The sequence below is a fragment of the Lathamus discolor genome, chromosome 7, assembly GCF_037157495.1.
Source record: "Lathamus discolor isolate bLatDis1 chromosome 7, bLatDis1.hap1, whole genome shotgun sequence".
In the NCBI taxonomy this organism is placed as follows: domain Eukaryota; kingdom Metazoa; phylum Chordata; class Aves; order Psittaciformes; family Psittacidae; genus Lathamus; species Lathamus discolor.
Window position 1 is genome coordinate 15,623,446 of NC_088890.1, and position 123,375 is coordinate 15,746,820.

At 44.2% G+C, this 123,375-nt stretch overlaps 2 protein-coding genes across 13 annotated transcripts; both read right to left on the minus strand.

Moving 5' to 3' along the window:
• Positions 1–20,642: 20,642 nt before the first annotated feature.
• On the minus strand, positions 20,643–61,037 carry LOC136018242 (monocarboxylate transporter 2-like). 11 transcript variants are annotated; one of them, XM_065687304.1, is made up of 9 exons: positions 60,945–61,021; positions 57,941–57,998; positions 57,246–57,396; positions 56,783–57,040; positions 47,602–47,715; positions 30,850–30,993; positions 25,193–26,068; positions 24,548–24,649; positions 20,643–22,290 (listed from the first exon to the last, which is right to left on the minus strand). In XM_065687304.1, exons 4-9 carry the CDS (start codon positions 56,997–56,999, stop codon positions 21,998–22,000), a joined length of 1,746 nt encoding a protein of 581 aa, XP_065543376.1. In that variant the 5' UTR covers positions 57,000–57,040; positions 57,246–57,396; positions 57,941–57,998; positions 60,945–61,021; the 3' UTR covers positions 20,643–21,997. The 11 variants fall into 11 exon arrangements, with proteins under 11 accessions (XP_065543376.1, XP_065543380.1, XP_065543384.1 ...); XM_065687308.1 differs by lacking the exons at positions 47,602–47,715; positions 57,941–57,998 and having other exon boundaries at positions 60,945–61,037; XM_065687312.1 differs by lacking the exons at positions 47,602–47,715; positions 56,783–57,040; positions 57,246–57,396; positions 57,941–57,998; positions 60,945–61,021 and adding exons at positions 42,619–42,772; positions 44,005–44,081; positions 46,446–46,531.
• A 5,863-nt stretch (positions 61,038–66,900) lies between these two features.
• KBTBD8 (kelch repeat and BTB domain containing 8) lies at positions 66,901–77,627 on the minus strand. 2 transcript variants are annotated; one of them, XM_065687445.1, is made up of 4 exons: positions 77,502–77,627; positions 75,091–75,301; positions 73,326–74,440; positions 66,901–70,607 (listed from the first exon to the last, which is right to left on the minus strand). In XM_065687445.1, exons 1-4 carry the CDS (start codon positions 77,515–77,517, stop codon positions 70,144–70,146), a joined length of 1,806 nt encoding a protein of 601 aa, XP_065543517.1. In that variant the 5' UTR covers positions 77,518–77,627; the 3' UTR covers positions 66,901–70,143. The 2 variants fall into 2 exon arrangements, with proteins under 2 accessions (XP_065543517.1, XP_065543518.1); XM_065687446.1 differs by lacking the exon at positions 77,502–77,627 and adding an exon at positions 76,490–77,095.
• Between the last annotated feature and the right edge of the window lie 45,748 nt (positions 77,628–123,375).

The window sequence follows — 123,375 nt, forward strand, 5'->3', positions numbered from 1 at the left end:
GCAGTCATTTTTATTCCTTCTTAGCAGCTGGTGCAGTGCTGTGGTTTTGACTTTTGACCTGGGAACAGCGCTGATAACACCGAAGTTTGTAGTTGCTGCTCAGTAATGTTTACTCTGACCAAGGACTTTGTGAGTCTCATGCTCTGCCAGAGAGGCAGCAGCTGTGATTTGTGTTATACCTTAGTTACTGGACTGTTCTTATCTCAATCTGTGCAAGTTACATTCTTTCGATTCTCCTCTCCATCCCTCCGGGAGTGGGGGGAGTGAGTGAGCAACTGCATGGTTCTGGGTTGCCAGCTGGGCTTAAACCATGACAGTTCGTTGTGGGGCACAAAGGGTTGAGATGGCAGATCTGACTGGAGTGTGTCTGATCGTATTTGTGATAAGCATTCATTGTTTCAGATTAATAGTCACTTGTCACAATGCTGATTTATTGGCTCTCAAAGTTGTTGCTCTTGATCTCACAGTTACAGCATGTTGTACCTTACTTACAGCCTGTATTTGCTGTTTTAGTGTTTATCGGCTGGGGGCCTTGGTCTTAGGTTCTTGTTTCTCTGTGCTTTATGGTAATGGCTTGTAATACAATAGACTTATCGGTCATGAAACTGATCTGGCTTGCTTCCCAGTCTTCCCAGTGTGGTCATCACCTTTGTACTTTGGGAAGTATATGATGGAAGTGTTTAGCAACTACACATCTTTGTTTCCTCCTCAGGTGGTCATTCCCTTACGTTCCCAGCCCTCCCACCATACTATTTACAGCATCATTTGAGAGTTCTGAAGGTTTTGAATGGCCTTTGGATACCCTCAAGACCTTCCTGTGGCGGGGATCACCATGCTGGCACACATACAGAGTGTGTTTTACCCACAATCATTTTGTCCGATCTCGAGGTTTAAGCAGAGTCGGGTTTGGACCTTGTCTAGGGTTCGACAACAATATAGGAAGAACCAATATATTTTCCCTGAGGCTGGACAGTCATGAATGGCAGGGAGTATGGGATAGTATGGGCAAGTATCTAGGCCAGTGGGCCCCTCCAGTGCTTTGGAACTTCATCACTGAACAAGTGCAAAATCCAGAAAAACTAGTAAAACACTTAGATGAGGTGTGTTGTCATCCTGTCATACCAGAGATGGACACGTCATGGCAACGTGCTGGGGCTTGGCCTATGCTTACAGAGCCCTGTTCAGCACTATCCAGCACCTTCAAAGGGAAAAAAAGGTCTCAGGATCTGATGGCAAAGCAACAGACAATGCAGCTACTCCAACTCCAAATACAGCTTCTGCCCTAACCCCAGTGACAAGTACAGCAGCTACTCAAGCTCTGACTACAGCAGATAACAGATATATCATGGGTATAATGAGGTTTAAATTTTTCTAGTGATCTTAATCAGTATTTGATGTAGTAATTTATCCCCCCTCACCCCCTTCGTATTTCCTTAAGTCTCTCTTTAAAGGTGAAAAAGAAAATGAAACCTTCTCGGCAGTGAGTGGTTGTGCTGGGCTGACCCTGTCTGTACACCAGGTGCCCACCAAAGTCTGTCCATCACTTCCCTCCTCAAATGGACAGGAGAGAGGAAATACAATGAAAGACTCGTGGGTCAACATAAGACAGTTGCTCTTGCTCAGTAACATTTTCCCCCCTTCTTAAATGTGTTATCCCAAAAGCCTGGCATTAGCTCTGTCGGTAGCAGAGGAAACTTAGCAGCTTCTTTCAGAAGCCACCTCTACACCATCCCCATTACCAAAACTTTGCCATACTAACTCAATACAGTAGGTCTTTTCTCTAATTTATTAGTGTGATGGTTTTGAGGTGCTGCAGAGGACAGTTATACTTGAAAGACAAGGGAGAGGTTGATTCTCATTCCACAACCTAGCATGCCTCATCTTTCCCTCCCTTTCTGTGGTATTTGATAAGGCTGTTTAACAAAGCAGTTTTGTAGTGCCTACAGGAGCTGTGTAACCTGACAGGGCACAGGGGAATATTGTGAATTTCTTTCTGATGGATGCTTGGAAGCACTTCCTGGATATAACTGCAAGACAGCAGAAACAACTGCCTGGTGGGTTAATGAGGGTGCTGCATTCAAGTGGAGGAGTTTTGACATAGTACAGGGGGATGTTGTTTTCTGATGGAGTGGAGTGTAATTCTTATTTGGAGAGATGTAGGTTGGAGAGGAGCTGAAGTGAGAAAGAGTGCTTCATTTCCTGGGTTGATCACAATCCATGATGTATTCTTTGCCTTGTGTGACTATTTGTGTGCAAACCTGCCCACTTACTTCCACTTTAATGCGGCAGGTACGACCTCAAGCCTGCAGCAGTGGTGGTATAGAAAAGCAAAGGAGGTAGGAAGTGTGCCACACCTGGAGGGTGAAAGCAGGGACAAAAGGAGCCATGGTACATACAGGATGTCTTCCTCCTTTTCCAGCTGTGGCACGATGTAAAGGAAACATAGAGGATGGTTGGATGAATAATTTAGGGGGAAACAAGGGGTATAAAATTGGTGAGCTGTGAATACGCAGCCAATACAACGACCTGAAGCTGTGTCTGTGCCTCATTGTCAAGGCAGTATTGGATTTTAAACCCTTATCTCCAGATGTTAATCCTAAATGGGAGCAAAGCTGGAGCTTGGCTTCCACAACTCAATTTGTAAAACAGCGGCCACATGTTTCTTTCATTCCCCCATTGTTTTTATCACATAAAATGCAAACCTGCAGTTCCCCTGCTCAATTTTTCTTCCATACAGTCTTCCCATTTAAGAGAATTATTATCCAAAATCCCATTCAGCAATGGGTTTGTCTCATAATATGGAGTACACAGTTTGACTGCAAAGGTTTACGGTCTTCAGAGAGTTGACTTATCTTCTGACTCTGTGCCAATTCACTATGAGCCCAAATTACTGATCCACTTTGACTTCCAGAGGCCAGATCCTTACCTGGTAGGGATCAGTCCAACTCATTAGTAGACACTGAGACTGTCATGATTTACATCTGCCATCCGTACATTCTGCCCTGCTGTTGTGGGCAGCAGAAGATAACAGTCCTACTTGTAGCCATTACAACTGATTTTGCGTATAGTCAGCTGCACAAAGTGAAAAATCCCTTTTCATTTCCATGCTCCCATTTTTAAGCAAGGATTTCCAAGTTTCAATTAGTCTGTGCAATGAGATGAGCACTGATAAATATACAGGTGCCTGGTTTAGTCCTACAAGGAGTAATACCTAAAGCTCAGCCCCTTGTTCATTTGTGTGTACCTGGGAGAAAATTGCTTCTCTGTCACAGGGGCAGCTGCTGAACCGGGGGGAAAGAAGATTAAGAACTCATAGGCAAGAAATTTGGAGGGGATGGACAAAGCCATGCAGCATTCAAGGGGAAATTATTCTGAATCGATCCACAAGGCCTCAAGCTTTGGGGCTGCAGGGAAAAGCAGTTGGAAGAAGCCAGTAAATAGTTAATGCATTTCCCCTCTGAGGGGCTGACAATATCAGAGACAGGATAACAGGAGCGTGATGGGAGCTTTGCCGTACCTGAGTGCGGTGGCTCCTCACAGCGCGGCGCGCTGCTCACCATGTGCCAGACCGGACATCTGCTCTGGTTGGAGGGGAGGCAGAAAGCTTTTGCTCCTGCCCTTTGGGCTTGGGTTTCCTTTAGCTAAGATCTGCTTTCCCGCCCCAGTTCCTCCAGGGCCTGAGGAAATGACAGGGAAAACAGAGAGAGGCACATCTGGAGCGATGCAGCAGCTGGGAAATGCCTAATGCTGCAGGGGATGGTGTTATCATGTGGATGGCTGTGACCTTTTCAGTATTCCAGATTTTGATTGATTGGCCCTTTCCCCTCTTTCCCAGGCTGTAAACAGGGGAGCAGTAAAATAAGTGGCCAAAATAAACATGAAGTTATGTAGGCTAAGGCAAATTCCTATTGAATTTAGGAGAGAGAAAATTTTGCTCCCTAATTCCACACCCGTAAAAAGTATAAAGAGAAAAGAAAGTGACATAAAATCAATCCATTTCCATGACAAAGCTCATTAAGAGAAGAGAAAATGTAGTCCTGTATTAACTTGTTCTCATTACTGTTAAAAGATTTATCATGTCAGATGCAATGTGCAAGGGAGGAAAGGAAAACCTTCTGTGCCCTTACCTTCAGAAAAATTCAGACAAAATAAGCCAAATTATCTCATCATGTTCAGTGAGTGTGTGTTTTATCAAGCCTCATGAGGGGCATGATTAACTCGACAGGTATGACTCTGAGCCCTTCCAGGCTAGATGATCTGAAGCAGGGAAGCCTTGCCCTGGCTGTTGCAACCAAACCAGCTCTTCCATCAGTGAAAACTGGCATGCTGGAAGATGCTTCTTGAGGGTTTGTCAAGGGGGGGGAACCCACTTTGAATCTATAGCACTATACCTCTTATAAAGAGTAGCGGGAAGTGTCACAGCTATTAAAATTCATCAAGTGTTTTAATACTTGCGAACAAGTAACATTAAAGCCAGGTTGGATGGGGCTTTGAGCAATCCGGTCTAGCGCAAGGTGTCCCTGCCCATGGCAGGGGGTTGGAAGTGAATGGTCTTCAAGGTGCCTTCCAGCCCAAACCATTCTATGATCCTATGAAAGCAGATAATATGTTTCCTTTTCTGTGCTACTGCATTTATTTGGTTTTCTAGCAATTTGCTGTAAATGTAGAAGTTGGGAATCTGTAGAAGGCCATGGAGATCTCAAGGGTGCTAATTATTTGGCTTGCAAATATACTAGAAAAAATTTAATTGGAGGACCTGCTTGGCAAAGCACAGAGCTCCAGCTATAACAGAATCACAGAATCACAGAACCCTGGCCATGCTGCCACTGATGTAGTCATAGTCAGGTCAGATCTTGATTGAAACAACCACAAAACCATGTGTAAACAAGCTTCTTCACACTGCAAAAACCATCCCAAACTCACACACATGGGTAGCAGAGTAGCCCAAGTGTCCCTTCCACCAGCTAGCTGCAGATACACCACGCACCAAGGTCATCTGTATTGCTTAGCAGGGGTGAATGAGTTAAGACTGGTCTTCACAATGTGTTTCCAGTAGCCTGCTAGGAAACATCATCTCCTTTCTGGAGGAGCAGGACTGTGGGGATGAGCAGCCGAACTGGAAAGGCTGATGCACCGTGTCTCTGAACTTAACTCCCACTGCTGTGACATGAGGCACCGCTGCAATAGGTTGGAAAGCTTGGGTCGATAAGTCTCCTTTGTCCCAAAAGCCCAGCAAAGAAGTCGTCTGCACAGAGCAAGGAGTTGCTGTGGCTGTAATGTGGAATGTTGGAGAGCAGGACTTGGAGTAGGAAATAGGTGATGGAAAAATAAGAGCAGACCTGAGCTGCTCAGAGCCAGGAAAGGGAATTGCCATGCTCAGGCCAGCCCCAAGGCTGTATTTTACTTGCATTTCTCATTCTCTGCTCAGCTTAAGAAGAGCAACAAGTCCTAGGAGAGAAGGCCAAACCTTTCTTTGCAGATGGACTCATTGCATTTGCAATGCAAGACCACAGCCCTGGCTCTGAGGGGCCATTCAAGAGTCTGGTCTCATCCTTGCATGCATTGCTCCTGTGTACAGCTGAACAGATGCAGTTCATTTTGGAGCTGACATCTGGTGCTGTCAGAGAACATAACTGGTGCTGATTTGCAATGCAAGCTGAGTACTCTGACCTTTTTAGTGCATTCACAAGAGATGATAGTCTGTATGCGCTATATAGATAAACTAGTCAGTGTGTGGTATGTGCATTTGTCTGCAAGGATGACAGGGAAAAAGTAAATACACAAAATGAAGCCTGCCAAATCTGGTCAACGTAAAACCTTACTGGTCAGCTGAAGAAGGGGAGAGATGACAGATAAATGAAGGGTATAATGCCCTGATAAACACAGGCATTTCCTCAGATCAGGATTACAAATGCTGCTCTTTGATTCAATCAGCTTCCTCCTTACCCATGCAAATAATGTTCCCAGCACTCTCCCCGACCTGCAGAGAATAGAACAGAAGTACTGTGATGCTTTAATAGGATGGTTGGCTTCATCCTTCCGAAATCTGGGAGGGCAATGTGAGATATCACTGAGGTTGGGACAAAGAGAACTATGTTAGTGATATCTGTACTTCGCTGCATAAAACTACTGAGGGAATGAATAGTTCCCTCAGTAGTGGGATGACCAAAAGCTGGTTTCTTAGTTTTGTACTCTTTAGTTTGATTTTCTGGTAGCCAGGAAGGGGCAGACTCCACTGAACATCTTCCTGGGTTTAGGATGCTGATAACATCTTTCCCCATGTGGACTCTTCCATGGCTGAGGGAGGATGAGCAGATGAGGATGGTTGCAGCCTTTCCATCAGTGGGGATAGCAATGCCTGCTTTCACGACAGCCAGAGGATCTCACTTGCCTTTGAAACTACTTTTCCCTTTCAAATGTGGTGCAGACAGCCCCATGGATTCAAGAATTACTGGGGGAGAACACAGACACACAGAGAATCATAGAATCATAGAATAGTTAGGGTTGGAAAGGACCTCAAGATCATCTAGTTCCAACCCCCCTGCCATGGGCAGGGACACCTCACACTAAACCATCCCACACAAGGCTTCATCCAACCTGGCCTTGAACACCGCCAGGGATGGAGCACTCACAACCTCCCTGGGCAACCCATTCCAGTGCCTCACCACCCTCACAGGAAAGAACTTCCTCCTTATATCCAATCTAAACTTCCCCTGTTTAAGTTTGAACCCGTTACCCCTTGTCCTGTCACTACAGTCCCTAATGAAGAGTCCCTCCCCAGCATCCCTATAGGCCCCCTTCAGACACTGGAAGGCTGCTCTGAGGTCTCCATGCAGCCTTCTCTTCTCCAGGCTGAACAGCCCCAACTTCCTCAGCCTGTCTTCATATGGGAGGTGCTCCAGTCCCCTGATCATAATCGTGGCCTCCTCTGGACTTGTTCCAGCAGTTCCATGTTCTTTTTATGTTGAGGACACCAGAACTGCACACAATACTCCAGGTGAGGTCTCAGCAGAGCAGAGTAGAGGGGCAGGATCACCTCCTTCGACCTGCTGGTCACGCTCCTTTTGATGCAGCCCAGGATACGGTTGGCTTTCTGGGCTGCGAGCGCACACTGAAGCCGGCTCATATTCATTTTCTCATTGACCAGCACCCCCAAGTCCTTCACTGCAGGGCTGCTCTGAATCTCTTCTTTGCCCAGTCTGTAGCTGTGCCTGGGATTGCTCCAACCCAGGTGTAGGACCTTGCACTTGGCATGGTTGAACTTCATAAGGTTGGCACCAGCCCACCTCACAAGCGTGTCAAGGTCCCTCTGGATGGCATCCCTTCCCTCCAGCATGTCACAGAGTATGACTGTGTGAGCCTCACTTGCCTGGGAAAATAAGCTAAACCACGATAAAAGGCAGAAGCCTTGTTATTATCACAGCTGAACAGTCCTTTCTGACATATTCTATTAAGTCGCCTCTGTTTCACTTGGGTTTTGCATTACTGGCTGTCCTCTCCACGAATGACCTTTTCCGTGCCAGGCTTTGTAAAACTATTGCCATTCTTCATTTAGAAATTTGCTAAAGTATGTTTGCAGAAACCATACTTTTCTTCTGATGAATCATCGCTTTTTGGGGAAAGGAACAAAGAATTATGCTGCTGACCTTTCCTTATGCTTAACAGGATCTCTTCGCAAGTTGAAAATCATACCATTGTCTCTAAGTAGGAACAGTTCTTCCTATTCTTCATCAGTGTGTTTATTCAACCATTTCTTAAGTATCTATGTAATGGTATTTATAGCACAACATGTTTTGTGAGGAAACCTCAGTTTCTCATTCCATGTAAAATGTAATTGAGAGACTGAAAGAATATTATTAAAACATTTAAGGAGACAGGGTAGGATAATAGACTTAAGAACCTGGTGTCCTTTTTTGATGAGAGAGAACAAAATGTACCGTTTATGCAGCCATATTCCAGTTGTTTTGCAGCTTTTGGGATGTATTCAGGCTTTCTATCCTCACAGAGCAGGGTTCCGATGGCCAGCAGAGATAAATTAATAGAACATCTTGCTGCTGTAGTGCATTGCACCCTGAGGGGTGCCCACACCAGCATGGCCCTATGAAAGAATAGGAGGGAAATAAGATTTGGCTTGATCTCCCCAGTTGTGTTAAAGGTTAGTTCAATGGCTGCATGTACACAAAATACTTGTTCTGTGCAGTCTTATTGCCTGCTCCAGTCGTGTTACTTATTACCTAGGTTATGAGGTCTTTGTTAGTGTAGGATTCAATTTGCTGCATTAAAAAGCTGCGTAATATTCACCTTTACCACTAAACTAGTTATTCCAGCCACTCTCTCACTTATCTGAGGCATGTTACCCTTACAATGTACTACCTGAGCCTTGGTAATATATAATCACCTGGTGCACCGAGCAACGATGCTCATTAGCAATTTCTGGTCCCATGGTATCTGCTAAAGGTAGACGAATGAAATCATGCAACTTCAAAGAGCTAATCCAGTGGCTCCTGCTCAACACAAGCACATTCCTTTTGTGTACCTATCAAGGATCAAGACAGCAAAGCGATGACTGGTGACTTTGGTCTTTCTGAGATGTTATGTTATAGATCTAGCAAGGATCTACTCATGTACAATTGCAGTGTGCTTCCTTCTTTAAAACCTGGCTCCTGGAAGTCTCTGCAGTTAAATCTTGTGCTGTGATCATGCCAGGCATCTCAGGGATTCACTGCTCCTTATAGCTGTGAGTGGGGTTTGGAAAGATCGCTGCCTGTCCTCGTAAATCACTGGTTTCCATTCTCTCTGGCTATATCTGTAATGGGTTTTCATTCTTTCAGCATCTGGCTTACGTCTCACTACACTGAGCAGACATCTGAGCCAGAGGACCGTGAGGCATCTGGTCCAGCTATTCAACCTAATATTCTGCTGTTAAATATATTTAGGAGAGGAATACCTTGAGCTGCAGCCCTTTCCCACCAATTGCCAGGGCTGACTTGCAAACTGCCACTGTTGGTGCTACAGTTACCTGAGGACTCCTTCTCAGCCAAGGAGCCAGAGAAGCAGCATGAAAAGTCCCGTTAACTGCAGCAGCACATAGGTGCGCAGAAGGACCGGCTCAGCCTGGGCTGCCAAGCCTCCCAGCTGATCTGAAACAAACCTCTTTTGTTCTCCCTCTTTGTTCCAGGCAGTAAATAAAAATGAATCCCCCCAGGACCAGAGCATTTAGGCTTAGCGCATTCTTGTTTGTTCAGAGCCTATCAGTCTGTTGTTCTTCCTGCCTAATCAGATAGAGCGGAAGCTAAAACAATCTCAATTTGTTGTTCCATTTTATTCTATACATAATCACTGCTTCTCGTTTCCTTCTAAATAGTTGCATAAATACACATTAAATGCAGTGACATCTCTTTTGGGACGCACTCCAGTGTTTTCTGGTTATTTTCTCTCTTTGAGAGAGATTAGGTTCTCAGATATTGCCATGTTTGTTGTAAAATCCTCTGTACCGTGCACTTGCAGGAATAGATATTATAACGTCAGGCCCATTCTTGTCCGCTGCAGTCATAAAGGGCTTGGTGGCACTAAATGAATGCATAAGAATAACAAGTGCCCACATAGCATGTGTGAGAGCAGAAAAAAGCACTCTGGGCATCCGTGAAGGTTATTTTGGACTAACACTTCTTGTACTCTTCCCTCCTCTCAGCTCTCCTCCCACTCTGTCTCTGACTCTCAAGCTCCTGTCCCAGTTTGCAGTGATCCCTTCGGGTTAGTGCCTCCTGCAGAACGGCTGGCTCTTCTTTTCATCTGGCTTCCATCACCCTGCAGACATGTGCTGTCACTTCTGGCTTTTCAAAGAGCCTGCTCATCACAAGCCTAAGCTGTGGGTATCAACATGTTAAGCTTTCAAGACTGAGGTAGATACAGGTGTCAGAATCTTGGGCCATCTTCCTGTGCCTTCTGAATTTGTTTCCCTGAGATGAGCAGGAGGAGGAAAGTTCCCAGCACCTGAATAGAGTGGCTTTCAAATCCACCGTTCAGGTAGCTGCACAGCATGGCTTCCAGAGCAGCAGTGACCTCAGGTGGGCACATTCTTGGAGGCTGCCACCTCTGGCTACCTTAGAGCAGAAGGCTAAGCCCATGTCTGTCCTCAGTGTACCACACAGTCACATTGGCCATGTTAGCTTTCATGTTCAGTTTGTAGCTGGAGAGTAAGGGGAGTAGACGCACCAGCTTAAGCCAGCCCACGGGTAGGGTTTTGCAGTAAGGCATAATGAGAACTGCCGCACATTTTTGCTGAAGAAACTGTAGTTAACTAAAGACATTTATTCCAGATTAACTATTTCTAATAGCGAGACATGCATCCAAAACATATGCATGCCATGAGAAATGAACATAAATACATGCAGACACAGACATGTACATTAACTCTTGTGCTCTTCATTTAGGAAGACAGTCCCAGCACTGGTAAAGCACTGGGACAAACCTGAGGGTGAACACAGTTCTGTCTGAGCCAAAATGATAACTGAGGTCCTACAACATCAATGAAGTTGAAGCTCAGTTCCTGACATTTTGCATCCCTTTGTATTCCGCATGCTTCCCACATCTACGCCACAATTTGTCACGGCTGGTTAGGTCAGCACATCATACTCAATATATTTCTGAGGTGCAAAATGAGAGTTGATCAGAGAAGTGCTGAAATACCTGAAACAGGGAAACTACGAGCTTAATTGGAGTATTAAGCTTGAGTAGGAGCTTCTAAGCAGGAGGTAGAAGAATTCAGCTCCAGAGGAAGCTTTGCACACCGCTTTGCCAGTGCGATATCACTGCCCCCAGTATCCTGAGTGTGTAAGTGAAGTGGTGTGAGCACAGGGTGGGATAGAGGACAGATGCCCATCAGCCCTGCTCGGACCACACAGGGTTGTGTTGGCTTTGTCACTGCCCACTGCCTCCGATTTCAGAGCAGACAGCAGGTTGGGATGGGAGTACTCTTGTAGAAGAGCAAAATATCCTCTTCCTTTGTTTGCTATCCCTGGCCTCAGGTATGCATGTATGGAGGAAAGGAAAATGTCAGGCGTAGCACTAACACAGTCATCTGGCAGCAGACAGGAGCTGGGAGGGTGGGAAATCCCAAAATGCTTTAAGAGTGTACATTATATAAAAAACAGCTAAAACAAAGCAAACAGCCTGGGGAAAGAGAGGGAGCTCTGCACTTCTGCTGCGGAGAAACGCACAGAATTCCCCTGCAGTTAATGACACCCAAGTGCAAAGAGATGGGGAAAAAGAGCAGGGGACTGAAAATGCACTGCAAAGAGCATGAACATTCAGGAGCGAAGAAGTCGGATGTGAAAAGCCGGGGGACCGAGGCAGCCGGAGGGGTTTTGTGCAGCGCCAAGAGCAGGGCAAGGCTGATCTCTAGCGGCTGCGGGAAGCTGCTGCTTGCGAGCTTCCATCCTCGGCGGCTCCAAAGCGAGGGCTGTCTTTGCGATGTCACTGCCAGCACCCATCTTCTGGGTGGAAACTGGCCCAGATGCGTATGTTTTCACCTCTAAGAACAGAGCAGAATGTGTTTTCTCTCGCTAAAAAGCTGTTTTGGCAGCAGCACTACCATGCGTCTCCTGCAGCAGAGCTCTGTCTGCAGTACTGTGCTTCTTAACACTGTTCGGGTAGAAAAGGAAAACATTGATCTTGGATCTTTCTGGTTTTTATATTCTGGTTCATAGCAATTATTTCTTTTTTATTCTCTGTTGAATACCTGATTTCTTTTTACTTCCTCTGTTCCGTTCCTCCTATGACTGATGGACGGGTGGGAAAAGGAGATGTAAAAGCCAAACATGAAGTATTTTTCATTTGTTTGAAATAGTTTTCTTCCTAGTTATAACAAAAAGAAGACAAAGGGATGGCCTTTCATGCACAATATTCACAGTGCTATTGAAGAAGAAGAAAAGAGACAGTTTCTTTGAGAGAAAAAGGGTGGTTCCTCTCCATTTCCAATAGGAAAATGCGGCTCCTCACTAACTCATGCCATCAGCCAGGCAGCGAAGCAGGTTGTGCAAAGCATTAGTGCCTGGTTCACGCCTTCTGGTTTCTCAGTCAGTCTCTGAAAGGGGAATTGGGAAAATCAGATGCTGTTTAGGCACCACTCCTAGGAACCAGGAGGAAAGGAGGAATCCAAAACACATTTCAAAGTAGGCAGAATTGATGAGCACTATGTGGTTTGATGGGGTATATAGAATTGGATTTGTCAGGCAAGTCGCGTCCCTCAGGGTTGTGCTGTACTACTTAAACCCACTAACTTGTTATCAAGCTGCAAGACAAATGGTGATGACACTATTGCTTTTTCAGTCACTGTATGTATTTGTGTTGCAAATAATGCTGACAAGTTACTGAAACAGAAACCACACATTCAGAGCGTCACTTATGTCATTATATATGCTCACACTTCCCTAATCTGAGGGTTTTCTTTTATTAGCTGATGAAACACATAGCACTGCTGTATATTTCTGTCTGTTCCATTAGCAATTGTTGCTTAATAACGATTGCTGATGAGAATTGCTTAAGTCTAGAGAGAAAAACCTACAAACTTTATTTCATCCATTGCTGTGCTTTGAAGCAGGCCGGTTTTTTTTCTAGATAAAGTATTAACTTTCTTTAATTGAAGAAGTTATGACTAAGAACACTTCAAACTGATCTAGCATAGCTCATTTAAGGGTGCTTTTCCTGTCACATCCTTTTCCTCCCAAGCAGGTTTCATTCTGCCCATACAGCAGCTAACGCGCCATGATCTATTCCCTAGCTGGGTGTCTCACAACAACAGCTAGTAATGTTATCACCAAACCCACAGCCACTTCAGGGAAAGACAGAAATGCCTCCTCATCACAGAACTGTAATGTCGGGGGAAGGAGCCAACCTGAAAGGTATGGGAATTTATAGGAAGGGTGGGTTTGGTTTTGTCTTTAAGTGTCCAACACTGGTCTAATTCTCTTCCCACCACCTGCACCACCAAGATCCCCTTTCTTAGGCAAATACAATCCTTCTGATATTCCTCACATTTGCAAATCTCAGTAATTAACATGTCATAGGGCATCTCTCGCTTGGTAGTGGAGCTATTGGCCAGGGATAACGGTTTGCCCTGTGCCCCTCACTGACCTCTGTGTTGCCATAGTCAGTGTCCATATTTTGGCTGGAGATAGAGCTATGTGACTCAGATTGTGCCTTCAGTCCAGGGAATCTTGTTTTTCCTGCCTCTTGCTGGAAACTTTCCTTTTTGGCAAAAGCTGGGCTGTTCCCTGCAGTTGTCTCACTAGTGACAAGCGCTTATGAGAAGAGCTCTTGCTCCTCAAGAGAAGGGTGGCAGGTCCCATCCATCCCTGACCCTTTCCATCGGATGCCTGTGTCCTGAAATTTCCTTCATGTCTATAATGAGCGGGTTTACTACAAGGCTTTTTTTGGTTCTGGTATCACTTTAGTGTTGCAAGGGGAAGGTCTTGCACAATGTAGTAGTTCATACTATGAGCTGGTTAGGACTAGGTTGGACAAGGGCTTCTGGAGGCTCTTCCAGGAGGGCACAGAGAGTAATCATGCTCATGCCAGCGTAAACTGGGAACACAAACCCATGCAGAGGAAGCTCCCCAATTTTGGCCGCCTTTCCTATAGCTGTTTGGTCAGCAGGTAGGGTTCTGGTGGGGCAGACACTTTCCCAGGCTCCTGCCATGGGGACACTGAAAAGCAGGTATTCGGGGCTCATGTCCCAGCATTTCAAAGCATCCCTGAATACTTTCTGCTGGCTTCAGAGCTGTTTTATACAGTTTGCTGCTGGCCGTCCCTCTCGTGGCTCCAGCAGTCAGCACTGACGGTGTTTGATGCCCTGTGAGGAGGAGCTGCGTGACAACCAACAGGCAGTAAAAGTCCTGCAGCAACCTGCTGCTGTCTGTATGCATCCTTAGGGTGATTCATGCTTCTGTCTCTGGCAGCACAGGCCTGACACATCCTGCTCTTTCTGGCGTTAAGTAGAAGCCAGTCAACAGCTCTGCACTAAGGAAGAAGCCTGTAGAAAATGCCTCTTGCTGAGCCTTCCTGAGGAATTAGCCATGCTTGCAACAAGCAGCCCCAACTACAGAGGTCAAGTGTCCATTCAGTGGGCTCTCCTGCATGGGCAGGCATAGGGAAATGAAAGAACTACTTCCATGTTTAGGGCTTTTCCATAGCAGGAATGATGTTTCATGTGCATGGTTTCCTTCCTCCCTTGCAGTGCAGTCAGGACAGGCTGTGTTCCACCTCGAAAGGGCACCAACAGGAATGGTGGCTCTTCCTTCTCTGAACCCCGTCCATGTAATGCTACTCTACTCCCTCATTTGGAGGTCACAGTGATGGAAGATACACTTAAAAGCCTTTATTTATTTATATACATATTTATATAGCTGCTACAAGGGCATTGAAGTGTTCTTTTTTATGTGCTTCTGCTTTTCTAGGTTTTCCAGCCTGTACTAAAGTCATAAAGTTAATGATCTTCATTTTAAAGTAGATTCTCTGGGAAGTTGTAGACATGATCGGAGATAAGTGTATGAGTTCCTACCAGCCTGATGGTCCCAAGCCCAGCTCTGCAGCTCTAGGAGCATAGAGACACTGGGAGGGTAGGAGCCACCAGCTCAGCTGAGTGTGTGGCTCATGGACGAGCAGCCACAGCCGGTGAAATGGTAATAGCAAATAGACAAGGAACCAGGGATACCTGAGCAATCCAAGGATGCTTTTAAGGCACTAGGAAGTCCTAGAAACAGACTGAACATAGGTCTCTCTGTCACACATGTCTGTAGTGTGTGTGTAGATGAGTGTGTATGTGGTGCATGGAGTGCCCAGACACATCTGCACATCTGGATGTTTGGCACATCAGACAGATTCATCCTTCTGAATGGATGCTGGGGATGTGGGTTCATGGCTTAAAGTGCCACTGGAGTAACAGCCATGAGCTGGTGCAGTTCGTGTCCCTGGCGCTACCTCTGGCTCTCCAGCAGCTTTGTCCTCTTTGCAAAGGCTCTTTGAACCTACACTCAGGTTTCTGTTTGCATTATGCAAAATAAGAGCACCTCCAGGAGCAAAGGCCTGCTGCTCTCATCAGTGCTCACAAACTGTGTGTGTCGAGGGGAAAGCCCTGCTCAGCTTGTGTGTTTACCATCATTTCTCACAGGTAAAGGCTCCTGCTTAAATCAGCCCCAAAACATTTCTCCAAACAGTGCTTAACTGCTTACATGCTTAGAAGTAAACCACATCGAGCTGCCTTGAACGCTTTTCCATCTCTATTTTTATGCATTAAGATCAATTTCATGAACTTTCCTGAGTAAGATGATTGCCACTGGCAGGAGGAATGTAGTAAATTAATTATAGATGTATGTTAAATTACTTTCATTACCACCCTCGGTTCTGGGAGGCAGTTGTGTGAGCAGGATGACTGATGGAACGGTGTTTTTATATATTCCCCTGGTAATGGATATTTTTACCCGGCTGCCAGTGTTGTTTCTCAGCTCAGAGAAGCTGCAAATACACATCTCAGAAAATGGAGGTTCGGTCTAAAATTAACCTCCACACGCTGCCATGCGGCTGTGGCTAAGCCAGACTTACTGGAATACAAGCTGTTTATTCAGGGTCTTCTACTGGCAGCCCTCAGTGGTGTACAGAGGTGAACTTAGGGAGGATTCATCCTCTTAACATTCAGCACATCCAAATACAAGTGAGAAAGAGGCACTTGCTTTTGGGGTATTCTTTCTATACACCATCAAAGATATAACAGCCAGGACAAAAGTCAACATGAGTGGAAGGTTATTTTCCGTATTCACCTTATAGCAACCTTGGTGCAGGGTATTTTCAAGGGATTAATGACCAGGCCAGTTTAATAGCTCTCTGCTGAACTTCAGGCTATCAACTTTTCACTGCCTATCATTAATCCCTAGAAAATATCTAGGCTCATGATAGATATGAGTGAAAAATAATACAGAGTGTGAAGGTAAGTATATTGGTATATATATTGGTGAAGGTGTTTCGTCCTGTAACGGACCTTATTGCTAACTTCAGTGCACTTCAGACTACAAGTAAATTAGCTACAACTTAGGCTACAGTGTAATCACAAAGCTGCTTCACTGCACTCCTGTTTATGTAGTGCATAATTGCTATCTTCTCTGGCTGAAAGCTGAAATCATATTGCTGTCCCTCATGTTTCATACCGGGATGTACTACACAATACTGTGTTTTGAAGGATATCCGTAAGAGGTAGGAGAGAGGGCAAACACCTAGCGGGTAAAAGTCCAAAGAAATAAGAAATATGAACCATCAAACATCAGGTCCCAGGGCATGGACTGTGAACAAGCCGTTATGTGGGTTGTCCTGCCTGGAAGGATGAAAAGGAGAGCCCAGACACTGAGAGCAAGTTGTGCTTCCTCCTCAGTCCTAGCTGTGGTATGGGTTTGGGAGTCAGCACTGAAAAGAGCTCCCTTCTCGCTTCACATTGTGACTGGCACACGGCTAGGACCCATCAGGCATCATCAAAGGTGGTTTGAGGCTCCCTCTTGCCACCAGACTTGAATGACTTGTGCTTTTAACACATCAGTCCTGACAGCACCAGGGAATGCAGCCCCTGTGGGCAAGGCTTTAGCTTGCGGATTTTCCCTCTATCTGATGTAGCGAGGCTGGGACATGGGTGAATGCATGTGCACACTAGGTAGGGACTATCTCAGAAGCACATCAGAGATTTCCTTCCTGATGCTGCCTCTGCAGGAGCAGGGCTGCTGTGGTTTCCATTAGACTTCAAGAAGTGCCAGAGAAACCCTACAGTCTGCTGGGAGAATGAATTAGACTTGGCAAGTTTGCTAAACAAGTGCGTATTATACATAGTATTTATGGGTGATAGGTGGCATCTCTTGTTTATCACTTAGCAATACATGGATCCTCCTAGATTTTTTAAGGATCTCTCCCTGGATTTGTGTTCTGTGATCAGGTGGCATAACTAATGGCCAGGGATGATTACATACTGATTAAAAGCTACTTAAGAATCTCATCTGTCTAGGAAGGAAACACTAAGTCCTTCAATATGAGGGAAGTACTTGACCCTATTTCATTTCAGTTGTACCAGTGCATCTGCATTGGCTGGGAAACACTAATTCACCTAAATAAAAGCTTCTGGTGTGATTTTAATAAGCCTTTGCAGAGAAGCACTTTCTGCAGTGCCGGACATGTGGTCTCTGAAGAGAAGGTCCATTGTAGTTATAAAAGATAGCTGACTGGGGCATCCTTGGTGAATTCAGAGAGATCAAGATGTAAATGTCTGTCTTGAACACTGCGAGGGACAAAACTCTATGTCTATGCTATAGACTCTCCATGAATTACCTAGTCCGTGCTGAAAGAGGAATGGTGTGGTTTCACTGAAACTTTCCCTGTCTGGCTTATGCTGTAACAGGTTTCTTAGGCTGTGCAGCAGAATTGTCTTGAGTATCTGACTAAAATATGATCTACAACTCTTAAATAACTTCGTACTACTTCAGGAGTGTTGGAATAGGGGAAAATTTGCTTTTAAAAAGTATAGAAACAGCATGCTCTGATAGCCAAGTTCAGTACCATGTTAATGTGTCTGAGTAAGGTAGTTTAAAAGGAGAAGAGAAAGTGAAGTCATTAGAGGAAGCATTTTCAGTCCAAATTCATCAGTAATGCCAAAGTTGAAGAGATGCAGAGTTTGTTTCAGAAAGTAGTAACATAGAAACAAACATAAATGCTAAAAAAAAAAAAAAAAAAAGGAAAAATAAGTTTAAAATATTGCCCAAATTTGTGCCTTTTTGGAGGTCTTTTCCTTTGCATAAATATCCCGTTTGATTGATGAGCTAAGGGTTTGCGTATCTCAAGCTGTGTCAGACTGTGTTTGTTTAAGCCTCTAGACTCCTGTACTGTTTTACTTGTTGGAGGCTCAACCTCTTCAGGTTGAGTTGCAGGACAGACACCATAGCAGGGTCACTCCTTGGCAAGTGCTTGGCTCTGCAGGATGATGGGCTGTATGTTCTTTAAGGGGAATTATCACCTGTGCCAGAAGGGACTTGACTGTGATGACACAGGAGATCCCATTTACCTGTGTATGTGAATTTCTTGGTGTCAGAATGTACCTGAACCTCTCTCCAAACAGAAACAGCAGCAGCAATACTTCAGTGAGTGTCAAAGCAGACAGCAAATCAAGTCTTTGTTCCTGAGCTGCACAGCCATTATGGGAAGCTTTGCTGACAGTTATGAATATCACTCATCACAATACCCTTGCGGGGTTCTGATAAGTCTAAATAGCACTGGTTTATAGTCAATGTCACTGTCTCCACAGAGGGTACGAAGTCTTTTAAATTCATTCCTCGGTGTAATCTAAATGCACCTGTATTGTCTACTAGGCATTTTCTGAACACATCAAAATAAATGTGGCGTCAGCTGCAACTGGAACTGTCCTTCTGAGTACTCGCTTGTGCTGTCTAGAATGATTGCACATTTCAAACATTGAGATTGGTACCTCAGTTTTTGGTTTCTTTGCTTGTTTTGCTTGGTTTTAATACGGTTACTACCAAGTTACCTCTGTTCACTCATGGTTCCAGACTTCTCTGGCATCCTCTTGTCTATCACCTGACTGAAGGTTTTAATTGGCTGTAAAAAATAAGAAACACTGAAGCTGTTTGAGATGAGCTCAAATCTACAACTCATCACAGCTGTGTATTTGTGTTCATCACACAGATTGTGGATTTGAGACCCAGCACTGCTGTGTCTCCCAGCCTTGCTCACCAGCCCTGCTCTCAAGCAGCCTGTGTTGCTCCTTTCCCAGGCCAAGACAATGCCATGTGTGACAAAGCAACATCTTGCACAATGGGTGATGGTAGAAAATGTCCCAGCAGCATGACGCTCCACTATGTGGACTGGTCACTGCTTCATCATTCTGTTAAAAAGGGAGGTAGGAAGATGTACAAGTTTTGCCACTTGAATACTTTGAAATAGTTGAAATCCTCCTCCATGCCTTTAAATTTAGGAAGCTAAATATATAAGGAGGGGAAAAAGCGAGGGAAACTATTAATAAGAAATGAGCATGTGGGACAAATCTAAATCTAATCCATGGTGCTTGTCACATCTTCCCAAACACTGCTCGTGGCTCACTGGCACACGGCTGTGGGGGGTGCTGTGTTGCTGGCTGGTCTATTGACTTCTTTTGTGGCTAGTAATGATGGTTCAGCATTACAATCAGGCTCCTGTAGAAGCGCAAGCAACCCTGGAAAAAATGGGTAATATCTTCTAATAAGGTCACAAGCTAATGAAATATAAAAGACATCCAGTAATTGCACTCCAATGGAAGTGTTAGCCATCATCCTTTCATGTCTGATATCCCAAATATGTCCCACGTGCATAGTACATAGGCTTATGGTACAAAACTCACACCTCTCGACTTTCCTACATAGGTGCTTTCCAGACTTAAGCATGCATATAAATATGAATATCATGTTCCATTTGCCACACAAATCACAAAATTAGATGCACAGGCAGCTTCTATTCCTTCACAAGAGCTTCTTCTAATGGGTATTTTATATTGCAGCAGTCTTTTGAAGTTTGAGGGTTTCCCAAGTCTGGATTACAGCTTGAGCCTGCAAAGTGTAGAATTCATGGGATTTGACTCAACAAAGCATTTCAAAGGCTACTCACATGCCTAAAACTGCAGAATTATCTGGCATTGCTTTGCTGCATTGATTAGTGAGATGTGATCAGAGATGTGAACCTATGGTAGGGCAGGAGGCAGGCCAGCTACCACTGATAGCCAGTCATAATCATCACAATCTTATTAAAACAGTCTGGATTCCTATGTGATAGAAATAGTGTCAATCTTAAAGATGGTATATGGTTCTGTGACAGGAGGTTGAGTAGGTTAAATGAAGTCACTGCTTAATGTTAGAAGACTCCTGAATCTGTAAAGAACCACTTATCCAATGTAGCATGTGTTGCCACTGGGGACAGGTTAACAAAGGTGTCTCTTTGCCAGAGGATTTTTTATAAATAGCTGGAAAAAAAAAGCCTTTTTATTGAAAATAGTATCTGCATTAACAAAGTTTTATGATCTAAACAGCTTGTTTTGGGTTTCTGTTAGACGAAGAGCCCTACATCAGCACTCACAGTAAGGGCAGCTGGGGATCTGGGTCATTGTTCCTAGAATTAACTGATACAATTTGGTGGGAAGGTATGAAAATAATCTTGTCAAATCATTGCCACATCATTCTCAGCTGCTTTGAGACTCATGGGCCCATACAATTGGAGGTGTGAGTCAGGCTGGCCCAGACCATTGAGGATGGCAAAGAAACTGTGTGGCACAGAGCTACTGGTGATTGGCCTGGAATAAAAGGCTAAGCCCATGAGTTGTATTACCATGTGCATGGAGCCAGGACTAGAAACCATATGAGGATAAATTCCTTACTGAATAGAAAGGCAGCATTACCCTACACATCCCAATGGGAAAATGTAAACTCATTTCATTTTTTACAAATATTTTTAAGAGGAAAGCTCACAAAAGGCAGAGTGGAAAATGCTCAAGACCTTCTATCCTTTCTGTTACTGCAATACCATAGATATACTTGACAGAAAGCAAAAGTATTGAAAACACAGCAACAAAAGCCTAAGTATATTGTTCATATTTTGTTTTTCAGAGAAAATACAAGGTAAGGATAAAATTTAAGTTCTCCTGAATTCAGCAGCCACAGACCATTATTCTTCAGTGAACAAAAGATTTCACAGAAAAGATTTTGTACACAAAGATACAAGTGATCAAATTTTAAGAGTACAGTGTATTTATGAAAGTATTTTTACAATCCATTCTTTGCATACAGTGGCATGATAAAATACTATCTGATCACATAGTACTGTTGCAGCAGAGAAAAATCAGATTTGGGTGATCTGCCTGAAGAGTTCTTCTTTTTATCCAGTCACTTGAAGCTAAATCCACAAAACACTGAGGATTCAGGTACGTGATGCCATGCTCAGCATCCATGGCTCTTGGGCAACAGCTACTTATTGTAAAATACATCACTGCTTGCTGCCAGAGTCCAGATCTTCCCAGTGCAATGATGCCCATAGCTCCTCTGTGCTTCAGTTCTCCATTGTATGATTAATTAATTGTAATAACACTTACTGCCTCACCAGGGTGTTGTAAAGAAAAAGCATGCTAAAAACAGTAAGGCACTCAGATACATAATAAGGACTTTGGAATCCCCTAAGGAAAACATTAAAGAACTGATCAAATATAGTTCAAAGTTTAAGCCCTCTAAGACTGAATTTCTGTCATAGATAATTTCAGTCCTGGAAGATGGACTCCTGCAGCATGTTGGCCTTGTTATGCTGGCATCTACATAACATCACCTTTATCAAGTCATTTTGCTAATGCAGAGGTCCCTGAGAAAGTCCCTGGTCAAGCCATGATGAGCCATGTTAGCTCCTTCCTAACATGCTCTGGCCACAGGAACAGGCTGCCTTGCTGCCACCTAATGCACAGATATGTACTGCCCTTGTTCCGCTCACGCAGCTCTCTCATGTTGTATTTAAGATGAGTGTAAAGTCTATTTTACATTTCCATGAGCCAGAGGTGCAAGTCACAGCGCAGCTGCCAGTGGAAGGCAGCAACAAATCCCTGGGATGATTCCAACACTGCAGTCAAAGAGAATCAAAGAGTTTTGACTGCACGGTGGGAAGATCCAGTCACCACAGTACTCAATGCAAAGCCTGTTAGGCTGCTGGAAGAGCTCTGCATTGATTTTGATGGCCATTGTCCTTTCACTATGTAGAGGTGTAGTACCCATGCTGCACTGTGTCCTAGCACTTTACAATAAGCCAAATTTGTTTCTCTTCTAGTCTTCTACAACAAAGAAGAGGAAGCACATGGCAGAACATAGAGGAAAATTTAAAAAACTAGTGTGATTTCACAGCTGGCATCCACTTAGCCCAGAAATAATATCCCATTCAGCCCATGAAAACAGGTTTAAACCTCAATTAAGCCATTCACTTCCTTCTTTGGTCCTTCTTGTTCCTCTCTCAAAGGTTCCAGCTCAGGCCCATCCTGTGTGGTTTCTTTGATCCAGTTACTTCTGCCTTCATTTTCTTTCTTTACAGTTTTAGGATCCTCTTCTTTCGCCTTTCTCTCCTTTTCCTCCTTGGCAAGCATGCGATAATTATAATAATTCATGATGAACAGGAAGGTTCCTGCCAGGACCATCACAACTCCACATTTAATGAACATGTATTTATAGTCCCCAAAGGTATCGATAAGCGTTCCTGTAAAAGATACATATATAAAAAAAGGAGCTCAGAGATGAAGGTAAGAATATTGTGTTTTCAGATCCTAAAGGACACCCTTGTGGCTTTAGGATAAAATAAGACATTCTCCAGACTTCTGATCTCTTCCATAAATACTCTGATCCTTCAAATACTTCACGTGTTCCACTATACATCCTTTGGGCAGTCAACACTGAGATAGGTAATACTACCAATAATTTGTGCAGTTAAGTAGAAGGTGACAGGAAACCTACATTGCAAAGTCTGGACTTTTCAGCACATCTATTTTTCCCATGCAGAAACTAATCCTCTCATCACAGAGACAGTCTTTCCATTGACTCAGGTTATCACCTACAAGGATGCTGATTTGCCTTGATAGCCATCAGGCTGACAGCAAAAGCATCAGCTTTTGGGAAGAACTTCCTGAGATAGCACTTGGCCACTCAGTCTCATTTCACACTCCTGAAAAAGACCCTCCAATTTATTCCACCACTGCTCATTCACCAGCATTAGAGGGGACTCAGCTTTTGGTCACAGCTACACCATGAGTATAAATGCAGCAAGGGCAAAGATGAAAGGGCACTGCGTGGAACTGGAAAACATTAGTTCCAGGGAATGCAAAGATGATGCTGTCAATGTCAGATAATTTCAATGCCAAGGCAAATGTGACAGGTTCTTCTCAAAGGTTAATGCCTCTGCCATGGAGTTATAGAGTAATTGAAGGGAGACGGCTTAATTGAAATGTCACTGTTCTCCATTATGTCAAAATGTAATGAAAACCTTACTGGGATTATGATCCTGAGCATTAATTCCATTTACTGGTGCAACATCGACCATTCTTAACATCCCAAATCCTAATTAAGGCAAGACCCACTCCTAACCTGGCCTTCACAGTACAGATAGCCCTCCTTCAAACTGGCCCATCATCCATTAGCTCCCAGACTTCTTGGAATATGTTCTCCTCCTTAAAAAGAGGGACCTTTAATTACTTCCTGACTGAACCCTAATGTTGAAAAGCTGATGATTAATTATCCCACTGCATTACACTAACAAAGGATTTTATGGCCACCAAATAGGTTTCTTGATCACAAACATAATCATTTTTAACTGGTTTTGGCCATGATTCTTCCTGAATCATTCCTAGATATCTTGGAACACCATTGTCAATGCACTGTTTTTCATGTGGTTTTCATGTTACTGGTGAAACATCAACCAAATGCTAATTACAACAATCTTCCCTTTTCTGCTAATCAGGATGACCTAGAGGTCTCCTAAATGAGTTTCAATGAGAGTTTTAATGAGCAGAGTATTGGAAAATTCAACAGTAGGATCGTCTTGCCTCTTTTCCTTTGAGAATAAGATAAAGTCATAAAACACACTGGGAACAATTTACTTAGTTCATTAAAGCGGAACCCTGCAGTAGGTTATTAAAATGCCAAAGAGCCAATAAATTTGCTGCTTATTAAAATGGTGGGGAAAAACCTACAAAACTAATATTCCTGATTATGGTATAGAACAGTTTTAGCCTCATTAACAGTCTCTGGTCATTAACCTAATCTTCCACACAGAAAAATGTATCATTCAGAAAGCAGTCATTTTGAAATTGTATTTTCTTTTGTTTGTCATTAATTAAATGAATCAGTAAGATAGCAAGAGGATACAGCTGCTTCTGTCACACTGGATGAGCTACATGGCAATATGAAGAATTAATGGCTCTGCAAAATGTGTCATACAGAGTATCAGCCACGTCTCAGTTTTGAATCTAGGAAATAGATTTAAAGTGACTTCTTTCTGTTCATTCTTTACCTATATTATGATACTGTCATATCAAAAGAATTAGCAGAGTTTAACTTTCAGACATCCGAATACAGAGAGCATACATGAGCTAATTCAATTTTTTTGCATGCTTAAAGGTGACCAGTTTCCAAACTAGTTATTCAAACTTTCATAGAGGTGAAATGCAGATTGCAGGACAGAGCACCCTGTACACTGTACAGAGCGCAGTGGACAGGAGCAGGACAGAGCACAGTATCTGTACACTGAGATGATGTCACCTGTAACATCATTTATTTCATAGCCAACTCAGATCTGATAAGGACTTTACTTAGGCCAAATGCCAGATTCAAGTATCATTCAAATTCAAAACCCATATCTTCCAGACAAGGCATGTTCCTTGTAGAAAAATAAGTGAGCGCATGCTGTAGAGGGGAAGAAGCGGAGGCTGTTAAAATGACAGAAGATCACTGTTCCCACTTACCTTCAGATGGCTGTAAGCCCTCCTGGAGGTTCAATATTGTCAGCACGGACCTTTGAGGGTCTCTGCCTGTTGATATTTTAAACCATTCCATCCAAAGGAAGCCTTTATTATTATTATTATTATTATTATTATTATTATTATTATTATTATTATTATTATTTTTGGAACAGCCTTATCAATCTGATAGATGTAAGGCTGTGATATGACTAAAATGTGATTATATGATAACTAAATTCCATAAAAGGAAGTACTCAAAGCCTTACAGACAAATAGCAAGGCTTAAGTTTGATTCAACAAGAGGGTCTGTTAGAACTGTTATGTTTCACTGTGCTTAAATGTGGAATTTTTGCAACAGGAGAAGTCTCCAGGAGGAGTCATCTGGTGTTGCAGGAAGTCCCAGTCCGCAAGTTCAGTCCAAGTGGTTCAAGGGATCAGGAACGAAAAGATCACTTCCAAACTGTTGACTTCAACTGGAGGGCTACAAAGGAAGGAGATACCCAAGACCTGCCATCCCTGTTCAATTACTAGTGGGAAAATGTGGGTGGGAAGCAGAGAAAACACATCTAGAATCACTTCTTACAAACTGCGCTTGCAAGAGTCTAAATGTGACAACCCAGTGGGAACAGAGGAAGAAAATGCACTCACCTCCAATAGGTGGCCCCAGCAGTATTGTACAGCACTCTGCAATGGTGACCAGGCCAACAGCGCTTGTGAACCGGACAGCTCCCACGAGGTCCATGAGAGTTTCAAAGAGCATGGCACAAACCATGCCAAAAGCCAAGCCAAAAAAGACAGAATAGATGACGAGTCCTGTGTAGCTGGAAGCCAGTGGGCACAGAAGGTGGCATGTACCATTGAAAGCGATGGAGAAGCTGAAAAAGTATTGAATTCGTGGCCTCACCCACTTGCTGTTAGCAATGATGCCAGTGGTAGGGCGGGCAACTATATCCACGATAGCAAGGATTGAAAGGAGGAAAGCAGCTGAATATTCATCAATGCCCATGTGCTTTGCATAGGGTGCCAGAAAAATAATGGGGGCAAAAAACCCCAGGAACATGAGCACATTTCCAATCAAGTAAATCAAAAACCCTCTGTGCTTAAAGAGGGAAAAATCAAGGTACTGATTGATTTTTTCACAACAGTCCCTGTCTCCTTCCTCTTCTGTTTTGTTCTTCATGGGCAGGTTTGTGGGACTACTAATTTCCATGGCATCTTCAGTGACTTCTTGTTTCAGAGCACCCCTTCCTTCCTTGGTCACCGGAGTTTTGACTGATGCTGTGCCTGGCCCAATGGGTCTGAAGAGAGCTCCTGCCACACAGCAGTTCAGTAAAATTGCCCCAAGGATTAAAAAGCTGCCTCTCCAGCCAAAACTGTCAAAAAGGAACTGGTTGAGAGGAGCCAGGGTGCAAAGCATCACAGGGCTCCCTGCCATAGCAAGGCCATTCGCAATGGGTCTTCTCTTCAGAAAGTATTTCCCTATCATTATCACTGATGGCTGGAGGTTGAGAGCAAGGCCCAGTCCTGGAACAGAGAAAAACAGTTGAGACACAAAGAAAGATACGAGACCCATTTATCCTCAGCTCATTGTTTAAGGCAAACTCATGAGCAATTATTCCACTGGTGGCTCTTGAACATGATAGTCTGGATACAAACTCTGCTCAAGATACCCCTAAGCTAGCATGTGGGTAACCAGATCCCAGGAAGACACTTGCAGTCAGAGAACACTTTCCTCTTGCACAGCAAATCTCTGGGGTAGCAAACTGCTCACAAAGAGTTTGCTTCAGAATACATTGAAACCATAACTCTCAGTGAGTTGGTTTTGTCCAAAAACCAGCAGCATTGCTGCAGGAGAGGATGGATCTATTAAAAAACAAATGGCAGCTCCCAGTTTGAGGAAGGTTATTGTGGCTTGGACAGTGCTAACCACCAAACCACAGCCTTCTCAGGTACATCTTGAGCTAGCACCCCCTTCCATAGGTGGTGAGCACCCAACTCTGCTGCTGGGCACAGAAAATAACATCACCCTTCTCAGCCGCTACTAATGTGGTGGCATGAGCAGTTCAGGTCTGATGCAAAAGATGAAGAGGTCTGCAAATGCGCAGCAGAACAGCTACTGAGAATGCCAATTAAACAAGGCCCTAGAGTGTTTCTTTTAATTAGAATTTATTTTTATTGCACTTAGAGATCTAAATGGCATTGCAAATTTGCATTGCTAATTCAGTTAGCCAGCTTCCCTTGCACAGGTGAAACCTGAAGGCAAATGCTATCATGGTTTCAACTTTTTGTGGTTCTGTTTGAGAGGACTTGCCTATAACAATCTCTTCAAACATCGCTACAATGTGCAGTATTTCCTTCAAAAGTTAAATTTTCAGAACTCCATCAAAATTACATTTAAAAATCATATCACATATTTTCCACCTTATCATCCAGGAAAGAACGAGCCCCATTAGAAGAAAGCAGAAATGTAATCCTTGAAGCGATTACATCAGATACATCAGTGATTGTAACATGAATCCTGAAAATAGGGTCATGCAGATTTTTCTTGTTCATTAGTCTATATAATTAGTTTGTTTAACTGTGCAGTACATAATTAGGCATATTGCTTTACAGGAGAGAATTTAGAAAGGTCAAGGTCCTCAAAATTAATTAAGGAACACTATCATTAGTCGCTGATAGAGCACAATCCAACTGATGCAGCAGAATTCAGCTGATGTTGGACGGCTTTGGTTTGAATGGTTTTACAACATGATGATTTTTGCCAAGTCTAAGATTCTTTAAAAATAAATACTTGGAGGTTTGCAGCATTAAAGTAAATTGAAACGGCAACAGATTAAAATTAACCTTGATATGAAACATATTCTCAGCAGGAACTTTTCTAGATAGTTCATGTATTTGGTGGGGCATATCTTTGGGAAGTTGAGGCTGCTCATAATGCATAAGGGGGCAAATTCATCCTCATGAAAGGGCTGACCTGAGAACTACAGAGACAAAACACAGTCTTGGTTAGAGAAAACACTTGATGGTACTCAGATACAGGAATGCAGCTATTTTCACCTGAGAAGATGCAGCACAGTGAATTAAGAGTTTGTTTTATCTCCCTATTTCCCATGCTGGTAGATAAGGGCAGAAATTGAACCATCATTTCCACAGAATCATTTTTGGTAGGGACTTAGCACATGTCATGCAGAGAAGGAAAAATCAGATGCCAGCTACTTGCTTAAACAACAATCTACTCCATTTTTTTATTATATGAACATTAATTTGCCAGTCAGACAAATCTAATTTAATATTACCTCATGCTCTTCCCATTAATTAAATTTGGAGAGTTTCAAACTGACTGACTGGAATTTCAATTTGCTTTAAGCTTTTGGCTGACTTTAGTTGGAAATATTTATATCCATTTTATTCCAGTTTTCAGAACTACAGCAGCTTTTCCATAGCTGAAATCGTTACTCAAATAACCACATTTTCTCCCTAGGGATATGACAGAAAAGCCTACTGGTGGTGTTGCATGAACAGAAGCAAGCCCGTGCCAGAAGGAGCATCCTTCCCTAGATTAAATACATCTCCCTCATATTAGAAAGATGTAAGTGGTGCTATAGGAGTAAGCTGTGTATCTATTGATCTTGTTCTTAACTTATTAGCAAGCAAAGATTCTACAGGTATTTCAATGCTCAACACTTACGGCTAAGGCAGAACCTCTACTCTCATTAGTCAACATGCCTCACCCTAGATTCTGTTTCATTTTATAGCGGTCTAATTGGTACAGATGGAACTCAACTCTGACCAGTTGTTATTGCCTTGTATTTAGCTTTGAAATTTGCTGCTTCTACCTCAGACTTGAAGAAGGGGTTGCATGCCTAAACACCTATTTAATGCACCCAGGCTGGCATCTATCCAGGTCGACAGCTTGCAAACCCCATTTCTTTTTCTAAGCACTATAGGGAAACATGTGAGGAAGAGAACATGGGTTTTACAGCGTATGCAAAGTGCCTCGTGCAGCCCACAGCTCGGTGCCATCAAGGACAGAGCTGCTTCAGAGCAGCAAAGCCTTGTCCCTGCTCTGCATGCAAATGGAAAAAGACAATCAAGAAAGCAACTGAGACTTCTGTGTCAAATCCCTCCACTGTAAACAGATACTTCCTGCTCCGCCCCTCTGAAGAGATTGCTATTAATATGCCAAAAGCATAGGGCTGTGGCAAAGACCTCCTAGTACCAGCTATCTTGCTTTTATCTCCATCCCTGTGAATTACACAAACAGGGTCTTTCACATCAGCCTGTTTCCTTTTCAGGCTGGTAGGAAGGAGGCTATAAAGAATGTGATGTTTACAGGTTGCTTTCCAGTCATTGCAAATCATCTGTACAGAAGTCTCTCTCCATTGATACTGTCTCAGCTGCGTGACGAGCAGGCAGCTTCATAATTGCCCTTGAATGCTTCCATGTTAGGCCTGACCAGCAAAAGCACTTCAAGTGCAATTAGAGGCATCAAGCATGTTAGCAGGATTACAAGCATCTTCCCTTCTCTGTCGAATTAATATTCCTTCCCCAGCACACACACCGTGCCTGGAAATGATGGGTTATTAGCTAAGACCTCATCCATACAGCTGCCCCCATTCAGCAAGCAGGAGGAAAAGATATACACAACAAAATATGTGCTTTGCTCTGAGGAAATATCAGAGCATTAAAGACAAGGAGATATTGGGGCTGTTTGCCCTGTATCCTTTTGCTGGCACAAGGGTTACACGTGTGCATCAAGCACAGCTCATACTATCAGCTCTCTGGGGTGAGCAATGGACCAGATTTGTAAAGATATTAGGGAGCAAAACAGAGCAGGGTCTTCATAAATCCTAGGCCCATTGGAATTAGGCACAGAATTCCCTCCTGGCATGTTTTTAGATAAGTATCTCTGAACACAGGAGTTAGTGCTTTCCTACAGCACTGTTCCTTGCCTGAGCCCTTCTGCTTACCAAAATGCATATATTTTTAGTAAAGGATTTATGGTTTCCATGTGCTAATCCAGCACTAGTCAACTTGCTTGAGGACATTTGTTTAGTACAGAATGATGCAAGCTCATGCATCAATAGCTATTGAATTTATTCATGGAAGACATTGGTTATTTTTATTTCTCATTGCTTTGTTTACGGAATCTCTTTCAAGGAATCTGCGAGATTTAGTCACTCAGTAATAACACAGTTTCATCTTACTGCAGTGACTCTCCTTGGAAAGATTAAGGTTTAGGAGAGGGAATCCTACATAGGGATTTATTCTCTAATGTATGGATTTAATAAGGCAATATTGGTGTAGGAGAACAGGGTGACAAACTTTCTGTCCCAATTTACTTTGTTAGTGGCTGGTTTTATTGATTTTAAATGTTGAGCTCAGGCTTTTCATGATCAGAAAGCAGCAGCACTTAATACAGTTGCAGAGAGATAGGGAACCCTCATTTAAACATATGCCTTCCAACCTCAAAAGCCAATTTTGAACTCATTGTGTCATGTTTTTAGGCAGGTGTTTTCAATGCAGTTGAAGGAACAGTGGCTGTACCTTAGCCAAAATAATCAAACAAAAATGCTTACAATTAAGAATCTATAACTCAGGTTGGGAACTCCAATCCATCTACCTTTAAAAGCAATAACCCAGCACCTGCAGGCTTTCAAGATGCTGGACTGAGCCTATGCCTTCTCCTGTTTAAGTTTCCAATATGGAAATTCATATTTCAGTACAGACAATTCAAATTGTAACTTCAATAAGGAAATACAGTCTTATTTTTCCTTAATAGGGAGAATATTGCATCTTTTCAATCAACTCCAGTAGTTATTATTTTCAGATAACCTCACAAGTACGCAAAGCACAAACAAACACCTGAACTCTCATTTCCTGTATCTCATGGAGGGAAGACAGAACACAGTAATATAGGAACACAGGTGCTTTCTTCACAGTCACACTTCTATCTCCAAGGGCTCACCATGCCCAGGGCAGAGCGCAGTCAACCTGCATTCACTTCAGCAGCAGCTGAGGGCACTGACGGCCATCCTCACCATTGCCTCCAGCCAAGAGCACCCATCTGCAAAGAACAGATCCACTGCTATGATCCCGCACGCGATGTTCAGGAACACAGCACTTAGCAGGGGATGTGCTCTTTGCTAAAGCTCATCTGGAGCACTTAGTAAGAGAGGGCCCTTGTCCCACCAGCTTTTTATCTCACTTCCCATTGTGTTCGGCTGCAGTGCCCAAGTGTGAACACTCCAAGCTACCAGATGTGAACCTCAAGTGCACTTGGAAAGGAGATGCTTTGTTCTTACCTGTAATGAAGCCCACACAGATGTAGAGCTGCATGATACTGGTGCAGAAGGCACCTGAGACCATCCCAATGCCACACAGCAGGCCTCCAAACATAACCACGGGTCGGCTGCCATAGCGGTTTACTAGAATACTGCTAATGGGACCTGGGGAAAGAGCACAGAATGGTCCTTGAGGTAGGTATCTTCTGACAGAAGGGCATGTTTTACACAAAGGACGCGAAAATCCGCAATATCAGTGCCCTGAGGTGCTGCTGACAGCTTCTAACGTGACTTCAGGATGAAAATGGAAAAGGAGAGAAAGATGATCCACACTGTGTGGAGAAGGCAGCATGCCCCGTGCCACACTGTGCAACTGTTGGTGACAGTTCCTGCCCCCAGTACTTTCAAGTGTCATCAGAGAAGGCAAACAGCAATACCAAATCAGGTGAACACATGATCCCAAGATAGGACCTCCTTGATTTATTACAATGCTAAACCATACACACAAAGCAGGGGTTCATATTACTAGGCTGATATCATGAGTACTGTTGCATTTTTAATGCCTCTATTTAATGCAATTCCAATAGTGCTGATCAGAACTGAAGCTTCAGCAGAACAGTTGTTAATTAAATCTTAATAGCAGTCTATGTAGGTAGGAATGGTTTGAGATGATGGATTACCTGGATCTCAAAGGAATCAGTTTGGTCTTGCATTTATGTAAAGAGGTGGTGCAGGACAGTGCAAAATTAAGGAGATAAATGGCTTAAAGACTGCACACAAGGAAAGGAAGCACTGAAATCTGAGGAAGTGAAACACGCCAGCAGCTTTGAGTGGTGGAGGAAAGAAGGGAGGTTTTGTGTATAGTAGTCCCAACTAGCTGAAGGACCAGTAAGAATCAGAACCAGAGAATAATCTGTGTTGGAGGGACAATGAATGGTCTCAGGACTGACCTCTTGCTCAAATCAAAGCCAATTCTGAAGGTCGATGAGGCTGAGATGTCAGAACTAGGGAATGCAAACAGAGCAGGAAAGCGTGGTCCAGAGATCAAGCTATGAGATGTAAGGAAAAGATTCTGTATTCCTCAAAAACCCTGAGGCAAAATGCTGCAAAAAAAAAAAAATGCTGAAAATGAGGCAGGGGGATACAGGCAGCATTTACTATCTTATCTTGCCCGACTAGTTCTGGTGCTACTCAGCAATGGTGTTTCAGAGCCCAGGGTGCCTGCTTGCCTTCATTCCTGCCCTTAGGAACAGCCCACGCTCTCCACATATGGATTACTGGAAACAGGTATTTTAAGCTTACAGGCATCTCTGAAGAGTCTGGCTATGGGACCTACCTCACTGCAGAGCCAGTTAGTGGGATATTTACTTTTACTTAAATAATCTTAGCCAGAAATAGTGCCAGAACTTTTTCCAGACCTTGCAAACCATGGCACACAGGAACCAGACCCAAAACCCCCAATATTCCCCTAGCATGGCTGAGAGCATCTGAACAAGTTCTCAGCTGTTACAATGTACAAGAATAAAAACTGGTAGAGGTGACTGGTTTAATACAGAAAATGGACATATAAAATACTTCCCACTAAATGTCTAAGGTCAAATCAGTCCTAAATGAAATACATACAAACACAGTCTTAACAGCATCCCTATATCTGCATGATCTGAGCTGGTCCCACTGAATACACCATTCAATTAACATTTATGTGAGTGTATAATTCCACAGAGAGCTTTTTGTCCTAAACGAGTGACTGGATTCACATCATGCATCCTTTTGCTGCACAGAGCACTGCAGAACTCAGTTAAGTTCTGGGGAAAGAGACACATGCATCTGATCAGCACAGCAGGAAAGGGACCCCTTTTCTCACTGAGGTTTCCCTGGTCAGAGCTTGGACTTGCATCATGCTTGAGCCAGTATCAGCGTGCCCTTTAATTAAATAGATCAAGCCAGTGTTCCTCGGAAAGGCACCAACACATTCATCTGCAGCCTAAGGGCACACAACTCTTCCATTTTTCATTTTTCCACATGTCCATATTTCTCCAGAATCAATCCAATTACTCAGCTAAGAAAATGTGGTTTCAATTACCTTTTTCCACTGGAAGAGGGCTTTCACATTAGCCCTAAAAATACAGGATGTCCCACCACAGAGCAGAGCATTTAAAGCCCCTAAGGCCCCTCTCCTACTCTGACACAGGACAGATCCCAGGGAGAGAAGCCCCTGCTATGAGAAGTCAAGCAAAATGTTCACATATGTTTTACTCTTGCAGCATCCACCTTGGGAGAAGGGAAATACAGATCCACAGTGCTCTCACTCAAGTCCACAAGCTCTTGTATTGGTTTCACCCATCAGTTAGGATGGGTTTGGACCATGACAGCAGATGATGAACTGGAAGGGGATGAGGGTGGGATACATTCTGCTCTGCTTCCCGGCTATTGGGACAACCTGGGATAGAGGCTGGAGTAGATGAAAGCAAAAATTTGTATCCATCCCAGCCACCGGCTTTACAAATGGGGGTGTCACTGCGGCACCCTCCACAGACATCAGTGTCCTCAAATACATCCCAAGATGTATTTGATCCAAGAGACTACAATTGGCCCCTTTTCTTGTATTGTGTGATCTCTTGGCAATGTGTTTCATCAGTGACCTTCATCAAAGAGCCTTCATCTCCTGTAATGAGCATTGTCAGTTTTACAGGGGGATAATCAATCCCACTTGTTTGCCAGTCTGGGTGGGAGAGCTGTGGTCACAAAGGCGTTACCTGCCTGGGCTGGGCTGAGCTCACAGGGATGTGATGAACTTCAGAAGCAACATCAGCCTTTCTCCTTCACAGCCTGAAACCTTACATCCAGACCCCGTGGGCCTGCTTTGCTAAAGACACAAAGTATACAGGATCACAGCACACTCTTGTGAGTGACAGCATTTGATCTTCCTGACCACATAGGACTGAGGGTTGGAGACCTCCAAGATACTAAGTGCAGCCAGTTAGAGGAGCAAACAGTAGCAGAGCACTGGGAATAAACCTTTCTAGCCATCAGAGAATCCACAGCAAAGGCCATGACAACCACTCATCCTGCAAGGAAAGCACCATCTAGACCATCCCATGCTTTAAAAGACACCAGAGAATCCAACCCAAGGACTCAAACAGTTGGGAAACCAAACTTCCCTGAGCTGCTGCTCACAGGCCAAAGGTTTTGTAACAGTCCTGAGCAGACCTGTCAAATGCACTGAAGCAAATGCAAAATCACATCCCCAAAATTACTTCCACTCAAGTCATTTGGTCCTACAGAAAACCATAGGCTTTAATGGAGCAGCCTTTCAAAAGCTGTCCCATCTCTCAACAGATACCGAGCGTGTGCAGTATGTCACATAGCTGCTGTGCACACTTCAGCACGCAAACCCTGCCAGTTTGGGCAGGCACATGAAGCACAGACACGTGCACCTTCACCCTGCCCAGATGTCTTCACTGATCAGCATCACACCCAACAGATCTAAATGCACCTCTCCTGCCCTGCTCTGCCACATGCCACCTGCAGCGTATCTCTGGCAGGGGGCTTATTAGCCATCAGACATTAGATAATTTCAACAGCAGCATTGTGGGGAGCTCTGGAAAACATCAAATAGCTCAAGTCAGGGCAGAGGAATTAAGAAGAGGGAACAACAAAGCCCACACCTTTGGGAAGTTGTGGGAAATGGGAAACACGATTACTGCTTTGCTTGCAGCTATTGCACAAATTAAAAGTGTGACAGCCTCTGGAAACACGGTGGAATTGAAAAGCAGGACCTGTCATTTACCAGTTATTTAGCCAGCATGAAACGAATAAAGATGCTGTGTATTACCACATAGAAACCATTTATAGTAATAACGCGTGCAGCTTAGATCTCAAGGCACCTTTACTTGCTAATATCTGCCTGGTCAAATGTGCATAAACCACAGGCTCCCTTGTCCTGGCACCCAAACTAAATCATTCTTCCTTCCTGTGAGCCAGGAGAAGCCATCAGGAGTTGGGGTGACTTTTACCTCTTAATTTACAGAGACAGGTGAGGACAGCGCAAGCTCTCAGAAAGCCGCTATTTACCTGGCTTCACCTTGCAGAACCAGCCACATGAATGCTGCCTGACTCCCTGAAAAGTCATAGCAAGGAGCAAAAGCTTTCTCATCCCCAGAGCACAGCTTCTCTGGGACCAGGACTAGTGTCACCCAGGCAGCGCCGTTCCCACGACCCCACCACCATGGCAGCACTGCAACATCTAATGAGGAAATTGGAAGTAAAATTTAATCACTCCTTTGTAACCCAATAGATTTCAAGGACAAGGTGCTTCACTGCAGGAAGACATGGCACTTCCACCCACCCAGCCTTGGGAAACAAGGCAGCCCCTTCCACAAACCAGCAAGTGGCTTCCTCCCTCCTGACCAATTTCCAGCCTCATCCTGCTGCTGGCTTCGTTGAGAGCTGTGCCCATGGCTACCACCATCCCCACCAGCAAGGAAGTAGCAAGGAAAGCCCTCTCAAGCACTTCGCTTTACACCCCAATCCCTTGCAGAGCAGGGTGCACACAAGAAGTTTACTGCAGTAAAACTCTGCAGTCAGGAGAGCAACAGCTTACAGCAAATATCCCCAAAAGATGCAGCCGGGATCATGGCATTCCTGGAAGACTGATGCAATGTAAAGCGCTATCCTCAGCCCGTATAAATCATGCTGGTTTAGTGCCTGTCCTGTATAAAGCCTCTTTTCTCATACTTGTGGCAGATTTCCATTCGTTGTTAGCTGGTACATGAAAGGCCATGTCAAAGAAGCTGATCTTGGTGGCAAGCAAAACACAGCAGCTCGCCGGTGGGAAACACAGCAAGCCCTGTCTCATTTATTAGCTTGTCCAATTACTTCTCACCTTGAGTTTTGTGTTTGTAGAAGTGAAAAGGACCCCGAAGAAGAGTTTGCAAAACCATAAAGAAAATGCAGAATCCTCTGGCCTCCACAAAGCCAGGCCCATTTGTTATTTATTCTTTCTGAGCTGCTGAACTACGATCCAACGAGGATCATAATGCAGAGTTGGCATTTAACAAGAAATATCAATCCAGACTGGCTTAAACTCTTGCAAGTACAACAGTGCTCAAAAAATAGACACCTGAATTGCCTTTCTGTTTTCCTCAATGAGCCTTATGAATCTTTTATGAGCTGCAAAACTTCCAGTGGTGGTGCAAAACACAATATACTTTTCACAAGGACTAAAGCATTCTTCTCTCCTGTATCTCTGACTATATATATGTATCTATATATCCTTTATTTATAAGGTTTGGTAGTTTGGTTTGTCTTTTTGGTTTTTTTTTAGCTTAACCTAATTCTAACAGAATTTTCCCTCTTTTTGGTGGAACTTGGATGAATTTCTGCTGAAATATCTCTGTGCGTGGCCTTCAGAGCAGCAGCCAAGAGCTGAGACTGAAAGACTCATCCTGTAACCCAGGGGCCTCCATGCAATGTGGGGGTCTTCCCAGCTTTCTCAAGACTGTCCTTCTGCCAGTGTAAAGTGGCACAGAGCCATTGCAAACATTATACGCCTGATGGTAAGACCATTTGATGGCCATGCAGATGACAGAAGAGCAACCCTGCATGGACCCCAGTGTTGGCAGATTTGGGATGTCACCCCCATTGCTGGGGCTGCAACACACAGCTCAGCTTTTCCCACTTTTCCACAGTGACAAGTGGCTCTGAAGAGCTGTTCCTGCAAAGGGACAGTGGTCAACAGCAAAAGAACTGCCCAGATAGTTGATGTTTTTCAACTGCTGTTGGTATACTAAGGAATAGCATGATATACTAAGGAATGCAACACAACTTGACTAGCATTGACTATATGGAGTCACTGGGGACGTAACAAGAAGCACAGTGTACTCAGGTTGGGGGGGGGGGATCATTTATACTGATAAAGCAAAGTCTATTACTATACTAGTAGTAAAACAACAGGAGCAGGCCTGCAATTTCCTTAGTAATAATCTCATTCCCTCGGTGGAATAACAACACTGCCTTTGGCCTCGTAATTTATCCGCTAGGGTACCAGCCCATTGTAACAAAGCAACCTCCTCATTACCCCACAAACGAAAGCAAGTGCCTCTATGCTATTAACACACTGCCAGAATCCACCAAGCTCCTGAGGCAGAGGGGATCAGCATCAGCAACCACCACTGGTAATGGCACACAGCCCCAGAAGACAGTTCTAAAGGCAGGGGGAAGGGATGAGAGGGTTAAAAACTGCAGCTTTTCACTCTTCTTCCTTGCTAGAAGACCAAGGGTCCAGGACCTGGATGGTCATGCACTTAAGTGTCACCAGGGACTGGAGAATGGCTGCTCACTGTAGTCCCACAGTAACTGAGCTTACTGCATGTGCCAGTTCCAGATAACTATAGAAGAGCTGGCGGTACCTAGTAATAACAGCATATTATTAGCCCCAGATGCTTGGTGCAGATGGTTTGCTTTGCACCTGCAATGGCTGATGAGCCCACACACAACAGGCACTTCCTCAGGCAGGGCTGATGGAAGCAGGATGGCTGCACAAGCTGAAGAACAAGCAGCAGCAGCAGCAGCAGCAGCAAACACCCCAGGAGACTACCATGGTATCCAGTACCCCTCTGCCAGACCCCAAAGGGCAGCTTCCAAAGATCTGTTCACCCCCAAACCTCCCTGATGCTTTCTGTTAGTATTACTTTGCACAGCAAACAATCATTTTTAAATAAGGAGGCTGAAGTCCAACATACGCAACAGCAGCTCCACCAGCTAACCACCATGCCTCCTTCTTCCTTGCAGGTGAGGTGTACACCAAAGGTGTTGGGTCTCAGTACCGTATCCAGCTCAGAAGGCAGTGGGTGTAATGATCTGCTGCAGAAACCAGCCTGCATCCTCCAAGAAAGGACCCTGATCTCCCATTAGAAATATGCATTTGCCACAGCAGCATCCTCATGTTAAAAAAGAAAAAGGCAGATGAGACCCAAGCTTCAGAAAGACGAAGTGTTCTCTCCATGATCCAGCAATCCCACCTGATCAGTGCCTCGGCATTTCAATTTCCACATCACACAGCTGACTTGCGCTGCTCCTGCGGCACACAGAGGAGCCACAGGCCAACAGCTCCAAACCTGGGGCTGAAGCCAAAGTCCTTTGTGTCACTTCATATTTAGTCAATTAAATAACGGCTCCTGTAAGAGGATGGCATTGCAGGTGCCTGTGCTCAGTGGTTTCCCTGGGCTGCTGGTCTGGATCTCCCCACACAGCAGATCACAGCTGCTGATGTGCAGAAGGTCATGGCTTCATGGGTTTTGAATTGCTTTCCTATGGTTTCTTTAGCTAACCTCTTGCTTCGGCAGGACCGCAGGCTTCTATCCCTGCCGGCATTTGAAGCGTGGCTGCAGAACGTGAGTTTCCTTCATGGCTGAAACATCTATACCTCAAGATCAGCAGCTCTTTGTTACCAGTCTTAACACAATTGCTCTATTGGCAAATTAGCCGCTACCTCGTTGTGCATTCCAAAGGGCTTTGTCTACCTCCAGGAGGCTCTACATATTTGACCAAGAGACCAGTTATGCTGGAGAGTCATCCAAGGGCAGAAAAGCTGCAATCAGAATGGTTTGGGTTGGAAAAGACCTAAGATCATCCAGTTCCAACCCCTTGCCATGGGCAGGGACACCTCACACCAGACAATGTTGTCCAAGTCTCTGTCCGACCTGGCCTTGAACACTACCAGGGATGGGGCATTCACCACTTCTTTGGGCAACTGTTCCAGTGCCTCACCACCCTCACAGTAAAGAACTTCTTCCTTATATCTAACCTGAACTTCCACTCTGTAAGTTTAAACTCATCACCCCTTCTCCTGTCACTACAGTCCCTGAAGAAAATTCCGTTGCCAGGGGAGTGGATTATAACTTACTCCTGGGCTTAACACCCACCTGTGAAGTGTTAGCACCACCCCAACCAAAACTCTGAGCATTCTTCTTCCTAGTTCTTATTAATCTTGGGGTTTATTAAGTCTCCCACATCCCTATTACTGCTGCCTGGTGACCTTGCTGGCTCCAGTGAAGGGCGAAATGATAAAGCTTTGTGACCAAGTCTGCGAACACAGAAATATTTCACCTGAAGCTATAGTGCTATTAGAGCTCTTAAGTAGAGCAGGGCTATTTAAAAAAATAAAAAATATAAGCACATATGTGATGACCTTGCAGGGCTTGAGTGCTCTCTGAGAGTCAGGAAAAGTATATGAATTTGCAGCATCATCCATTACAGAAATCAAATCGTTCCTCATCCAGCTTTCTTAACAAAATCCATGGCTGTAATGGTGCTGCTACTCTGGGGATTGCCCCAGTGTGGAAAGATGCCTTGTTTCGAAAACACAGGGAGGCTGATTGACTCTTGATGGAACTCCAAGAGGTGGTAATGATAAGTAAAAGGATGTAGTCCTGCACAGGGCAGCTGAGCAGCGGGTACACAGGGGGCACCTTACCGAGCTTGGGCCACAATGGCAGGATGCTGGATATCCACCCTGCATAAACAGAGATATTCCTTTTGTTTCAGCCCACACATAATATCCGTGTGGAAAAGCACATGCCTAGGCAAATACTGAAGAAAGCCCGGCTTGAGAATTGTTGTTGAACCAATGCTGCAAGCACGTAGCTAGAGTGAGCGCACACAAGGTACATCACCGCAAATACCACCTGTCCTCCCCTTCTTTCTCCTCTCTCATACCCCTCACTCAGCACTAAGGGCTCATGCCACTTCGGACACCCTCAGTAACTAAGGCATCCCACAGGATGGTCAGAGACAACACAGGAACTGGATTTCCTGAAAACATCAGTGAGCAGCTGGATGCACACCAAAGATCCAGGCTGCACATGTATCAACTGAGCATCTCCAAATGCAAACTGAGCCAACACTTTCATTTCTCTGCTGAGTCCATGCTACAGAAAGTGATGGGAAGCCCATAGTGCAACAACTTCCCAAATCCTTGTGCACCCCCAGCCTCCTCTCTGATAGTGTGAGGAGCAGAAAAGGCCTTGACTCTCTGTAAGCCCTACTCAGCAATCACAAACACCTGAATTATCAAGGCTGTTTTCAGCCCAAATCCAAAACATCACCCCAAGCTAGATACAATGAAGAAAAGTAACTCTACCCCAGCCAAAACCAGTTCAGTATATGCAAACTTCTGCCTTGCAGAGACTATTTCTTAAACCAGACAACGGCCCCATAGGCTGTTCCACACAGACAACGTATTTCTCACACCAGCAGCTCTCTTCTCCATAGCGATGGGGATACACACTTGTTTGGAACACCACACAGAAAAGCCACTGCAGAATGCTGGGCAATGCACAATACATGATTTTGCCCTAACCTATCACCAAGCTTCTAGCAGGTAAAGCTTCTACCTACCAGGGCACATCCTGCCCTGTTCCTTGCTGCCCATCAGCAATGTCTGAGCCAAAAGTGGCTCAGAGCTCACACTTCTTAAAGCCTAGGATGGACTCTGCTACCCACATATTGCTTGCTCTTTAAATGACCCCACACCTCCCTTCCCCTGCCTCAGTGTCCCTTTTAGCACTGATACTTCACAACCATTTGCAGGCATCCGGGATGGGTGCGAGCCCTGGGTGAGGTCTTCTGGAGGCAGAGAAGGTTTTGATGGAGCCCAGACCATGCCAGAAGAAGACATTGGCAGTTTTGATTAAGTGAAAAACTGCAGAATCAAACTCATTATTAATACAGCTTTACGCTGCTGTATGTTGTAAGGTGCTTTCTAAACCTGTCACTGCAATTTATCATGCAGCAGTGTAATAAAACACAGCTATAAAATTTTGGATTAAATGCTCAAGGTCAATGGTCGACTTTCAAGTTCCCAGTCTCTTCCTTGCTGCTTTAGCAGGTGCCCTATTAAGCAGTTACAAGCTCTGGGAGTAGGTTTGGAGAAAAGATGCTCTGTTGTGGAGCATCTCCAGAATTAAATCTTCAGCCATTTCATCTAATTACAAACCAATAAATAACAAATAACAGGAGTAATAAACACTGACTGGCTTCAGGATAAGGCTTTTGCTTCAGAAACACTCATTTTCCCTTATGCTTGCAAAATGTAGTTCTCTGCTCCTGTCTGAAAAATAGACAGAAGGTGATTGCCCAGTTTTAATATACAGTTGGATGGGTAAAACCAGCTCCTTGGAGATTTTAGGGTGAGTATTACAACAGCGTAGAGCGAGACTGAGACAAGGACTCCACTGCACTACGTTTTGAATGAAAACAGTGTATGGTCCTGATGAAACTTAGCTTTATACGGAAAAGGGCAACAGAAGCAGCTTGTATTTACGTCTAAAGTGTACACAAGCATGCACAAGGCTCAGCTGCACAGCAGCTGCAAAAGAAAGAGTGAGATTCCTCAAAATAAGGGGGAAAATAAGATCAGATGTCCCCTGCTCCAGCCCCAGCTATTCACACTCAGCAGCTGAAATGATTGTCAGAAGCTAATCTATGTGTTTCACTCAGGTGACTCCTGTTGTTTCATTACAGTGATGACAGGAGCATCCTCACCACACACTCACTATTAAAACCCCCTGAAAATGAAGATATTGTCCTAGATATTGTTTTCTCTATTCTGGCACATGTGCCAGAAAGCTTACTGCTCAAGCTCTAAGTTGGCCATAATAAAAGACATTACTTCTTCCTGTGATCCTTACCTCTCTCAAAGCCTTAGAAGAGACCATAACAGCTATGAGAACATTGCTGCTATTAAATTAGTGGCATCAGTATTCCTTATTTTTAGAAGGTTTGGCTGCTTCCCCTGATGCTGAATAGGGCAACTGAATTACCAGCAAATTAATATTGTTTATCCTTTCTTTTCTGGGAGCTTAACAGCCTCCTGCTTTCCCCAGGTAATGACTGTCTCCAGGAACTCATCTGTGGCCTAGCTCCAAATGCGTCACCCTAGAAAATGGGAGAAGGGCAGCTCAGTTTGGTATTGTGAGTGCAACACATGGCCCAAGTCAGGAGGTGTGAAGGCCAAAGGCTTTTGATTTGCAATTATATGAGTTGAGGTTGTCTTCCTCAACAAAACTCATCCCTATACATGAAACAAGACCTTGGGAACCTTGGTGGTGGCATAGCAAAGTCCAAGGAGGCAGTTAGTGAAAGGAAATCCTGCCAAAGGCATGCAGCAGCATGATGGGCGCCCTGTGATGCTCACGTTGGTGTGTCTTTGTCACCTCTAGAGCCTGATACCTTGTTATGGTTTCAGCTCAGTCGTAAATAAGCCACCCAGTCCTCACTCACTCCCCACCCCCCCTTTCCTTCCCCCAGTCCCAGAGGCATGGGGAGGAGAATCGAAAGAATAACTCCCACGGGTTGAGATAAGAACAGCCCAGTAACTAAGGTATAACACAAATCACTACTGCTACACCAATAATAATAATGATAAGGGAAATAACAACAGAAGAGAATACAACCGCTCACCACCCACCGACTGATACCCGGCCCGACCGAGCACTGATCTAACCCTTCCTGGGTAACTCTCAGTTTACATCCTGGGCATGACGTGCTGTGGTATGGAATACCTCTTTGGCTAGTTTGGGTCAGGTGTCCTGTCTCTGCTTCCTCCCAGCTTCCCCTCCTCCCTGGCAGAGCATGAGGCTCAGAAAGTCGTTGGTCAGAGTAAACATTACTGAGCAGCAACTGAAACCATCAGCGTTATCAGTGCTGCTCCCAGGCTGAAAGTCAAAACCACAGCACTGCACCATCTACTAAGAAAAAATGAGTGCTACTGCTGAACCCAGGACATACCTGGAAGCTGAGATGCAGCTGAAAGCACCTTTAGGGAAAGATGATGCAATCTTCCTTCCTTTTCTTTCCATCCATTTAAGACTCTGCTCTGTAATACTTTTCTCATTTGGGATAAGGAATGAGCTCTTAGCTCACACCAGAAAAAGTATAAATCCTGGAAAACAAAAACTCTTCTTTATCAGATTCATAGGTTTCACCCTGCAGGATTTGGTCAGGGAAAAGCAATGTTCCCTTGTGCTCCTCTCACACACCTCCCAGCCTGCCCTCTGCTATGTGAAGCAGGGAATTGCTGGACGTGAATGCTGGCGAGAACTACAAGCACCCCGATCATAAAGTCCAAGCTATCCACTTTACTGCACACTAATCTGTTTTACTACTTGTATTATAGTGACAGAATTGTTTTCTGCAGCCTAGTTCAGATTAAGAAACTGGGGGATAAGACACATTAAAACTTCTGCAATATATATTGCCAGAGCCTCAGCTGTTATAAAACAGCTTCCTGGGGGAATTCAGCAAAAAGTGAAGGGCAGAAACAGTCTCAGCTGCTGGTTTTCAGTTTGAGTCTGAAAAACTGGAGCTGCTCTGGTGCTACAAACTAAAGCCTGAGGTGGTCACTGTAAATCTGCATCCATGCTGTCAAAGTAAAAAGAGCTGCTCCAGTGGAGACTTGGGATGGTTCACCCGAGTGTTTTCAGAACACAGGCATTTGCATTACTTATGAAACACAAACATAAGCTTTGTTACACAGCAGCAAAGCCTAACAGCAAGTCCCCACACAAGGAGCATGCCAAGGAAAAGAGGGACTAGCATCTAAGGGTGTTTCCAAACAAAAGCAGTTGTCACTGAAAGCATCAGACCCTGCATACCCTGCAGGCACGGCTGCCCAGAGCTCTTAGGGATAGAGGGGACTGTCTGGCTGGGTCAGTCCTCATAGGGCACATCATGTGCTCGGATGTGCCTCCCTATCCTGAGTCCTGGCTCGGAAAGCCACAGCACAGCACAGGGACACGGCTGAATGCCAGCAAGAGGACAGGAACACTACAGCCTTTCCCTGAAGCAAAGTGAGCAAACAGCAGAGCCTGTGCAGGCTTCAGGAAATCTTTTGATCCACATGATTCAGGAATGCTTTTTTATCCAAATCACTGCCGTTCACTGCTGATGGAGGTGAAGCAAGGTTGGGGCTTTCCTCTCATGGCTGTGATGCCAGCAAATGCACCATTCATCCCCTCCAGCCCTCAGGCCTTATGATTCAAATAGGAGATAGTTGACACCCCAACACGGCTCCTACATGGCTGTAGACTGCACCCCCCTGCACCTCCCACACAGTGACAGTTCTGCCTCACTGCTGATATGGGAAAGGAAAGGGCAAGCTATGGCAATAATTACCTGGTTTAATAACTCCACTAGTTACACGGGACTATGTTGAATGCTTCCTTTGGCATTTTTGAAACTTCTTTTCTTTCCTGGAGAGATCAGCAAAAATCCAGTGTTAAACCATTCTCTAGTTTTGCAGCGAAGTAAACCAAGCTTTGCATGGGCATCTGAACAGCTCTAACAGGCACTGCAGCAGAGCGAGACTTGGGCAGCCCTGCTCCTTTAATGAGAATTTCCAAATCACTGAGGTCATTCATAAGTCAAACCTGCTCTGGTGCTAAATACTCAGTCAATCAAATGAGATGTGTTAAATACACTCCTGGGCACGTGTGTTGCATTTGCTCCATGTTCTGCAAACTGCCATCGTATGCCTGTCTGCAGTCACTGAGTGACGACGTCTCAGCCCAGATCACTGCAGACAGGATGATCAAACAAGCATAAATCTTATCCGAGAGCAGAGCAGAGGAGGGGAGGACTATTAAATGGACATAACTCTGAGCAACTGCAGGGCCAGTGGGAAGGTACAAAAGTACAATCACCTGCATTAAGTCTAAAAGCACCTAGATGTATCATCCTCCATATTACCATGTAATAGCATAAGGGAGAATAAGGTTAAAACTCCCTGATAAAAGGCAGGAGACAGCTGACTAGGATAAAAGTCTACTACAATGTTCCAGGTACAGAGCCACTGGCTTGAAAACTTGGGGAGAAAGAGAAGAAAGTGGGTTGGAAAGTGTGCAGACAGGAGAAGGCAGAGGTGACCAGAGCAGCATTTCACCTGCCCCAGTGATGTCCTAACTTTAGTACCAGACCATGAAATTTACAGCAGCCTCCACTCATTTGCATACTTTTGGCACCAAATATTAACCACCTTTTTGACTTTCAAACCATGCAACTTCCTAGACACTCATATGTAGACAATTGCACACACCAAAAGCATGGGCTGCCTGCTTTGCTTTTTTTTCCCCCACCTGACTGCTTCAGAGACATTCCACATAGTTTACCCCAGCCTTTTAAAACAGCATTTAAGTGTAAACTAAATGACAAGTGGTCCTTTTGCCTGCCTCCCCCACAGCAGTGTTTCCCCCTCCCACCACAACCCACTTGCTTCTGTTGAGCCTAAACAGAGCCTGTTCCCTTTTCACTGGAGACTGCTTATTGATATTGATGGGGCTAAGGCAAAAGTGCTTTTATTTACATTTAATAACAAGCCCCAGTGGAAATCTACCTCCAAGAGGCAGGACTCCCCAGGGCTTGTGCTCAGCATCCCATCAGGGAGGCCAAAAGTGTGGCCTGGGACAATGGCACTGGCTTAAGCTGTTTGGGTCTCACCCTCAAAGTGCTCCCTTTGTGGGTTCTCAAGCCGGAACTCAGCCCTTGCAGATCTACTTTCTGTGGGACCAAGCCTTTGGAGTGGGTTATGATAGAATGGATTACTACAGGCTCTGATTCAAGCATCTCTTTACAAACCTTTACAAAGCATATTTACTTTCATTACCAGCTGTGCTCCCCAAAAACCACCACAATGCACTATTAAGGAAAGAAAACAAAAGTCCCTGCTTTTAAGAAACAGCATATTTTCAGAATTGCCTGAATAGCCAAGATAAATATTGATAAAGTTTCCTGCAATTACAGAGCGTGGTTCCTGTCTACCTCCCATCGCAGACTCAAAGGCAGCCCAAGTTTTTCACTGAGCCATGAAAGTGCTATCAGAATCATTTTAAGAGCAGGGCTCTATGCACTGCTTTGCAACTGATAAGAATGATGGATTCTGGCGATTTCATTGCTGTAATTATAAGCTGCCACAAGAAATGAGCAGCTACTTCATTTATTGCTCCACTCCACACTCGCCTTTGGCTGAAACCCAGACCCAGCTATTGTGCACCAGCCTATTCTCAGGGTGTTTTCATTGATGCCCATGGAAAGCTATTTGATTTCTGAGCAGGAGACCTCACTGCTACCATCAGCAACACACCAGGGTCAGGCCTCTGAATGTGCAGAGGCTTTATAAAGGCCTCTGTGCCCATATTAATGAAATAAGCAGCATTTTGGAAAGCAGCAAAGGTGCTGCAACCCCAACCGGAAATAAAGGGAATGTCAACACCAAACTGCTCATGGACCACATTTTCCAAGGCATTTAGAAACCTCCAAAAAGCCAAAAGGCACCCAAAGAAATCAAAAGATGTCTGAACCCAGTAACAAATAAGGCAGGCATCAGACATGTTTGAAAACCCCAACCAGTACCAATTTACCTCTGAAAAACTTCCCCTCAACCCCTTTAGGCTCCACATATGACTCATTTCCCTAAAGGACATTAAAAACATGATCATAAAATGAACCTGTTGATAGTACCCATGCAGCTGTTCCTCTGCCCTGTCCCAGAGCTTAGATTTCTGGCTTATTTCTGCCCTTCCAACACACCACACAGCAGGGGTTGGTGCAAGTTTACTCACCGGCACCGTATGTCGTGGCCAACATGATGGAGGAGACCCACGCGACCTCGCTATAGGACGTGCCAAAGAAATCCTGGATTTCTTTGAAGAAGATGGCTATGCCTTTGGGGAATGCGTACGCGAAGCCAATAGACACGAAAGCACCAAAGACCACCACCCAGCCCCAGCCACCGTCCGGTGGGCTGGGGGCTCGCTTTGTGTTAGCAGGGGGTGGCATTGCTCCTCAGAAAGCCTGAAACACAAGGTGCAAAGGTGGAGAGTCAGTCCTAGACCCCCAGTCTATTCCAAATAACTGGTATCTTCATATTAAATGGGAAAACAGAATGGCAGGGGTGCGATGTTAGAAATAAATAACCAGATTGAAGCTGCAATGCTGCTGCTTCACATCATTAGTGTGAATCTGAGAATCACAGAATCAGCTATTTTGGAAAAGACCTTTAAGATTATCAAGTCCAATCTTTACCCCAGAACTGCCAAGACCACCACTAAACCATGTCACTACAGATCTCATCTACATGGTTTTTGAACACTGCCAGGGATCGTGATTCCCTATTCCAAAACCTGGCCACCCTTTTGGTAAAGAAATTTTTCCTAATATGCAAGTTAAACCTCCCCTGGTACAGCTTGAGGCTGTTACCTCTTGTCATATGCCTTGTTACTTGAGAGATGAAGTGAATATATATCAGTTATATGGCAAACAGCCTCCGTCATCCATACTGGGCCTGGCGGGAGAGTGGGATGGTCCCAGATATGCACAGTGGAGGTGAACCAGTACCAGTGCACTACCCCATCTGTGCGTGTCCCCAGCCCGAAGACAGGCTGGGCTGCAGGCCCAGACACGCATGGACCCCGCACCCCAACGCGGCAGCACCCACCTGCGGAGTACAGCACGGACACGGAGCACCTTGTGGCTGACGGGACGAGGTTGGAATGGCACAGGATGGTCGGGACAGGGCGGGCAAGCTGCCTGCACCGCCCCACACGGAACCAGCCTGCCCCGACCTCCCGCTGGGTTCTGCAGCCTTCCGCTTGTTCCTTTCCCCTCCTGCTTTTCCTGCCCCCGCTCCCCCAAGCCGAGGCACTCGGGAGGCCCCCGCAGTAATTTCTTTCCCTCCCTGTGTTCCCACCAGCATCCCAGCTCCGTTCTTCTCCTTACAAAGTCTCCGGCTGCTCTCTGGTCCCGTACCTCCACACCACTGCAGACTCACAGTCATCCACCCGCTGGTTACGTTCACCCATTCCATGTATATTCCGGCTTTTAGGTCGAAGTCTGTTTCAGGAAGCGATAGCAATGTTTGCCCTTGCTGGAAAGTTGCAGTTTCGCTGGAGACATGCATCTTGCTCAACCTTGCCTCCCCTTGCCTTAAGTAACAGCCCCTGGGTCTTGCAGGAACTTGGCCTCATGCCTTTCCAGCCCCAATTTTGGGGACATTCATATGGAGCTGTAAGGCGAGTGCCAGCACCCTGTCATGTCCCACAAGAGACCTTCTTTCCTCTGTGTGTAACCAGGAAGACTGGGTAATGATCTGGGCAGATTTTACAAATCAATCTGGCAAAACACATTTTCGCCTGCAAATAATCCCACTGCCTGCATTGCAAATACAGCAGTTTCTTTCCAGTTCCCCTGAGCAGAGCTTCCCTTTCTCCCTTGGCTTCTCTGCATGTTCAGGCTCAGACCAACTCTGCCCCAACCTCCTATAAAGCTGCATTCAGCCTTTTTTTAGTTTTTCCTCCAAAAAAAGGCAACCTAACACTCAAAACCCCAAGTCACACTAGCTCAGTGTGTGGAAACGAGCTGGGTTTAAAATCTGCATTTAAGTTCTGTTGCTGTTCACATTTTTATTTCCTCCTCTTCTATATGATTAGAACACCAACCATGCAGCAATGAAAAAGGGGGCTGTGGGATCCCCCTGCCTGAGATGGAGGTCCTCTGCATGGGGATGTTGGGAGCCCTTCACAGGCAGTCCAGGAAGAGCAAATCCCTGCTCATGAGGGTCTCTGTGAGGTTGGGCCGCTATCCCATCTCACACCTTTCTGGGCCTGTACACAGCTCTTCCCTCCCCAAGGAATGGGGGACAAAGCTTGCTGCTCCTGGCTGGTGTTTCTTCTCCAGTCTTGAACTAACAACACAATTTTAACTGTGACACCACTTTTGGTTCAGGTACAACCATGTCAATCTGTGATAAAATAAGGAGCTCTGCTCCCCCCTATTTCCATCCTCCTTCCAACACTCTCAAAACAGACACTGCATTACTGTAAATCCTATTTTTCTACATACATAATTAAGCAATAATGAAGAGGAACGGGAAAAAAAAATAAAAGATCACTGCCTCACTCAGTAGTTTTGCTGGCACAATCAACCTAGAGCTTTAAAGATGCCCTTACAACATGTCTGTAGGGTGTTTTATTACTACTATTTCTTTCTTCCTATAAAACTGAGTAAACTTAAAATGACCAGAAGGCCTTTACTCTCAGGTGGACGGGCTCCAGGATGACCTGAAGAGTCTTGTTTTCATACAGCCCAGACCCACTTTATGGGCCATGAGGATACCTGCTTTTACTGCATCACCTCTACAATGTAGTCTTGCACACACAAAGGAGGAGAGTGCAGTGGTGGGCAGTCTGCCATCACAGGAGACAATTAAAGTCTCTCCAACATGAGAGCCCTGCCTGCAGCTGAACAAGGGGATAAGCCCAGGGGACAGGGCTGTTTCCATCTATTTTACTACAGAGGGATGAGGGTTTAGATTAGTGGAGTTTTTCCTCATAAACAGGAATAAAGCTTGTTTCAGAGGCTGTTTCTGTGTTGTGCCCCCCAAAAATAACAGCTCAGACCAAATCTACATAAACACACCAGAGACTGAACTTGGGCACATCCTCAGCAGCAGTGTGGAAGGCAGGGAGGACAGATGGAAACACCCAGGAGCACAGGGATGAAGAAGCAGCCATGACCTCAACTGGAAGATGGGCCTTTCCTTCCAACACTAAATTTGGTCTCATATTAAAGCATGTCTCTTCAGCAAACCTTGATATGACAGCTTCTGTGTACATGTGTTCACAGACTGGTGGCAAACTCAAAACTGGAGCAGGAAACCAGTTGCAGCAGGAGGTACTGGGGCAAAGAAATGATGTCTAAAGATGTCTGAAAATGATTACTCTTTGCCCTCATGATGCTACTCTGGATGCTCACAAGCAAAGCACAGCATCCTGAGAGCAGAGGGTGGGTCTGACAGCAGAAACTGTGTGCTCACTAGGTCAAAAAGGACTAACTAGCAATGTGGGGGGGATCGGGCTCATCTCACAGTAGCTGCCTGTGTGAGTGCTCCCCCTCCATTTGGGGGGCAGAGGCTCCCCCGGGGCAGGCTCCGCTCACCCATCCACAGAAAGCAGATGCTTCCTGCAGGGCAGGGTTTTAATTTGCTGGCAAGCAGCAACGAAATTGATTGAAATTGCAAATACCTTCACCAAATGACTCACTCCCCTATCGCAATGCTCCATGTAAATAAGTGACTGCTATTGTGGTGTATTCCCAGCACTCCACTACAGAGCTGTCAAAAGAAGAGGAGCAAAGTGGGAAGAGGGGCCAGGAGCAAGGCAGAATACAAAACTCTTCCTCTCCCCCCAGAAGCGTCCATTTTCCCTTCCTTTTCATAGAATCCTTCCTTCCCATAGAATCACAGAATTCTATGATTCTATGGAAAGGGCCTATTCCACAAACTTCGCAAAGCTTTCCATGCCAGTTCCCATAGATATTTTAAGTCATGTTTTTTAAAATCAAATGAACCAACATCATTCATTATTGAAACCTAAGCTTTGAGGAACAATATTTAAAACCCTAGAATGGTTTGGGTTGAAGGGACCTTAAAGCTCATCCAGTTCCAACCTGCTTGCCACAGGGAGGGACACCTTCCGCTGGACCAGGTTGCTCCAAGCCCTGTCCAACCTGGCCTTGAGCACTGCCAGGGATAGTGCAGCCACAGCTTCTCTGAGCAGCCTGTGTCAGTGCCTCAGCACCCTCACAGGGAACAATATCAGGTCACAAAAAACCAATTACAAGTGTTGACAACTTGAGTGCTTTTTCTTTTCTTGGAAAAGAAAAAGAAAGGAAAGAAATGGGCTCACATGAGAATGGAAAGCATTTCTATTTATTCTCAAGTGCACCACTTTGGTATTTGGAAAGAATTTTGTTCAAAGCCTTTATGCAAGGCATTTTATTACAGCCAAAGGTAGGAGCTACAACTCCATAACCCCAACATTTTTTCCTTCATTGACTCTTTGAAAGTCAATTAAAGGCTTTAGAGATTGCTTACATGTTAAATAAATAAATCCATACTTAGCTCTGCTGCATGAAAACAGCATCTGATAAATGAGTACCTAAACAGGTAACTCTGTGCTGCTTTAAAGGGCCTGCAATCCTCACTTCCATTGCATACCTCCATTTCTTAAAACTATTCCACTGCCATTTTCCATTTGCCTATAAAATGCATCAGCAGTGAAACACAATCCATAACCACAGTTAAAATGGAGCTTTTGAATTAATGAATGAGATTATAAGCAGCAATTGTCCACAAAACCAAAGGGCTGAATGTCGTGGCCCAGGACGTGATTCCATTACTCTCCTCTTAGGAGACAAATATCCCAGTCCTCTGAAAATAGACCCACACATTTATGTTCCTAATAATATTCTTAACTTTTTCCAAGGGATCAATCCATAATAATATAGATTATCACCTGGGAAAAGGTTTCAATTCAGTAAAACTCTTGGCTCTGGACCCCAACCAGATGCAATCACAAAACACAGGCCTGGGGAGAGATCAATAATACCCTCTCTGGCCAGCACAGAATTGCCCTCATACCTCTGCGTTCTCCTCACCACTGAGCATGACCAGGCTGATGCAACACATTCCTCAGTGTTTAGCCACAAGACCTCCAGCATTCATGGATTTACCACTAATATTTTCATACTCAAGGTTTTAATTAAAGGGAACCTCACCCTGCCCAGCAGCTCTTAGAGAACTGAGCAGCAGGAAGGATGTGGGCAGCACCCCACCAATGCAGTACCTACACACGGTCCAAATGGGGCATGTGGGTCAAGCATCCCTTTATATCCCTACGGCTAGTTCAGGGGGAACTTTAATTTCTACACATCCTCTCTACCACTTTAAGATGCTCTGCTGTGGGCAGAGTTACCAGCTCCATGTGTCCCTGGCACCATGTGGAGTCAAGGGATGTCAGTGCTGGCACTGCTCAGAACCACCCGGGATGCTGGCAGAGCCTCGTGGATTTGCATTCCACTGAGTAATGTTTTACAAGGGGGTCAAGGAGAGGTTAAAACAAAGTTATGAAATGTCCAGCTTGCTTTTTGCTAAACCCCAGTATTAATAGCAAGAGGCCAGGCAGAGGGGCTCATACAACACAAAATCTCTCCAGAGCCAGCAAACCTCTCGGATGGCTCCAGCCCTGCATCCCCACCATCAAACCAACCAGGTGAATGCAGCATTGCTACTGGATGTGCTGCTTTCCTGGAGGTGATAAAATAAACTGAGCAGTGACATCAGTTTTGCTGTTTTTCCCCTGTTGCAGGAGTTTAATCAGCAGCCCAAATCAAAACATTTTTGTTAGGAAAGAGATGGCCGCAATTAATCTAAATCTAATAACTAGAACGTTTTCACTGGGGAATTAAAACAAATTATTCTTTTGCTATTGCATCTTCATCTCATTTACATTTTAATCCCAGTAGGATCTTCCTCTGTTATATTTGGAAAGTGACTGCACAGAAAGGGAAAAACAACTCTGTTGAAGTACTCAAAGATGCATCCAGAATTTAGCTATTAGCTTTTACGGCAGAAGTCTGGCTATGCCAAGATGAGAATGGCTGAAAATTAGGACAAATACTGTGGTTTGTTCCAAACATGGCTGAATGCAGAGCCTGGTGGCATTTCAGCCTGTGCACACAAAGACAGGCAAACAAAAGGCTGGGGCATGAGGTTGTGTTGAAGGTGTAATTACACATTAGCCAGAGCAAAGCAGGTTGCTCTTTCATTTGTACCAAAATGAAAGAGGACCCTACTGGAGATCACTGTGTGCAGAGCGAACCTATGCTTTCCCACCCCCTGGTTCTCCACTTCCAGGGGGTGGGAGAAAACACTTAAGCCTTGTTTTCCTTGCTGTGAGGTTCCTTTGCAGGATAATGGTCTCATACCTTTTGACTCAAGGTAAATATGTAGTGAAAAAAGGCGCTTTAGTGTTGTCAAAGTAACGTCAGTACTATATCCCATCTCACTCCAGTTTGCCTTACCACTTTGCCTGCTTGTTCTTATTTTGAAGTAAAGGCACACTAAAAATAAATAACCTACATTTCTGCCCTGTCAATGATGGGAAGTCCTGGTAAACACAAACTGTCACACACATACCACCCTCCAGATCCCCCATCCTGCCACAAGGTAGCTGATCACACTAAGGATATCAGGTTAAACCAGCAACAGAAACAGCAGCTTTCTCCACCCCAGAGCATGTTCTCTCTACTTTCAGGCAGTTTTGAGTCACTGCATAATCCCAGTTTTACCTCCAGTAATTATTTTCATGTGCTCCTGGGCATCCCTTTGCTTAGGAAGATACAAAGTGATGGTAACATACTAGAAAGGAAGCAACCACATAGTCTAACATGGGAAGAGATGAGTTCATGCATCATGTGGTGTGGATAGCTGTGTAATATCACTCAAGGCTGATCAATCAGCCCTCTGTGCCCCTAACATGGGGTGATGTAATACACAGAATTACTCTAGGTAAACCCAGACAGGCTCCTGTGCCTGCTTTCTCTGTGTTGCTTTGCCCTTCTGGCTGACCGTTGTCTAGCATATCAAGCAGGATGCTTTAGTATTAACTTTCAAATTCTTACACAGATTGTTCTTTAGGAGCTTGTTGAACTATTGACACTGTACATCCCTGTTACCCCACAAGATCAAAAGGAGGAGACTTTCAGTCCAAGTGTAGTATTTGCTCAGGCTTGCTGTAATCCCGGCTTTACAGACTGACCTGCCCAAGAGCCCCCTAAGTGCAACAGAAATGACTCCTCATAGGACAGGCTTCAAGGATACACCTATCATCTAGGTTGTGTTTATAGGGCACTCCATCACTTAACATTCCTGGAGACCTTTGTGAAACCAAGAGTTTACAGACACAGAATTCATTACTAAAATCTCGTCTGGTTTCCAGTCCCCTTTCCCAAATGCCATGCTTGGGGCTGAAATGTGCCAGTTTCCTACTGCTATAGATCAGCAGATCAACCACTGAAGCTGAAAGGTGAAATCCTGGCTCCACTAAAGGTGACAGCAAGGTGCCTGCTGACTTCAGCCACAGTTTCATCCACTAATAATATTCCGTGTTTGTTGAAGCTTTTTGTTTTAATTAATCTAGTGCAAAGAAACACATGCTGTCCCAAACAACTACTCATGTAGTTAGCTGTAGCATTTCTGAATATCATAATACTAAAGTTAGGGTTTAAAGGTATAACTCTCCCCAAAGGGATCCATCCCTTGCATGTCCTCAACCACTCTGAGCAGGCTCTGCTGGTGCTTTCTTCCTCCCTCAAATACAACGTGCAGCTTCCCTGGATGCTACGGAATTGCTCTAGACTTATGCTGGTGTAGCTGCAAGGAAGATCAAACTGAATATTCAATTATTTATGCACTCAAAGATATTTATTCCTCAAGACGAAACTCCTAAATCGGTTACTGCCAGTCCCTCTTCTATTACTATTCACATGCTGCTGCTTTCAGATCTATAGAGTTGTCAACACTATTTACTGGAAACAAAAAGTGAAAGATTGGAACATGAGAGGGAAAGGTTTAGAATTATTAATTGTTTGCACAGAGGAGGTAATTGATCTTCGTTAATTCTAGAAGAGTGTAATTGCTACACAGGGATGGTTCCCAAGACTTTTTTATTGTATCCAAGATCTATTTGTTTCATACTTTGGGATTTTTGTTTCTTTTTTAAACCCAGATACTACAGTGGGTAAAAACTGAGGTCAAGAGCAACAGCTACATGACCACAGGACAGACCCCAGAGAGGAAAGGGGCTGTTGCAGCAATGTTTGTGAAAACATCAGACAAGGAGGAATGGGACCCCCCTGCCAACACAGAGTTCTTCACTCAAGGTCTATGTAAAGATAAATGCAATGCTGCAAAGGAAAAGTCATCTCACTTCACAGCATCTTGTATTTTCCTCTTTATGCTGACACCCTCCTGTTGTTAGCATGTGCCATAGTTTTAATGATAGCTCTGCAGCAATAAGACTTCATACAAGTCTATATGTAAAGATCAATGAAGAAAACCACAGGGTTTATTCTGTAATGGCCTCTGCCCCCATCAAGATCACCGACTGCAGTTCTCTTTGACGTACTCTCCCCTGTACCTTCATCTGGTGTTGAGGGCCCTAGCTCAGGGAATGTGGAAAATGAAAAGCCGGAAATCTCAACCAGTCACCTCAACCTGTCTAACGTTCAACACTCAGTTTCAGACATCCAATTTTCAGAGGGCCCTGAAGAGCCACACCGAGGAAATGAAAAATGAGCCCTCTGACAGTGCCCACAGCCTGAACCTGTTCTCAGTCTCTAGCCCAGACTCTGTTAGCCCTTCTCAGTGCATGAAACCACCAGAGCCAAACAGCAGCCAGAAGATACACATTCACTGTTTCAAGGGGAAATAGGTGATCAATATAGCTGCTGATTTAATAACCCTGGAACTGAACCTTTCTGTCCATGTGCAGTGGAGACAATAGCCCAAAGAACTCAGCAAAGTCTCCTCTCTGCCTGGCCTCACAGCCAGATGTGAAAAGGCTCTTTCTAGTCACATACATCCCAAACCTTGAGCATGCCAATCATCCCTGGTGGGTTAGAAACACTGGCACCAGCCCACTGTGAATGGGCTGAGACCCATTCAATATCCCTTGACAAGGGCTGGATTCAAATCAGTAAGTCAAAGTCGCTTGCTCCTGTGCCAGCTTTCCAAGGCATGCTGTTATCTTAGGAATCGCACACCTGATAACACAAGGCATGAGTTGTCAAAGGAGTACGCACAGGTTGTCCACAGAGTCACAGGTATTGCTCGCAGCAGTGACAGAGCAATGTCTATCACTGTCCCAAGTGCCAGATGAGCTCTACAGAAATTTTCCCCTTTCAACTTAATCCATCCATATCAATGACAAAATGTCTCTTTTTATTGCCATGTAAAACCAGTTCCTAAAATACATGAGATGAGTGTGCATGACTTCTGTACACAGGGTGCACCCCTGGTGCCTATAGTACGTGACCCAAGAAGCCTCCAAACTGCACCATCCTGAAAGCAAGGGGATACCGAGAGGATCCCTCCATCTACAACTTTGTTGTAATAGTCTTTCCCAAAGTGTGTGTTCATGACCTCATTTGAGAAAGAATACAGGTTTGGGTAGATGTGATTTGGTGTGACTGCTCTTGTTTTCTTTAAGTGTTAATCCTTTTACCTTTCACCCTTGCAAAACAAGCTAAGAGGATCTAAGAGCCAGCTAAGAGCCCAGAAATAACCCCCAAACTCACAAGCATCATGACCTAAAAGCAAGACAGTCCTCTACTAACCATTAACAGCAAGATACACACCAGCTTCTCAGATCAAAGTGGCAGACTGATACCTGGCATCAGTATCTGAGGGAAATATCCCTCAGCATATCCACTTGAGGATTTAATTATGAGGACAAGCAGTACCTTCACAACACTTTTGTGCAACAGCAACTTTTGCAGCCAAGGTACAAATAGCCAGTGAACTTTTTAACTTCAAGTAACTGGCGGGCACATTTGTTCTTTCAGAAAAACACAACAGAGACAATCATTATCCCTTAATAAATAATCTGCAGCAAAATTTTAGCAATAGAATTAAGGAAAGACATACTTGTATCCTGTCTCAAGATTTACGTGCATGTTCACCAAAGTTTCGAGTATCCCATATCATGAATGCAAGCAACACATTTTTTGTTTCAAATAGAAAGCCAAGAGTAGGAACAGAACTAAAGACAGTACTAAATATGCTGAAATAAATGTCCAAGACTCAATCCCACCATGGCGTCTCCCCACACATAGCAAGATTTCTGATGAAAGAACAGGAATTGATGGCATCATATATGTTGTCTATAAAATACGCAACAGTAACAGTTTTCTCTGTTTTGCCAATGCACGTCATCAGAAAACAGAAAGCCAAACTTGCAGTTAGAGCTTTCCAAAAACTTTCTCAAAGAAATATATTCTCCCCTACCAAGGGTTCCAACCTTCTCTTTTCCAAAGAAAAATATGGTCTTGCCTCACTTACCTCCTCCGTAGGTGGTAGCACACATGATGGACGTTACCCAGGCAATCTGGCTGTAGGAGATGCTGTAAACAGCCTGGAGCTCTTTGAAGTAGATTGTGAAAGCTTTAGGAAAGGTATATGCAAACCCAACTGAGATGGAGGCTCCGAACACCACTGCCCATCCCCATCCGCCATCAGGGGGTACATAGCCCAGGTCTGAAGAGACTGGAGGAGGCATGGTCAATCCAGATTTCAAAGCAAAATCCACTTCACGCTGTCCTGAAGAGCAAAGGATATGTGTGTTTTACAGAATATGCATATAATGTAATCACGCATAATTTTAAAGCATAGTGATATAATTTAGAGGTACAGAGGATCACCCACTCTTGAAGCCTTGATCTTTTGCCGTTGTGCAATTCTAACACAACCAAAATCACCCTTACCCTCCCAATAACCCTTCTACCAGTATTTTAAATATACACACCCTTGAAGTTCTCCCACAGCTTCCACCTCCAGGGACAGACCTCATTCACAACTGAAGCTAAAGCCTCTGCTTTCTGTTCTCTCCTGTATCCAGCCAGTAGCTTGGTGTCTCACCTCAGGAGTTGGCTTCTGGAGGTTGCTCCTGCAACAGTCTCACCAGAGAGAACCAGATGATACAATTGTAGTGTTTTTTAGGGTAAATCCCTCATTGTGGATTTTTCAGATGTGGGTGGAAAACCTTATGATTTTGTGTTATCCCTCCTTAAAAGAATAATTCCTATTATGAGAACAGCCCGACAGCATGTCCAGCTCTCCTGTTCTGCAGGGGGACAAGGCTCTCTTGACTGTTCGCTTCCGTCAACCCAACAAGCAATGTGTAAGCAACTGCTTGCAAAGAGGCTAAAGTTTCTGTCTACTTAAGGGCAGCAATTCCACTTGTGCCTGGTGCCTGCCAGGTTAGTAGATTATGCTCACGGGCAACACAGAGCAGAGGGGGCATTCACTCACTTGCATTCTTCCCATTTTCCCTGGCCACTAAAATAAAATGAGGGTAAAAGGAAAAGCACCATCTCTCAGGAGTTAGTCCATAAGCCTCCTGTCAAGGTCAAGACATTAAACCAGAGACGAGGAGGTACCACAGCAAGGAGTGCCAGGTAGGTGCACCTGCATCTTTGTGGATAAAAGGTTATTTATTACCTTCCTACACTGCAAATTCAGAAGCCAGTGAAGCTGAGAGGAAAAGGCATCATCAGACCTAATGGGAAGGAGCAAGTACAGATAATCAGCTGGACACATTTTGCTGAACCATAGAGGCAGTAGTCAGCTAACTGGGGAGAGAGGGACCTTTGCTTATCTTGCAAAAAGAGAGGAGAAAAATCCCAGAACCTTCGGAAAAGTTCAATGCAATTTGCATCTCTCTGAAAGTGCATTGCCTCTTGAGAGATGTAGTTTGGAACCAAACTGTAAGTAGGGGGACACTACTGGAACCATATAGAAATAAAAAAAAAAACAACAGTATTTTAAGCTGCTGACGTATAGGTATAGGTATATGATTATATACTCCTGACTTCATGCTTGCTTTAGTCTGCTTTTACAGCTGTTACTCCAATGGCTTCTTGGCAAATGCACAGGTAAGAACTACTCAACTTTTAACATACAGGAAAACCCCTATGGCCCTAAATCCCTGTCTAAAGCAGTTGAGCAAACCCCAATTGTACTGGAGAAAACATTGGTCCAAAAAGCTCCTATTTAATATATCCAGTCTTTAATTTCTACCTGAATGAAATCCAGGGTAGCAAGTTGCTGGGTTTTCTGAGATTTCGTTGCTATACCAAGAGAAGGCCAACTAAGAAGTCTTTTACCACAGCAAAATAATAAATAATAATGAAAATGTCCTGTTACACGATGAGGGATGCTACAGTACAATTTCAGCAGCAAGACAGATGGTACTTGCAAAGTTTCTTCTGTTCTGATATTAAGTAATAAAATAGTCTCATGGAAATTCATGGAACATCATTTCCCCATTACTGGCATTCAGGCTATATGGAACAAGTTATTCTGGTGAAGAATCTATCATCCCTTATCATTAAAGTTTTACCATAGAAAGAATAGTTGTCTTTTAGAATTAACTATTCTTTGTTACCATAGGTGGGGTTTTAAAAGGAAACCTAAATTAAAGAGTAATAGCGGTGACGTTGGAATGACTGTCCATTGACAAGATGTTTAAGAGCTTTTATTACTTATCATATTTGCATTTCATTCCACTGTTTCTTTCACCTATGCTTATTCTATCCAATTTAAGCTACTCAAATATTAGAGAATACCAAGCTCACAAAAAAACACTGACATATCCTAGTGCTTTTGAAATCAGGCAAAGTAAAATTGATTAAGGGGTGAGCATCGTGAGGACATGTTCCCTTATTTAACATTATGTTTGGTATTCACAGTCTACCAAAGTTTAGATTATGCAAAACTTTTCAGGCACCTCAAATTCACATCTCTTTTGGCAGCCCTTTAAAAAGGTTGAGCCTGAACTTCCAATATATTTCCAGGGATTAACAAGAAAGGTCATTTTTTTATTACCATCAATTCATTCCTCTTGTAAAACCTTGACTAATTGCGCACCACCTTTAAAAGTCTCACACGATGAATATATTTGTTCACTGAATCTCATTTTCTGTTTAATGGGAGATTTATTAAGAAGACATGAGCATAAAATCAGATTATGGTATCGGTTTCCTTGTCCAGCTTTTCTTTATCAAGGCAATTTCTTGCGTAATACAGAAAACCAAAGAGAGGAACTGAAGATAAATGAAAACGTAGTGTACACTAGGAAATAAAAATCACATAAACTGACTTTTACTTCCCTGACTGTAAAACAAGTCTTCCAGAGGCTGGCCTGGAGGAACTGAACTTTAGGGACTATTTTAACAGTTTAATAGCCTGAGCAACAAACAGTAATGGGATACATTGATACTCTCCCCCACTTCTCCTGTAGCACCCCAATGGTTTGTGGGGACAGCAGCACTAAGGAGAGCACAGGACCATCCTCTCATGGGACATTACCCCTTTCAGTTACCACCCTCTCAGCCATGTCTTTGTCACCTTAAAGTTCCTCAGCACCAGCCCTCATCTTCTACAGGTTTGTTCTTAATTTCCATGTGGCACCGCAGCAGCTCCTTCTCCAATATCCACTTCAAGGAAAACTTTTGCATTTTGATTTTCCATTTTAATAACTGTTCTCTAAACTGCCCAATTTCCTCCTGGAAGCCCCTGTTTCCTTACGTCAGTGCCCCCACTTACCCTTACCACATTTGTGTTTTTCCTCCCCTCAATATTGTTCAGGCCCTGCTACACCACTGAAATAAAATTACAGACCTATAATTTTCCAGGTCTTGCTTAAGTGAATGAAGGCATTACAGTTCATTTGTTGTTCTCTAGTTGCATTGTGCATGTTATTTCATTTGTCAGCTCTTTGAAATGACCCCATCTCACCTCATCCTTGATAGCTTCTCTTTTCTTTACCCAGAAAGCACTGAAACCTCCACCTTTTAATTCACCTTTTACTGGAGCAGAGGAAAATCGTGAGAAAATCGCCTTCGTACAGACATGGCCTGACTCAAATTCACTGGTAGGCTCTTTCCTTTTACTAATGTTTCCTTTTTTACGAAGTTACACATGTCTGGAATTCCCATTTCTCCACCCACCATTCCCTATAGGCTTCCTGCTTTATTCCTCTTACTTTTTTTAGACCTACTTATTCATTGATCCCATCTGGATACTCATTATCCACTATTTTTTCCTGTTTAGGAAGCTACATAAGGCTACTATCGACAACTTCAAAATAAAGAAATTCCAGGCCTATTGCACAATCAAGGCCCTTACATCCCAATCTTGTTGATATTACCACCTTCTTAATTTATTGAACATTTTTCCTTTTGGAACCAACATATACAATCACAGTCCTCCATTCTGTGATTAAATCAACTGGGGACTATTCTTAGAATATACAATTACTTTCTACATTTGTTTTATTTGGTTGGGTGTGATTTTTTGTTGTTAAATGACAGCACCATGACAAATCAAACCCAAGTCTAATGCAGCTTCACCTGTCTATACAAGGACTCCCTTGGTTTCTCTCAAGTCAAGCAAGCCACCGCACACCATACATACATACATACATACATACAAACTCACTGACCACTGTTCAGTGGGATGCTCTCTCTTCAGCAGAGGTGGGTACCACTGGGACTCTCCTCCCTGTGGCGCTCCGGTTTCTGTCTCCCCTGGCAGTGACCTGCTCAGCTTTTAAAACCATGTGCTGAATTCTTCCCCCACCCCAGATGCAGTAGAGATCAAAGGTTGAGATCAGAGGCTGTATCCTCAGATACAAGACCTTGCTGCAACTCACAACACCCTTTGCCACCCAACCCCTCAAGTTGTATCCAAAGGCAACTACATCCCACATTAACTAACATTCCAGGAACAGGGATGGCCATTTGCCCATCAGAGACAACATGAGTGCCAGCTCACTTGGAATGCTGGCCTCTCTCACATCTGTTGATATTTATAAATTACTTGCCAGATATCCTTTTTCCTTCCACCCTCTCTTCCTTGTACATATTAACTTCTTTCTTCACACCACATTTCTGCAGGTTCTGCTCCCATTCTCTCCTCTGGGGGCATTTGCATACAGAGATCCCCTATCTTTGCCTACCCTGCTGTAGGAATTTTAACCTTCTGCCTGAAATTCATGACATCCAAGTCACCTAAAATCCTGCAGACTTATTTTGATCACTCAAGAACAAACGAAGGGATTCACAGACCACAGGAACACTTATCAAGGGGTAAATTTCACCCAGGAGCAAGGGGAGGAGGATATGCAAAGTTCCTGAATTTCTTGCCAGTAACCAAGTGGATGACTTGGACAAGCGAGCAATGTCCACAGTGTGAGTCCACACTTTGTGGAGGTTTAATATAACCCAATTTCAGTAGGAATGTTTCCACAAGACTTAGGTTGCAAATCCCCACTTGAGGGATTTAAAACATTCCCCTAGCATGTTCATAATCCAGATGTTGCAATGCACTACTTAAGCACAAGAAAATGCAGGAATCAAGCTGACTGTAGGCAGGTCAGGGTAATGTTCTCATCCAATCTAGTAGAAAACGCAACAGAAAGGTAAATAAACACAGAGAAAAATAACATACCCAAGCTAACTTTGCAAGTCAGCATTTACCGCAACCCACATTTCCTTGGGGCCACATGCAGTCATCCATGCTGTTTTGTATTACCCCAACAAAAATACCTTCCTTGCAAGGACAGAGCAAATGCTTAAACCCATGCACTAGCTCACAGTTTACATTAAAAAGAAAGGCTGCTACCAGCACTATTGCAGCCAGCTCAACGCTCATTTCACACAGGACACAAAATCCACTCATCAAATTTAAAAGGATTTTCTACCAGCCAATACTACCAGCATGCTGAAAAAGTCTTCAAGAGTCACAAGACAGCAAGATAAATTCTTGGGAGAAATCCATTGAGGGCTATTAAATACAAAGATGCCACCTCTGGCATTGCAGTTGCAAATTGCTGGAGGCTGGGGAATATTGACAGCCAGCTCCATTCTTGTCTCCCCAGATATCCACTGTCAGGGACAGAATACCAATTGAACATACCTAGGTCTGAATTGATCTTATGGTCCAGCCCTCTTTACCTCACTGGTCATGGCTTCTACAAGTTATTCTTTCTAAAAGCATCTTACAGACAGAAATGTAACAAGCATATCCAGTGTGTTCTGTCTTCTGAAAGAAATATATCAATTATAGGTGCTATGAGAATTCACTGCAGTGTGTTCGAGATGCCTGTGGTCCTCAGTGCTATCCCACTGGAAGTCATCAGAAGCTGCCTATTGAAGAGGCTGAAATCACACCAGACCTAGGGTTCACAAGAGTCATTTCTTTCAACACTATAACCTTTAAGAGCAATGTTATTGTAAAAACTCAATGGCTTTGCAAAAGGTGAAATTCCTTTTAGAATTCGGTAGTTTCTACACTGCTGGTCTTTTCTAAAACTGTGCTTTCCCCTTAGCTTGCAGATACTTGACAGTTCCCTGGGCTCTGAAATATTTTAGACATTTTGGTACTTTACCAAATCAAAACATGAATTTGCCTTTGTTAAATTATGTTGTCCCTCCTTCCACTTCTGTGTTAATAGCAATTGCCCTCATTATAAAAGCTTTCTACTGATGGCTATTGGGCTGTGGCCATTTGTATGCACATCCCATGTAATAGCAGTTCAAATGACTGAGACCGCTTTTCAAAAATCACTTTGGAATACCTTGGAAAAATCACCTCCATCAGTGGTTGAGATAGAAAAAAGCAGCAGAAACTCTTTTACTATTCCACTGACCTATGAAAAATTGAAATGTGAAGGACTAATCAGATGGCTCTTTAATACTTGCTCTCCATATACCATTTTTGATGTAAAATGTGGCACATCTCTTATTTCTTTTAAGAAAAAACAAAATGCAAGTTTCAGAGTAAATACAATTTAAGCACTTCACTTATTGACTATGAGAGAAGGTTAATTTGATATTCACCAAATACTCCTGCCCCTGAACTTTCCAGAATGTTTGAAGAAATCTGTTACTGAAGGAATATGAACAGAATCAAACTAGAAGGGTATAAAGCAATTCAAAATTTAACTACAAGTATTCTCCTGCAGCTGATGTATCACATACCAACTTGACTTCAAAATAATAAATCTCATGAAATTTAGAATTGAGTTTACAAATAATCAAATGCTATCATTAAAAAAAGAATCAAAAGTTGGCACAAACCGAGTGTACAGTTCACACATCTTCCATTCTCACTGGACCTTGCCAGCTTTCTGCAATACTAACAGCTGCAGAAAAGAGGTCATGCGCAGGTCCTAAGGACACATGGGAACACATTCCTTAAAGTGGACTTATTTGGTACTATTTTGGTTGATGTTTTACAGGTATGTTATCATTGCTAGTACTCAGTGACACTTGAAAATCCAAATAAGCACATACTGTCTTTTAAGAGGTCAGGCTCCACACTTTAAAGATGGTAACTGAGACTGTAAGGGCCTCCTGCCCCGTCAACCTGTTGTGGCTGTGGGACCACAGCACAAAGCAGCAGGGCTAGGAGAACCTGAAACTCACTTCTATAGAATTGCATGCAGCAATGGTCCTTCCATGCTGAGAAGGTCTCACCATCACTCAGGTACTATAAAGAGTAGGACACAATGCTTTACCTATTTCCCTTTTGTTCCTCTTCATGCAGATCTACATCTTCTTTACTCAAAAACTTACATGTCAGAAACTGCCTAGTCCTTCCAAAGGAGTCAAACCCAGCCAGCTCTTCAAGGGGGGATTTTTAGCCTGTTTTTCCTTGAGGAAACACAGTATTTAGTTTTGTTGGGGTTTTTTTTAATGTGCTCAATTACTCTCACTATCTGCTACCACATACACCTCAACTTCTGAGATGCATCGGGTTTAAATTACATTTTATGGAGGGCCAAAGCTTTCAAAGATGTGCAGTCTGTACAGGTTTTGTGTGCAATTAGTTGGCTAGAACAGAAGGAGATCATAGACTAGTTTGGGTTGGAAGGGACCTTAACGCTCATCCAGTTTCAACCCCCCTGCCACGGGCAGGGGCACCTTCCACTAGACCAGGCTGCTCCAAGCCCCATCCAACCTAACCTTGAACACTGCCAGGGATAGGGCAGCCACAGCTTCTCTGGGCACCCTGTGCAACTTCCTGCAAGGGGAAGCTGACAAACACAACCTTTGTTATGGTTCAGAAAACCTGCTACAGAGAGACACATTAGAAATCAGTTAAGTTTTGCTACTCCTGAAATAACTTGTTAACCTGTAGCTCGATCACACAAACCCAGCCAAAGTTAATAAATACCTGCCTCTGACAGTGGATATTTGCATTATCATTTGTGTAAAGTACAGAAATCAGCAGTCAGGCACATGGGACCTCAACTACATGTTAAGGAAGGGGTGAGGTTCAAACTTGGAGGTAGAGAGGGGAGTACATGTTGCACAGAGATAAGCAGATAGCAACGCCTGGGTGGTTGTTTCTCCACCTACTGACAACACAAGTGCCCAGCTGTGAGATATCCCCTGCACACAGCTTAAGGGAGTGTACTTGTTCATAGCTTTGGGGCTGTGAAAAACCAGGGCACAGATTCATGAAAGTGGACCAAACCTGGTGGATTATTTCATTTAAGTAATGCTACTTTGCCTTGGGGTGTACATGTGTGTTCCATTCCTCCAGCAAATGCTTCCAAAATAACGTATTGCTTCCCTAAGTATGTTTGAAAGGGAAAAATCAAAATGGCCAGAAAATAGTTCCACCCCTTCCCAGGACAGAAACAGTCTCCCCAAGTGCCCATATATTTCTCTCATCAAAAAAATACATCATAATTTACTGTAGTATCCAAAGAAGGGAAATCCTCTTTGACGCTTAGAGGGTATAATAAGCAAAAGTGCTCCCTTAGTTAGCCATGACCCTCAATATACCTGAATAGGTCAACTTGACCATGCAAAGTTCTCATTCACTGCATGCCAACTGTTAGAAGGATTTCATAAGAGCTACTAGGGAATTTGGAGCACTGAGGGCCAATTCATTTATCATGTTTTTTTTCCATGAGAGTAAAGAATCAAAGAACACGGTTGAACTACTCCTGTCCCAGTTTTGGCTCTGGTCCCTCTCCATGGCCATTACAAACCAAGAGTGCCTTCCAGATATGTCTTAGAAAGTTCAAGCCTACCTCCTCTGTGCTGGCTTCATCATTTTTTCTGCTAAGTCTTCAAGAGGACACATCGCTGGTTTGTGACAGAGCAGTTGCTGATCTGGACAGGAAAGTAGGAAGGCAAGTGGCACCTTTGCTCTACTGGCTGATTACTCCAGAGAAATGTTCCCAGCAACAGAACGCTGCAAACAGAAAAGATATCAAGACTGTCCAGTACGTGCTGTGATAGGTTGAAAGCAAGCAGCTCAACTCTGAAGAACCATGCTGCAATCGCATAAAATAAACCACTAACTACACAGAGAGGCCAGGACCCATAGGTGTTGCTCTTCTGTCCAACTGGAGAGAGTGGACCATTCTGAAACAGTGACCAGGAGCATGGATCTGCTAGCACAAACTCACCCAAGACTAGAATCATCACGTAGAAGTCTCCAGACATGTGGGTACCACAATGCATAGCTCATGAACAGTCTCCTGCGTAGCTCAGGCAGCCAAGCCAGTCTGACTCACCGGCTGTGTGTGCAGAGCTCATCTGAAGATACACCACCACCACTAACCTGTATGCTGAATTTCTTTTGTTGTGGCCAGACTACCAGGTGAGCAGCCTTTAAATCACAACCAAACAAGTTTACAGGCTGGGGGTTAGGAGCTGAGTGGGTGGGAGGGTGGAAATAACACCTGCAAGAACTCAGTAAAAGGGGTACCTTCCCAAAAAAGCAAACGTCATGTTTTCCTAGCCTGCAATGACTGAGCATCATTAGGCAGTCCCTGAAAGGGAACAAAGGTTCTCAAATGAAAAGTATAATTTACAAGCAGATGTGCTAAGCACTGTCACTACATCAGAAGCCACATATAAGGCTGGAGTTTTGTTTAAACAGCTAGGGGAAAAGAGGCTTCTTGTTCTCAGCCCTGCAGTAGACTCCTCTGCAACCAGCATTACTGTACTCTCCACCTCCCTTTTGCCACCTGGGAAGGAACTTCCTTACTAAAGATGCTGGGAAACTCAGTATGAAGCATTTCAGGGTTTTCCAATGTGCAGCAGTATCGGACTGGAAAGCCCTAGTTGACATTCCTGCTGTGACGACAGCTTCAGGCAAAGGCAAGGAGGAAGGGAAAGGGAAAGATGATGTCACCTGCATGTAAGCAAATGAGAAGTTAGACCTGAACAGCAACAAGGAGACAACAAAGCAGAACAAAGCACCTTCCACCCCAAGTAACAGCCTTAAAAAGTAAAGGAAAAAATTACATAGATATATTACACACAAGTAGAGAAACAACTGAACAAGCATCAAAAAGATGTATCACTGGGTTAACTTACAGAAGTTTACCTAAAAGCATGCACGAAATTTATCACAAAGCCAGTTGAACTCAATTGTATTTCAACAATAGGTTTATTTTAAGAAACATAACATGACATTAAGTAAAAATGCAAAATTGTGCAATTATGGCAAAATGTTTAAAAATCCACACATTTGCCCTCATAGGACTACAGTACTTCTTACTAACATACCTGAGCACTGAATGTTGGATGCCATTTCTAAATAGCCTTACGAACAGGGAACTCTTCGATTTCTTGTAGAACATACACACACTGCATGGTTGGTGCACCAGAACTGCTTTTAGTTAGTCTAAATTTTACTGGTGGAATCAAGTGGAAATTACAAAATGTTGCCTTCTAAAGTAACTAAGAAGTCTGGAAAAAGAGATTTACACTCACAAAGTCCTCACAATGCTAGAAATTCATTTAATAAAGGGCAAGAAATGAATGCAGAAAAAATACCAAGTGGGGGAAAATGTACAGATTACTGTTTAAATATTATCAGTACCTTTGGTGCAATTACTTTTTTCTCTTGTGCTGTGCAAGTTTACTTAAGCCTGACTCTAAAGCAAAACTTTAGCAGGAATCTGACTTTCGGCAAGACGTAGAAGCATTTAAGAATTGGCAAAATGTCACAGCTACATTACTGTCTCAACAAACTCCTCATGCAAAAAGTTTAGTATATTCTACTCCCACAGCAAGTTCCAGGATTTAACTTTTAAACACATAACAGACTTGGATCACGCCCTCAGTTTGAATGGTTAAACAGAATGGAGATCTTCGTACTTTAGTGCAGATAAAACAAAATGAACAAACCTACTGTAGAATTAACCACAGCATATTGTACTTCTATACATCACATGACCAGTCGACTGCTAACTCAATTCTATTTCATAGTTTCAAGTAATATATTGAAATTTGTTCTACTAAATAAATATAGATTGTCAAAAAGCAGCAAGAAGTCTTGTAAATATTCAACCAAGCTTAAGAAAACCCAAAACAACAAAAAACCAAAACCAGCCAAAAAAAAAAAAGAGAGAAAAAAGGTACATAACACTTTGCAAAGAAATGGTTTTACACACAAATGCAACACTGTTAGGGAGGGTGCTTCAGAAAGCTTGCAGCTAGAGGCCTACAACAGAGCAAAGAGCTAGCCAAGGACTAGGGGTAATTGTAAAAACGAAATCAGTTGCCCTTTAAAAAAAAAAACCAAAAAAACACCAACACTCTTATTCTTGGCTATGGATACACAGAAAACAGTATCCAGAGGAAAACTAAGCAAAAAAACAACACACCTCAACACTGTTGGAAAATGCAGTCTTAGCAAGAAGTGTCAATTCAGGCGCTCACGTTCAAAGCAGCGGCTCGGTGAGTCTCCGGAAGATGAGGTATGTAATGCAAAGAGGCTTTTTCTTTTTTTCTCCTTTTCATTTCACAGTTTTTGTGTTTGTTTTTGCCTTTTAAACACTTTGTGCAAGAATTAAGAAATAGAACCAGGCATGTATTGTTGTGGATGAGAAAGATCCCATTTGGGAACAGTAATACCACATTGTAAACAAACAGCATCAAAATCCTCAGCCATGCCAGGGGGGATAAACAACAAGCTAAATATTTGGCTTACTGAAATATCAGCTGAGAAGCCAGATAGTGGTAAGCACTTACAGCCAGCGATGGCCGCTGCTATTTCAAGTTCACTGATTTCCTTAGGTCAATTGGAGAAAACAGGGAAGAGTAAGATAACATACTCACAGCTCTGCAAAAATTAGAGTGGTAACAAAGTAAGCCTGGTGAGTTACAGCCGATACGAGTTTTAGGATTCATCTTTTCCCTTTTAAATCCAGTTTTCAGTACTGAAGCAGAGGCTGAACTTTGAACTCATTTACTATTCAAAAATAAACTAAATGTTAAATACATAGAGAAAAGTGTTGCAATACATCGGATTCCTATTACATATTTGCACCCCAGAGCATGTAAGCCACGGACACTTATTGTCAATTTTCCTTTAATACACCAGATAACGAAGACAGCTCAGTAGTGCAAATTTTCACATTATAGATCAGAATGAAAGAGGAATTATTTGAGGGCTTGACTGCAGGGAGAAAAGAACAACAGCTTGTAAAGTTAAGCCACACTTTTCCAAACTACTGGAGCACATGCCAACTCTGCACATAGCACTGTACTTCAGTGGAGACAAAGTGAACACTCCACACAAAAAGAAAAGAAAAATACTCAGTATTACGAAGGCCATATCCTGTCACCATTCTGTGCAAGAATACCACTGCAGTAAAAATGTTATGTTAAAAAAGACAACCTGATGACAGGACAGGGCCTCACAACATACACAATTCATGGAAACTAACAGGCTGTCTTAAACAGTAGCATAAAGCTGGCCCATTTCAGACAAACAAGTATTAAAAACATACTAGCACCATCAACTTTTGGGTTAAAGCCCTTTATGGGATGGAAAAAAAGGTGTTAAGCAGTGTTAAAAAAAAAAATATGGTTTTACAACACTACGTCTATGTGGCAGAAAATAGGTGTTGGGATTTCCCCCCCCCATCATTAAGTTCAGAAATCCACAGACAAGAAGTGGTACAGTAATGTGAACGGGATCCGCCCGGGACAAAGGTACTCTGTGCTCCAATTCTGACTTGAGGACTTGAGTTTTCCTCCTAAATTGTAGTGCACAAACATCACAAAACATCTTCGCAGACTTCAAAAATAGTACAAAAAGAAAAAAAAGAGATCATTATGAATCAGGATCTATCATTCCCCTATGTACTTTCAATCTAGAATAAAAAACAACCAAAGAAAACCAACATAGTGATATTGCCTCAAAATTTACCCGTATTTAAAAAAAAAAAAAAAAAAAAGAAAGGAAAAAAAAGAAAAGTCACTTCAAAACATCTTGGACATCCTTAGCTAGTAATGCTAGATTTTCTTTCACTGTAGTGCATAGTTATCCTGGCTCTTTCACTTAATTTGCTCTTACCACAAAACCACCCCTCTAGGATGACATGATTAAGTGTTTACCAGAAAAAAAAAAAATGTTGATAATTGCACTTTGTAACCTCCTTCTCATTTCCCAGGAAAGCATCAGTAAATATGAAACTGAACCAGTATTCCCTCCCCAGACTGCAACCTTTAAAGAGCACCCGTCCCCATAGACAAAAAACGGTCTGTTTCAGCTTACAATAAATACTGACAGGATTTCTTTGTTTTCTTTTAAGACATGTTTTCTCTAGCATCAGATCACCACTGAAATCACTAAGGCCTGTGACTGAAAACAAACAAGATTTAAATAACTTTCTGAAGACACTGCGGATACAATTTAGCAACAACACATTCAAAATGCCGGCCCAAATCCCAGAGCCTGTCTGGAGTCTCATAGACCTTTTGCCATTGGTCATTAACCTCATCATACTGGTAGAGCGAATTCTTCCTGCTGGTTCTGAAAACATGTTCTTCAACAGTGACTTGAGTAGCTCTGACAAACAGATGGAGTTTGTTTTTGAGGAGTACGAGTTTTATATATGGATTAATGGACTGATCACAAGGGAAGTCTTTTTTTCGAGTCCACTTATTTTGTTCAATGTCATAGGCCTCTACGGTAAACATACGTTGATGGTTTCCACAGGTTCCAGCTATGTAGTAGATGGAGTCATTGTACACAGTTGCCAAGCCTTGGAGTCTAGGCACAGTCATGGGGGTCAAAAAGCCCCAGTAATCCTTCTGAGGATCATAGCAGAGAAAAAATTCCCCTGAAAAAAGAGAGGAAAAATAAAACATAACTTATGCTTCAATCTCAGACCAGTAATTCTGCAGCTATTAAGCTTTCAGATACGTTCTTCCCCAGACACAAACAGTCCACCAATTTTTAAGTGCCCTAATCCCATAACAGAAACCCTAGCACCATGGCCTGCTTTTGTCCAGATTACAAACACAGAAGTAAAAACTACTTTGAGTTTCTATTCCAGCTGAAGAAGAGGGAATGTGAAATATATCAGAAATACAATGTTTTACATATTTACTAGATATCCTTCACTACTTCTAAACCATGCTTACCAATTTGGGACAAATTCTTATAAGATTCTAGGCTTGAAACAGTCTAGAGAATTTGTTTTGTTCTTTAACATCTTCACAATAGGTCATCTACAGACCATGGAGTCCCCGAATTCAGTGCCAGAAAGTCATTAAACCTGAGCAAACCAACTGTGTCTTGCACCACACACAGACTTCAAAACCATTTGTATCAGGAAGCTGGGTTACACATCTGGGTTGATCTGCTTAGAAGGATGCCAGGTGAGTATTTGCATGAAGCTACTGATTCATCATTAGTTTTGTGATGTGATTACAAAACATCTCTTCTGTTCACTGCACAGAGAAGCATCTACAGGCTGCAGATAATGGAAGTTCAGCTGACTGAAAGCTTATGCTCTGCAAACTTGATGAAAATAAAGATTACTCTGTCTTTTGTAAAGCTTGGGGAAATAAAGGCCTAACATTTGCCAAATACGAGCATAATTCATATCATATATAATTTCACTTTTAAAAATCTTAATCAAGCTGCTGTGTAACCAAGCACCTCAAGTATAACAAAGAATACAGCAGTGATACAATAAAATGGATGGGGGGACAGCTTAAAAGCCAAACCTTACATATAATACATTTTTAATTATTAATTTTTATTCTAAAGTGTAATTTCCTATGACTGATGCTCGCGTTCCATTGGCATTTTAACATTCGATCCTTATTGACTACTTCAAACTTACTACCTTTCTCTAGAAAGGCTATTGAAATTTAACTTTTTTATACTAATTCAGTGCAACTCAATCAAGATTTTATCTATCACACTCAAACAGAAGAGTTGCCTATTTCCCATAACATAAATCTTTGTAATCTGCTGGTTGCACAGTGAAATACCTTGCAAGCATTGAGCTGTCATTTAAACCACTGAAGCACAGAATTAGTGCAGTTAAAATCTGTAAACAAATTATGCACGTTATAAAATGGTTTACTTTTTTAGCAGTTCTAACAAACTCTTAACAAGTTAAATCATAGACAGGTTTGGGTTGGAAGGGACTTTAAAATTCATTCTGTTCTAACCCCCTGCCACAGGCAGGGCACCTTCCACTACAGCAGGTTGCTCCAAGCCCCATCCAACCTGGCCTTGAACACTGACAGGCATGGGGCAGCCACAGCTTCTCCAGGCAACCTGTGCCAGTGCCTCACCATCCTCACTGAAAAGCAGTTCTTCCTTTTCTCTCATCTAAATCTACTCTCTTTCATTTTAAAGCCATTACCTTGTCCTGTCCTATGTTAAGTATTAAAGTATTACATTAAATATTCTTCTGTGCTTGTTTAATCATCTAAAGTAGATGTCTGACCCAACAGGACAGACTGAGACAACTTGCTAGCGTTAATGCAATTATTTAAAGCCACAACCAACAAGAGTCAAACCTGATACAGAAACTACAAAAGTCTCTGCCAGTCATGTGGAAGCTCAACCTTACCAAGTAGCAGGGAAGCAAAGTCAAGAAATCCTCTTGAGTTCTTCAAGTACATAACAATGACCTTACAGTATTCTCTATCCTATTTCTTTCTTCTGGTCCAGCTCTGTATGGAGAGCAACCCAAAGAGGGTGTTGATGTGAATCTAAGACTCCAACTTCAGCAGGTGTTTTCAGAGGCGGCCTTTAGCAAAACATAACCAAGACACCCTCTCTTCTTTCACTTCACTTCTTGGGACTCTTAATACAGCCCCATAGACCAGGCTCTGCACTTTTATGTGCAGACTGCTATATGGCTCAAAATACAAATAGGTATTTTATAGAAGAATGAAAAATAAATTATTTGATCCATTCTGATAATGATCCTGTTTATTAATTTAATAATATCTAATACACCAATAAGTCTGATTATTTACTTTAAGAAATGATGCAAAGACACTATGTAATTACTGATCAACGAAACAAAGCTAATTAGAAAGAGAGAAATCATCTTTCTTAGTTTCCAGGTTTACTTCAAATAGCAGGGTAGGGGATGAAATGAAGGCTTTCAATGGTCACCAAGAATACAGACACCAGGAATTTTCACGGGCTTAGATGAATAAAATGAAACCTGCTTTTTCAGAGGACAATATCTTTTCTTCAACATTACTGCATTTCAACCAGATGAAGATTTAATAAAGAATTTCAACAGCAAAATTTAATACTATACTGTTGACTTAGCACCACCAAAATTGCCATTTGTGCAATATTCAATGCTACAATTCAGTGACACATTCCCAGGGCATGAGAACTCAAGCAGCAACCTCACTCTTCCTCACTCACAGCTTTCCCTAGCTTTCATTCCACCTTGTTGTTCCAGGTGTACTCTAAATGTCCAGGAAATTTGGATTTTCCGAGGTGCTTAAGGGAGCATAGTCAGATTGAACAATCCCCACTTCCAACAAAACACCATGTAGTCAAACCACCTTACCCTGTAAAACATAGATGTTATCCTTATATTCCACAGCACTATGAAACTCCATTGCTACCGGCATTGGACAGACAGCTGTCCAACAGTTCTCTCGGCTGTCGTAACACTCCACAGACTTGAGTGAGTTACGTCCATCTCCTTCATAAACACGACCACCTATTGCATACAGTTTACCACAGCAATGAACCAGTTTGCAGCCTATTCTGGCTCTCAACAAAGGAGCTTTTGGAATCCACCTATTGCCAGAGTGATCATACATCCAAAAATCACTCTCTGCTCTGTGGTCAATGGAGACCTCACTGCTGCTTGGTCTGTAACCACCCGCAATATAAATATCATTATCAGGAGATACAAGAATTCCAACCTCCCTCAAGTCATTTGGTGGCTTGCATAGTTTAAACACTCTCCCTGTGACCGAATCTAAACAAGGCACTGTTTGCTTCTTTCCTGAGTGTTTGTGGGCAGCATCAAAGCATATGATCATTTCAGAAGCGGTCATTCCAAGCCGTTGTGTATAGCCATTGGCACTATGTTGTCCCTTTTGTACACAGCTTTTGGCCATAGCCTGTGCAAACATGGGAGGGATTTTCTCTAAAAATGTCTCTTCCAACAGAGGCATACGGATGCATTTGGCAAATATTTCTGGAAGGTGCACTTCTCTCTTATTTTGTTCATGCTCAAACCACCTTATAATGCTGTCATAAACATGTTCTTCTTTGTCTACATTTAAGTCATCACTGTCGAGTATACTTATCAGTTGATCTTTTCTCAAGTGAAGAAACTCTTGCTCTTTGGTGACACTCAGAAACTTTTTACGAATGTAGTCTTGTGATCTGTCTTTGAGTTCCTGATGACCATAGTGATCAGCAAAGATAAACACCCCAATGGAGTTCTGTGGGTCCAAATGACTGATCATATATTTAGCACACTGGTCTTGTATGGAAGGGATCTGGAAGATACTAGCTGCAGTGAACAAAGCTTGAACGTTGGCCTCTGTCAGCATTACTCTGGAGGTATATGCATAGTTCAATACTAAATGCATTGACTCTGCTTCAACACCAACTATACGAACTTCTTTCTGGGTACTCTCTGTAAGGCCGCTAGTGAACATAGATCTACAAAAGAGAAACATTCAGCAGTTTATTTGTAATCACCTTCTACGTACATGTATGAGAAAAGAAGTTATATTGTACAGCTAATCCCAATCAGTTTGCCCTTGCATCAGCACAAATACATTTATCACTGATGTTATACTGTCCTGTTTGGATACCTAAATTTAAGATCAGTTCTAGACTTACTGAAACAGAAGTGGCAAACCCGAATTTTTTGCTTAATTATCTCATTAACCCCATATTAAAATTCATTCAGTTTACAAGCAAAGCTCTTGACATGCGCAAGTCTTCGCATTCAACTTTCACCATGTTATTTCACATGCACATTCTAGCATACTAGAATATATAACTTTAAAAGGAAACAAGGAGTTTAAATATGCTGTTCTTGTATCCAAGATACCCTCAAAACTGGATGCAATTTTGTTTGTTTTTTTTTTTTTGTTAAATCATGTAACATTTTCTCCAGCGAAACTCTCATTCTATAAACAGACACTGCTAATTCATTGGCCTGAAGAGAACAATAACCTTTAGTTAACTAGGTTCACTGTACTACCAAGTTCCATGGAATATTAGTATAGATGTTATTTTAAATTTTAATAATGAACTTCAATTATAATTCTGCTTTTGATCACTAGAACAATGGACTATTATACCTGAAGTAAGGACTGATTGCAGCAAGAACATTCCTATGACAGGAGAATGTTTTCCCATGATCCACCTCCACTACGATATCTGTCAGTTGTCCTTCATCATACATGGTTTTCAGCTGTTGAAGAATACTACAAGCATGGAAGGGGTCCATTCCACTGCTGACTGGGTTTGAAGAAGGAATTCCGTTCAGTGTTTGTGAAAACTTACTTGGTTCTACAAGGCAAAAATTGAAACTGTTTAACTAACAAACAAGAAATACAATACCCCAACCCTCTCCCTCCAAAGAAAAACCATGCAGGAGCAAGAATTAGCTCAAATTAATATTCTGTACTTCCTCATTGTCACTACTCATCAACAGCAAGTCTAACACTTTCAAGAGTAAAGATATAAAGATTTTATTTTTTTTCCCAATGTATGCATTGGTTACCATTAACCATTAAATTATATCTATTAACATTAAGAAAAAAAAAAGTTCATACTTACTCCATATCACTGGGAAATTAAGTCAAGAATCACAAAGCTTGCCAAATTATAAAAACAGGAAAACCAAAGAATGTAGAAGAATAACATAAGCCTTCAACCTACATCATCATTACACAAGTCTATAAGCACAAGCTTAACTTCACATTGAAACAGGAACTGGCTTCTAGCTTACACAAGTGATGGTTAATAACGTGGACTCATGAAGAAACAGTAAATATGTTAGGCAACAAACAAATTCGCATCAGTTTGTATGGATGTTTAAATGTTTTTCTTTACAAATACAACACAATTCACTTGGCTATGAAGTAGCTCACATATCATTGTGAAAACATATGAAGTGGAGCATATTCTTCTAAGTAACATGTGATGTGCCTAATGAAGTAATGCCCAAAGTGAAAATTGAGCAATACCTCAAGCACGAAAAACTGTTTCGTAATAGCAACCAAATTTTTACGCAACAACAACAACAAAGGAGAGCTCAAAAGAAAAACATTAGGTGGCAAGAGCTGCAAATCAGGTAAAGCTGCTGACTGCAACAGAGAATGCTTCCAACAAATTTTAGGCAACACAAAGGGGCAAAGAGGACAGCAAACAACAATGCTGATGATGAATAGGAAATTTCAATTCTAATTCGTAGTGATAAGCAGCAGTTACAGTTTCTCTTACTCAGAATTAAGACACAGCTTTGAGCAGGCACAATTAAATCAATGGGGATCTGCTGTTGGGCACACATTTCCCATGGAGGCTTGGGGCCAAATATCATCAGTGTCTTTTCAAAGTACTGCTAGGTAAAGTCTTCAAAACACTTTCTTCCCTCCCTCCCTACTCCTCCCATACAATAGTAAATACTTCAGGTAAAACCTACAACAGGGGACTTGATTTTAGCACACTAATTGAGCTCCAGCATTCAAAACTCACCAAACATTAGGGAAGTGGAGAATTGGTGCTTGTTTAGAAACAGCGTCAATCACCAGCGAGCAAATTCCAAGCAAATAATACTTTGCTAGCTTGGTTCCAAGGCTTCCTACCTACCACAGCTTTGATGTACACAAAGCTCTGATGTAGCTACTATTGCAGGAGAGTTTAGTTTATTTTTCTAACAGTGAAAAAGATGCAAAACAGTTCTTTTCTCACCCTGCCAGTAACTCCAGCAATGAGCACATACAAGCAAGACAGCTTCTAGTGCTCGAATAGGTACTCATGCATGTATTCTACTTAATCCTTGACACTATCCACATTTCAGCTTTCACCCCATAAAACCTTCTCAGTCATTTTCATCACCTTCATTTCCCCTCTCCTGCCCCAAGCATCTTTATCCTCTATCAATATTCCTCTCACTTGCACCTCAAAATTTTAACTGTTTCCTTCAGACATCACCCCAAAACACTCTCCACATTAATTTCTCATACCCCCTTCCCTTCTCCACTCCCCACACATCTACGTTCATAGACGCCTTTCATCACGCACAGCCCCTCTCGGCTGAGCTCCCCTCACACAGACCACAAGCGCTGGGGTGCCCCTCAGAGGAAACCCTCCCTCCACCCTAACAAAGCCCAGCCCCGCCGCACACCTCACGCGGCCCTGCTCTCTGCCCAGACACCAGCCCTCACCTCACACCCCTGCACACGACCCACTCAAACACCCTCCTCTGACATCACCTTACCCACACCGCAGGCCCCTCATCCAAGCACCCCGGGCCCGTCCCCCCCACACCCACCCCTCAGCCCAGGAACCCCCACCTCGGTTCTCCCCACAGCCACCCCCCAGATAAAGGCTTCACCCCCCTCCTCTGTGTGCCTCGCCTCCCCTCCCCAGAGAACCCTCACCACACAGGCCCCCCACACCAGCCACCCCACCGCGAGTGTCCCACCGCACAGGCCGCTCCCCCCTCCAGCCCGCTCCTCCACACGGCTGGCCCGGCCGCACCGACCTCCTAACGCTGCCATTCTCGGGGCCCCGCTCCGGCAGCGGCAGAGAGGGGCGGCCCGAGAGGAAATGTCACCCGCGCCGATTCCTCTCCGCGGCCCGCTTACTCCCGCGGAAGCCAACCCCGCTCCTCGCACCGGCCAACCTGAGGCGCGCTGATTGGCCACAACCCCCAAAGCCTGACGGGAAATGTAGTGCGGGCCTCCATCCCAGCGGTGCACCGCCCCCGGTCGCGCGGGGCATGCCGGGAGTTGTAGTTCTCCCCGGGGCGGTCTGATTGGGTGCTGTAGTTTAAAGGAGGAGGCGGAGGGGGACATGTGCACGGGTTCTGCCCGTCGCGTAGCAACGCGCCCCAGGGCGGAGCAGCCATTTTGGGGCCTTCAGGCAGGGGCGTGCGGGCAGGCTTCAGCACCTGGCTGTGCGTCTTCTCCTCTTTAGGGGCACGCAGCAGAAATGGCCTCTCCACACAAATAAACCCATCCCAATTCCTGCTTTATCAGCCCTTGTGCTGCCACTCTCCCACTGTCACTGACTTGCAGACCTTCCCAAAGTGAAGCAGAGGCATCACCCAGAAGCTGTGTGCCCAGCAGGCCGGGCAGAGCAGCCACCATGGACACTGCTGGAAAACGGGCAGAAACGGGGAAGACAAAAATGCCTGCTGTCGTGGTTTAAACAAAGTCAGCCATAAATCACGCGGTCGTTCACTCACTCCCCCCCTTCTTGCCCTCCCCCTACACCCAGAGGGACAGAGAGGAGAATCGAGAAGAATGCAACTCCCACAGGTTGAGATAAGAACAGCCCAGTAACTAAGGTGTAACACAGATCACTGCTGCTACCACCAGTGATAATAATGATAAAGGAAGTAACAAAGGAAGAGAATACAACACCTCAACACCAGCCGACCAATAACTCACCTCCACCCCACCCAACTGGGCACCAACTGATACCTCGTCCAATCCTGCTGAGTACTAACCCTTCTGGGTAACTCTCTGTTACCTCCCTGGGCATGACATGCTGTGGTGTGGAATACCTCTTTGGTTAGTTTGGATCAGGTGTCCTGTCTCTGCTTCCTCTTGGATTTCCCTCCTCCCTGGCAGAGCATGAGGCTCACAAAGTCCTTGGTCAGAGTAAAACATTTGAGTGGTAACTGAAACCATCGGTGTTATCAGCGCTGTTCCCAGGCCAAAAGTCAAAACCACAGCACTGCACCAGCTGCTAAGAAGGAGAAAAATGACTGCTACTGCTGAACCCAGGACACCTGCCATCATCCTAATAATGCAAGGATGTGGCTGGGACAGGGCAGCATCTGGATGCAAGACCCAGAGCTGTGCAAGGCAGAATTGACCTTTAATGAAGAGCATAATGGACTGCCTAGTCTGAAAGCTCATCACGCCGGCAGTCTTTATTTTACCATTGTTCACAACACCCAGCGCAGTGTGGCTGGTGCTGAACCAGCCCTACACACAGAGCAGCTGAACAACTGCAGCAAACAAGCAACCATTTTGTTGGCAATGACCTTTAATATCACAAAGCATATTTCTCTCCATCCCAGAGATCAAGGGGCTGATAAGTCACCAGCTTTTCCAGTTCTCTGCAGCCACTGGCCACTGTTTTCATTCTTGGTAACTGAGTCATTATCAGAAGTTTGCTGCAGAAGTGGGGTTTATTTCCTCCTTTGTGAAATGCAGTTAATGAAGAATTAACCATAATGGAAGCATGACAAAGTCCAGTATATTTCTCTGGGTTTGATGAAAATAGATTTAATATACAACTTTGTAGCTTCTAGCTGGGAAGTTCTGTTAAAAACTGCAAACCAAACCAATTTAAATTATATTTGTAAAATACATTTCCCTTTCATTCTCAGAAACATGGGTCCATCACCAGTGCTCTAAGGTGGATGAACTTAAAGACAAGAACAGTACCACTCGTTGTCATCTGCCTGCTGCTGACGTGGCTTTGCTTTCACTTGCAAGGCATGGCTTTTCCCCAGTTTAGCAATTATCAGTGGCATCCAGGCTGCTGTCGATACTAATGCCACACAGCACAGGGATGATAGAGACACTGAAGAAGGAGGTGCAAAAGAAAATAGAACTTTGCGTCTGCAAATCGATCCTGCAGTTTTTCCAATTTCCCCATTCAGCAAAGGCACGGCCTGTGAAATTGTCCCCCGGAATGTAAAATGTCCCTCGGAATGTAAAACGGAGGGAAGAAGAATACCTCTGTTCTTACCTTGCAGCGAATTACACTGCCTAATACAGCTCATTTCCTTTGCTGGGGACACTTGGGCCGGGCTGGGTTAGCATTCAAAATGCAGAAGCAAAACATAGAATGTTTTTTAATACAGATACCACATTGAACCATACTTTGGAGTGAAAGCTTTTCTTGAAATAGCTTACCTTTGTATGGTCTTTGATGAAGCACATAAATTGCGATACAAACAGGTTTAAATATTCTTTAGGAGGCATTGATATCAACTATTTATCTTAGTCCGAAGTCTTCTCAAGTGTAATATGCCATCACCCCTCTCCTCTGTGGAAGCCTTCACTGTTAGTCCTTAGCACTTAGAAGGCTTAGCACAATGGAGCACACCCACGGAAATCCAAGGACCTGCTTTTTCACCTATCTCTGCATATTATTTACTGGATCACTGAGGTGCAAAATGAGAAGCATGTGCCTGTGCAAGTTGCTCTGAAATGCGTGTCAGTCACCTAGCTTGCTGAAGCTAGGTATTAGAAATGGCATTTGCATTGCACACAAATATTGGAACCTTTCTCTCAGAAATTACAAGATGCTTAATGAGTTCCAGCTCCTTTTGCATCTGCTGCATCCTTTTCTTTCTCTCTTCCGTCATTGTTTTGCCTGCAAAGCGATGCAGGCCCTCTATTCAAGCACAGAACTAGAAGTCAGAATATTGGGTTCTCAGCTTGGTGCTGACACTAATTTACTTGCATGCTGTTGATCAAATTATTTGAGTTCATAGATTCTGGCTTCCCAGGAGACACAGGGGAGCTATGGATAGACATATTGATGTCAATTCCTTTATCAATATTCTAATTAGTTTGGGTAGGGTGGTTTTGTTAGTTTGTATTTTGATTGGTTTATGTTTTCTGTTGGTCAGAAATGCACTGAAACTAGTGATACCATTTTAACATGTTGCAGGAATCCAGAAGGTCCTGGTTATTGAGGGACCGGGATGCTTTCACTTACTCTTTAGCTTCACACCTAATTTATCATTCCTGAGATACAGCTTGAAAACATACATCTGAAAACACTTGGTGGGGAAAGTGCCATGGGGAGGGACACCTTCCACTAGAGCAGGTTGCTCCAAGTCTTGTCCACCCTGGCGCTGAGCACTGCCAGGGATGGGGCAGCCACAGCTTCTCTGGGCACCCTGTGCCAGCGCCTCAGCACCCTCACAGGAAAGAACTTCTGCCTAAGAGCTCATCTCAATCTCGCCTCTGGCAAATTAAAGCCATTCCCCCATGTCCTGTCACTACAGGCCTTGTCAAAATCTCCTATCCGGCTTGCTTGTCAGCCCCTTTAGCCACTGGGAGTTGCTCTAAGGTCTCCCTGGAGCCTTCTCCAGCTGAACAAGCCTAACTCTCTCAGCCTGTTGAGATGTTTTCCTTCATTACACCTACAGAACAAGCTAATTAGGGAGCTGTGGTTCATCTACCTTCAACACAGAGACCAAGAAAGCCTCATATCTTTGACAAATTATTGGTTTGGATCGTCTGGTAGGGAACTGCCCAAGCCACCCCCTGTGCTCCTGCTGCGCAAGAGATAATGCACAGAGTACTTGGATAATGCCAGCTCTTGCTACTCAGTGTTAGGTAAGACTTTTCATATTGCCTCCTGCCAGCAAAATGAAGATAATAAATGCAATTGGACTAAAATGTAAAGAAAAATAGAATTAGGGGGTTGTTCAAGCAGCTTTTTAGTCTTTCACAGCAACATTGAAAGGTCTCTTTTAATCAATTGCTCGTGTTAAAAAAAAAAAAACCCAAGCATTAATTTCCAGCAGAGTTGTTTAATTATAAAATTCAAATCAAATACTAGTAAATAACATTCCTTGCTGTCTCCCAAATGTCTCAATAACTAATATTTACAACTCTTCAGTTATTTGTACACGTTAATTCATGCTGTGAGTCTGTAAGAAGCAATACAGGTGACAGCTGCACTCTGAAACCCCGTCATACTTTAATAGGAATAATCTTGATATTCGCTATGGCACAATCTAACCTTGAAAACAATCTTTTACCAGTTTGGCTTTAATGCATAAAACACTGCTCATTTTCTGCAATCCTGTCACCAAGGGGCACATTAATTTAGTTGCACAATAATTTAATACATTGATGTATCGATTGAAGCGGAGAGGTTTTTGTTTAGCGGTTCCCAGAAATCATGCATTTCTCGCAGGATCCTTAAAAGGACAGTTCTTGCTGCAGTTTAAGTAGGGGGAATTGCGGATCATTAGGGAAAGTTGCCCTTCAAAGCTGATTGATCCCGCCATACTGAGCACAGTGGGCCTTACATCAGGAGAGAGGGAAAGCTGGCAGGGGGCAATTAATGGGGCAGATATCAGAGTGCCTTTTCTGATTACCACATACTGTACAGTGGATTTGGCTTTGCTGAGATAGGCTGGTAGAAACAAGAACCCTGATGAGATACGGCTCTGCTAATGTCAAGAAGTGCCACTTCCTAGCAGCAGGAGCAACTTTATTGAAACCATCTGTTGTTTTGGAAGACACATGTGCACGCACACACGTACTTCCTTCTCCCAAAGTGTTTAACCTTTCTCTTAAGGCTGACTGAGATCGCACAGCTAATCCCTCCTTATCTCTGAATGACAAGCTCTACCCTTTCCAGCAAGTCCCAGCAGCTACTGGAAATGTGGATGACCAACACTGTTTAGATGACGTAAGAGTGATGTATTCTGGAGCAGCCACTTCAGAGGAAAATACCCATTCATCCATCATCGACATAAAGTTTCCCAAGAGCAGTCTGTGATTACTAGGAGCCTGACATAGAAGGCTTGGGTACCTGCGTAAAGATGGGAAATCAGTACTCCACTGGATCTGCTCTACACAGAGGACAGAAAGAAGAGATCCAGCAGGTATAACCCAACAGCAGCCTCAAAGGGAATGAAACTGCTTGGGTTACAGCAGACTCCATGTAGTCTCTAATAATATTTTTGTGATCATTCCTCCTTAACATGCCACGACTTTTAAGCTTCTCTTGCCTCTTACAGATGGGTGCATCAGACCCTGGCTGCCACCAGAAAATGTGGCTCCACTAGAGCATTCACTGCGACTGAATTAACTGTGGATAACTTACTTATGTCAGTATTTCATGCACATCTCTGCATGTTTAATTTCTTATTCCTGAAAGCCGTGTCTAAAAGCACCACTTGAAAAATAAACAGCAGCTTCTTGCAGCTTTAGAGCAAACACTGTGTATCATACCTGGAGTCTCCAAAATCCCTCTCACCAGCAAATATGACCCATATTCCACAGGCTTCTGGGCCACTCTCTAAACCAAACCACACATAAAGGTGGAATGTGCCCCATCCAGAGCAGGAGGAGGTATGTTCCTGAGCTTGTCTCAGAACTGTGCTGCAACAAGTAGTTTAAACTCATCTCCAAACCCTTCTAGCTACTTCCTCTCTACATCCAGTGGGCCCAGATGAAACCAACCCTTGCAATGCTGGATGAAGCAACAACAGAGAAGAGCAATGACTTCTTACTGCCCCTTCTCTTCTTCATCAACTTTTGCTTCTAACTACATGTGTGTGTTATTAGAACTTTGCAGCTTGCATGTAAAAAACCCAGACAGACCTCCAGGTCACCAGTGGCCTGGTCAGCTCTTAGTTAAGAGCTAGGACTTCAATGCACTAATGTAAACTGATCCAGCCACTAGTCAGAATGGGATTCAGCCGTGGGAAAGGGGTAGGCACTTCCCAAAGAGTACCAATGGCTAAGGAAAGGGGAGAGAAAAAAAAAAAAAGCACTTCTGCTGGAACAAGCCATGAAGGTTAAGAGCAAACTCATTTTCCTTCTTAACTGGGGGAGCTGGCATAGCTGCAACCACATTTGTTTCTTTTTAGGGATAGTATAGTAAACTTGAACCACTCAATACCATCCAATGGGCCATTCTGAAGTTATTGCTCAGAGCTGCTGAATTTTTTAGTTCTTTCTCCCTTCAGTAACTTTTCTGTGGGCGTTTTAAAGAAGTTGAATATGGAAGAGACAATCCCTGGAGCTGTAACAGGAAGGAAAGTATCCCTCCTTTTCAGTCTTTCAGCCTGAAGAACTCTGGAAGGTTAATACACTGGAGTTATTTTCATAACTCAGAAGGCCCATTGCTTAAAAAAAAGTGTCTCAGCAGACATCTAATTATTAAGGGCCATTTTTGAAGCAATGCTATCTGACAAGATGGGGAAGTGTGGGGTTATAGACCTATTCACTGAACGCAGAAAGGTAACAACCATAAACAAATTTAACATCCTTGAAAGGGTAATGGATAGTGTGAATATTTTTACAGGTGTCCCTGTATTTGCTTTCTTGTATAGAGGAAAGCCCAGTGGATCAGTTTTCGTAAGGAAGTAAGTTTAATACCTGGTACTAGGTTTTTTAAGTAGTGGGTTGTGATACATGTCTCATTACCTGCCCTTATTTACTTGACCCACCCAAACTCAGCTGCATCATTTATATTCTATGGCTTGATTTGGAATGTTACACTGTTTAGGACAACTTCAGTTTACATATTTCTGGGTACTGGCAATTTTTGTCTTCCGATTGTGGCTTTAGACCCTTATCTCATTGTGGTCAATAGCTTTACTGTTGAATGGAGAGACACTGAGCTGAGGTCCTCAGAGAATGCCTGGTCTGTTATTGACTGTAAAAGTGTATTTAATGGTTATGTGTTAAAAAGAATGAAAGGTTATTTCCTCTAAAATCCCTGTGCAGCAGAGTAAATCAGATAACTGGAAGTCAGACAATAGGTGGATTCCTAGATGTTATTTGCAAATACTGTGTTTGAATATACAGAAAGGAAGATGACTCATTCTGGATTCCAGAGGAGCAAGAGGGACAACAGGGGTTTCTCCCATTTGAATACCACCCTCCTCCAGATAAGGTCATTCAGGTATATTATCCATATATATACACATACATACACACACCAAGGACATACTAGCAGCAGTAAAGCTGCAATGATGCCAGCTGCAGTACACCCCAAACACCCAATTTAGGCTCCAAAGGCTTCAGTGATCATGCTGTTCTTGGGTCTCTGAGCCAGTCAAGTTGTAGCTAGCTGCACTCTCCCTTCACGTGCTGCCATTGCACCCCTGAAGCAGAAGAACCCTTCCAAACTGAAGGTCTCCTCCAAGAGTCTGTTTTGATGATATATGGAAAATAATTGCCAGTTTAAAAGGCTATTTTGCAACCTGCCTTTTTGAAAATCCTGACACGCCTTTAAAGTCTGAAACTGTGTTCCTCATAGAAGAGGCCTTGAACTCTCTCTGGGCAGTCCACTTTCATATCCTCTTGGATGGAACACTTTCATATCCTCTAAGCTCATGTATTTCATGGTAATAAGCTGTGGGATTTAACTGTGCTGAGACAACATACCTGCTCTTTAACCTAGAAGAATAAAGCAAAAATAGTTAAGATAAAATGGTTCATGTGATACTTGGAGCTAGCAGGGCATTCACTTTTTTGCTGTTGGGTGGAAAGGGGAAGGGATTCCAAGAAAGCAAGTCTACAAACATGACTGCAGGAATGGCTGGGTCAACTATGGCCCCACACACCCGTCAGCTCCTTGGGAAGTCTTCAGGCCTCAGCAGCTCATCAGTCCCTCCCAAGACCTGGCTTGGGAAGGGCTCATCCACCTGCTGGGAAGTGACCCATTACTCCTGCTGCCCTAAACAAACTTGAAGGCAAAGCTCATCAGCAGCACAAGGAGCATGGGAATTGAAGGGCAGGGAGAATGAGTTAGGACTTTCATTCCTTTCTCATGTTGATCGTGCTTGCTCTTCATAGGCATGGAGAGCATTCAGAACTCAGTTCTTTTACTAATCATATAGCAATAGTATAAATGCTGAAAAGGAAAGTAATTTTAAAGCCACTTCTTGCAGAGACTGTTCTCATTCCTAGCATGCGCTGTGCAGGCAGGATCTCAGGGTACTCCCTCACCATTCTTTTTACATTTCAAATGAAGGAAAATTAAATTTTTCTTCTATTTGCCAAAGAAAATAGCAAGTGTGCTTTGGGGAACTGGTAAGACAATGAAGTACCATTTTTAGTAGCTAGTATATCCGCTCCTTTCAGCTAAAAGATTCAAATCTTTATAAATAAGGATTTTATAAATTCAGATCTGAATAAAGATTAATCTTATCATTGAAAGAATTTAAACCCACTTCTATCATAGTCAATATAAATGTCCCCTTGAGGCAAAGGGAATGCTGGGAGAAAGTTCACTGTGAGCCAGTCACTCCACCACAGAACGGTGGAGATGAAACTTGGGGACAGAAGTATCAAGAGTTGGGAAAGCAGAAGCATGTATTTGTTGAGGTGGGCTCTTGTCTGCTAACGCTAGTAGCTTCCTGAATTTGTACACAGACTATTGAGCCTGGCATTACAGCTTTCCTGTCAGGAGTAATGAACCAAAACATACACACATTGAACAGTACACATAATTTGGACATGTATGTAATACACTATGCATTATACATATTTTATCTCAAATATGTAGGCCTGGCATTCAGCTCAGAGGTAGACCTGCGATTAGATGCAACACACATGCTTTAGTAGGGCATCTGTTTCTTTTAATATGTTAAAACCCTTACCTTGCAGACAGAGGCCAGGCTTAGCTCTCTGTGTCATTGTTCTCTATCTAAAGCTGAAATGTGGGATTAGTTCCACTCTCCGAATTCAATGCATAGCTAAGCTTACCTGATGCGACTTGAGGACAGCTACTCAGCAGGGAGGTTTGAAACCTAATAGTGGAACAGGAACAGAGAGGCTAGAGAAACTCCCCAGCGACTACAGTGCACCAGTGTGTGAAAGCTGGAGCTGTCATTTTAACCACATGTCAGTGTGGGAGCTGTGGACTGGCTCTTGGCAAGCACACACGACAGAGAACAAACTGCAGTTCCAGAAGAAGAGGCTTGAATGGTATCAATAAGGGAAGGGTGAGAAGCTCAGTGCCAGCATTTTTGAAAATTAGATTGACTGGAAAGTTTGCACTGCAAAGTTTGGGATGTAACACAGCAGTCTCTCAAAATCCATTTAGTTTTCCAAGAGCATTCTGGTTTTGTTTCCTAAATGTTATGGCATAAAGAGGAAAAGAAAAGCAGCAGCAATGGCAAAAAGGAGATAGTCCAACTTCAACTGCCAGAGGAAGTTGTGACTGTCACACCACAGTGCTCCACAAATAGCTGTGGCCGTGTACCAGCTTCTGTCACCCCATCCCCTGGCAGACCTCACCTGGCGCATCAGAGGGAGATTCAAAGTCAAATAAAGAGCATGGAAAAAGAACACACATAAGTGTGGAAAGCAGAGATGCTTTGCAGAAACAGGGAATTTGTTTCCTTACAGCCATGATCTCACCCCACCCTCTCCTTCACCAAATACATCTATAGAGCTCTTCACGCACATCAACATTTCTGTATTAAATCTGTCAACATGACAACCCAAACGTCTCCCCTTCAGTGATATGCTCTTGCCAACAGGTCTTGGCTGCTGTGTGTGCCAGTGATTACTCAGACATGAGGCGCTTGTGTGGATCCACACACAGTCAAGGGAGCTATATCACTGATTGAGTGACCTCTTGGTCAGGAGCTCCCCGACAAGTTGCCAGGCTGGTTTCAGTGGGCTGCCTCCTATTGTCATCCCATCAGCTAGTGGCATTGCAGACCTGTTGTCTTACCTCTGTTGTCCTCCTTCCCTGAAATACGGGATGGCAAATTGACGTTCAATTTTAGCAAAACACCCTCAAACAGTACTTTGCATGACCCCAAAACAGATGCAAAGAAAATGTACCCCCAAACCTTAGTTTGTCAAGGTTCAACTACATCCTGTTGATTTTGAGGCTAAGTATTTCTGAGCTGCAGCTGTGCAACTCCGCATCACCTCAGAACCCTAGCTTACACCAGTGGGGCATCCTTACTCGAAGACAAAGCTCAGAAGAACACCAGCACGTAATGAATGCAGTCCAATTTCCAACCAACAATATTCATTTCAAGGCCAGGATCTTTCAAACCCCCTCTGCTGATACACATTACCTGCCAAACCTTCCCACACTTGCAGACTGGAACAATACCAGAAGAGTTGGTTACAGTTAGTAAATAACATGGGATGAAAACAAATTAGGTAATAAAAGGACCCTTGAGAAATTAGGAAGAAAACTCTACAGCCTTTCAACTTATTCATGATTTACTAGAAAGTTATAAAATTTAGCAGGCCTAAGAGCCAGCAAAAACTGCTTCTAAGGCCAAAATACCCCAATTTGAATAGCTAAGTTACAGACTGAAAGCCTGGGGAAGTGTTTAAAGTAAGCTAGAAAGGAAACCAACACTCCCCACTTCCCCCCACCCCAAACCTTTGATTAAAAAGGAAACAAAAATGATAATCTTCTGTGGTTAAGCACAAAGGCTTAAAGAGTGGCTGACAAACAACATGAATTATTCAGAGACAAGGTTACTGCTATTCGACACACATCAGTCTAGAATGGAAGCACAAAGCCACACGAGCATGATAATTTCTGTGAGTGTTACATTGGTAAATAGCTTCAAATAACCTCCATTAATTGCATCAACATAATGTAGCCTTTCTGGATCTTTAAGGATCCATAACAGACTGCCTAAAACCATAGAGCCTGATCCCAACCTAAACTGAGCAGGTTTTATATATTACGTAACTGCAGTGGAGCAAGTATTACATTATGTTGAAGAGGTCTGCTCAGAAGCAGCCACGTTCTTCAATCTGATATTGGGCAAGCATCTGGGAGGGTTGAAGATCAATAATTACATGAAGCATTCAGAGTTTCCGTGTTCATAATTATCCCCAGCTTCCCTAAATCCAGAAAAACCCTCATCTCCTTGCGGACTAAGTCTGCATGGGTCTATATATATGCAAACCCCTTGTCTTAGAAACAGGTTTTATGCACACATATATGTATGTGCATTAAACCCATTTCTTTAGCAAGAAAAGGAAAGGAGGAACAAGCAGGCCTGCTTTAGAACTAAATGACCTAGATCTCAGACCACAGAAAGGAACCTGTGCATTAAACTAACTGTCTGCTTGGGAGAAAGCATTAGCAGCCTCTGCAAGCCTACCCTTGACTCAGCTTCTAACCTGGGTAGGTTGGGATCTTGCTAAGAAGCATTGGGATGCCTTTAGCTCCACTGTATCTTACTTTGCCACTCACTTGCAGGTCTCCTCCTGCTGTCCTATAAACCCTTTGGCTTGCTTGGCAGTTTGCTGCCCTGCAAAGATCATAGAGAAAAAATCTGTTGGCCTGACTGGGGCAATCAGACTAAGGGACTTACTAATAAGCTTTTCTAAGGTGGCTGCTGTACATGCCCAGCATCTCTGAAGCACAAGGTAGAGAGCAGAGCAGCAAGTACCCCAACACACATAAGACAGTCCTAAGGCTTACCTTTGCAATCCCCAGAGTACTGCAATACTTACAGCACTACTAAGGATTCCCCTTGGCCATAAAACCCCTTTATTGCCACTGATATCTACACAGCTGTGATAATGACCTCGAGGGAAACAACCTGGTGCTGGTCTCACAAGGAAAATCACCTGATGCTGCAGCACCTCAGGTTGATGAAAAAAACCAATGTAGCAGCAAACAGCAATGCTGTTAATGGCACAGCTGTATGCAGTGATTTGTTTTCTGTCAGTGGGTTTGTGAAGGGATGGGAAGTAGGAGAACAGTCACAGAGAAGCTCAGTTACAAAATTCAAAGGTAAAGCTCCCAATTAAACACGTAGCAGTCAAGCTAAAATTATAGGTGACAATTACTGTAACTTGATTAGGCACAATAGCAAATTCACTTCTCTAAATCACTTTCACAACTCTCCTAGGAGGTCTGAAAGATGTAGTATATGAGGTTCATTTAATTTCTAATGTAGTAATTATCACTACTGAAGAAAAAAAAAAAAAAAGAAAAAAAAATAGCAGTGACAGACCCAGGAAATAAAATTAGCACTTGAGGTTTTAATAAAATTTTTATGTGCAACCCCGTTGGTTAGAAATTGTTTAATCAATCTTATCTGGTTCACAGACTTTGTGCTGAGCTTTTGCTTCATGTTATTACAAGGCAATATGCTGCAGCACCTTCTTAGCATCCCAAGCTGCAAAGCCTAAAGACTAATGCTATCCAAAGCGGGTGCAAACTCCTCTTTCAGTTGTGAACACCCAGTTTTGTTCACTTGCTCATGGCTGTTTTCAGGTTATACAGCTGGATATAAGTACTGGTAACTCAGGAGCAGGGTCCAGCCTGCTCTGCCTGGCTGCCCCAATAGAATCTCTGCCCTAGGTGGTAGCTTGTTTCTGTGGTAGCAGAGGTATCTAGTGAGCTTGGTCAGGTTTTCAAGCTATTCATGTGTAGGAGACACTGTCGGTCATTTCTGAAGGGGCTTCATGTTCCAGGCTTCAGAGTAACACTGAGAGATATCCACCTCAGCCTCTCCTAGGCCTCCAGGATGACCAGGCTGTGATAGTCACGCCACGAGCCCAGACCAGTGGTTTGCTCAGGGACAGTGGAGGGACATAAACTAAGTTGGTGATCCACAACTACTGGCATTTCTATGATTTTCCTGACTCATGTGTCCTCAAGCTTTTGTACCATTCAGAAATCCAATGAAGGAGCATGGCCAGCATAGACCGAACTATGAGCAGCACTTGCCTGGCTTGCTCCACTTTTGTCCATCAAAAACCTTCCCCTGCCAATGGTTTTAGCTCCGCTCTTTCTCTTTGCTGGCACTGTCTGGCCAATCACACAGAACAATACCTCATCCAAGTTGGGTTTTTTCTTCTTCTGTCTGCAATTTGTACACCAATAATTCCTGAGTGGCCCAGTGGCTAACAGGTATCTTGGTAGCCCTCCAATCAGTAACAAAATCAATAAATATTTAGGCATCATCATAAACAGAGCCCATTATTGCAGCTTTTCAGTACTTAAAAAGAGCCTGTCAGAAAGGCATGGGAAGACTTTTTAGCAGGGACTGTTGCAATAGGACGAGTGGTGATGGTTTTGAACTAAAAGAGGGTGGTAAAACACTGGCACAGGTTGTCCAGAGAGGTGGTGGATGCCCCATCCCTGGAGATATTCAAGGCCAGGCTGGATGTCCCTGCTCATTGCAGGGGGCATGGATAAGATGACCTTTGAAGGTCCCTTGCAACTCAAACTGTTCTATGATTCTATGATTTTATAATTAAAGCACTACAACATGGTAATTTGAAATGAGAAAGTAACCTGCTGCCCAGACAGTTAATGTAGCTTTCTTAAAATGATTTATTTCAAGAAAATAAAAGTGGTGTAAGCAATATTTTGGCCAGCTGCATGTTAGATTGGACATAAGGAAGAAGTTCTTTACTGCAATGGTGGTGAGGCACTGGAATGGGTTGCCCAAAGAAGCTGGGAATGCTCCATCCCTGGTGGAGTTCAAGGCCAGGTTGGACAGGGCCTTGGGTGACATGGTTTAGTGTGAGGTGTCCCTGCCCATGGCAGAGGGGTTTGAACTAGATGATCTTGAGGTCCTTTCCAACCCTAACTATTCTATGATTCTATGTTATGAACCATACACACGTAGAATCATAGATCCCTGAGGGACACCACTCGTTACTGGTCTCCAGCTAAACATTGAGCCATTGATCACAACTCTTTGTGTTCGACCATCCAGCCAGTTCTTTATCCACTGAGTGGTCCACCTATCAAATTGATGTCTCACCAATTTAGAAACAAGGATGTTGTGTGGGACAGTGTCAAATGCTTTGCACAAGTCCAGTTAGATGACATCAACTGCTTTACCCTTGTCAATCAGTTCTGTAGCCCCATCATAGAAGGCCACCAGATTGGTCAGGCAGGATTTCCCCTTAGTGAAGCCATGGTGGCTGTCACCAAGCACCTTGTTACTTTTCATGTGCCTTAGCATGCCTTCCAGGAGAATCTGCTCCAGGATTTTGCCAGGCATAGAGGTGAGACTGACTGGTCTGTAATTCCCTGGGCCTTCCATTTTCCCCTTCTTGAAAATGGGGGTTATATTTCCCTTTTTCCAGTCATCAGGAACATGTCCTGAAAGTCTTCTGAGATGCAGCCAGCCACATGGAGCCAGCTTTGCCTGGCCTGTGAGGATTGCTTTGCACTCAGCTCCTCCTATAGGACGCACACCCTACACCACATCTCCCAGCTGGCCTGTAGTGGCGGAGGGGATTTCTGCCTGGGGAGCACTGCACAGGGCCCCATGTTCCACACCTGCAAAGGGGGTTCACAGGTGAATTCATCTCCAAAATCCCACTTCTTGACACAGCCCGTGGCCTTTTGGTCGCTGCCGTGGTTTTAATGCTAACCCCACTGACGACTTTGCAGTGGGGCAGTGGCTGAACTCACACCGTGGCACAGCAGGCAGGAGGTTCTGTGATGGTGCAGCCAGCACTGTCCAACATCTCCCAAAGCCTCTTAGGACCAAGGGTCAAAGATGCAGGATGCCATGAGTCATCAGTGATCGATTGGCAGCACCTCAGAAAACAGATAATCACTGTAACCAGGCACCCAAAAATCCCCATGACCTTCACAGATCCTACACTTTGCTTTCACCTGTCAATGCAACACCAAAGCCATCAAAGCTGTGACAAAATGATTAATTAAACCCCAACTGGAGATAGGAGTTTTCTGTCTTGATTTTTTAAGTTGGAGTCTGTGTGTCATTTTGACACACTAAACAACTGCAGTATATAGATCCTCGCTGCAATTATTTCTGACAGCCCATATGGATGCTGATTGAGCCGCAGCGAAGGAGAGAACACAGAAAAGCTGTCCTCGAAATATCCGGGTGCAGAGAAACACTTCGCTCGGAGCTGGCAGCGCTGCTGGGATCCGAAGGCCACTGCTGCCATCTGGTGTCACTGTCACCCGGTAGACGGGAGTTGGAACGCTGCAGGCTGAAGCTGTGTTCACTCATGTTGGATACATGAGGGGTGACTTAGTCCCAAACATTGAGGAAGGACAAAGTCCTCCCTGGCAAATGACAGCTCTGCACATCCAAGCTGCTTCACATCCATCTCAGTCTAAAAGGAACTAGCTTGTGTTCTTGAAGATAAGGAGACACGAGATAGGAGAAGAGATTGCTTAAAAGGCTTTTTGTGGAGAGGAGACACACTCTAGCAGTGTGAGTTACAGATCAGCAGCTCTGGTCATCCTGCTCCAACAGAGCCATGGGGAATGCTTGTGTTGAGGGAGGGTTGCAAAGCTACAGAGCAGAAGGGGCAGTTCGGGTCTTAGGAGCTCAAATTGGAGCTGTGTGGAAAGGAGGAGGCAGTGGCTCAGTCATGGCTAGGTCTTCCAAGCCTCGGTCTTCAGTAGGTCTTCAGTAGCTTTATGTATGAAGGCAACGGTCCCTTATGTTAAAGTGCATTCTCATTGAAGAGGGGGAACCATTTAGGAGGGAGAACAGTTCTTCCACAACCATTTGCTGTTCATCGTTTTTCTGCTCTATCCTTTGTCTCTCCACACAGGTTTGCCAACCCCCAGGTGCCCTACAAGCCTTAGCTCTCTAACCACAGCATCTCTTTCTCCAAATGACAGCATCCATGCAAAAAAACCCTGCACTTTTTACAGCCCCAGAGGCCAGCACTGCTCCCTCCTTCATCATGAAATAAAGGCAGCAGTGAGGAAATAATGATTTGATCAGCTCTCAGGATATCGAGCCTCAGTTTAAAAAGCAGACAATTTCCAGTGTCACACTGCTACATTTTCAAAGCTAATTTAACTATTCCATTAAAAAAAAAAAAAAAATGAAAACATATTCAAATTAAAATACCCAAAAGATATAAAGGGGGGGAGGGAAGCCTCATTGGAGAGAAGATATGAAATGCATCCGTAATTTCCCATCAGGCTACAGTTCCCCTAACTGACCATGACAGTCAAAGATGAAATAGAAATTTCTCTATCAAACAGGAACACAAAGGAGGGCTGACCTTTGATCAAATGTGTTTGTAGTTTTGACAAGGAAATTTGCATTAAAATAATTTATGCTGGACACTTACAGGAGAAGTTAACTCCCAGCATGTAAAGGAAGAGAGAGGTCAAACCATCCTTAAACAATCTGTCAGATGAAAGCCGCGCTCTCCTCGCTGCAGAGCTATGTGAAGTTTCAAGTCCAGGCTCTCTTTCTGAAATCACAATTGCTGTGGGTTTTGTGATGCTGTTTTTCAAAGTGGTGTTTATGCAGGGGTGAGAAAAACCTGTTTCAGGCAAACAAAGGCTTTCTCACACAAAGAAAACCTTCTTCTAGCATAGCAGCAGAAGGCATTTAAAAAATCAAATAGCACCACCAAATCATTATAATATTTAAGCTACAGGCTTGGCTGATCCTCCTTGTTTTCCAGCAGGAGAATAAAGAAAGGAAAGCAGGATGGAAGGGGGGTCTGGGCCTGTTTGACCCAGAGCACTGGTGTGCAAGGGAGCTGCAGAGAGGCAAGTGCTGCCCTGGGGCTGATGGCAAGAGGCACCACTTGTCTTCTGGCTCTTCCTGAAAGCAAATGTGTACTCTGCCTGTGAGGCGGCAAGGTTTGAAACATTCAGCCAAGAAATAGCCATTGAATGAGGTATTTTGAAGTGGTTACGTAAATAAGGGGAATTTGTGGAAATCCATAAGAACAGGGACATTTGGGGTTTATCTTCTTAGGAAAATCACTGCTGTTTATTTAAACTTTTACTACAGCTGCACAATAACAGTCATTATCATACAGGTTTTTACAAAAGGCCCCATACTGAGCTAAGAGATATGACAGATTCCTTCAGCAGGTGATGACCTTCCCAATACATGTGATAACCTCTTGGGTTGTCTCCTTTCTTCCTTGCACTTATTTCTTTAGTATTTCCAAGGTTGCCCAGTTTTCTCACCTACATGGTTTTACAGCCCTCAGTTTCCCAGTAAGGAATGCAGGATAGGGATGGATTTTGGATGCTTCCAGGTCTCCCTTGCCCAGGGTCCTATACTGTGGTTTATCATTGCAGTAATAACCACTTGCATGCCATGGTCTATTCGCAATCCCAGTCACATTTGGTCTGTTAATTAAAGAGATCACTGAAGATCTCCTTCATTTCCCCAAAGGGCTGCCTCTACCTCTTTTTCTTCTGCCTGTTAACTGGAAGTTAAGCCGTATCGCTCCTTTTTCACCGGGAATGCTACCCACGGTCCGAGTTCTAGGCTGCACGATGCTTGGTGCATCCTGGGTCTGGCCAGGAGAGGTCAGTGAACACACGCACAGACAGAGCCCACGGTCAGCAAATCTGGCAGCAGAACTATTGCATGTAATGCAATTAAGCGTTTGGCAGTTTCAGGCTCCAGCAATGGGAGGCTGAAATACCACCCCCCGATGCCCGAGGCTGGTACCAGAGTACCAAATGCCCTTTGGGAGATGCACCAAGGCATCAGAGTGGCTGGATCCAATTGGGAGCTGGTGGTGGATGAGAGCCTAGAAATCCCTCCAGATGTACTCCCTGGGCCAGCAGCTGCTTCAGCCTTTCCCACCCGCTCAACTGGTTATCCTCCAAGATAGAAATTTCTCCTGGAACCATGCAGAAACCAGGCTATAAAATTTAAGTGCACAGTCCTGCAAGGGCTGCCAGCCCTGGAGCTGAAAATCTCATCCAAAGGCTCCAGGAGCCAAGTACCTTGGCGAGAAAAGCACTAAACCCTTTGGGAATGCTTTGATTGCAGGTGAGACATCTCAAACTGACACGTTTTCCATTGGACAATCTTTCTGCCTCCTTCTCTATGTCCCGGCTAATTGACTTGCAAGAGACCAAACATCCAATGCTCCATAATGGTCACAGTGGCCTCCAAGCTGCAAGGACACAGTGACACCAGGAGATTGCCCTCCAGAGAGGGTGGGAGTGGGAAGAGAAACTGGGCTGGGGTTTTATAGCAAAAGCTAAGTAGCCAAGGTTTCTGTGCTGCATCTGTTGCTTGGAGTTACCAGTGTAATTCTTGGTTCAATTAATTTTATGGATTTTGAGGACTCTCCATAAGCCCAAAACATCTATTTCCTAAACCTATTATTTCAAATATTCACACATGGCTTCCTCTCACTGTGGTTTGAGCTTTAGTTATAGATTTCTTCTGTTGCTTAGCATAGTTCTAGTTCCCAAATCCTTCAAAATTATAGGAGTCTTTTAATAAACTTCAGGTTGGACAAGCATCCAGTTCAGCCATCAGCAACACTATCAACAGAGGCCCTTCCTTCCAGCATGGGGCCCTGTATAGGATAGGGTTACAAATATCATGTTGACCCTATAGCATATTCAGGTAATAGATAGTAGATACATGCTGATAACAGTACCACACTCATACTTATCCTGGGGACTGCCAGAATATTGAGTTATTGTTCAGGAGTTGAAATGTTTCTGCTGGGAACAGGTGCCCAGCTCAAAAGCTATCGTGGCATTTAGGTTAGGAAAGGAAATCCTCTGGTAAATAGCCTATAGACAAGTAATTCCCAGCACCCAGAAAGAATGAGGCTGGGACTCGTGACTGAATAGAATCCGGATTAAATCTCAGAGGGGAGGATGTGGGTTGTGATCCCCAAGAGCAGCACAAGGAGACTTGCCTTGACTGTCCTCTTTCTGCTTTCTTCGTGCTCAGAGACTTCAGCCAAGCAACTTCAGCTGCTTTTCCTGCTGCTTGGAAACCAGGAGCATCTCATTTCAAGCAGATATTATCTGAGCTCATTAAAGCTATACCATTTCATGCCAGCAATGAATCTTGTTCTCAGACTCCAGCTTTCAGAGCTGCCATACAAGCAAGAAATACAAGCCCTAGGCCACCTGCTTCATTACCCCAGGACAGGGGGGTTTATCCTGTGCCCTCTGTACAGGACCCCAAGTCTGTGTCTGGAAAATACCGTCATTCAGCCAAGTGAGTGTCTTCCAGAAACCCCAGGTCTGAATTGGTGATCACTGAAATCACCTTTTATGAGTATAGAAGAGTCTTCACCTGAGGCCTGAGCGTGCACAAGGGTGAAGGAAGCCACATCCTGAGCATCCTGAACTGCTGCAGCTGATTCCCTATCATAAGCAAAGAGAGAAACTTCGGGGTGAGGAATTACTGCAGTGCCTGGAAGCCAGAGTCCAAGTTTAATGGCTAAAACTTCTCCATAATAAATGCATTTCCACCCTGGTTCCTGACTGTGGAGCTAAAAGAGGCCAAAACACAGCTCATGAATTATTACTTGCTGGCCTCTGTGACCAGAGATCTTGCTGTTGCAGGAAAGCAAAACCATCTGGAGCACAAGGCTGGGAAGGGTGAGGCTACCCAAGGCTCGGGCAGCTTTCTGACACAAACCATATAAAGCCATGGGAATAGAAAAACTAAAAACTCAAACAAAACCTAAAAAGCCCCAACGAAAACAAACCCAGAAAAAGCAGTGCTGCATTGAAGATGCAATCAACCAAATTGTGTTTAGGACATGGAGCAAAGTGTTTCATCTGAGGCTGGATGCTACAGCTGCAGTGCTTTGGGGACACTGAGCAACATCACGAGTAAGAGCAGGCAGTGGCTGTTGTGGCCAGTGGTTGCCCTCGCTGGAGGCTCCTGGACGGGCTGTATTGCATCATGTTAATTAGAGAGCAGGATGCCAAGTCATCAAAATCCAGATGGTCAAATAACACACACACACATAGCCTCAGCCACTAATGGTTTACAAAGCAAGGAACACAGCAAAAGCAAAGCACTTGTGTCAAGAGTGGCAGGTCTGAAATCAAAGAGCAGATTGCTCAGGCAATTTGTACTATTTGTACTCAAAAAGCAAAGTTGCTCAAAAACAGATTACAGCTGACGGGGAGCAGCATCACTGCTGGAAATGCAGCACAAGGAGCTGGTGGGGAAGCAAAGAAAAAGGTGAATATGAGAGGATACCCCCAGAGCCACCCCTATGTCCCCCATGCACACCACATGCAGGTACAGTGTGCTGAGCACCGACAAACCATCTCTGTTTAGCAGCAGCTCTGAGCTGGTGGCAGCAAGCTCAGAGCAGTTTAGTTTTGGGAGTGAGATGACCTGGCTCTCAATAGGTAAATATTTCACTCTAGGGAGGTACTATCTGCTCTCCTCATGATCCCTATGATTCTTTGTGGTTTGGTTTGCAATCCAAAGCCATAGAAGCCCTAAGTGAAGACAGAGGGATCTGTCCATCTTGTTTCAAGTGCAGCCTTCTGCCCCTGTAAAAGGTCATCGTAAATCCCTCCAGCCCTGGGAAGAAGCACATTAAGTTCACAGGAGGTGGAAGGAAGCGGGTGGCCTTCTGGCCTGGCCATCCCTCCCTCCTCCACCACCATGAGAGGGGACAGCAAAGCCAAGGCAGTGTCAGAGCTGCTTTCATGTCCTGCCAGCACAGTCCCTTCAGCCCCAGCTCCCTCTGAGGAAAGGGTGGTGGGTAGAGGGGCCCTTCCCATTCCAGCACCATTCCTGGAGGCAGGACTAGGGCTCAGCATCCCTTGGCAGAGCTGTGAACCTCTGTTGTCCTCACTCCATCCCCTCTTGCCACCACTGAAGGCATTTAATTTTCCTCGCCTGGATGGTCCTTGGCTATATCAGCTCTTTTCCTTGCATGATTAGGAATGTGGCCAGAGACTATCATCACATAGAAAAGGTTCCAAATACAAGCTTTTCCAGCGCACACACCCATAAACAGTGGTTGGGAAGAGCTTCATTATTCCAGAAAACATTCAAGGACACACTGAAGCCTGTGCTGTCCTGCAGAGAGGCCACACTCTTAGAGCAGAAGATGGAAACATATCACCTGCTCCATGGATGCTATTTCCATCCACGAGCTCAAACAGCCCTCAGGCTCTCATCCTGCTGGTGCACACCACAGACATCCTATTCATTGTACAGGTCAGCTGCAAAGGAGGGAAAGCATCAGAAAACCAAACCAGATCCGTTCTGTAGGGAAAGCTGGCACATTCCTTGTGCTTTGCGGGAAGCGGGTTCACCTGGAGGAGTGCAGAAAGCTGAACCCCTGCCAGAGGAATCATCTGGTAAACTTCCTAATGAATATTTCTGCAACACAAAGTCTCTTTGTGGATTTAAATTAATCTAAAACACATTCATTAATTCATAGCTCAGAATTGGATTATGTTTTGTTGCTGACCTCCATGTTGTTTGGCTCTAACTAGATTTCCCCTAAAAGGCAGCAGTGCTATTTAATCATAATGCCAACCTTTGGATCTACTTCAGCAGCAATTACCCTGAGCTTTGACTTTGATATAATTTATATTTTAGAACACATCATAAATAACTCTTTCTTCTCCTTTCACTATGGCTGTGTGAATGTGTCCAAACCCAAGGAAATATGAATCGCTGCCTATTTATCCCATTCAGGCTGAGTGAGTGACTGCTGCTGCCCCAGCCACGTGTCCCCGGCCACCCACTCTGCCCCATGGAAGCACTTTCATGTTCTTGTGGTGTGAGATGAGCACCGTGTGTGCTCACCATAGAGCTCCATCAGCAATGCCACCAGGCAGAGTGGCTCTGGAGGTGCTGTAAGATGGACCACAGCCAGCCTATAGACCACAGTTGTGAACCCCTCGATGCAGGTCATGTCACTGCGCTTTCCTGGGATGACCAAATGTACTTTAAAATGGAATAAAGGAATATTTATTATCCTAACTACTTGTGTAATAACCACACTTACCCGTTAGACTTTCTAGGGCACAGCCAGTCATCCCATGTTCAGTTGATGGTGGTAAGTTTTCTTATCCCTTTTCCATTCATTTCAATAAAGCACCAGTTTTTAAATGGAGACTGGTTCAGTCCCTTGCTTAGATGCATAAAAAGGACAAGTTCAGTGCAGGTTTCGGTTTCGAAGAGCCCAAGGACAAACTCTGAAATTCAGCAGCATAAAATTCCCAACATCCAAATAGATTTAACCTCAAATCACCAAAAATCCCATGAGATTTCTACTGATTTGGATCCAAGAAAATCCCATGGAGCAGTTTTGCTGTTTAGATGCATAGGAAGCAGCACTTTGGGTTCCAGACAGGGTTTTTAATTCTCTTATCCTCTATGAAATTCAGGGAAAAAAAATCAGTTCTGAGTTCCAATTATGGCTACTTTGGATATTCAGCCAGATTCGATGTTGTCAGCAATGACACGGGAATGAGCTCAGCTCCTTCACACATAACAGGTATTCCCAGTGCCACTGGGCAAACACAGCCAAAATCCTACAAACACCATCAATCCTTCATAAATGCCTGAGCTGCTGGCAGCATGCTGAGACACAGCAGTGGTAGTGACAGAGATGCAGTTAGCAGGAGAGGTTACGTACTACAGCAAACCTGGTGGCAATGGCACATTTAGGTACTGTGTGTTGGCACCAGCAAGGGAGGGTGAATCCTGATCATGCTGAGACACACTCTGTGCATGGTAGAAACACTCTCTGAGTGCACAGAGGGGGTTGCAGGTCTGTGTTCATGAGGAGAAACAATAGTAAAGATGCAGCAAGTTCAATCGCAGTGGGCTCTTCCAGCTGGTGAAACCAGGAGTCATTTGCTGTCAGTGAAGTGCAAGGATTTTAAATGTATGTGTCAAGATTGGCAGGAAGGGGGGGAAAGGCTGCAGAAATCTTAAATGTACAACGAACAAAGCTGGGTCTTCATTAAAGCAGTGTGTTTTTCACTGTTACCCAGTTTGTTATGGATGAGTTTGACCAAAGACGATGGCAGCTTGCAGAAATTATTATGCATTGATTTCTTTTTATTATTATTTTATCATAATGTCAAAACAAGACTACAAATTGCTTCTGCAGGAGTCTTATGTAGCCTTGCAATTAAATTCAGGTTGCTTTCATGAAGAATGACAGCCCAGCAATGGGAAAAAAAGCTGCAAAGCCAATGCTCAAGACTGTCAAAGCAATCAAATAACACCCGTTAACTTCTGCTCAGCAGCAAAACTTCAGGCCTCCCCGCAAACCTCCTACAGTCATCAGCTTTCCCAGTGCCATGCAGATGGAGGGTAGCAGGAGGATGGCTGATGTTGGCACTAACCAGGTTCAGGTTGTGCCAATATGGTGCTTTGCTGTAGTTTTTGCATGCTCGCATAGGCTTCTCAGGCTGCCCAAAAGGACAGAATGTGGGTATCTGCACTCACATGTGAGAATTCAGTTGTCTGTGTCCCTCATCCCTGGATGATCCTGTGCATAGGATGTCCCTGAGGTGCTCTGCATTGTGCTGGGGTAGGTGGAGAGCATGCCTTTGCACACCAGCATGGCAGCTGGATCCAGAAGTGCCTGTTGCATTCTACTGCCAACAGTGGATTTGCACCACGGTCTCATCCTGTTGACATCCACATCTAAATTGTTCACAGACCCCCTTTTGCAGTGACCATCTTGCAGTGCACTGGACCACAAGAGAGCTCCAGGCTCCACTGATGGAGAGAAACCAAAGAGCGTTTGTCAACCACATCTTTATCCAGATAGGAAGGCTTCACCTCAACAGGCGTACAATAAACCTGCATGGTGAAGGCACAGCTTTCACAAATCTAGTATGAAAATGATGGCTTCATCCAGCCCCAAAGTGTTGTTTCTCTTGTGGTTGAGTTAAACACTGCCTTTTGGCTACTCTGGGGTTGGTAGGTCCCAGATGAGGCAGCCACAGCCAAAAGCAGGGCCTGAAACCCTAAACACCTACGGTCTAAGTCTGGGTCTTTGAAATTCCTGCAAATATTTCATGTTGTCCAGCCTGCACAAGGGAGGACCTGAAGCATGGGGCCTTGGTAATGTCAAGATGACCCTTGTCTTTAGGGTTCAGTAATTTTTCATGGCAGCTGCTCTCTGTCATGTTCTACACATTGGCCAGCTGGGCCCCAAAATAGACTCTCTGTTATCACTCCAGGTGTGATTATAACCAGCTTTCACTGCAGAAGTGACCACCTCCTGGATTCAGCTAGTGACTTCTGCATCATACTTAACATTGTGCCGAACTAACATTGTGCCCAATTCGGGCACATTATTCAGGGCAGCTGGATCAGGAGCCAGCCCCAAATACTCCAAGTGGGAGAGAAGTTATTAATGCTCATCCCTTCAAATCAATATTCCTGTTGAAGCCAAGCTCCTGCTTCTCAATTTGAATGTGGGTCCCACTGGGACATCAGTCCTGCCAGACGTGCCTTTGCTGGCCACCTCAGGCAAGTTGCCCAATGGCAACTGTGTGTAGGTTGGAACAGTCCTCAGGAACTTTTCTCTCTGTCTCAGTAAAAGGCCTTTAACAACCTGCATTTTTTTCCATCTGATTATTCTTCATGGGGCCCCTTACACGTGAAGCACCATCCAGAGACAGTGGCCGTGGCCCATAAATTTAATTACTAACCTTTAATTCATAGGTGGCAGAAAGAGTTCTTCAAGCATCTGAGTTAATCAGGCTTTGCTGACAGTGGCAATCAATTGTTCAGCAGTCTACTTTTTGCTTAATTACTGTTGGACTACATTGCATTTTCAAAATGTCAAGCATCCTCTTTTAGAAATGCAATAAATCATTTCTCCACGGTGTGCAAGGCTAGAGGAGGAGACTGTTATTCTCTCACACCTGACCTTGGCTGCAAGGAGCAGGAATTGATCATTTACTGGAGCACTGAAATATCATTTAAGGAAAAATGAGTCTTAACTAAGAACTTCAGCTCACTAAAAGGAAGGAGAGCTGCTTTCTGGCCGTGCTGGCATTGGGATGTGCCTCTCTTAAAACTCTTCTGTTAATGAGGCACCGTCTACACTGGGGATGATCAAGTATCAGAGTATCAGTTGCAGCAGGAATCCACAAAGCACTTGTGCCCAGATTTTCCAGAGAGAGATACCCTGATTCTTGTTCTTCCAGTGTCAGGCCAGGGTATTTATGCATCAACCAAAGAGTCATTCTAGCCCTCTTGATTTCAAAAGGGATGTCTCCATGGACCTGAGATGGGCAGAGAAGAGGCTGTTGCTCCATGACACAGCTCCATTGCCAGCACCTCATTGGTCCTGATGCTGCCCTAAGGGACTGATGCCAAAGGTAGGTCAATTCCCGTTTGTCTCCATCTGTAAGAAGTAGTGGGCAACTTTTAATTGTGTGTATTTACAGCGACTAACACAAAAGAAACGTGCTCTCTGCTCAGTGCCCAGAGACTAAGGGGGCAGAAGTAATAAATGACATCTTCCTTGCTGAGAAATTGGAGGCATTTTCATCTGTGCTCAAGTATGTTGAGAGCAGTACATGGATTGTGGCTAGTGTCAGCCAAGATGATATGAAGATAAAAGACATCCTCTGAGGGTGCTGCCAGAAATAAGAAGGAAGAGGCTGTGTGGTGAATCATATGGATCAGATTTCCCCTCTCATTGTGTTTTAATAGAAAAGCTTTTTGCCTGTTCCCGAGAGTACCCATGAAAATTTCCTTCAATCCAGAGGTAGGATGGGCTTTTTTGGCTTTTTTTTTGCTTTTTATTTTAAACATACATGCATCCAGAAAAAAAGCATTTTTCCGTTCTGGAAAGCAGAGCTGATTCAAGCCGAGCGCCAACAGCAAACAGAAGTGTGATCAAGAAATGAAAATGAAGCAATTAAATGCTTAAAATGCAGTGAAACTTGCAAGGCAATAAAAAGGAGGAAAAACTGAAAAGGAAGAAAGGTACAAAAGAAGTCCCTAATCTAAATTAATGTTGCTGTTTTCTTAATTCAAAACAGATTTACCTTTCCTTCCCATTACTGCCCGTGGTGTTGGTTTCATCAGTTTGACTGTGTTGGGTATCACTTCTTGGTTGAAAGATGCTGGTTTAGTGGCCAGCAGAGCATGATGGGTTGTACGGGAGCTTCCCAACATGAGCCTGATACAAACTTGCAGGGATCCTGGCCACCACATTGAGGACATGAGGTACCACTGGGAGAGGACGTCCCTGCGGATCCCCCACATCCCACTTCTTCCTGGGACTCCAGGGAAGAATCTCAGTGTCAAATGGGATCCCCATTTCCCCTCTCCATGGTGGGCCCAGTTTCTTGCCACCACCAGCAGCTCCTCCATGGAGAAGAGCAACCACAGCCACCCCATGTCCAGGCACATGGGCTCGGAGGTCTATGTCCATCTCTCTCTGTGCCACCAAGACATCTCGGACAGGGGTTTGCCGTTTCTCTTCACTATTGCCAGCGACGTCCAAAGGCACAGCACTAGAGGGCACTGCCTGCACGCCGTCAGGAAAGGGGACTCCTCTCCAGCACGTCTGCTGGGACACCCGATTCTGGCCGTTCTCTGGCACTTTCCCTCCTCACCTGTGTCCTTCCTGTAGGGAAAGAAACGGAGCCAGCCGGGGCCGTTCATTCTGTTGGCTGCAGATGCGGTTGGCAGGACACAGACCACTTCTGTATAACTGAACTGAGGTGTTATCAGCATGTTTGTTACAGGCACAAAGCGAACAGTGAAATAACTGCATGTGTTTTTAGGCCAGAAGATGAAATCATGCTGGCAGGTGCACAGGGGAGGCAGAGCCATCTTGGTGCTGCAATGCCCAGCTGTGCTTTGGGGACCTCACCGCTCCAAACCCCTTCTGGATCCAGGCACTCCAGTGAAAACAGCTCCTTTCCTGCTCATGCTCCTGTGGCAGGAGAATACCCCGTGGACTCGTGTCTAGAGAAAGCAGCCGAATTCATTCAGATTAACCCAAACTGTGAGCTAAAGTCTAGAAGCAGAGTACCCCTCCAAAGGGCTGCCCTGTGTTACTTGGAGCATGTATCAGCCCAGAATACAGGTGACAAGAGAATTCATTCCCTTATTTTGCCAAAAGCATCTCGCACAGCCCAAGAGGGGTCGGGCTCAGCCAGCACGTGTCACGAGTTACAAGTCCTCAGCAGCACAGCTGATGCTTTAGTCTCTCTTTCTCCATGCCAAGCCCGGTTGCACCAGACCCACCTTGCACCACAGCCCCTCACAAGCTCGCTGGGTATCACCCTCTGCACCAAGAAGCCCTCAGGCCTGACAGTTTGGCCCCCAGACAGAGCCAAACTCTTCCAAGCCTTCCTCTGGGGCCCTGTGCAGATGAATTGACACTCCTGTGACTGATTTCTTCCAGCCTAAATTTTTTCCCTTGATGATCTCCCCTAATGGAAAAACAGTTTTTCCACCTTTCAAATGCAAGCAAGATAAAAAATGCCTTCCTGGTTCAAAAAAAACCACATGGAACCGCTGCCAAAGAATATGCATGTTAATAACATCTCCTTTGTATGAGAAGACAGTGCTGAAACATCAAGTGATCTCCCCAGAATGCAAACAATAGCCAGAATAGGGCAAGGAGATTAAAATAATCCTTGGGACGCCTTTCAGTTTTCATGCCTTTTGTAGAATAAATAAATAAGTACAAATCAGCAGTGTATCACGATGTCCTGGAAGCTCATGTTTTCACCCTGAAGGATTCCTGCTCCATAGTTAATATAGATCAGGTGCATTGATAACAGGTCTCTGAGGTTTAGGTGCTATTCCTAAAATAAATTGCATATTTGAAAAAGTTGCAGGGAAATCATTGTGTTTGGGAAGTTTAATACAAAAGGGAATTAGGGATTCCTGAAGATTCACAGGGGGAAGGCACAGGTCCCTCTTTACAGCCAGGTTTCTCGAAGTGCTTGCACACTGCAGGGCTGGAAAACTGGCGGCTGCAATCTGGAGGCTGACTTGTTTCAGAGGAGAAGGGGTTGGCGATGGTGTTAAGATACTTTTTTCACCAGCCAGCTAGTCATTTTGCTGGAATCATGCTCAGGGATGCAGCACCGCAGCCGCCTCCAAAAAAAAGGGTACTTAGAATCATTGTTGACTCAGCTCCATAGAATCATAGAATAGTTTGGGTTGGAAAGAACCTTAAGATCATCTAGTTCCAACCCCTGCCATGGGCAGGGATGCCTCACACTAGACAATGTTGTCCAAGGCTCTGTCCAACCTGGCCTTGAACACCCCCAGGGATGGGGCATTCACAACTTCCCTGGGCAACCCATTCCAGCACCTCACCACCCTCACAGTGAAGAATGTCTTCCTTAGACCCAATCTAAACTTCCCCTGTTGAAGTTTTAACCCATTACCCCTTGTCCTATCACTACAGTTCCTGATGAAGAGTCCCTCCCCAGCATCCCTATAGGCCCCCTTCAGGTACTGGAAGGCTGCTATGAGGTCTCCACGCAGCCTTCTCTTCTCCAGGCTGAACAGCCCCAACTTCCTCAGCCTGTCTTCATACGGGAGGTGCTCCAGCCCCTGATCATCCTTGTGGCCCTCCTCTGGACTTGTTCCAACAGTTCCATGTCCTTGTTACGTTAAGGACACCAGAAGTGCACACAGTGCTCCAAATGGGGTTTTATGAGAGCAGAATAGAGATGGCTAAATCTGCTTTTTCTGGGGAGGTACACAGGCTCTGCTTCAATGGGGCATTTTTCCTTTTCCCTTGCAGAGAAATGATGCTGCATTGACACCCCATCAGCCTTTCCGTGGGTGGAAGCTGTAGGATGAGAGCAGCTTCAGAAATCTGTGCATGTTTCATGCTGATCTCTTTCTTATGGTCAAAAAAACCCTAAGAATCGCTGGCACTCCCTAAAGGGCAAAGGCACCTACTGTGCGTTGTGAGAGTCCGTGCCACATCCCTGCACTCCCCTATAAAGCTCCCCTATGGTGTTTGCAGCTCTTTACCCCGCTCAGCCCTATACAAGGTCCCTGGGGCTGTGGCACTGCTATAGGGCACTGTACCACACAGCCAGATGAAAACTGGTCCCCTCCCCTACAGGGAAGGGAATCCTGCACCCCTACGGGACAGGACTGTTCCTTAAGGCACTGAGCCACAATGCAAAGGCCCAGGACGTCCTTTTGGCTTTGAGTCGTTGAAAAGAGAACATTCTGAGTTCATTAAATATAAAAGCAATAGTTTGTGGTGGAACTGCCATGAGATACTCTCTGCGATGCTCTTGCTGCAGGAGGAAACAACAGGATCAGAAAAGTCCACACAGGAAGAGAGCATCCTCCTTTGACATGGAAATGGCCAGATTCCCATGATGACCAAACATCCAGCCCCTTTTCCGCCTCAGGAATTATTGCCCCATGGAGATGAACTCTGTGGACTACAAGGCTATGGAGGAGCAAACACATCCATGCACAAGATGTGTAGGCTGTATGGTGACCATATGTCCCACACACCTCCTGTAGGTACTGGTCCTCCTTGGTGAGACCCACTTCTCCAGTCCCCCCATCACCTCCTGCTACCTCTGAACTCAGTCCCCCTGGAAAAACGAGGTAAAAGTGAGGTGGGAACACTTGAAAATGTCTGTAAAATGGATGAATTTCAGGATGCAATGTGGAAATGACACTGAACTCAACTGCATTTATATTTTAGAAATCAAAATCAGGTTTCCCATTTAAACTGATCTAACAAAAATAAATACATAAATATGGGGCCTTGCTTTGCAAATGTGTATTTATAGAGTCCACCCTCCCACCCTTCCTCTTTGCCAGACTAAACAAGCCTATTTAGTGTCTTCTCTGCCAGACTCCCCATTGCCTTCTCATCATGCAGCTTTCCCATCCATTCGTTTCAGCTACAAGTCTTTGAACACGGGTGGCTAGACTCATGCACAGATAGTGTATGATTCTAGATAGTGTCTCACTCCCAGCTTCTACATGCTTGACACATACATCCCTGCTCCTCCTGGAAACACTTGACCTGTGTCATTCTCAGAGCATATTTTGTCCATCATAGATGCTCTGCAAGACTTTTTCCTCTAAGGTCCTCTACACATTTGCAGCTGAAAAGGACATTAAGGACTTTGGTTTCCTTCTTTCCCATTCACTTGGTATCCATTTGGTGCCCAGTCTCCTTACATGCTAGTAACGGCTATGGAGCATAACTCATCACAGGCAAGGGTGCAACAGTAGGGTGCACTTATGTGTGTTCATCTCCCATCTCATGGAGGCAGGCAGAGAGAGCCCATGTTGATCTGCCATGAATAATACATATCTCAGATATGCAGATGAACAGGTGATGTGCTCTGGCTTGTCTTTATTAGGCAGAAATCACACTGGTTTGCCAAATCATGTCCTAACCCAGACTTCAGGTCTTGTCATCCCTCTCCTGGCTGGCTGGGCCCAACCACAGACAGAACCAAGTACTTAAACCACCAGCCTTTACCTGTCCTGATTGCACTGGCTGTCCTGGGATCTCTCAGAATGTTCTAAGGTAGGTGTACATAAGAGAAAGAGGGAGAAGACGGTGTATGTGCAGCCATAAGAAAGCCCATGACCTCCCTTGTTTAATGGCCCTTGCAGTGGGCAGCACAGTATATTTTTACTCGTTAAATCAAAGTGGCTGCTCCTTGCCCTTCAAGTCCCCGGAGAGCAACCATTCTCGATAACAGCCAGTCCCCACAGACTCATTAAGCTTTCTTGAAGCTGTTTGCCGAGGCAGGGTGCTAATCTATGAAGATAAGAAGTCAAACCTTTCACTACGAGGACATTTTTTACTACTTGCCTCGTGCTCTCCCTTGTAATTTCATCAAAGGCCAAAGCTAAAAAACCTATCTAATCTGTCAGAAGGGCCAATCTAATCTATCATTATTAAACACTTTTATGGAGAAAAATGGATTGCAGCATTAAAGAGCTTATGATTTAGCACATGAAAGAGATGGAAAAATGTCTCTGAAATGACAAACAATACAAAATCTGCTTTCCCAACAGAACAGATTAGCTGGTGGCACAAATAAATAAGTAAATGTAGTTGAAACTGCTTAGATTTATAGCAAGAGGTGTAGAAAATGGCTGGGACTCACCAGTGATAGCCTTTTATGGCAAAAGTAGATGTTAGTGGACAGATATCAAAATGAACCTTCACCTACTCTGCAAGCTATCAGAGCAGAGTGCGATAGAGCAAACCTTGCAAGGTCTGTCACGGGGCCTTGAAATGATGTTGCAAGGTGATAGGTGCAGAGGGGGTTGGTGTTTAAAGTAGGAGGCACGATGGTGAGACTATCAGTACTTGCAGAGTGGAGAAAAACAGGGTTTTTTTTTCATCAAAGCAGGGACAAAATCTAGCTTGAATGTCCTTTTGGAGCAACTTCTCTCTTCAAGCAAAGACCTGGGAGCGGTGGGACTTCTCACCGTACACACAGAAGAATAAGATTCTTTTGCTACATCATTTCCACTTGAACGGGGGATATAAAGGTCTTGCTGCAGGAGCTTTGGATGCTCAGTGGGTAGGGATTTCCAAGTCTGATCCTTGCACCCATGACTGAGGTACTCACTGAGGTGCAGCCCATGGCCAGCAAAAGGGACTCCGTGTGCCATGCTGAGCCCAGGGCTCTACAAAAAAAGGAGTCTGATTTCAGCATGGGGAGATCCCAGACAGATTAATTAGACCTGGCAGATTTCTCAGTAATTAGAAATGAGATCAGTTGCCGTGAAATAAAGAGGTACTGAATGATTTGTACAGGGGATGTACTTGTGTTGCATGCCTTGTGTCCTGGTCACCAGCTGGGAGGGCTCTAAGAAAGTCGGAGTCCAAAGCTCAGTGTTTGCATGACCAAGGCTGAAGTTGGTATTAGAATGCAGCAGCAGACCCAAGTCGTTCTTCCCTTGGCTCCAGCAGGTTGCCAGGGGCAGGACGGGGGCTGGCAGTGGGTTAGGTGGGCACCATCCTTTGCAGTGTTCCACCATGGGGAATTGTTCCTCATGGGGAGGTTAACTCAAGCTTTACTACATGTTGGTTTTGGGGCCACCAAGGGTCATGGCATCATCTTTCTGTAGAGCAAATGCCCTCACAACCAGAAAGGGATGCAGACCTTGGATGTGCCTGAAAAGGACCAGGAACGTGGACATCCCACCTGAGAAGTAGGATACGCGCCCAACCCCTCCACTGACATTCAGGCTAGAAAGCTGCTCTTCAGCTGTGCTGAACACTTCCAGATTTCCAGCATTTCAAGGGAGATTTGGCAGGGATTGCTTGTACTTGACTTTATTTCAGATGCCATAACATTTGGGCCTTTTTATGCAGCTTTTGGCTGGTGTTGAAGCAATTTCTGTCTGTTTCTTCTTTCTATTCCCCCTCCCTTCTGCCATCCATGGTGGGAGGCTGACAAAAGTCAGTGACTCAGCCCTAGAAGAGAATGGAAAACTCCAACAGGGCTTTGAATTGAAATGCAGGCCAGGAGGGAGAGACCCAAGGGGAGGCTGGAGAAAGGGAAGGAAAGGGACTGTACTAAGAAAAAACACGAAGGGAGCAAATAAGCACTTTATATTGAGTAAGAGAGCAAGAATAAGTTCTTACAGGAAAGTCACTTACACTCCACAGGCTGGGCAAAGGTAGAATTACCTTTACACAAGGAAATCCCAAACTATGGAGGAGACCTCATATTAAAATCCAGCAATGGGTTTTAATGCCAGACCAAGCTGCAAGCATGGTTCTCCAGCAAAGCAGCGCACCCCAGTGCATCCCAACCTTTCCCCAGCCTGCCTGTGCTATTCAGCAGCAAAGACCAACCCCTTGCCTAGTGAGTTGGGAAGGTGTCCTCCAGCACCCACAGACACAGGTTGGTCCAGAGGACAACAAAGGATCTCTATCCCATGCACATCTGGTCTTCCTGCAGCCACATGGATATAGAAGCAAGAATAGTTAGGGTTGGAAAAAATATACAGCCTCCCCTCCAAAGCTGGAGGCCCTACAGCCTTAATAGGGAACGGCTCCAAACTCAAAGGTTCTCCTCCTATCAGATTCACGCCTATCACACAGAAACTCCATAGGTTTTTCAGTCTCAGAACAGCTAGCATGCTACCCCTAGGACATGTAAGCACACAGTGGTGGATGTGAAGATGCTCTCCCAGGCTATCCAAGCACCAAATTACTCAGCCGTTTGCTGTTGTGGGTTCTTGACACCATGGAAGCATTTCAAAGGCAAAACTTGCCATTTTGGGGTTACGATTCTCCCTCAATGCCTCATTATGCTGAGGAAAGGCGACAACCGACGCATTGTGCTGGCAAACATTTCTCATCGCGCTGGGTCCCTGGGTAAGCTGGGACCACTCTAAAGAGCTGTTGTCTTTTGCCTGCTACCACACCAGCGTAACATATCTCACACGTCCATGGCAGCCTACTCATTTCCCATTCAGAAATTCCTCCGCTGAATAACACCAAAGAGTTAAGGCTCTGTCAAAAGGTTGCCTTATGGGAAGGGAAATTGGAGGGAAAAATGGCTTTCAATGCAACGGGAGCATAGACAATACTGTTTTGTAACCGCGCTGTTTGATGTGCAATGACAGGAATTAATCATTTTACTTAACAGAATTACTCTTTGTTATGTAAACTTTGTAAAGTCAGTCTCATGTGACCCCTTTCAATTAGGACCAAATTGTTTAAAACCGTTGTCTTTCCGAAGGCGCAGTATTCCTAAGGATGGGTTGTCATGTCACCCTGGAGTATTCACAGCTGTGCAGTTCGACACCAAATGGAGACCAAAATGCACAGAATTGCTCTTTATTCTTCCAACAGAGCGAGCGATCCCTCTGCACTTATTCCAGTCTGGGGCTAACATTTGTTTCCCATTTCATTTTTGTCGGTTCGGAGAAAGATGGATTTGGTTCTATAGGTTTCTCATCACCTCGGCCTGTGAGCATCTCAGTGGTGAGAACAGACATGCATCCTGAGAGCCCCTTAGAGAAAAGGAAGCATTTTCCTTCTACCAAGAGAGAACCCAGAGCAGAAAAGACGAAGGGCCCCATCTTCAGTGAATGGAAGTCATTGCATTAGTAGAGCTAATGTCATGCAGAACATCTGTAGCAGGGCCAAGAAGAGACTCTGGAGGTCCATGATTTCACCCCAACATCTCAGCCTTCTTTCCCATAGCTTCAAGAGCTGCTGCACCTCACTGTGCTGCCAAACTGCTTCACACAAAGTATTTGACCTGCAAAGAGCTGGAAGCATCATCTGGTACCTACAGAGATGCTCAGACTTTGTCATATTGGCTGTATTAAAGCACAGAGCAATGTTCTTGCCAGGCTGGTGTGAGCACCACCTATTTGCTTTTGAAGCTGCTTGCAGAATCTAGGCAGCAGCAGACCTGGGATGTGCAGGGAACAATTGAGCCACACTGGCTGGGTTGTATATCCCTTTGGGATCCCATTTCACCTCTGCTGCCCGTGTTCCCACTCCATTCCTGCCCCTCCAAAAGGAAAACTCATTACACCTCATAATCTCTCTCAACAGCCAGACCAATTTTTGTCCTCTTAGTGCTGTGTTAAGCTAATAGCCAGCCCTGATTGCTCTCACTGCTAAAAGCATTTGCTCTTGGTGTTTTCCGTGCATAATACAATGTTTACACTCGGGTCCATGCATTTTCAAAGGGTGGCTGCACGGCTTTTATTTAAGAGCCCAATCAGAAGATATGCCGCTTCTCTTTGAAAGGCATCGGGCAAACTTTGATCTTATGTCCCTGCCCAGCAACACTGGCTGCATTAAGAGAACGAGCCTACCTTGTCCATAGGAGAAGGCTAATGATCTGCATCCAGGGTTTTCAAGTTGAGCCGAGCCATTATGTGCATCCACATTTGTACAATCAAATGTGGTCAAAGACTGCAGAAGGATCATCACCCAGTGGCGCCTGTCAGCTGAGCTTGTCCTTCTTATGGTGCTGCTTGCCCATATGGACTTCCCCAACCTGCAAGTCACCACCATGATTCCAGTATGGCCATAGGACTGACTTGTTACTCACCACAATATAAACTGAGGTAGCTATAGAGTCTGCAAAGGCTGAAGCTGCATCCCTGTTAAAGAGCATCGCAGGGTTACCCAAGGAATGAAACCACTACAGTAGGTTTTCTCTCCCCATGGGGGTATCTGAACATAATCCCCAGCCCCTATAGCACCAGGTGAAAGATGCAGAAAGATGAAGCCCAAGTAAATTAAGCGGGTGCATGAAGGTGTCCAGAAAGCCTGCAGCATGACTCACGTCACAGCTGTCCTCCCATGGGACACCAGCCTGGGATTTGCAGGATGCCATCATGGGATGGGCCCCATGCTCTGCAATAAACCACACTGGAAACCAAGACCCGTGAGCTGGTATTTATTGAACAAGGCAGGCTGGAAGTGTCTGCAGCCACTAATAATAGCGTCTTCCTCTATCAGGCTAATTAGCTTCTGCAGCAATGAAATCATCTCTGGCACAGTCTTCTTGATTGCTGTGGCTCTATCTAGTGTTTCTATCAAGGCACTTCTAGTAGCTAATATTCACTGTGGTATTTCAATATGGGATTTACTCCCAATCTCTGCAAAATAGCCCTGGTTCAGCCCCAGGAAGTAAAATAATGGCAGCTATTGGCACGGGTAAGCAGCTGAGAACTTTTCTTGTCTGGTTGTGCCAGTCTTTTACATCATTTCAGCAGTTCTTTGTAAAAGAGAATCCTTCCTTGTTCCCTTGGACTGCATGTGCTGGGGACAGCCTATCCACCCAGGGGAGCAGACATTCACCACAGGCTCAGCTCAGTGCCCCAGCATTGTGTGATAGGAAACTGCTTTGGCTGCTTTTAGCTTGGCACTACCATGAATATACCCCTGCAAGCAACAACCAGTGCTTTTGATCCCCTTGAGCCAAGGAAATCAGCCTCTCGGTGGGGAACCAAACTGTGTTCTTATGAAAGAATGAGGCTTCAACCTTCAAGACAAAACTACCTCACAGCTGAAATATCAGACAGGAGGATGCCCTCTGTGCAAAACCACTCCCCAGCCATCAGTATCTTTTCTCAATCCTCTTGTGGTCTCTTCATCTGCTATTGTATTTACATACCCAACCACCGTCTTCATGTCAAGCTACCAGCAAGACCTGACATTCAGCTAACACTTCAGTGCCTCTTCTGAAGCTTCTGTTTTGCATCCCTTGAAAACCACTTGCAGTTTTCTTAAACACATAAAACCCAATAGAAGTATTTCTAGCAGTAACTTCTGCTTAGCACCAATGTCCTACCACCATCAACAGCTAACAGCACCAATATAACCTTTGTTAGAAGTAGATAAAGCTGCGTGCACACACACAAGCTTGTGTGTTTAAAGGAAGGGTGATTCCTGCAGACTGTATTGGTTTTTTCCTGAAATTCCACCTGATTCTGTTAAATCCTCACTCAATTGCAATAAAGGTTAAAGAAGATCAGTCGCTGTTCCTAGTGCTTGCAGTCACTGCAACCTAGAGAACAGAGCAAGCCAGGAAAGATACTGGGAAAATGCATCCTTTGGGTTGAGTACTGTTTCTCCCTACTGATTTTCCCCTTGAAACTCAGAAATGTCAGTGCCTGAAGGCAGTGCCTCAAGGCTGGAAAAGCAGCAGCACAAGCATGTTTAACAGCAGCACTGCTCTTAAGAGCTAGGCCAGGATTTAGGAGCAACCTGACCAAAAAGTGACGCTGAGGAAGTCCTGGGAAGACGTGCCCCATAGCTTGTCTTGGCTGTGAAAGGAACTTGACCTCCATCTGTAGCCAAAAATGCTTGACTGGGATGGAATTGACGGCAAATCTCCAGTTCACCCTCTTCAGGGTACTTCTGCAGACCACAGACTATTGCACACTGCTTGGTGAAAGCCACCAGCATTGCCCACAAGTTGGGCCAAGGTACCTTACAACATATGACAGTATTGTGATTTCCTTTACCTGCAGCACGATTTGGTGGCATTAACAGGAACTGTGGACGCTCCCCAGCCCCAAAAAAGTATCATGTGGCTGGAGCCAACAGTTATCAGTGGAGCTTGACATTGTCCCAGCCTCCCACCCTGTTTTCGGCAACGAGCTCCATTCCCCCAGGGTTTTATTTTCACAAAGAATTCTTCATAACTTGTATTTATTTGCTCAGTGTCAGCTCGATGTCTGCCTTCCTGCCTGGACTATCTTTAGCTTCCAAAATAGTTTGCATTTCAGGGAAGTATTTGAGCAGTATTTGAGTTTTTCTGAGAAGAAATAACGCAGAGCATCGGAGCACGGGCGCCGCAGCCACGTGCAGAGCACAGAGGCATCCTTAGTGCTTGGGGACCACACATTCACCTTGGAAGCCATCCTGTTTGATTGTTTTCTTCTCTATACGTGGGGGAAAACAGGACCTGTCCTGAAATGGCTGCATGAGGATTGTACCTGAGGCGAGATTAGTGGGACTCATGGAAATAGGAGGATGGGGAGAGCGGGATGCACAAGCACACAACATGGTGCACAGCACAGCACCTGCTGCACTGGGGGACTGGGAGCAGGTTTTAATTAAAGAAGGATTTCCATCTAATGCCCAGGGAAGGAATGTGAATAAACTTGAACTCCCAGAACACCTGCAGGATTAGTCTTCTCTTTTTATCGTCACTGAGAGCGCTGTTTGTAATACCTGCCCCATGGTTGGGTCCTAGTTTTCCTTCTCAAGCATATTCCTGTGAGGATTAGTGCCTGCGCCGTTAGCAGGTAGTCATTAGCGTGTTGATGTGCCTTTTGCATATGCAAATCAGAGCTATTTGTTCTGCTGATTTTAACATTAGCATATAAAAATAAAAGGAAAAAATAATAGGAAAATTTCTGAGATATTTTGAAAAGTGCACTGCACACATTAAAGCACATTAGCTTTAATGGTGGAAAGTTCTCTTTGAGGTAAGTGAGCTGGAGAGGCTTGATAGTGTTGACCTAGGACTGGGATAGTCCCCAGTTACCCTTCCTTCCCATGCAGGCTGGCCCATCGCAGAGCAGCTTTGGTGAATACAAACTGGGGTCCACTAAAGGAAAGCTGAGCACAAGCATCCCTCAGGATGCGGGTTATCCAGTGATCAGTCCTTCGGAGATCTCTAGCACTTATGGGGACATTGTGTCTGGGGACTGTACCAAATCTAGTCCTAAACCAACCGTCACACCACACACAAGTAGACCTGACTCGGATGGGATTGCACTGATGCCCAGCTTCTAATGCTCCATCCAGGGTACATCTCCTTGAAATGCCAGCATAGCTGTTGGGGTCATTATCTTTGCAGTGAGCTGTTAATCAAAGGTCCTGCTTGCTGTGCGGGGTTATGGAGTGGGCGGCAGAGTGGACCAGTGGAGCTTGTCATTGTTAATGGGATTATGCTCCCCTAATCTCACAGCAAATCGGATTTTCATGCTCTGCACATTTATCAGAGGCTGAGAGCGAGAAGGACCCAGCTTTCCTGCTCCAGTGCAAGGGGCTCTGCAGCCGGGACGATCCATTGCATGTCTTTTAAGTATGTATTTGTAGATGACCCCTGAAACCAGATTGGAGGGGGCTAGTAGATTTGCCCGGGACCTCCAGGACAGGGAGCGAGCATCACCATGCGGGATGTGGAACGGAGCCCTGACTGCAGGCACATCCCTCTGGCAGGGAAGGACGCGGCTCTTGGCGTGCCTGTCCGGCCTGAACAGCTGTGCTGTTTTGCACAGCGTTATGCAACTGTTTTGTTCCCAAATAATATAACCAGTGTCATGTTTAAATTCATACCAAATCCTGTTTATCTTGCTTCAGTTTCACACAGAAGTCATGTGTGAAGTGTTACCGTCGATCGCTGGCCCTAGCTCCAGTGCTAGCTGCCTCCCACCATCCCTCGAGGTGGGTCAGGAGCCATTCCAACCCCCCAACCCCATGCCCAGGAGTGGGCTTGCTCCTGCTTGGGGGCACAGCCTCTTGGGTGATCACAGTTTGTGCAGTCTCAATAAAACCTACAATCCCACAGCAGCTTCCCCATAAGACACTGTTGTCTGACGTACACTGACACGGAACAATAAGATAAGATGAAGTCTGAGGGGAAGGACCCCTTCAACAAGACCTAGCAGGAAGACCCAGTGCCCAAGCTACAGAGCATCACTCAGCCTGGAAGAGACCTTTAGTTTTCCAGTAAGCCCTTAAGCAGCAAATCCCTGGCAGCGTTCAAGGCCAGGTTGAACAGGGCTTTGACCAGCCTTGTCTAGTAGAAGGTGTCCCTGCCCGTGCAGGGGGTTGGAACTGGATAAGCTTTAAGGTCCTTTTGAACCCAAACCATTCTATGATTCTATCTACCATTGGCTGATCTGACAAAGCAGCTACATTTCTTTTTATACTTTCATCAGAAATACAGTAACATACTAAGGTCCAGCTTTGGGTGAAGAAAAGAGGGTTCATAGAACCTCTTTGTGCTGGTGCTGCAGCCAAACCCATGGTCCTGTTAAACACAAGTACAAACACAGTGTCTGCAGCAGGGCCAGAGGGTGCAAGCAGCATCCCTGCATGCGCTGGGTGGTGACTGCATGGGCAAGTCACATGTGTTTGCAACTGCGTTTTAAGAGCCTGAGCCCAACTGTTCAGCCACATATTTAGGACAAAGTTGCAATAACCAGAGAGGCTTTTGAACTTGGGAACAATAGGAGCTATTTTCAATGGGTGAATAATGTTGAAAATCTGTCCCTTAATGTCAGCTCGCAGAATCATCGTTTTTCCCAGTAAATAATATAAAAGTTTAATTTTTTCTCAATGGATTTCAATGCAACATTTACTTTTGAGACCCTTTATTCCTCATCCAAGAATAGCAGGGAGACAGGCTGAAAAAGAACAAGATGATCTTTATCATTTCAAATAGGGCAATTCCAATATTTCTTTTAACCGTCTCGCTGGAGTTCTGTGTGCTTGTACACATCCCACTAAAACAGGTGGAGGAAATCACTTATTTTCATGTTTTATATCACATTCCTTTGATGAAGATTGAAACTCATATAGGTATTGCTATCGCTGGTGCAAAAAACCAAACCAAACCAAATAGTTTTCTATGCAAAAATGAAGCATGTCCAAAGTAATGCACTTCAGGAATGTGTATTGTTGTTTAAAGGAAAAGAAACGTTATTCACTTAGATTCTTTTTCATGGTAATAATTTCCCAATGTGCATCAATAGCTTAAATATTGCAGGAGAAACATATTTTGAATTACATAACGTTCTGACACTGCTAAAAATCTCTCTGAATAGACATGGCTTAGAAATCCAATTTGGAATGAAAACTGATTTTGAAATATTGAAATCGCTCTGATTTCAAAGCAGGTCTCTTCATTAATCTCTTCTTAATTAAAAGAATACATAGAAGCATTTCTCATAGCCTGGCAGCAGTGTGCCAGGCAAATAATTAATCTTGCATTGTTTTTTTGGCAGCACAGCGCTTTCCTGCAACCCTACTCGTGCAGTAGTTTATCCTTGTATGAACTAGAAGCAGGCTACCCTAAAGTAAGGTTCTGATTCAGATATAAGGACTAAGATTTTATAGCCATGAAAACAGCCATGGAAAACAATTAGCAGTTTATCTAATCCTGTGCTTCATGAACATGGATCTTTTATCATTAGAATTCTGAGGTACCCTCCTTTTCATGTCAGACTTTGTGCTCGCAGTATTTGCTTTCTTGCTTCTGTTGTACACATTGAAACATCTGTTTTCCATTCCTGACCCTCTGTTTTGCCACTGTAGCGCAAGCAAAAGCATTGAGGATGGCCATGAACCCCCTGTTTTTGTTTAGAGCAGAGTTGCCAGGTGAGATTATTTAAGCTGCTAAAAGCCAAAACAATCTCAGGGTCACCGATGGAGTTCTGGCTCGCTTCTCTTCATTAGATAGTTTTGGCCAAGGGGCTTCAACTGATCTTGTCGCTGTTGCTTGGAACCTCCTGCCCAGTGATGATTTCATCTGCTTCTCGACACCATTCTTCTGTGATTAGAAATGATCCTCTGACAGCATGTCTGAAACAGAGAGGTGGGCAGGCTTTACAGATGCGATTAACAAGTGGTCAGCACGTAACATGCTGCAACATCTATTTCTATGCCAGCATCCTCTGAGAACAACTTGGTAGGTACCACAGTGTGCCAACATGTGCCACTTTCACCTTACTGTTGAAAAGAGGTTACTGCTCATATAAGAGCTAGTAAAAGGTGGTGGCAGCAAGGAAAGTAGCAGTGCCCTTCGGTGATCTGCTGCACATTGAAGAGGCTGGAAGCCCTGTTAAGTTGCAGCAAAATGTGAGAATAGTGATGTCGTCTCCGCTGCGATGTTCATCCCTTTAGCAAAGCAGAGCTGGAGCAAACTGTGTTTTCCCTGCAGTGACAATAACAGCTGCCTCCCACAGCTCAGCTTCTGGATGACTGCTGTCCTTGAAAACCACCTGCTGTCATGGATAGGGCACGTCTGACTTATCCCTGCACGAAGCAATTTCCTGACAGATTTCCACTGCCATAAGAGAAGGTTACAAATGATGCCCAAATAGTTGCTCCTCTGCACTAATTAATACTGTAACTCTACATGGTCCTATTTTGGGCCAGTGGTTTCCCGTGCTTTATAGTCCAAATGATCCCTGCTCCAGTTGCAGCACTCACTTCCCCTCTGATGGGATGCAGGCAGAGAGCATTTCTACCTCCCCTCTCAAGGCACTGACACACTGGCAAGCAGAGATAAGGTCCCTTGAGTTTAAACTTGAACAAAACTGAGTGAACGTGGCTGACTTTTACCACAAGTTCAAGAACATGGAAATTCTTAATGCATGTTTTGATATGTCCTAGGATAATCTATGACCTTTTGAGTCCTTCATTATCCAAAGCAAACTTCAGAACATAATCCTAGCAGATTTCTTGGAATCGTGACGCTGAGTGATTCTACAGATATCCCAAGTGATGCTCTGAGAGGAATGAAAATATCTTCAAATTACCTCCCATTTACCAAGGGATGAAAATGAACAGTAAATGCGGAGTGCTTATTGCATGGGAAGCTGTCAGAGCAATCAGTTTGGCTATATTGTGTCCGAGTCCCAAAGAATCCTTGCATATTTCTGTAATATTTAAATAATGCTCAGCCCCTGGAAAACAAAATGTTTCACAGTATTTCATGGACTTTTCACAGCGTTTTGGGGGTGCAAAGTTCAGCTTTTTCTCAGAGTTGCACAGTTTTCACCAGCATTCACAGTGCGCATCCAGGGTATTCCGAGGCACATCACAGCCAGCTGCCCCTGCAGGACTTTGTTCCCATGGCCAGAGCCACAAGGGCAAGCACTGTCCATGTCGTGTCCTTCATGCAAAGCAAAGCAAGCTGCCTCACAGATGAGATGGGACTTGTGTTGGAGACAGCCCATGGTGAGAAGGTTTTACTCAAGGACACCAGGACTACAGATTATACTTCAAAGTTGAGTTGCTCACTATGTGTGCAGGAACTTCTCGTTACTGTGTCGTTGTAAAAGTCAAGAATTCTTTTCCCTCGTAAGCTAAGAGCTGTCTAAACACCCTTAGGAATTCCTCCTGCAACATTTACCATAGAGCAGAGCAGACTTCGTAAAGAGCCTCCAAATAAGATGTTTTTAACATTGGACGTCCTTGCTCCCCTGCATCAAGAAAAGAATTTCTTTCACCCATGAATGGGTAAACATTACATTTTAGCTTCATCTAACCCTGCTGATGGTGAGATAAGATCATCAGAGTTCCTCTAATGTCAAGGACCCATTTAACATGCTCCATTTGAAATACACCCTCTTCAGAAGCTCTGCAAACACCGGCTGAATAGATCGCACCTGAAACATCCCCATCTCGCAGAGTTTAAACAGAAATGCACATCTCTGTGTAGGCACAGCCCAGCACCTTTCTCACTGATCATGGTTTCTGGAATGCTCAAAGGATTAAGATGAACCTGTCCTAGATACCTGCTAGCTAATAATTTGGGTCGAATGAGCCTTTGTTTAGCTGCTCCCTTCATCATGACTAAAGGAAGTTCATTGGTATTTTACCACAAAGAAGAGGATGAGAAAACAAGGATTTAAACCAAGACATAATTAAGACATATAAACACAGTGTTATTGGTCAGGAAAGGCAGTGTTTGTGTGTTTGCTTCAAAATCACTTTGTTTAGCTGCCAAAAGGACATCGCATGAGGAACTTCCTTTCCAAACATCTTGTATGTTCCATCAGCCCCCACTCTTTCCTGCTCTAGACAAGCTTTTTTGCATATAATTCCCAAACAGAATGACTGTTGATACTCTGTCTAATGTTCCCTTTCCCATAGTAAAAAGCACGTGACCTTGATTATGGAGAAGACAGCAGCATGTGTGAAAGTCCATCCTTGTTCATCAAAGCACTTAAGCTCAAGCTTCAAGCTGAGAAAACACTTAAGTGCTTTGATATAAAGGGAAGATCTGACAAATTGGGACCACAGAGATGCTACAGTTAATTGATTTCCTTTGAGAACAGCCTGTATTTTCTGCGAACAGCTAATACTGTAGCTCTTCAATTCAGCTCCAAAGCCGCCCCAAAGCTGCAGCAAGCTTGATAGGGTTGGCATTTCTTAGAAGCTATTTATTCACCCATGACCAAAGTATTAAGACTCGCTCTCTGCAGTAAATATGCACAAGTGGACACACACTGGGAAATTCTTTGTCTTGTCCCTGTTCTGCTGCTGAAGGAGGACACATGGTTTCAATGATGTCTTTGTTATCTGATCAAGCCTCCAGTCCAATTTGCAATTTTAATGAAAATCAGACACCTGCACTGCAACTGATCTCCATTCCCAGGATTAACAACAAGGAAAAGAAGCATTCCCCCTTATCGGAAGAACTGAAGCCACCAGTATCCTGTTACCAAAGCCCAGGCTGTGATTCCAAATGTTACCCAGAAGAAAGGAACCCTTTATCCCTCTTTGTACAGTGATCTCCTCAGATGGAGAACCAAACCGAAATGACTAGCTAGTGGTAATGTTAGCTTGAACACAGAAGCACAAGCTGGGGAGCTGTGCGCACCAAATCTCTGCAAGCTTCAGATACAGGCCGTGCTGGCTGACTCCAAAGCAGCACAAGTACTGCACTGACCACAGAGCTGGCTCTCTTATAAATATCATTCATCCAGAATTACTACTTAGGGCACACATCTTTTGGTGGTGATTCAAGTGGTTTTCTTCACTTTTAATCTGTACAGGCTCATTTTTAACCTGCTCTGGACCTAAAGATGTCACACGCTGTAGCACTGAGCAAACCGCAAAAGGAAATTGGAAAAGGACTTGGAAGCAGGACAAGTGCCCTGGCTACAACGCCACGCAGGAGAGGTGCCCCAGCACATCACCATGCCATAGCTGAAGCCAAGTGATGCCTGGGAGGAAGTATGGCCAGGCATCATGCATGGGGCATTCAAACATTAGGGGCAAAAGACCAGCTCAACACACATGCAGAGAGACTTCCTCCACTCCAAGAAGCAAACCAACCCACTTTCTCAGTGGTTTAGCCAATGTTTACTGAAGTACCTTCCAAAATGTTTCCTGGTTTCTCTGCTTGCCTGAAGCCCATTTCTTTCTGTCAGCTGGGTTGGTGTTTGTTGGTGTGTTTCATGTAGGGGGGAAGGATAAAGGAAGGAAAGAAGGAAATAAAAACACTAGTGAGCACCTTCAGTAAGATAAACTCCAAAGGCTACCCCAAACCAAGAACTTGCAATGAAATTGGCAATTTTTCACACACTTTTTTGGTTATTGAAAGAAATTTGTTTCAATGGAAACCCCCTCAGCTGTGGAGATGCTCAGATAGCTCTAACGAGAGCAGGAAAGTTTCAGATGCCGGAGTTCTTGGGATCTTCCTTGTCCTGAGAAGGAAGTCAGGAAGACAAACTTCTGCATAGTTTGTCTTCTTGTTGCAGCATGAGCTCCCTCTTTTGCCCTTCGGAAGGTAAGTCAGGCAGCTCCAAAGAATGGGTTTGTCAAATGATTGCAAGCCATGCATCTATTCCTGTCCCACAGCAAGGCAAACAATTTGGAGACCCCAGGTCAGCGAAGCATCTCATGTACTGCTGAATTGAGCTCTTTATGTGCATGGGCTTATGTTCCTAGGCAATGGTGCTTTATATAGCAAGACTATTTTCTATTCAACCCTAAGCTGGGCTCTGTGTTCCTAATAGGGACTTTTTACCCCATTTTGCAAAGGAAATTGTATTACTTTGAAACTACATTTAGCCACCCCAGCCTCCCAGAATGTTCCTGAAAACACTGTGCTCTTGAACCTACCACCCATGAGGCAACAGAAGGATCTTTCTGCCCAGGCTGTTTCTCTTGCTGTGTGGTTTAGGAGCAGCCTCCTCACCAAACAGTGCATCGTGTCCTGTTGTAACTCACCCAAGCCCAATGGGCTGGTGGTGCTTCTGAGGACACGCACACTCAATTCTAATGTGATGCAGGTCTCATCTAAGTTGAAGATAAAAATCTCCTGTTGATTCCAGGGAGCTGTACAGCCCTGTAACATCTCTGCACAGCATTTGGACATAGCGTAAGTGCCGCAGCAGTTATAACACAAAGCAGTTCCTTCAGGCCCTGTTTGATGTGTCTGCTCATCAAACTACATCCACAGCACTTATCTCTCCCATCGCTTATCTTCATGCCTCCCATAAACAGCAAGTCTGAAAAAGCTATTAAACAACCACAACAAACGTTGAAGCATCAAGTTCAGGTCCATGAAGCCTCGGCTCTCCAAGCCTCACTGTCCCTGTGCATTTTGGTCAAGGAGCATTTGGGGAGGGATAATGAGGAACATGGATCATTACCAGGCAGCAAAGCAACGGTGTTTGCAAAAGCACCTGCAGGTGGGGTTATGTGACTCAGTGCTGAAAAGTGGATGTTTGAGTTGTGTCCTAAAGCTCAGCA

Excerpts from the sequence above, each read along its gene's own strand:
- LOC136018242 (XM_065687304.1), bottom strand. The coding sequence starts at position 56,999 with ATGCCTCCTCCAGTCTCTTCAGACCTGGGCTATGTACCCCCTGATGGC. Across the intron at positions 47,716-56,782 it reads TGCTACCACCTACGGAGGAG|ACTTCGACCTAAAAGCCGGA; the intron begins GTAAGTGAGGCA and ends TTCCTGAAACAG. Across the intron at positions 30,994-47,601 it reads AGAGAGCAGCCGGAGACTTT|GTCCCATTAGCAGTATTCTA; the intron begins GTAAGGAGAAGA and ends CTCTTTCCCCAG.
- KBTBD8 (XM_065687445.1), bottom strand. Across the intron at positions 74,441-75,090 it reads GCAATCAGTCCTTACTTCAG|ATCTATGTTCACTAGCGGCC; the intron begins GTATAATAGTCC and ends TCTCTTTTGTAG. Across the intron at positions 70,608-73,325 it reads TAACATCTATGTTTTACAGG|GGGAATTTTTTCTCTGCTAT; the intron begins GTAAGGTGGTTT and ends CTCTTTTTTCAG.